This window comes from Cheilinus undulatus, linkage group 1 (genome assembly GCF_018320785.1).
Source record: "Cheilinus undulatus linkage group 1, ASM1832078v1, whole genome shotgun sequence".
Taxonomy (NCBI): domain Eukaryota; kingdom Metazoa; phylum Chordata; class Actinopteri; order Labriformes; family Labridae; genus Cheilinus; species Cheilinus undulatus.
Window position 1 is genome coordinate 802,042 of NC_054865.1, and position 111,682 is coordinate 913,723.

General features: G+C 40.6%; 3 protein-coding genes across 3 annotated transcripts; 2 read left to right on the forward strand and 1 right to left on the reverse strand.

Moving 5' to 3' along the window:
* Positions 1-25,619: 25,619 nt before the first annotated feature.
* Positions 25,620-34,440, reverse strand: LOC121512169 (zinc finger protein 319). The gene is made up of 2 exons (XM_041791290.1): positions 34,135-34,440; positions 25,620-30,472 (listed from the first exon to the last, which is right to left on the reverse strand). The coding sequence occupies exon 2, from the start codon at positions 30,315-30,317 to the stop codon at positions 28,554-28,556; it is 1,764 nt and encodes a 587-aa protein (XP_041647224.1). The 5' UTR covers positions 30,318-30,472; positions 34,135-34,440; the 3' UTR covers positions 25,620-28,553.
* Positions 34,441-52,361: 17,921 nt separating this feature from the next.
* Positions 52,362-79,855, forward strand: LOC121510206 (casein kinase II subunit alpha'-like). The gene is made up of 13 exons (XM_041788162.1): positions 52,362-52,657; positions 63,534-63,913; positions 64,132-64,243; positions 67,232-67,333; positions 67,447-67,497; positions 67,584-67,643; positions 70,667-70,750; positions 71,808-71,918; positions 71,996-72,097; positions 77,182-77,282; positions 77,679-77,827; positions 79,259-79,346; positions 79,425-79,855. The coding sequence occupies exons 2-12, from the start codon at positions 63,807-63,809 to the stop codon at positions 79,330-79,332; spliced, it is 1,053 nt and encodes a 350-aa protein (XP_041644096.1). The 5' UTR covers positions 52,362-52,657; positions 63,534-63,806; the 3' UTR covers positions 79,333-79,346; positions 79,425-79,855.
* A 24,178-nt stretch (positions 79,856-104,033) lies between these two features.
* LOC121511075 (uncharacterized protein KIAA0895-like) lies at positions 104,034-110,633 on the forward strand. Its single transcript, XM_041789601.1, has 5 exons — positions 104,034-104,210; positions 107,025-107,767; positions 108,205-108,348; positions 110,040-110,137; positions 110,606-110,633. The coding sequence occupies exons 2-5, from the start codon at positions 107,072-107,074 to the stop codon at positions 110,631-110,633; spliced, it is 966 nt and encodes a 321-aa protein (XP_041645535.1). The 5' UTR covers positions 104,034-104,210; positions 107,025-107,071.
* The last annotated feature ends 1,049 nt before the right edge of the window (positions 110,634-111,682 follow it).

Sequence of the window (111,682 nt, forward strand, 5' to 3'; positions counted from 1 at the left end):
TTTGAATCTAGAATTTCTGTGCATTTCTGTTTCCACAGTCTCACTATAATATTTTGTATAATAATAATTAAAATAATAGTCTTATTATTATTAAAACCGCCACTATGTTATTAGTCCTTTATAAACACTCTCAGAGCTAGTTTGGCTAGTTTCTGTGGTGTCGTCCAGCCTAATGCATTTCATCTTTCTCCACCACACTGCAGACTGATGATCAGGCTTTTAATCCCTCATTTAGTCATATATTTTATTAATGATAAAAACCTCACCTTCTTAAACACGCAGCAATCAAGAGACAAAATTCAATGCTGTATTATTGCAATCCTTGGCAATGAAATACAGAGGTTTTTATTCTCTATTTTGGAGCCACTTGATAGGATATGGAGCTCTTATTTTAATCTAAAACCATGCACAGTTGATGCCCTTCTACTGTCATTAAATATTTAGGCAAATCTGTCATCTCACTTAACTTTCATTCCCTACAACTCCACCCCAGCTCCTCCTCCAGACTTTACTAAGGATTTAAAAAGTAGAAACATTCAGCGGTTTATCCAGGGTTCACTTTTCTGCTCTCTGACAGATTTTTAATCATTCCTGTTAAAGTCTGATGATCATTTTTGGCTCTTAGTCTTTTAACATGAGTGTGTATGTGGTAGAATGTTGAGACTCTGTGAGATCAAAGGAGAACAGCACGGCAACAACAGCCAGAGCTAACCTGATTGGTCCAGTGAGCAGAGCTAACCTGATTGGTCCAGCCTCTACCTGTTTCCTATTGGTTGGTTCAGAGAAAAATACAAGAGCAGAAATACATTTTTAATGCAAAAATCAGTGTGTAGAATGTGCTCTTGAGTTTTGTAACAAAAATGACTCCATAGGTAAATACGTGCGACTGCTGCAGCTGTTTTTATGAGTCTCCTTGGCGTTTGAGCCACAGCAAATTTTTTTCAAGAGGGTCTGGCTGCAGACCTCGACAAAACCTCTACACTGGAGTGTGTAGCAGCAGACCTGGGGCGTGCAAAGTGTTAGCTGTTTTTAGCATGACTGTGGCTAAACCCCCCAGCGTAGAGGTCCGTGGCTGAACGCCCCAGCGTAGAGGTCCGTGGCTGAACGCCCCAGCGTAGAGGTCTGTGGCTGAACACCCCAGCATAGAGGTGGGTGGCTTAACGCCCCAGCGTAGAGGTCCGTGGCTGAACGCCCTAGCGTAGAGGTCCATGGCTAAACCCCCCAGCGTAGAGGTCTGTGGCTGAACGCCCTAGCGTAGAGGTCCATGGCTAAACCCCCCAGCGTAGAGGTCTGTGGCTGAACGCCCCAGCGTAGAGGTCCGTGGCTGAACGCCCCATTGTAGAGGTCCGCACCAGCGTAGAGGTCCGTGGCTGAACCCCCCAGCAAAGAGGTCCGCACCAGCGTAGAGGTCCATGGCTAAACCCCCCAGCGTAGAGGTCCGTGGCTGAACGCCCCATTGTAGAGGTCCGCACCAGCGTAGAGGTCCGTGGCTGAACCCCCCAGCAAAGAGGTCCGCACCAGCGTAGAGGTCCATGGCTAAACCCCCCAGCGTAGAGGTCCGTGGCTGAACGCCCCAGCGTAGAGGTCCATGGCTAAACCCCCCAGCGTAGAGGTCTGTGGCTGAACGCCCCAGCGTAGAGGTCCGTGGCTGAACGCCTCAGCGTAGAGGTCCGCACCAGCGTAGAGGTCTGTGGCTGAACGCCCCAGCGTAGAGGTCTGTGGCTGAACGCCCCAGCATAGAGGTGGGTGGCTTAACGCCCCAGCGTAGAGGTCCGCCCCAGCGTAGATGTCCATGGCTAAATGCCCCAACATAGAGGGCCACCCCAGTGTAGAGGTCCGTGGCTGAACGCCCCAGCGTAGAGGTGGGTGGCTTAACGCCCCAGCGTAGAGGTCCATGGCTAAACCCCCCGCGTAGAGGTCTGTGGCTGAACGCCCCAGTGTAGAGGTGGGTGGCTTAACGCCCCAGCGTAGAGGTCCATGGCTAAACCCCCCGCGTAGAGGTCTGTGGCTGAACGCCCCAGCGTAGAGGTCCGTGGCTGAACGCCCCAGCGTAGAGGTCCGTGGCTGAACCCCCAGCAAAGAGGTCCGCACCAGCGTAGAGGTCTGTGGCTGAACGCCCCAGCGTAGAGGTCCGTGGCTGAACCCCCCAGCGTAGAGGTCCGTGGCTGAACGCCCCAGCGTAGAGGTCCGTGGCTGAACGCCCCAGCGTAGAGGTCCGCACCAGCGTAGAGGTCCATGGCTAAACCCCCCAGCGTAGAGGTCCGTGGCTGAACGCCCCAGCGTAGAGGTCCACACCAGCGTAGAGGTCTGTGGCTGAACGCCCCAGCGTAGAGGTCCGTGGCTGAACGCCCTAGCGTAGAGGTCCATGGCTAAACCCCCCAGCGTAGAGGTCTGTGGCTGAACGCCCTAGCGTAGAGGTCCATGGCTAAACCCCCCAGCGTAGAGGTCCGTGGCTGAACGCCCCAGCGTAGAGGTCCGTGGCTGAACGCCCCAGCGTAGAGGTCCACACCAGCGTAGAGGTCTGTGGCTGAACACCCCAGCATAGAGGTGGGTGGCTTAACGCCCCAGCGTAGAGGTCCGTGGCTGAACGCCCTAGCGTAGAGGTCCATGGCTAAACCCCCCAGCGTAGAGGTCTGTGGCTGAACGCCCTAGCGTAGAGGTCCATGGCTAAACCCCCCAGCGTAGAGGTCTGTGGCTGAACGCCCCAGCGTAGAGGTCCGTGGCTGAACCCCCCAGCAAAGAGGTCCGCACCAGCGTAGAGGTCCATGGCTAAACCCTCCAGCGTAGAGGTCTGTGGCTGAACGCCCCAGCGTAGAGGTCCGTGGCTGAACGCCCTAGCGTAGAGGTCCATCGCAAAAACCACCAGCGTAGAGGGCTGTGGATGAACGCCCCAGCGAAGAGGTCCGGGGCGGAACGCCCCATTGTAGAGGTCCGCACCAGCGTAGAGGTCTGTGGCTGAACGCCCCAGCATAGAGGTCCGCACCAGCGTAGAGGTCTGTGGCTGAACGCCCCAGCATAGAGGTGGGTGGCTTAACGCCCCAGCGTAGAGGTCCGCCCCAGCGTAGATGTCCATGGCTAAATGCCCCAACATAGAGGGCCACCCCAGCGTAGAGGTCCGTGGCTGAACGCCCTAGTGTAGAGAACCGCCCCAGCGTAGAGGTCTGTGGCTGAACGCCCCAGCGTAGAGGTGGGTGGCTTAACGCCCCAGCGTAGAGGTCCGTGGCTGAACGCCCCAGCGTAGAGGTCCGTGGCTGAACGCCCCAGCGTAGAGGTCCATGGCTGAACCCCCAGCAAAGAGGTCCGCACCAGCGTAGAGGTCTGTGGCTGAATGCCCCAGCATAGAGGTCCGTGGCTGAACCCCCCGCGTAGAGGTCTGTGGCTGAACGCCCCAGCGTAGAGGTCCATGGCTAAACCCCCCGCGTAGAGGTCTGTGGCTGAACGCCCCAGCGTAGAGGTCCGTGGCTGAACGCCCCAGCGTAGAGGTCCGTGGCTGAACCCCCAGCAAAGAGGTCCGCACCAGCGTAGAGGTCTGTGGCTGAACGCCCCAGCGTAGAGGTCCGTGGCTGAACCCCCCAGCGTAGAGGTCCGTGGCTGAACGCCCTAGCGTAGAGGTCCATGGCTAAACCCCCCAGCGTAGAGGTCTGTGGCTGAACGCCCTAGCGTAGAGGTCCATGGCTAAACCCCCCAGCGTAGAGGTCTGTGGCTGAACGCCCCAGCGTAGAGGTCCGTGGCTGAACCCCCCAGCAAAGAGGTCCGCACCAGCGTAGAGGTCCATGGCTAAACCCCCCAGCGTAGAGGTCTGTGGCTGAACGCCCCAGCGTAGAGGTCCGTGGCTGAACGCCCTAGCGTAGAGGTCCATGGCTAAACCCCCCAGCGTAGAGGTCTGTGGCTGAACGCCCCAGCGTAGAGGTCCGTGGCTGAACGCCCCATTGTAGAGGTCCGCACCAGCGTAGAGGTCTGTGGCTGAACGCCCCAGCATAGAGGTCCGCACCAGCATAGAGGTCTGTGGCTGAACGCCCCAGCATAGAGGTGGGTGGCTTAACGCCCCAGCGTAGAGGTCCGCCCCAGCGTAGATGTCCATGGCTAAATGCCCCAACATAGAGGGCCACCCCAGCGTAGAGGTCCGTGGCTGAACGCCCTAGTGTAGAGAACCGCCCCAGCGTAGAGGTCCATGGCTAAACCCCCCAGCGTAGAGGTCCGTGGCTGAACGCCCCAGCGTAGAGGTCCGTGGCTGAACGCCCCAGCGTAGAGGTCCACACCAGCGTAGAGGTCTGTGGCTGAACACCCCAGCATAGAGGTGGGTGGCTTAACGCCCCAGCGTAGAGGTCCGTGGCTGAACGCCCTAGCGTAGAGGTCCATGGCTAAACCCCCCAGCGTAGAGGTCTGTGGCTGAACGCCCTAGCGTAGAGGTCCATGGCTAAACCCCCCAGCGTAGAGGTCTGTGGCTGAACGCCCCAGCGTAGAGGTCCGTGGCTGAACGCCCCATTGTAGAGGTCCGCACCAGCGTAGAGGTCCGTGGCTGAACCCCCCAGCAAAGAGGTCCGCACCAGCGTAGAGGTCCATGGCTAAACCCCCCAGCGTAGAGGTCCGTGGCTGAACGCCCCAGCGTAGAGGTCCGTGGCTAAACCCCTAGCGTAGAGGTCCATGGCTGAGGTCTGTGGCTGAACACCCCAGCGTAGAGGTCCGTGGCTGAACGCCCCAGCGTAGAGGTCCGCACCAGCGTAGAGGTCTGTGGCTGAACGCCCCAGCGTAGAGGTCCGTGGCTGAACCCCCCAGCGTAGAGGTCCGTGGCTGAACGCCCCAGCGTAGAGGTCCGTGGCTGAACGCCCCAGCGTAGAGGTCCGCACCAGCGTAGAGGTCCATGGCTAAACCCCCCAGCGTAGAGGTCCGTGGCTGAACGCCCCAGCGTAGAGGTCCGTGGCTGAACGCCCTAGCGTAGAGGTCCATGGCTAAACCCCCCAGCGTAGAGGTCCGTGGCTGAACGCCCCAGCGTAGAGGTCCGTGGCTGAACGCCCCAGCGTAGAGGTCCACACCAGCGTAGAGGTCTGTGGCTGAACACCCCAGCATAGAGGTGGGTGGCTTAACGCCCCAGCGTAGAGGTCCGTGGCTGAACGCCCTAGCGTAGAGGTCCATGGCTAAACCCCCCAGCGTAGAGGTCTGTGGCTGAACGCCCTAGCGTAGAGGTCCATGGCTAAACTCCCCAGCGTAGAGGTCCGTGGCTGAACGCCCCAGCGTAGAGGTCCGTGGCTGAACGCCCTAGCGTAGAGGTCCATGGCTAAACCCCCCAGCGTAGAGGTCCGTGGCTGAACGCCCCAGCGTAGAGGTCCGTGGATGAACGCCCCAGCGTAGAGGTCCACACCAGCGTAGAGGTCTGTGGCTGAACACCCCAGCATAGAGGTGGGTGGCTTAACGCCCCAGCGTAGAGGTCCGTGGCTGAACGCCCCAGCGTAGAGGTCTGTGGCTGAACGCCCTAGCGTAGAGGTCCATGGCTAAACCCCCCAGCGTAGAGGTCTGTGGCTGAACGCCCCAGCGTAGAGGTCCGTGGCTGAACCCCCCAGCGTAGAGGTCCGTGGCTGAACGCCCCAGCGTAGAGGTCCGTGGCTGAACCCCCAGCAAAGAGGTCCGCACCAGCGTAGAGGTCTGTGGCTGAACGCCCCAGCGTAGAGGTCCGTGGCTGAACCCCCCGCGTAGAGGTCTGTGGCTGAACGCCCCAGCGTAGAGGTCCATGGCTAAACCCCCCGCGTAGAGGTCTGTGGCTGAACGCCCCAGCGTAGAGGTCCGTGGCTGAACGCCCCAGCGTAGAGGTCCGTGGCTGAACCCCCAGCAAAGAGGTCCGCACCAGCGTAGAGGTCTGTGGCTGAACGCCCCAGCGTAGAGGTCCGTGGCTGAACCCCCCAGCGTAGAGGTCCGTGGCTGAACGCCCTAGCGTAGAGGTCCATGGCTAAACCCCCCAGCGTAGAGGTCTGTGGCTGAACGCCCTAGCGTAGAGGTCCATGGCTAAACCCCCCAGCGTAGAGGTCCGTGGCTGAACGCCCCAGCGTAGAGGTCCGTGGCTGAACGCCCCAGCGTAGAGGTCCGTGGCTGAACCCCCAGCAAAGAGGTCCGCACCAGCGTAGAGGTCTGTGGCTGAACGCCCCAGCTTAGCGGTCCGTGGCTGAACCCCCCGCGTAGAGGTCTGTGGCTGAACGCCCCAGCGTAGAGGTCCATGGCTAAACCCCCCAGCGTAGAGGTCTGTGGCTGAACGCCCCAGCGTAGAGGTCCGTGGCTGAACGCCCTAGCGTAGAGGTCCATGGCTAAACCCCCCAGCGTAGAGGTCTGTGGCTGAACGCCCCAGCGTAGAGGTCCGTGGCTGAACGCCCCATTGTAGAGGTCCGCACCAGCGTAGAGGTCTGTGGCTGAACGCCCCAGCATAGAGGTCCGCACCAGCGTAGAGGTCTGTGGCTGAACGCCCCAGCATAGAGGTGGGTGGCTTAACGCCCCAGCGTAGAGGTCCGCCCCAGCGTAGATGTCCATGGCTAAATGCCCCAACATAGAGGGCCACCCCAGCGTAGAGGTCCGTGGCTGAACGCCCTAGTGTAGAGAACCGCCCCAGCGTAGAGGTCTGTGGCTGAACGCCCCAGCGTAGAGGTGGGTGGCTTAACGCCCCAGCGTAGAGGTCCGTGGCTGAACGCCCCAGCGTAGAGGTCCGTGGCTGAACGCCCCAGCGTAGAGGTCCGTGGCTGAACCCCCAGCAAAGAGGTCCGCACCAGCGTAGAGGTCTGTGGCTGAACGCCCCAGCGTAGAGGTCCGTGGCTGAACCCCCCGCGTAGAGGTCTGTGGCTGAACGCCCCAGCGTAGAGGTCCATGGCTAAACCCCCCGCGTAGAGGTCTGTGGCTGAACGCCCCAGCGTAGAGGTCCGTGGCTGAACGCCCCAGCGTAGAGGTCCGTGGCTGAACCCCCAGCAAAGAGGTCCGCACCAGCGTAGAGGTCTGTGGCTGAACGCCCCAGCGTAGAGGTCCGTGGCTGAACCCCCCAGCGTAGAGGTCGGTGGCTGAACGCCCTAGCGTAGAGGTCCATGGCTAAACCCCCCAGCGTAGAGGCCTTTGGCTGAACGCCCTAGCGTAGAGGTCCATGGCTAAACCCCCCAGCGTAGAGGTCTGTGGCTGAACGCCCCAGCGTAGAGGTCCGTGGCTGAACCCCCCAGCAAAGAGGTCCGCACCAGCGTAGAGGTCCATGGCTAAACCCTCCAGCGTAGAGGTCTGTGGCTGAACGCCCCAGCGTAGAGGTCCGTGGCTGAACGCCCTAGCGTAGAGGTCCATGGCTAAACCCCCCAGCGTAGAGGTCTGTGGCTGAACGCCCCAGCGTAGAGGTCCGTGGCTGAACGCCCCATTGTAGAGGTCCGCACCAGCGTAGAGGTCTGTGGCTGAACGCCCCAGCATAGAGGTCCGCACCAGCGTAGAGGTCTGTGGCTGAACGCCCCAGCATAGAGGTGGGTGGCTTAACGCCCCAGCGTAGAGGTCCGCCCCAGCGTAGATGTCCATGGCTAAATGCCCCAACATAGAGGGCCACCCCAGCGTAGAGGTCCGTGGCTGAACGCCCTAGTGTAGAGAACCGCCCCAGCGTAGAGGTCTGTGGCTGAACGCCCCAGCGTAGAGGTGGGTGGCTTAACGCCCCAGCGTAGAGGTCCGTGGCTGAACGACCAGGAGGTCCGTGGCTGAACGCCCCAGCGTGAGGTCCGTGGCTCACCCCCCAGCAAAGAGGTCCGCACCAGCGTAGAGGTCTGTGGCTGAACGCCCCAGCGTAGAGGTCCGTGGCTGAACCCCCCGCGTAGAGGTCTGTGGCTGAACGCCCCAGCGTAGAGGTCCATGGCTAAACCCCCCGCGTAGAGGTCTGTGGCTGAACGCCCCAGCGTAGAGGTCCGTGGCTGAACGCCCCAGCGTAGAGGTCCGTGGCTGAACCCCCAGCAAAGAGGTCCGCACCAGCGTAGAGGTCTGTGGCTGAACGCCCCAGCGTAGAGGTCCGTGGCTGAACCCCCCAGCGTAGAGGTCCGTGGCTGAACGCCCCAGCGTAGAGGTCCGTGGCTGAACGCCCCAGCGTAGAGGTCCGCACCAGCGTAGAGGTCCATGGCTAAACCCCCCAGCGTAGAGGTCCGTGGCTGAACGCCCCAGCGTAGAGGTCCGTGGCTGAACGCCCTAGCGTAGAGGTCCATGGCTAAACCCCCCAGCGTAGAGGTCCGTGGCTGAACGCCCCAGCGTAGAGGTCCGTGGCTGAACGCCCCAGCGTAGAGGTCCACACCAGCGTAGAGGTCTGTGGCTGAACGCCCCAGCATAGAGGTGGGTGGCTTAACGCCCCAGCGTAGAGGTCCGCCCCAGCGTAGATGTCCATGGCTAGATGTCCCAACATAGAGGGCCACCCCAGCGTAGAGGTCTGTGGCTGAACGCCCCAGCATAGAGGTCCGTGGCTTAACGCCCCAGCATAGAGGGCCACCCCAGCGTAGAGGTCCGTGGCTGAACGCCCTAGTGTAGAGAACCGCCACAGCGTAGAGGTCTGTGGCTTAACACCCCAGTGTAGAGGTCCGTGGCTGAACGCCCCAGCATAGAGGTCCATGGCTGAACGCCCCAGCATAGAGGTCCGTGGCTGAACGCCCCAGCGTAGAGGTCTGCCCCAGTGTAGATATCCATGGCTGAACGCCCCAGTGTAGAGAACCGCCCCGGCGTAGAGGTCCGTGGCTAAATGCCCCAGCATAGAGGTCCATGGCTAAATGCCCCAACATAGAGGTCCGTGGCTGAACGCTCCAGCGTAGAGGTACGATGCTGAACGCCCCAACGTAGAGGTCCGTGGCTGAACGCCCAAGCATAGAGATCCGTGGCTGAACGCCCCAGCCTAGAGGTCCACCCCAGTGTAGATATCCATGGCTGAACGCCCCAGTGTAGAGAACCGCCCCGGCGTAGAGGTCCGTGGCTAAATGCCCCAGCGTAGAGGTCCATGGCTAAACGCCCCAGCGTAGAGGTCCGTGGCTGAACGCTCCAGCGTAGAGGTACGATGCTGAACGCCCCAACGTAGAGGTCCGTGGCTGAACGCCCCAACGTAGAGGTCTTTGGCAGAAAGCCCCAGCGTAGAGGTCCATGGCTGAACCCCCTGGTGTAGAGGTCCGCCCCAGCGTAGAGGTCTGTGGCTGAACGCCCCAGTGTAGAGGTCCGCCCCAGCGTAGAGGTCTGTGGCTGAACACCCCAGCGTAGAGGTCCATGGCTGAACCCCCTGGTGTAGAGGTCCGCCCCAGCGTAGAGGTCTGTGGCTGAACGCCCCAGTGTAGAGGTCCGCCCCAGCGTAGAGGTCTGTGGCTGAACGCCCCAGTGTAGAGGTCCGCCCCAGCGTAGAAGTCTGTTGCTGAACTCCCCAGTGTAGAGGTTTGCTTGAAGTCTGCAGCCAGACACGTCTAAATTTTTTAGATCAAAAATCAGGATCTAAAGTCTGGGTTATAGACTGGATTTAACAGTACTGATAACATCATGTAATCATTTTCGTAACATCCTGTCCATCATATGTGCTGTAGGCCAGATGCAGTCTGCTTATCTGCCAGGCCTTAAAACAAACGGCTGTAAAATATGATTGTTAGACTGTCGAGCATGAGCCCACGGTGGAGAAAATATCATTCCTATATTCTAATATCATAAAGACAAAAAGAGGCCAGCACAGATCCAGCTATTTGAGCCGGTTTGATGCAGAGACTGTAGAAAGAGTTGGACAAACCCCGTGTGACGTCGTCTTCTTACAATAGGCGGACTCAAACGGCTCTAGAAGGCAAACCCTGGAGGCTTCCATATTAAAATCATGGTCTCAGCCAAACTTTGGATCAACCTAACAGCCCGCCCACTAAGCGCTACTTCCTGTCAGCTAACTAGCTAGCATTCTGGTTGACAGAAACGTAGCCTCTGCCTGACGAGCTTTCTGTCAGTCAAATGAGACGCACCAATCAGCACATGAAGACACTAGCTAATGAGACACGTTTGGTTTTTGAACCAGGCTGTAAACCAGTTCATTTATAGTGTAAAAACCAGCTGTTTAGCAGGTGTTCAGATAGGACTTCAGGTGTTCCTGCAGCCAGACTCTAGTGGACACTCGTGGTATAGCAATTTTTTGCACTTCTGCATTGGCTTCATTTTTCAGGACTGGAGGTTGCCGTTTGGCTTTTCTCCATTAGATTGTAGTATTTTTTTTATTGGTCCGCGACGAGATTTGGATGGAGCGAACAAGGAGCAAACTGATGACGCCATCGCAACAGTATCTCCTGACTGGTTCGTGGTTCGTCCGTGCTGCCAGTCTTCTGCCATTTTTTCCTACCCATCAAAAATTGCTACTTTGTGGTTCTGCCCATGCGCCCTACACCATCAGCGTCACACCCAGAAGGGTTAGGGTTAGGGTAGTCCATAGGGGTAGTCCATAGGTAGCAAAATCTGACAAGGAAGCAAAATATGTCAGAACACAAGGGCTTTTAGCCATTTAGCCTTTTACTAACACAGTAATTAAACACTTACCAAACAGATACGGTCAGGAAACAGATCAGGATCAGACTCCAGGTCTAATACGTATGGACGTATATCAAAATTCACCATATTTTACTCAGTCAGACCGGTTCATTCAAAGTTTACAAGTACTAGCAAAAACTTTTTATTTTATTTAACCTTATTTAACCAGATTAAAACCCATTGAGATCAAGATCTCTTTCATAAGGGTGACCTGGCCAAGAGGTCAGCAGCACGCATCATGAAAAACATATTGAATGGTGGCAATATACAATAAGTTAGAATACACATATTTTTGTGAGAGCAAGGTGTTACACAATAAAGTGCAGTAAAAATCAGCCAATGGGCTCAATGCACAGCAGCGGATGGCATATTTCTGGTGGAAAATAAGACCGGATCATAACTTCCGCCCAACAATACGTGTTAAGCCAAAACAGAATCTAAACCTTCCTATACTACCTTAATTTTCGTAGTTTTTTTTTGTTTCGATTGTTGTTTGTGTTTACTCTACCATCGTCGCTTGGCATCCAAACATGCTAAAATAATGTTTCAAAAACAGGTTAAAAGCACTTCTGGACATCATTGCTGCAATGTACATCTTCAGCTAAATTGAACTCGTCATTGACAGTCAGCTCAGGTAACTCATGCAAACAGCGAGTAAACCGCAACGAGTTTGCCATCATACACCTTTCTCTTCTCCCAACTGGAAGTGTTGGAGCGGTCTAATGCCAAATGCAGAAGCAGTTCATGCATAGAGCCCATCGGAGGAAAGCAGGTCTGTGGAGCGGTGGCTGTTAAAGACACAGCAGCGAAAACGAAGCGTTTCAGACGGAGGTAAAATAAGGGTTTTTCGGGACTCCAGTGTGAGAAACATGAGGAGTTTTTTGAGCTGTAAACCATGTGAAGCTACTACGTGGGTATCAGAGAGATGTGTAAAGCCTTGAAAAAAAAGGCGTAATACCCCCACTTTAACAACAGTTTTAAACATGCTGTTCACTGTTTAAATGCATTTGGGATGTAATTCTTTCAATATTAATTTTTCATTAATTCAAAACTTGACATTTACCAAACTGAAGAGCTGACAACTTCAGTCATGGATCATTTTATTTGATATAATTCCCACATTTTAAGAGGGATTAGTTGGTGGAATAAGGCTTTCAGCAACCCCACAAACTAGAAATGTTATCTGAAAGTGGTGTCCAAACTCCAATGAAATATGATCGTTTATTACTATACTGATATGAAGCTAATAAAGTTAGCTAAATATGCTATTCTAGGTTATCCGAAGTAATGTCGTCACTTTGTACTCCCTAGTAGAGGGCAGAGAAATTATTATATCATCCCGTTTGAGGTGAAACAGACAAACTTCACATATTTTATGTCCAAATTGCTCTAATAATCATGTTTCACATCTTGTTTTTATGCAAAGTCCCATTTAGATATAGAAAGGACTGGAAGTTGCACCCATATTTCACCCGAAGAATCATGGGGGATAGGAATAGGATGGATGTTATTTTGCCACTAAAGTCACATTTTTTTATTTATTGGTATTTTAATTTCTTGGTAAAAATACACTTAGTGTAACCTTGCAAAGCAGATTGATACGCCCGTTTCCTTGTTTTTCACTGCTGTATCAATCTTGCAAAGCTCGCATCTGAACCGTTTGGGCCCGGTTAGACAATGACAGGACCAATCAGCAATGAGGGGCGGTACTTTCAGGCACGGCAGAGTCGTTACGTAAACAAACAGCAGCAGGAGCTGGTGCAGTTATGGAGGAAGAGATTAGCATGGATGCTGCTTAAGCGCCACTTTTATCAGAACTTGACATGTCTTCATGAAAAGGAGAACAAAGAACAGCAGTGAGTTGTTTTCTTTTCAGAAACGACAAAAGTCGAGTACTTACATGTCTATAGAGTCCACTATATAGTCCATGATATAGTCCTCTATAGAGTCCACTGTAAAGTCCACTATATAGCCTTCTATATAGTCCACTAAATAGTCAACTATATAGTCCTCTATAGAGTCCAGTGTAAAATCCACTATATAGTCCTCTATATAGTTCACTATATAGTCCACTATATTGTCAACTATATAGTCCTCTAAAGAGTCCACCATATAGTCCTCTATAGAGTCCACTACATAGTCCATGAAATAGTCCTCTATAGAGTCCACTGCAAAGTCCACTATATAGTCCTCTGTATAGTCCACTATATAGTCCACTATATAGTCAACTATATAGTCCTCTATACAGTCCACTATATATTCCTCTATATAGTCCACTATATATTTCTCCATAGAGTCCACTATATAGTCCACTATATATTCCTCTATATAGTCCACTATATATTCCTCTATAGAGTCCACTATAGACTCCACTATATATTCCTCTATACAGTCCACTAGTCCACTATATAGTCTACTATATAGTTCACTTTATAGTCCACTATAGAATCCAATGTACAGCCCTTTATAGAGTCCACTATATAGTCCACTATATAGTCCTCTATATAGTCCACTATACAGTCCTCTATAAAGTTCACTATGTAGTCCACTATATAGTCCTTTATAGAGTCCACTGTAAAGTCCACTATATAGTCCTCTATAGTGTCCGCTATAAAGTTAATGATATAGTCCATTATATAGTCCTCTATAGAGTCCACTATATATTCCTCTATATAGTCCTCTATATAGTTTACGATAAAGTCCACTATATAGTCCACTATAGAATCCACTGTATAGTCCATTAATTAGTCCTCTATAGAGTCCACTACATGATCCACTATATAGTCCACTATATACCCCTCCATAGAATCCGCTATATAGTCCATGATATAGTCCACTATATAGTCCTCTATAGAGTCCACTGTAAAGTCCACTATATAGTCCTCTATAGAGTGCACTGTAAAGTCCACAGTATATTCCTCTATATAGTCCACTATATAGTCCACTATATAGTCCTCTATATAGTCCACTATATAGTCCACTATATTGTCAACTATATAGTCCTCTATAGAGTCCACTACATAGTCCATGAAATAGTCCTCTATAGAGTCCACTGCAAAGTCCACTATATAGTCCTCTGTATAGTCCACTATATAGTCCACTATATAGTCAACTATATAGTCCTCTATAGAGTCCACTATATAGCCCACTATATAGTCCATTATAGAGTCCACTGTAAAGTCCACTATATAGTCCTCTATATAGTCCACTAAATAGTCAACTATATAGTCCTCTATAGTGTCCACTATATAGTCCACTATATAGTCCTCTATATAGTCCACTATATAGTGGACTATATAGTCCTCTATATAGTTCACGATAAAGTCCACTATATAGTCAACTATATAGTCCATGATAGAGTCCTCTATAAAGTCCTCTATACAGTCCACTATAAAGTCCACTCTATAGTCCTCAATATAGTTCACGATAAAGTCCACTATGTAGTCCTCTATATAGTCCACTATATAGTCCACTATATAGTCAACTATATAGTCCTCTATAGAGTCCACTATAAAGTCCACTATATAGTCCTTTATAGAGTCCACTGTAAAGTCCACTATATACTCCTCCATAGAATCCGCTATATAGTCCACTGTAAAGTCCATTATATAGTCCTCTATAGAGTGCACTGTAAAGTCCACAGTATATTCCTCTATATAGTCCACTATATAGTCCACTATATAGTCCTCTATAGAGTCCACTGTAAAGTCCACTATATAGTCCTCTATAGACTCCACTATATAGTCCACTATATAGTCAACTATAGAATCCACTATATAGTCCATTATATAGTCCTCTATAGAGTCCACTATATCATCCACGATATAGTCCACTATATAGTCCACTGTAGAGTCCACTGTAAAGTCCACTATATAGTCCTCTACAGAGTCCACTGTAAAGTCGACTATATATTCCTCTATATAGTCCACTATATAGTCCACTATATAGTCCTCTATAAAGTCCACTATGTAGTTCACTATATAGTCCTTTATAGAGTCCACTGTAAAGTCCACTATATAGTCCTCTATATAGTCCACTATATAGTCCATGATATAGTCCACTATATAGTCCTCTATAGAGTCCACTGTAAAGTCCACTATATAGTCCTCTATAGAGTCCACTGTAAAGTCCACTATATATTCCTCTATATAGTCCTCTATAAAGTCCACTATATAGTCCACTATATAGTCCTCTATAGAGTGCACTGTAAAGTCCACTATATAGTTCACTATATAGTCCACTATATAGTCAAATATGTAGTCCTCTATATAGTTCACGATAAAGTCCACTATATAGTCCACTATAGAATCCACTATATAGTCCACTATGTATTTCTCTTTATAGTCAACTATAGTGTCCAACATATATATCCTCGAGATAGTCCACTATAAAATCCACTATATATTCCTCTATTTAGTCCACTATGTATTCCTCTATATAGTGCATTATATAGTCCACTATATATTCCTTTATAGAGTCTACTATATAGTCCACTATATAATCCTCTATAGAGTCCACTATATGGTCCACTATATTTACCTCTCTAGAGTCCACTACATAGTCCACTATATATATTCCTCTATATAGTCCACTATAGAGTCCACTATATATTCCTCTATATAGTCCACTATATATTTCTCCATAGAGTCCACTATATAGTCCACTATATATTCCTCTATATAGTCCACTATATATTCCTCTATACAGTCCACTAGTCCACTATATAGTCTACTATATAGTTCACTTTATAGTCCACTATAGAATCCAATGTACAGCCCTTTATAGAGTCCACTATATAGTCCACTATATAGTCCTCTATAAAGTTCACTATGTAGTCCACTATATAGTCCTTTATAGAGTCCACTGTAAAGTCCACTATATAGTCCTCTATAGTGTCCGCTATAAAGTTAATGATATAGTCCATTATATAGTCCTCTAAATAGTCCACTATATAGTCCAACATATAGTCCTTTAGTAGTCCACTATATAGTCCACTATATATTCCTCTAAATAGTCAACTATAGTGTCCAACATATATATCCTCTATATAGTCTACTATAAAATCCACTATTTATTCCTCCATAGAGTCCACTATATATTCCTCTATATAGTCCACTATATATTACTCTATATAGTGCACTATATAGTCCACTATATAGTCCTTTATAGAGTCCACTGTAAAGTCCACTATATAGTCCTCTATAGTGTCCGCTATATAGTTCATGATATAGTCCACTATATAGTCCTCTATAGAGTCCACTATATATTCCTCTATATAGTCCTCTATATAGTTTACGATAAAGTCCCTTATATAGTCCACTATAGAATCCACTGTATAGTCCATTAATTAGTCCTCTATAGAGTCCACTACATGATCCACTATATAGTCCACTATATACTACATAATATATTCCGCTCTAGAGTCGACTACATATTCCACTGTATAGTCCACTATAGAATCCACTGTATAGTCCATTAATTAGTCCACTATATAGTCCACTATATAGTCCTCTATGGAGTCAGCTACATAGTCCACTATATAGTCCTCTACAGAATCCACTATACAGTCAGCTATAGAGTTCACTATAAAGTCCACTATATATTCCACTATATAGTCCAGTATGGAATTCTCTATGTAGTCCACTATATAGTCCACCATATATTCCTTTATAGAATCCTCTATAGAGTCCACTATAGAATCCCCTATATAGTCCACTATATAGTTCACTATATAGTCCACTATATCGTCCAATGTATAGTCAACTATATAGTCCTCTATAGAGTCCACTACATAGTCCACTATAGAATCCACTATATACTCCTCTTTAGAGTCCACTATATAATCCTCTATAGAAGTGGTTCTCAAATTGGGGTACGCATACCCCTAGGGGTACGTGAAGGCACTCCTAAGGGTGAGATTTTAAAATATTTTCCGGCTATTTCAGAAAATAGCGCCTTTTTGTGCATGTCAGGAGCGACACGATGTTGCCAGTATATTACTTACATTGTAAAATCACATTCATGCTGAGATCGTCTGCGGTGTTTTCTCTGTCCTCTGATAAACAGTGATATTTATTGGAGGGGAAAATAAAAGGTTTCTCCCTCCCCTCCTTCACTCCAAGCATAATGCGGCACTTTTATGCACAGCCAGGAGGTCAGTGCTGTTTAGTTTCACTGTTTCATTCACTGTGCCAGCCAAGTTTGTAAGAGGAGGGACTGACTTTTCATCCATTCTATGTCAAATATGATCAATAAGAGTAATAAGGCACAGCTGAGGGTCGCGGTGAGAGGAGTTAACTCACCTACAGCGCACAGATTAGCTCACTTGTTTGTGTTCCACATTGGTCAGAGGAGTAATTTCAGTGAGCTGGTTGATCCAGAGCATTTATAAGTCATATGTCTGAGGTCAGAGGAGACTGTGTTGGTAAATATTTCACTGGAATAAAGTCCCGGTAGTTCAGAAACAGCTCTAGCTGTGTGAGAGCCACATTTGCGCTCATGTGGACGTGTCAGGCTGCCTGCTGCCTGTCTCCCTCTCTACGAGGCTACATGAGGCAAAAACACAAGCACTGACTACAGACAGATATGAGGAGAGGACAAATATCAGGTGGTGTTAGAGAAGGGGACGTTTTTGTTCCTCTGTCTGCCTTAATAATCGGCACCACCACCATGTGCGCTCTTCGCAGCGAAACTTTGAAAAAATATCTGCAGCAATGTCGTGCTGTGGACTATACAGTGGACTCTACAGTGGACTATATGGTGGAATATACAGTGGACTCTACAGTGTACTATATAGTGGAATATATAGTGGACTATATAGTGGAATATACAGTGGGTTATATAGTGGACTTTATAGTGGACTATATAGTGGACTATATAGTGGACTATACAGGGGACTATACAGTGGACTATATAGTGGAATACACAGTGGACTATACAGCGGACTATATAGTAGAATATAAAGTGGACTCTACAGTGGACTCTATATAGTGGAATATACAGTGGACTCTACAGTGGACTATATAGTGGACTATACAGTGGACTATATAGTGGAATATACAGTGGACTCTACAGTGGACTATATAGCGGACTATACAAGGGACTATGCAGTTGCCTATATAGTGGACTACACAGGGGACTATGCAGTGGACTATATAGTGGAATATACAGTGGACTCTACAGGGGACTATATAGCGGAATATACAAGGGACTATGCAGTGGCCTATATAGTGGACTATATAGTGGACTATACAGGGGACTATGCAGTGGACTATATAGTGGAATATACAGTGGACTATATAGTGGAATATATAGTGGACTATACATGGGACTATGCAGTGGCCTATATAGTGGACTAGATAGTGGACTATACAGGGGACTATGCAGTGGACTATATAGTGGAATATACAGTGGACTATATAGTGGACTATATAGTGGACTATACATGGGACTATGCAGTGGACTATATAGCAGAATATACAAGGGACTGAGCAGTGGCCTATATAGTGGACTAGATAGTGGACTATACAGGGGACTATGCAGTGGACTATACAAGGGAATATACAGTGGACTATATAGTGGAATATACAGTGGACTATAAAGCGGACTATCCAAGGGACTATGCAGTGGCCTATATAGTGGACTAGATAGTGGACTATACAGGGGACTATGCAGTGGACTATATAGTGGAACATACAGTGGACTATATAGTGGAATATACAGTGGACTATATATTGGAATATATGGTGGACTCTACAGTGGACTATATAGCGGACTATACAAGGGACTATTCAGTTGCCTATATAGTGGACTATACAGGGGACTATGCAGTGGACTATATAGTGGAATATACAGTGGACTCTACAGTGGACTATATAGCGGACTATACATGGGACTATGCAGTTGCCTATATAGTGGACTATACAGGGGACTATGCAGTGGACTATATAGTGGAATATACAGTGGACTCTACAGGGGACTATATAGCGGAATATACAAGGGACTATGCAGTGGCCTATATAGTGGACTAGATAGTGGACTATACAGGGGACTATGCAGTGGACTATATAGTGGAATATACAGTGGACTATATAGTGGAATATACAGTGGACTCTACAGTGGACTATATAGCGGACTATACAGGGGACTATACAGTGGAATAGACAGTGGACTATATAGTGGACTATACAGGGGACTATATAGTGAAATATATAGTGGACTATACAGGGGACTATACAGTGGAATATATAGTGGAATATACAATGGACTATACAGTGGAATATATAGTGGAATACACAGTGGACTATATAGTGGACTATGCAGTGGACTATATAGTGGACTTTATAGTGGACTATATAGTGGAATACACAGTAGACTATACAGCGGACTATATAGTGAACTATACAGTTAACTATATACTGGACAATACAGTGGACTATATAGTAGAATATAAAGTGGACTCTACAGTGGACTCTATATAGTGGAATATACAGTGGATGCTACAGTGGACTATATAGTGGACTATACAGTGGACTCTACAGTGGACTATATAGTGGAATATACAGTGGACTCTACAGTGGACTATATGGTGGAATATACAGTGGACTCTACAGTGTACTATATAGTGGAATATACAGTGGACTATATAGTGGACTATATAGCGGACTATACAGGGGACTATGCAGTGGACTATATAGTGGACTATATAGTGGACTACACAAGGGACTATTCAGTGGCCTATATAGTGGACTAGATAGTGGACTATACAGGGGACTATACCGTGGACTATATAGTGGAATATACAGTGGACTCTACAGTGGACTATATAGCGGACTATACAGGGGACTATACAGTGGAATAGACAGTGGACTATATAGTGGACTATACAGGGGACTATATAGTGAAATATATAGTGGACTATACAGGGGACTATACAGTGGAATATATAGTGGAATATACAATGGACTATACAGTGGAATATATAGTGGAATACACAGTGGACTATATAGTGGACTATGCAGTGGACTATATAGTGGACTTTATAGTGGACTATATAGTGGACTATATAGTGGAATACACAGTAGACTATACAGCGGACTATATAGTGAACTATACAGTTAACTATATACTGGACAATACAGTGGACTATATAGTAGAATATAAAGTGGACTCTACAGTGGACTCTATATAGTGGAATATACAGTGGATGCTACAGTGGACTATATGGTGGAATATACAGTGGACTCTACAGTGTACTATATAGTGGAATATACAGTGGACTATATAGTGGACTATATAGCGGACTATACAGGGGACTATGCAGTGGACTATATAGTGGACTATATAGTGGACTACACAGGGGACTATACCGTGGACTATATAGTGGAATATACAGTCGACTATAGTTGACTAACTAGTGGACTATATAGTGGACTATACAGGGGATTATACAGTCAACTATATAGTGGATTGTACTGGGGACTATACAGTGGAATATATAGTGGAATACACAGTGAACTACATAGTGGACTAAAAGGGGACTATGCAGGGGACTATATAGTGGCCTATATAGTGGACTACACAGGGGACTATACAGTGGACTTTGTAGTGGAATATACAGTCGACTATATAGTGGACTAACTAGTGGACTATATAGTGGACTTTATAGTGGACTCTCCAGTGGACTATATAGCGGACTATACAGGGGACTGTGCAGTGGACTATATAGTGGACTATACAGTGGACTATATCGTGGACTATATAGTAGACTAAACATTGGAGTATACAGTGGACTATATAGTGGAGTATATAGTGGACTACAAAGTGGGATATACAGTGGACTATATAGTGAATTATACAGTGGACTATATAGTGAATTATACAGTGGATTATATAGTGGATTATACAGGGGACTATGCAGTGGACTATACAGTGGAATTTACAATGGACTCTACAGTGGACTATATAGTGGACTAACTAGTGGTCTATATAGTGGACTATACAGGGGACTATGCAGTGGACTATATAGTGGACTATACAGGGGACTATGCAGTGGACTATATAGTGGAATATACACTGGACTATATAGTGGATTATATATTGGACTATACATCGGACTTTAAAGTGGACTATACTGTGGAATATACAGTGGGCTATATAGTGGACTACATAGTGGACTATACAGTGGACAATATAGTGGACTATACAATGAACTATATAGTGGACTATACAGTGGGTTATATAGTGGACTATACAGTGGATTATATAGCGGACTATACAGGGGACTATATATTGGAATATATAGTGGAATATACATTGGACTATATAGTGGACTGTACAGTGGACTATATAGTGGATTATAAGTGGAATATATAGTGGACTATATAGGGGGACCATACAGTGGACTGTATAATGGACTATACAGTGGACTATAAAGTGGACTATTTACTGGACTATACAGTGGATTATACAGTGGACTATATACTGGAGTATATGCTGCAGACTATAGAGCGGATAGGGACGAGGGATTGAGTGTGTGGCTTCAGACACAGCCATAGACTGACACCAGAGATGTACCAGCTTAACAATTCTCTGATGTCAGGAAGAATCTTCAGCAGCTTACACTGGATTTGGCTGTTACATTTCTCCATGGTGGTTCTGATGGTTCTGGTTTAGGGTAGGGCATCTGTGCACAGAATTTGCACTTTAAACCAGTTCTTTGGACTCTGATGCAGTTATGGCAATCACAAAGACTACACCATCATGCTAACATACAGCCAGTCAGGCTGTGGTGGTTGGTGGTACAACAGCCAGGACCCTGAGCAGGTCTGGAACCAACACCGGAGCGCGTCTCAGAGTGAACTGGCACAGTCCGGTCTACAGTGGAGATGGAACGCAGCACAGATGGACTATGTGGACTGTGGGAGACTCCATGGTCAAGAGGAAGAAAGTTCTTTTGCCTGATGAGACCAGAATGGAGCTTTGAGGCCATCAGACAAGACGCCAAACACTGACATCACCACAAACACACCATCCCCACTGTGGAGCACGCTGTGGCAGCATCATGCTGTGGGGATGCTTCTCAGCAGACAAACCTGGAAGGCTTGTAAAGGTAGAGGGGAAAATGAATGCAGAAAAATGTGGGAAAATCAGCTTGGAAGAAGATTTATTTTCCAGTCTGACAATGAGCTGAAGCATCCAGAGAAAGCTTCACAGAAATGGTTTAGAGACAACAAGGGGAATGTTCTGGAGTGGCCGCATCAAAGCCCAGACCTCAGTTCAATAGAGGATTAGTGTCTGGACTTAAAAAGGACTCTTCACTCCTGATCCCTGATCAGCCTGGCAGAGCTTGAGTAAAGAAGAATGGAGTAAAATTCCAGAGTCCAGATGTTTGATCCTGACTGAGACCTATCCACACAGACTCAGAGCTGAGACTGCAGACAGAGGAGACTCTACTAAAGACTGACTAGAAGAAGGAATATTTATGCACTCACTGATTTTGTATTACAGATTTTTATTGAACTGACATGACTTTGTAGAAGTCTGTTTTTTCACTTTGACATTAAAGAGTGATTTTAAAAATATTTTTGTCCAAAAAGCTAAATTATATTGACCTTGGTTGTTTGTTTGTTTTTTTTTTGTTTTGTTTTTTTGTTTTGTTTTGTTCTGTTTTTTTTAAGGGTAAAACATCCAAGGGGTGAAAACTTTTCTAGGTACTCTACAGGATCATCTTCAGACACAAGATCTCACAGAAACTCAAACGAGACTACAAAGGAAAAACATGGAGGACGGTCGCCATGTCCAGCTGAGTGTTCTGGGTTTTAAAAAGTTAAACCAGGACAAAGAAAATGAGTGAAACCTTGGCTGAGAAATAATCAGCATCAAATATCTTTGGAAACAAAGCTTGTGGAAGAAAATGATGCCTGATGACTTTTGGAACTAAAACCAAAGTCCAGTTGTCTGATGTTCTTCTCTGAGGCCAGAGTTTTAACATTTTTACACATTAAAACCCACTGGTTCAGATTAGGAGCTTTATTTTACATTCTGAGACCAGAACAAAACATCATAACTCATCCTGTCATGTTGGTAAAGTCAGAGGTAGTGTTTAATCCAGGGATGGGCAGCTTTAACAACTGAGAGGGCCACATCATATTTGTTCTCAGTGCCAGAGGGACAAAGAAGAAGTGAGCAGTCCTCTCTATTTCACAATTCCTCCTCTGACTAAAGGAACACAATTTGCCGCTTTCATCATGCAAATACACACAGCAATGCTAAATTTAATCGTCTTAAAGGGATACTTCAACATTTTAGCAAATTCGCCCATTGCCATAATTCCTATAATCTTAATAATAGGTTCGTTACCTTTAGTTGTCGGTGCAAGCTGTTTTTAGATTGGCGCTGCTGGGTCAGGAGCTGCTCTGCCAATGTTATGGATTCTTACGATATTTCAGCTTTCCCTCATCAAACTCATCAAATACACAATCCAACAACTCCAAAACGCTCTTGTGGACAAGTAGTGACCTGCACATTCACCACGCTATGAAATAATAACGTATAATTATGTAACATTACGACACATAAAGCAAATACTCTGAACTATTTCTTGAGTAAACCACTGGGCGGAGTGACACAGTGCAGCAGCCATGTCTGGAGTGTAGTTCTGGCTTTGCATTTAACTTTAAAACATCTCCGTCTAGTAATGTTCCAGGATTATTTCATAGAGTGGTGAATGTGCAGGTCACAACTTGTCCACGAGAGCGTTTTGGAGTTGTTGGATTGTGTATTTGATGAGTTTGATGAGGGAAAGCCGGAATACCATCTGCTTACATTGAGTTGGCACAGCAGGTCCGAACTCGGCCAATCAAAAAATAGCTTGCACCGACAACTGAAGGTAACAGACCTATTACTAAGACTATAGGGATTATGGCAATGGACGAATTGGTCAAAATGTTTAAGTATCCCTTTAACACAGAGATAAAAGTATGAAGAGTTTTTAGTGCAATGAACATGAGTGTTAATGGCATTTTACTGACACAAGTCATGAGGTCAAAGGTGAAAGGAGACAGGATTGTTTACAGGCACAGATCTGGGGAAGACTACAGAAACATTTCTGCTGCTCTGAAGGTTCTCAAGAGAACGATGGCCTCCAGAATTCTCAGTTTTGACCAATCAGGACTCTTCTAGAGCTGGTCACCATCGGGGGAGAAGGACCTTAGTGAGAGAGGAGACCAAGAACCTGATGGTCCTTCTGACTGAGCTCCAGAGATCCTGGAGGAGATGGGACAGAGTTCTAGGAGGACAACCATCACTGCAGCCCTCCACTGATCTGGGCTTTATGGAGGAGGGGAGAGCTGAAGACTCCTCAGAGAGGAACAGGAAAGGCCTCTGAAAAAAACTCCACGACCACCAAGTGGAAGAGTCCTGGTTGGTCCAGACTTCCTCATGTGAGAATTCTGGAGCCCGCTGTTCTCTCTGGAACCTTCAGAGGTGCAGAAATGTTTCTGTAGTCTTCTCCAGATCTGTGCTTGTCTCTGAGCTCTGCACCTCCTCTGACCTTTGACCCTGGGTTTCTGCTCAGATATCACTGTCAGCTGTGAGGTCTTCTATAGAGAGGGGTGGGGCTTTAGAATCATGTTCAATCAGGTTGATTTAGCACAGGTGGACTCCAGTCAAGGTGTAGAAACATCTCAGCAGAGATCAGAGAAACCTGAGCCACGTTTACGAAAAGCTCTGAGTCCTGATGTCAGCGTGAGATTATAGGTTTTATTTTCAGTAAATCTGTAAAAAAAATTCTGTTTTCCCTTTGTCATGAAAGGCTGAATGTAGATTACTGTGAATAAAAATGAATGTAATGACTGTAGATTTCTTGCTAGCATTCACCAGAAATCAAATATAATTTTAGAAATGATCCTGTTTTCCATGTTTTCCTCTTTTCTGCTGTTTCTAGACATCTTAAATTAACATGAGGGCCGATGATGAGTGACGGGGGAGGGCTGTGGCCCCCAGGCCCCCACCCCTGGTTTATTCAATGACATACCTACAGAGCTGAGCCTTCTAGGCTGCTGTTGAATGAACCAAAGTGAGGGAGAATTAAACTCACTTCTGTTTGTTCTCAAATGCATCTAAAATGACACAATAACTCAATAATTTACTGCCAAACACTAAACATTTATGATTACATATATTTATTTAATAATGTACACCTGGATTTAAAGACTGATATGTGTTTCTCTACATCACAGGTGTCAAACTCAAGGCCCAGGGGCCAAATCTGGCCCATGGACGATTATATCTGGCCCGCGAGATCAGATCATATTAGTATTCTAACTGGCCCACCAGTCTGAGGTCTGCAGATTTCCTCCAGTATAAAAATGTAAACTTCAACTTGATTATTTAAAATATCCTTGTCAAGCCATAAAAATCTGAAAAAGTCAAGAGTACAAAAAATAAATAAAAAGTCAAGAATGTGTGTGCGTGTGTGTGTGTGTGGGGGGGGTGGGTGGTGGTTATTGTTTATTTCATATTTTCAATTTTGCATCTCAAGATTACGACTCAAACTTATGATTTTGACTTTTCATTTCATACTTTGACCTTTTCAACTCATAATTTGGACTTTATATGTAACATTTTTATCTTCTACATTCCCAATTTGAAATTTTTTTTAAGTCATATTTTGACCTTTTCACTTACTTACTTTGGCTTTTTAATCCCATATTTTGACTTTTAAACACATTATTTCAATTTTTTCTCATATATTGACATTTTAAATTCATGATTATGAATTCTAGCTCATATTTTGACATTTTCAACTCCTAATTTTGGCTTTTTAATCCCACTATTTGAACTGTCAGATGACCCTTAGGTTAGACCTAAATCCAGAATTCGGCCCCTGCTCTACATGAAGGGTTGGTCTTTGGTCCTTGGTGTTGGATTGGAAACTCAGTTGCACGTTTATGTCAGCTTTATTTTTGATTAGAGAGATTCGAGGGCCCTCCCTGACTTAGATAGTCGGCGTTAGTAACTGAGTGATTCTGACAAAGCTGCTGGCTCTAAGTGATGAAACCACTGACCACGTGTGTTGTCATAAGGGTGTTTTATTTTAATTGTCTGTATACAGTATGAACAGGAGTTTATATTGATATCCATATGTGTAAATCCAACGTTTCATCATTACACTCGTTCTCCTCCATCAGGACTGAAAACCATGGCACAAACACACCGGCCCCTCCCACCCCGTCCTGCTCCAACGTCCCAGTACCCACCATCGAAACTCCAGAAACCTTTAAATATACTGCAAAGATTGTACAGAATATAGAAACCCACACAGTAAACTAAAGTACACAAATATTTTCACCTTATGCTCGGCATAAACCAACACAGAACTTTGAGGCTACTTGGATCCATCTGCTGAGGGCCGGCTACGCACCAGACAACTGAGGCCTGATTCTGGGCCCTCTATAAAGGGCTGTTACAACCGATTATTATCCCAATCACCCTCCAGTGTCGGTTATTCCTCTGAAGTCACATTTGACCCGGAGTTTTAGTGAGATCTGGTGTCTGGGGAATTTAATGTGAACTCATAAGGGCTGGTTTTAGTCATGTGGGGCCCAGACAGAGACCAACGAAGGGTCCGTCTCCATTTAACTGAAATCAATCACAGAATCAACTATCCAGAAGGATCTTTCATCAGGTACCAAAGAACTGATCAGAACAACCATCTTTCCCTTGTGTTGACCATCCTAAGTAGGAAACTTCTGGAAAAGTGGGTGGAGCTGGTGAGGAGCCAGCTCCAACCAATTTTCCAGAAGTTGCCAACTATGGCCCCAACATCCCCAGCTTCACCAACACTCCATCCTCTGCCTTTGAAATGAAAAAGCTCATCAAACATTCCATCCTTTCCTTTAGCACACAGACCAGTCTAGAGGATCAGAACCAGACTCACATCCTAATGTCAGGACCTGTCTGTGGTCCAGGTGGTCTTAGAAAAATAAACACGGATGCTCTCTACTGGTGATCTGACTCCAATCACACGTTTAGATTTACTGGTCTATTTCACCACAGTAATCCACTTGTTTAGTCACTCAGGGGTCCTCCATTCACTTGGGACCCCCTTTTAGTCATTTAGAAGTGTACTTCCTTATTTGAACACCTGTAAAGACTTTATCTTAAAGCCCCGTTGTCCCGTGGTAAAACTGCCCATAGAGATCCTGACCAGGAACAGCAGGTCTGGGGATCTGGCAAAATTGGAAAGTGAATTGGTTAATAACCTGGGATCTGGGCCACCCGATAGAGAGGGGGCAGGTTTAGTCTGACCTGAGGTTCTCAAAAGTAGATTTACATCGACTGAAATCCCAAAAATAACCGACTTCATAGAAATATGAAGGCCTCCTGGTGTGTGGGCCTGTTCTGGGGGAATTTATCAATGTGTCATTTTTGACAGCGAGGCGTGCTTTCTGTCATGGGGGTCCTAGAAGGGTTAGGTTTTCTGAGATGTGTGGGTTCACTAAAAAAGGTTGGGAGCTGCTGGTGTAGTGCAGCAAAGGTGGTCTATGTGTGTAGATGGAAAAAGTGGCCTGAAGCCCCACACAGACATCCATACATTTTATTTTACCAGTTTCCCGTGGAGTACGCCTTAATTACTTTCATCGATATCTTGGAATATCAAATCTGCTTTTGCCCTCGTAATGTGTTTGAGCTTCTTTCACCGAAAACGGGGTAAAATCAAATGTCTGCATGCACGTCCTTCCTCGGCTCCTGCACTGATACTCTCTCACGGCTCTTTTTGTTTAGTCATGTTTTATTCCATGTGAGGATGAAATGCACAGATATTTCGGCTGTGACTTCTTATTTCAGAGGCGATGGAAAGTCCTGAGGGTTGGCACGTTGAGGACTGCTGCTCGATAAAAATCGGTTGTAACTGCATGCCTGCGCTCTCCCATGTGCTAAGGTTTAAAATCATCAGGTGCGTAGTCAGCTGAACGTCCTGTGTAGACCAGGAGGAAGTTACAAGGCCAATTCTTCAAAATAAAATACAAAATCAGATTACTTTATTAGACCTATAGCTCAGTAACTAATGCAGCTAGTTTGTGGCAATAAGCTTTGAATTGTCGTCGGGTTAAAGTTGTTGATAATGTGCGTGGAACTGAAACTAAACGCGCCTGCGTGGTCCTGCAGGCTCATTCATGGTGAATACAAAAGCGGGTAACATAAGCACTATACAGTTTTACAGAAGCGTATACACACAACCTCTAATATAACAGAGTAGACTATGCCATGAATCAGTAGTCATAAATATTACATTGTGCATGTTCTATTGCACATGTCAAGTGTCTGTATGACATGGTAGGTACGGGTTAGTTACCTAGACGTCATCCGTTTAATACAAAGATGCAACAACACAGATCTCAGAGGACACAGGCTATACATTTTTCACAAATCCACTTTTTCTTCTTCGTCTTCTTCTTAGGATGTTTTCCTAAATAAAGCAAAAGCTATAATACAACAGTGATATTAAAGTGAGATAAATATTCATGCACAAACAGATGAGGCTACTTCTACCATGTGAAAGATACTGCCGACCGCCGTGGAAGCGTCTAAACTGGACATGAAAATAAAGCAAAGAACACAACGTGAGCGATCAGTAAAAAAAGGCACATGGATTTAGAGGAGCGCACGCACACGGCTGACAACTTTCTGGAAGTTCTCGTCATCTTTCCTCAACAACAGAATCACAAAACAGACGATCACATGCAAGCACAGAGAAGGTCCCACACTCAGGACTAAACTAAATCAACATTTCCCACATTTTAACGTCTTTTCATCCTGTTCAAGTCTTTTCCCATGGGTTTGAAATAAAAGCAGGGCGTTTTTGCCTGACAAAGCCAGGAGCTCTGACTCGGAGGGGGTGAGGATGAACAGTTTCAGACTAAAAATCATTTAACGTAACTGGCGTGTGCATGTTATACTCTACATAAAGGGGGGCGGGCTGGCACACGCTGCTCTGTGGCTGAATGTTAGCTTTGCTGCTCAGGACTGAACAGCAGCTCGGTTCATGGGATGCAGGGAGCTTCAGGGAAACTCTCGCCCTCAGCGGTATGCTGCACCGTGTGCTCCTGCAGAGCCGCCAAGTCGACAAAGCGCTCCCCGCACCACACGCACTTGAACTGGGTCTCCCTAGAGTGCACGCTCTGGTGCTTGGCCAGGTGCTCGCGCTGCTTGAAGCTTTTGTCGCAGTTGGCGCACTTAAAAGGTTTCTCCCCGGTGTGGACCCTTCGATGGCGTTGCAGCTCCGACGAGTACCTGAAGCGCTTTTCACAGTCGGGACATTTCAGCGGCTTCTCTCGGGTCGGGTCGCAGCGGTGCTGGACGAACTCGGACGAGGACACAAAGCGCTTGTCGCACAGCGAGCACTTGAGAGGCTTCTCTGTGCAGTGAGAGTTCTGGTGGCGCTGCAGCGTCGAGTTCTTTTTGTAACCTTTGCCACACACGTCACACTTGTAGGGCTTCTCCACCTCGCCGCCACATTTGTGTCGCAGCAGCTCTCCTGATTGGCTGAAAGACTTCTGGCAGGACGCACACTTGAACAGACTCTCCATCCCGTGGACCTGCTGGTGGTAGAGCAGGTGGGACGGCTGGAGGAAGCCTTTATCGCACAGGTTACACTTAAATGGGCGATCGGCTGGGTTTTTATGGGTGCGGCGGTGGCGAACGAGAGCGTACTGCTGCTTGAAGCTCATCTGGCACTCCTCGCACTGGAATGGCCGCTCTTCTGAGTGCGTGCGCTCGTGCTGTCGCAGGTCAGACGGACGCTTGAAGCTCTTCCCACAGGAGCCACAGCGGAACGGTCTCTCTCCTTCAGGCTGGCACTGATGGTGCAGGAGCTCCGACGACTCCTTAAAGTGCATCTCACACAAATTGCACTTGAACAGGTGCTCGCCAGAATGGGCGTACATGTGACGCACCAGGTGAGAACGATGTTTGAAGCTCTTCTCACAAACGGCGCATTTGTACGGCCGCTCGGAGCTGTGCGTGCGCTGGTGGTGAGCCAGATGCGAGGACTGGCTGAAGCTTTTATCACACGTGTCACATTTGTACGGCTTCTCTCCAGTGTGCACCCTTTCGTGGCGAGTCAGCTCGGACAGATGGCGGAAGGACTTATGGCAGACTGAGCACTTGTATGGCCGGTCGGGTGCAGAGGCCTCGAACGAGGGCGGAGACGAGGCACTGATGGCTGCTCCACCACTGGACGTCTCTCCAGTGGAAGGCTGCTGGGGGTTGGCAGCTGACGAGGTGGGGGTGACGTTTCCAGAGCCCGGCCGGTACGTTTTCTCACAGATGGAGCACTTCATGGGGTTGTTTCCGTTGCCGTGGGAGTTGTGATGCTGGGCCAGCGAGGTGAGGAGGGAGAAGCCCATCTTACAGACGCCGCACACAAACGGCTTCTGCTCCACCTGCACGCACTGGTGCTCCAGCAGGTCGGTGGCCTGGCTGAAGATCTTCATACACTGGGTGCACTGGAAGGAGCGATCCTGGCTCACCATGCACTGGTGTTCATGAGGGTTGGCCAGGTGAGAGATGTCGTGGCCGCAGGCTCCACACTTGTGCCCTCTTTCGCCCCCTACCTGCAGGGAGGGCTGCTGGGCTTGGACAGCATGCTGCTGGCCGTGCTGGGGCTGCTGCAGGGAGGCGTCCTGCTGCAGGACCACACCATACACGGCGCAGCCCAGAGGGTTATCGGCTCCCTGAGGGAGCGTGTGCACAACAGAAGGCGGAGCCACCGCGTGTTGCTGCTGCTGCTGCCACGCCTCCGTCATCCTGCCGCTTCTTATATAACGATTCAAAGCTCAGCAGAGGGAGTGGACTTTCAGAACCAAGTGGGAGGGTGGATGTGGTAAGAGGAATATCCCGCTGACAGCAGCTGAGTGTTGTAGCTGTGTTTAGACACAGCCTTTCAGGGAGGTGAGATAGCCTGCCAGAAAAATAGAAACAAAAAATTACCATAAAAATCAAAAACAAAACGTACAGAGTTGTGAAATAGTTTCAGCCCCTTTTATTCTTCTTTTCTTCCATATTTGTCAAACTTAAATGTTTCAGATCATTACATTTATTTTAATATCCGAAAGAGATAACAAGAGTTAATATAAAACTTACTGTTTAAATGATGATTTATTAAGGTTAAATCAATACAATCCTACCTGGCCCTATGTGAAAAAGTCATTCCCTCTAAACCTAATACCTAGTGGTTCCATCTAGGGCTGGGCAATTAATTGCAAAATAGACTAAAACACAATATGGCCTGCTGCAATTTTCAAATCACAGACGGTGCAATATTTCTTTAAGCTGAAATTTGTGAAAAAATACCAATTTATAACTTTCTTTTGCAGCAGAGATATTATGCATTAGCCTACATATAATGGCATCATTCTCTTGGCATATTTTTAGAATAGTGTACAAAAAAACACATTTTTCTCATTTTTGTATATTTTATATGTATGTTTTATTATCCAGTTTGCAAAATGAGTGGAAATCATCACAATTAGATATTTTTTCTAAATTGCCCAGCCCTAGTTTAATCTAATATTGTGTTGTTTATAGTATAGAGTGAATTATTGCTTGTTTTTTTGGAAAATACATGAGATGAGGAACTTAAGAAATAATTGCATATTAAATTGCAATTGCGATATTGGTTAAAAAAAAATCACAATGAGATTATTTTCCCAAATCGTTCAGCTCTAGTTCCAGCCTCTGCAGCAACAACTGAAGCAAAGGTTTGTGATAACTTAGTTTTCATCACTGTGGAGGAATTCTCAGGATTTTCTGCTAGAGAGCAGAACTCATGGTTCCATCAATTAGAGCAAGTGATCCAGGTCCTGGTCTAGACCGTCACACTACCACCACCATGCCTGACTGCTGGTCTGAAGTTCTTCTGATGAAATTCTGTTAGTTTGACTCCAGATGGAACGGGACGCACACCGACCAGAAAGTCTTTGGGATCATCAGGATGTTTCTATTCAAATGTGAGACGAGCCTTTGTGTTCTTTTTACTCAGCAGTGGTTTTGGCCTTGGAACTCTCCCATGATGCCATTGTTGCCCAGTCTCTTTCTGATTGTTGAATCATGACCTCTGACCTTAACTGAAACATTTTTGGAGTTCAAAAGTGTTAAATTTACAAGTTAAAAAAATCAGACATCTATGAGGAAAAAAATCACATTTTTGGAATGTAAAAATAGTGAAAATCTTAAAAAGGTCAAAATCATGTGGATTAAGAAGCTGTTCATTTCAATTCAATTTTTCATCAATTTTGGAGTTGAAAAATGATACATGTAAAAGAAAAAAATCCAAGTTACCAAAAAAAGTAATTTAAAAATAGTAAGACTACTTCAAAAGACTTGATTATTACTTATGGTAAAAAAAATAATTCAATGTTTTGGAGTTTAAGAAGTTGTGAATTTACAAATAAAAATGTAATTTTGTACCTCTGAGTCATACATTAATGACAATGAATTTGGAATTTGAAAGTTTCACTTTTATGCATAAAAATATTAAAATTTGGAGTTTAATGATGGTTTGTTCACTAAAAAAGTCTAAATTTTGGGGATTTAGAAGTAGTGAATTTCAGAGAAAAAAAAATTCAGAGCTTAACAAGTTAAAAATTTTCTGAAAGAAACTGTAAAATTAAAAAAATTTAAATATTGTAAAATTACTATAATGTTTAAATTTTGCAGCTTGAGAAGCTGTGAATTTATGAAAGTTTTCAAATTCAGAAAATTACAAAAGAAAAATGTGAGCTCTAAAAGTCATGCATTTACGAGAATAAAAATTCAAAATTTGGGAGTTTGAAAGCAGTAAAAATTTATGAGAAGAAAGATCTTATTTTTGAGGCCTGCAGGGCTTTAGATGTTGCTCTGGGTTCTTCTGGGACCTCCTGGATGAGTCGTCCATGTTCTCTTGGAGTCATGTTGGTAGGCCGACCACTCCGGGGAAGGTTCACCACTGTTCACGGTTTTCTCCATGTGTGCATAATGGCTCTCACTGAGTCCCAAAGCCTCAGAAATGTCTCTGTAACCCTTTCAGACGGATAGGTGTCAGAGTCTTTGTTCCTCATCTGATCTCTTTAGATGGTTCCATGATGTGCTGGAGATCTTCTAGCCTACTTCACTGTCAGACAGGTTCTAGTTAAGGGATTCTGGATCCAACAGGTCTGACAGTAATCAGGTCTGAGTGTGAATAGTCAAACTGAACTTAGCGTAATAAAACATGTGGTTAATCAGAGTGAATTCAGGATTTAATAAGATCAGGTAGGTTTGGATGGCTCAACCTTTAATAAATGGACATTTAAAGTCTGACTTTTGTATTTCCTCAGGTTATCTTTGTCTCATATTACAGTTAGTTTTATGATCTGAAACATTAAAGTGTGACCGGTGCAAAATACAAAGGAATCAGGAAGGAGGACAAAACTATTTCACAGCATTGTTTAAACTTATGACAGAGAGCAAATGTCTTTGTATGATGTTAGAGTAGGGTTGGTGAGTCAGTCATAGACAGACTGACTTCAGGCAAAAATATCAATAACTTGAGTTCAACTTTGGCCAGAGGGGCTCCCACAGCATGTAAAAATGAACATGCTAAAATCTGAAGTACATTGACAGTCCAAACAGGCAGAAACAAACCCTCAGCTACCACAGTCTAATTCCTGGTGCAGTTATTTGTGAATGAAACAGTACTGGACATTTGCTATGCATAAGGTCAGACTGCTTCATCACACAAAGCCATGAAGCATTTAGCTTTGATTTAATTCTCAATAACAGTAAAAGCTTAGAAAAGGCTCCATCAAACACAGAATCAGCTCCGTCTAATCACTGAAACGTGAGGTTTATTTCATACAAGTTAAGTAAAATTGGTCAGAATGAAAGCACAGCTTTTCCTTTTGGCTCGGATGAGTTCATCTTAGAGTCGAAAATCATACGACAAATTATCTGACATTTGAATGAAGTTAATAACCACACAGGAAGCGATTTCACGGAACAGATCTGAGGGAAACCCGCAAAATAACTGTCAACGGAGGCTACAAAATGGCCCGGTCTATTTCCTGAAATGAAAACGGGAGCTTTTGGTTCCCATCACTGTAAATATCACATTTTTAAATGTTAACTGTTATGGGCGAATGCATGTATGTGTTCTCCGGCCCATTCTCTTAAATTTAATGATATTTTCAGCAGATTATTTGTTTAATGTTATTATGTTCCACGGTGTTTGAAATTTCACTGTTAGCTTGTTAGCGGTGAGCTAACCGCTAGTGCAGCTAACGATGCTAAACAACTGGACCTCATTTGAAGGCTGTTTTTGGATAAATATGTTAAAATATTTAAATGTCTGCCCGCTTTACTCTGAACCATTTACAGTACTTGTTAGTGTGTTGGACATAGAGCCTGGGAGCTGAAGCGGCTTTGGAAAAGGCCGCGGTAACGTCTCTCCGGTGTTACGTTCGATTTCGTCTCCGCTGCAAACAGCGTCCGAATCAAAGCAGGCCTCCGCGGAGCTGCAGGGAGAATCCGCCTCCTGCAGCCGAGCCCCGCACATCTGCAGCATAAATACTCACAATAATACAATAAAAACCCCGAACAACTTACTCAAATGGCTTATCGGTGATTTTCACTGCTGTCCACAGTCTGTACTCCACAACCTTCGGGATATCTGGGGCTCGGAGGACCGGCGGTTGAGGGGATGCGGATGAAGCCGGACGCCATCCTCCCGCAGACGGACGGACACCGGAAGCCGCCACGCAGCGAGCTGTCGGCGGGGAGCTGCTGCTGCTACAGCCGCTGCATGCTGGAGGGTCACCGAGGAGACAAGAAACACCGAAACAGGGGAAAAGCTGCGGACCGAGACCGAGCCAGAAACATTCAAACTAACACAAAGGCCGAAAAGAGCCTGGAAGATGTATTTTTAAATGTGCGTCAGTTTGACACTAGGGGGCAGAGTTTCACTCCTCCACTGTAAACACAACCTCACCTGCAACCGTTACTTCTACCTGTCCGAACCCAGCATCATCCATGAGGTATGGAAGCTACTCTGCCAGTAGACATGAAGAAATGAGTAGAAATGAAAACAGGAAAGCTGAGAATGTATTAAAAAACATTCTTATAGTTATTCAGGACTACAACCTCAGAAACAGAAACAGTTGGGTGGCTGGAAAATGTAAATAAAACCAGAAGTCAAGGATCATCAAATCGTATGAACTCACATTTGATTCACAGCCACTCATAAACAACATATCAGATTTTGAAACTGAAACATTTGACCTTTTCTTGAAAATTATTAGCTGATTCCAGCCTGTAAACGTCTGGAAAGTGAGGAGGCCAGTTGATGGAGTTTTGGGACATGAATGTTGTCCCATTCTTGTCTGATATGAGATTCTAGCCACTCAACAGTCCTGGGTCTTCTGTGCTGGATTTTTCTAAATGTTTTCTATTAGTGAAAGGTCTGGACTCATGCAGACCAGTTCAGGACCTGGACTCTTCTCCTGTGAAGCCATGCTGTTGTGATGGATGTGGTCTGTGGTTTAGCATGGTGTTGCTGACAGAGACGTTGTCTGGATGGGAGCAGATGTTGCTCTCAAACAGTGATACTCAACCTGTGGCTCTTTTATGTCTTCATTTTAAATATTATCCCCCAGAAAACCTCAAAACAGGAAAAAATTTGCCTATGTCTACCATTTTTTTGGTCAATTTTCACCATTTAAGCTACCTTTTATCAATAGATACCACTTTTTTCTACTTTTTGCCACTTCTTTCCAATATTTGCCCTTTTTCACTATTTTTTGCCACTTTTCACCCATTAAAGGTAACTTTTGTCATTAAATACCATTTTTTCTTACTTTTTGCCCATTTTTGCCACTTCTATGCTTATTTTTTGCTACTTCCAATTTTTTGCCATTTTTTACTATTTTTTTGCCACTTTTTGCCCCTTCAAGCATCCTTTTGCCATTAAATACCACTTGTTTCCTCTATTTTAAACCCATTTTAATCACGTTTAATTCTTTTTTTTTTTTTTTTTTTTTTTTGCCACTTTTGAACAATTTTTTGCCAGCTGTAACTCATTTTTTGGTGACTTCTCACCCATCTCTTACCACAAATTATCCCCATTTTTGCCAATTTTCACACATTTTTGCTGCTTTTGACCATTTTTGTCATTCTTAACGTACTGTTATTTCTACTTCGAGCCATTTTCGCCGCTTTTCACCACTTGTGGCTCTTGCAATGATATTTTTCAATTCAATTTTGGCTCTTTGGTTGAGAATCACTGCTCTCAAACCTCTCTCTACTGTTCAGCATTGATAGTTCCTCTCCAGATGTTAGAGCTGCCCACGCCATAGGCACTACTGCAACCCCATACCATCAGAGATGCAGGCTTTAGACCTGAGCCAGGAGAACCAGCTGATGCTCCAGATCCTCTTTAGTCCACAGGACACGGCGTCTGTGGTTTCCTCTGACCACAGAACAGTTTTCCATGTTTCCTCTGACCACAGAACAGTTTTCCATGTTTCCTCTGACCACAGAACAGTTTTCCATGTTTCCTCAGTCCATGTTAAATGAGCTTTGGTCCAGAGAAGACGGCGGAGTTTCTGGATCCTGGTCACATCTGGCTTCTTCTCTCCATGATCCCGCTTTAACTGTCATTGGTGGATGGCACGACCAACTGTGTTGACAGACGATGATTTCTGGAATGTTCCTGAGCCCATGCAGTGATTTCACTACAGAATCAGGCCTGTCTTTAATGCAGTGGCCCCTGAGGGCCCCTGAGGGCCCCTTCAGCCTTGTCCCTTGCTCTCAGAGATTTCTCTGTTGATGATATTATGACTGTAGATGGAGGAGATTCAGAGTCTGAGCTGTTTTAAACTGAGGAAAATTTATTGAAATTGTTCCACAGATTTTAGACTCAGTTTCTAACAGATCGGTGAATCTCTGCCCATCTTTACCTCTGAGAGACTCTGCCTCTCTAAAATGCTCCTTTTATACCCAATCATGTTTCTGACCTGCTGACAGTTACCTGTATTAGTTGTACAATGCTCCTCAGCTGTTTTTCATCAGTGCCAGTTACTTTTTCAACCTCTTTTGCCCTGTCCCTACTTTTTTAAGATGCCATCAGATTCTAAATGAGCTAATATTTTCCTGAAATGTTAAAATGTCTCAGTTTACCCTCTGATGTGATGTTTCTGTTCTGTTGTGAATCAAATCTGGGTTTATGAGATTTGACAACCATTGACTTCTGATTTTTTTTCTATTTTACACGGTGACCCAACTTTTTTGGAATTGTGGTTGTACCAGAGAATAAGTAGTAAATAAGTCTACGGCTGTCAAACAATCAAACCTTTTAGCCACTACTATTCTCAGAATGACTTCCTGTTTGGACACAGAGCTGCTTTTATGGGTCGATCAGAGATTTTTATATGAATTTAACCAGAGAAAAAGGAAGTTGCTCTGGATCTTAAAGGAATAATAGAACAGTGGAAAGGTAAATGTTTGATTTAAGTAAAGGAGACACTGAGGAGCAGAGGTGGACTGGTTTTACATCGCTGGTCTGGATTCACCAAAGAAAGGGACAATGGAGCAGGAGGTTAGTTTCAATATTTGTTAAATACACTCATTATGGACTTTTAGTGATTGCAATTAATGCAATAAATCCTAACATCCCAAATAACAAGTCATGATTATTAGATACAGATTATTATTAGAAGGTAAAGGCATTTTTCTGACATAAGTGATAATTCTGAAAAACCTAACTGCTTTCACTGTACAGCTCTGTGTTTCTAAATGTTCCAAAGAAAGAGAAACTTCCTTATTTATCAAATCAAGTCATGGTTATTTATATAGCACTTTACACACAACACAGTTGATCCAAAGTGCTTTACAGAAAACAGCATTAAAAAAATAAAAGAAACAGAAGAAAATGAGTCAAATTTAAAAACAATAAAAAGTAACAACTACTCATAGTAGTAATTATTATGAAAAAAAATGTTTATGATCAGAATATAAAACAGTTACCAAAAAAAAACACACTTTATACTTTATTTATTTACTGTGATTGTTTGAGATAATATCAGTAAGTCACAGGCTCGCCCAGGTCTTTCATACAGACATAAAGCTGCTTTTATGATCATTAGAACTGCACTGAACCTTCTCTGTAACCCTGATCATGAGGCTAAATGTCTGATGGTAGCAGATGTTCATCAGTTTTTACTAATGTGATGTATTAAGGTGTGAAAAGAAAGAGAAAGGGCACTGGAATATAAAGATAAAGCTGTATAGAAGAAAAACAGTTTAGCATAACCCTGCATAAAATATGACTGAAGACAAATACTGTGAAAGTCTGAGATTAATCATGAAGAACAGCAATAGTAATAAAATAATAATAAAAAATAATAACAATATAATAATAATAATAATAATAATGATAATAATAAGTGTATTATTAACAACAATAATGATAATAATATAATAATTATTATAATAACAAAAAACAACAAAAAAGAAAAATATTAACATAATAATAATAATATAATAATAATAATAATAATAATAATATTAACAGTAATAATAATTATTATTATATTAAATGTTATTGACAATAATATTAATGATAATACTACTAATAATAACAACAATAAACACATAATAATAATTATTATTATAATGAAAATAATTTGAACAAAAACAATAATATAACAATATAATAATAATAATAATAATAATAATAACAATAATATTAATGATAATATAATAATAACAACAATAATAATGATTATAATAATATTAACAATATAATATAATATTATTTTATTTCATTTAACCTTAATTAACCAGATTAAAACCCATTGAGATCAAGATCTCTTTCATAAGGGTGACCTGGCCAAGAGGTCAGCAGCACACATCATGAAAAACATATTGAATGGTGGCAATATACAATAAGTTAGAATACACAGATTTTTGTGAGAGCAAGGTGTTACACAATAAAGTGCAGTATCTAAATAATGATAACAATAATAATAATAATAATAATAACAATAATAAAAATTATACCAATAATATTAATGATACTATTAATAATAATAACAACAACAACAATACTACTACTAATAATAATATAATATAATAAGGATAATAGTTTTGTTATTATTATTATTATTATTATTATTATTATTTATCATTTATTATTATTATCATCATGTATTACATAAACTCCTTAAAGCCTGAAATCACAAATAAAAGCCAGAAAATTCTCTTTTTTTTGGAAATCAAATGTTTAATTAACCTTCTACTAAAATCCATAAAAGGAAGAAAAAAATTTGAACATGTCCAGCGCTTAACAAATGTATTAGCCCAGCTGTCATCTCTGTCTCAGAGACCATCCAGCATCATGAAGTGCTTTAATGCGGACTCTTTCATTTTCAGTCAGCGCTCCACGTTTTACCATTTTGAACAGGAATGAGGAATTTCAAACTGAATTCACCCAAATTTGAGCCGGCTCACTGGGCTTCTCTGAGAAGTCAGAAATGAATCAAGCATAACATTCAACCACTAAAACTCATTTTTCTGTTCAGGAATGACAGTAAATAACTATAATTTGACATATTAATCAGAAATATTAATGTGCTTTACTATTTTTTCCTTTTTTTTGTAAATCAGTACATTAAAAATTCATGGATAACAATAATAATTCTATTTTAGCATTAAAAATATCATTTGGGTTAAAGAGCTTCTACATATTGGTGTATTAACCATTGCAGAAACATAAAAATGATTTTGGTAATTACCAATGCTGTTAATTTAGGGCAGCTGTGGCAGAAACCTGACTGTGGTTAGGGTTAGGGTTAGGTTTTTTTAAAACTTATTTATTGAGGATATTGATTAGATAGAGGTCTCATAAAAGTGTGCATCAAGTATGATACAATAGGCTTTAGGGGTTAAACTAATGCTTAGAAATTGTACTTAGAGAAATTCCACTTTTTAACAACAAAAGTTAAATGACATGGACTTTAAAGAAAACTTGAGGTACACATTTTAAATGTTCAGTCTTACTCTGGTCATAAATTAACTGCCCTGAAATCAGAAAATACAGCTGAAATAAGGCTCTTATTAGAATTAAAATCCTGGGGGAGAAACCCCAGACCCCCTCCTGAGGTCTGGACTCCCAATTAGGCTCAATGATGTCCTCTTAGTAGTTCCTTCCAATCATATTTGAGGTTTCTACTGAATATCTGAGTTCCATTTCACAGTGCATCTTATGGAAATGTTTCTACAGAAAAAAACCCTCATATTAGTGGTAAATGTCTTTAACTTTTCTCTGTGGTGCTGATAATGGGGTTGGGGGTGAGCAGCACCAAACTCTGATATCACCTAGAGACGGCCCTGGATGAATTCAAGACCAGTGGGAATGCACCAGACCAGCTGTATAACTGTTGGTTTAATCCAAACCAGTACACCAGAGTTCACTTTGGCAGCTATTTCTAGTTTCAGTCTTTAAATGAAACACATTTCAGTTTTAGTCACATTTTAGTCATTTCTATCCTTTTTAGTTTTAGTCCATAAGAAGTCCTCACGTTTTAGTCTCTACATGAGTCCAAGTATTTATTCTCTTGCCTAAATCTGGTACTAAATCATGGTAGTGTTCTCTGCCAAACCTGGGGTCCCTGCTTTCTACAGCTGAGAGACAGAATAAATACAGATGTGTTGTTTTTGACAGATGTATCCACAGTGGAGAAATATCACAGATTTAGAATGTCTGACAAAAACTACATTAAATTTTAGTCTAGTTTTAGTCATCACAGATCTATTTTTGTTAGTCTCAGTCTAGTTTTAGTCATCACAGATCTATTTTTGTTAGTCTCAGTCTAGTTTTAGTCATCACAGATCTATTGTTGTTAGTCTCAGTCTAGTTTTAGTCATCACAGATCTATTTTTGTTAGTCTCAGTCTAGTTTTAGTCATCACAGATCTATTTTGTTAGTCTCAGTCTAGTTTTAGTCATCACAGATCTATTTTGTTAGTCTCAGTCTAGTTTTAGTCATCACAGATCTATTTTGTTAGTCTCAGTCTAGTTTTAGTCATCACAGATCTATTTTTGTTAGTCTCAGTCTAGTTTTAGTCATCACAGATCTAGTTTTGTTAGTCTCAGTCTAGTTTTAGTCATCACAGATCTATTTTTGTTAGTCTCAGTCTAGTTTTAGTCATCACAGATCTATTGTTGTTAGTCTCAGTCTAGTTTTAGTCATCACAGATCTATTGTTGTTAGTCTCAGTCTAGTTTTAGTCATCACAGATCTATTTTGTTAGTCTCAGTCTAGTTTTAGTCATCACAGATCTATTTTGTTAGTCTCAGTCTAGTTTTAGTCATCACAGATCTATTTTGTTAGTCTCAGTCTAGTTTTAGTCATCACAGATCTATTTTTGTTAGTCTCAGTCTAGTTTTAGTCATCACAGATCTATTGTTGTTAGTCTCAGTCTAGTTTTAGTCATCACAGATCTATTTTTGTTAGTCTCAGTCTAGTTTTAGTCATCACAGATCTATTTTTGTTAGTCTCAGTCTAGTTTTAGTCATCACAGATCTATTGTTGTTAGTCTCAGTCTAGTTTTAGTCATCACAGATCTAGTTTTGTTAGTCTCAGTCTAGTTTTAGTCATCACAGATCTATTTTTGTTAGTCTCAGTCTAGTTTTAGTCATCACAGATCTATTTTTGTTAGTCTCAGTCTAGTTTTAGTCATCACAGATCTATTGTTGTTAGTCTCAGTCTAGTTTTAGTCATCACAGATCTATTGTTGTTAGTCTCAGTCTAGTTTTAGTCATCACAGATCTATTTTTTGTTATTCTCAGTCTAGTTCCCGTCATGGAATCAAAGGATGTTGACGAACATTTTTAGTCATTGTTTAATCGACTTAATTAACACTGCAGTACACTTGGGGTCAACTATGACCCAACACCACACATTTGGTAACGTTTGGATTTTAGTCATATTTCTCTTTGTGATTTCAGGTAGGTATTTACGCTCCAAGGATTCATGCCACACACTACCAATCATTGTGCTGCCTTCATTTATTGTATTTCTACGACGGTTTTTCGTTGGGGATCCGTGTGGACCCCAGCCCAGACTTTATTCAAACCATTTAGTTACCAACATTACCAGGATTCATTTCACTATTTGGAATATGTGTGTCAGATACTGAGTGAACACTACGTCTAGTGTTTTTTTGAGATGTCTAAACATGGTCAGATATTCATCCATTTTTAATTCTAGTAAAATTTTAGCTCAGAGCTTAAATGTAATGATGCCTGAGCTGGCAGTATTTGAAGCCTATTTGCCATCAGTATTGACCTTTATGTACTGTCAATATCTGTCTTTATCAGCCGTAAATATCTGTCTTTATTGGCTGTAAATATCTGTCTTTATTGACTGTAAACATCTGTCTTTATTGGCTGTAAATATCTGTCTTTATTGGCTGTAAATATCTGTCTTTATTGGCTGTAAATATCTGTCTTTATCAGCTGTTAATATCTGTCTTTATTGACTGTAAATATCTGTCTTTATTGGCTGTAAATATCTGTCTTTATCAGCTGTTAATATCTGTCTTTATTGACTGTAAATATCTGTCTTTATTGACTGTCAATATCTGTCTTAATTGGCTGTAAATATCTGTCTTTATTGGCTGTAAATATCTGTCTTTATTGACTGTAAATATCTGTCTTTATTGGCTGTAAATATCTGTCTTTATTGACTGTAAATATCTGTCTTTATTGGCTGTAAATATCTGTCTTTATTGGCTGTAAATATCTGTCTTTATTGGCTGTAAATATCTGTCTTTATTGACTGTAAATATCTGTCTTTATTGGCTGTAAATATCTGTCTTTATTGGCTGTATATATCTGTCTTTATTGGCTGTAAATATCTGTCTTTATTGACTGTAAATATCTGTCTTTATCAGCTGTTAATATCTGTCTTTATTGACTGTAAATATCTGTCTTTATTGACTGTCAATATCTGTCTTTATTGGCTGTAAATATCTGTCTTAATTGGCTGTAAATATCTGTCTTTATTGACTGTAAATATCTGTCTTTATTGGCTGTAAATATCTGTCTTTATTGACTGTAAATATCTGTCTTTATTGGCTGTAAATATCTGTCTTTATTGGCTGTAAATATCTGTCTTTATTGGCTGTAAATATCTGTCTTTATTGACTGTAAATATCTGTCTTTATTGGCTGTAAATATCTGTCTTTATTGGCTGTAAATATCTGTCTTTATTGACTGTAAATATCTGTCTTTATTGACTGTAAATATCTGTCTTTATTGGCTGTAAATATCTGTCTTAATTGGCTGTAAATATCTGTCTTAATTGGCTGTAAATATCTGTCTTTATTGACTGTAAATATCTGTCTTTATTGACTGTAAATATCTGTCTTCATTGGCTGTAAATACTGGCCTTTATTGGCTGTTAGTTTTAGCCTTTATCAGTGGTGAATACTTGCTTTTTTAGGCTGAAAATATCTGTCTTTATAAGCTGTAAGTACCATCCTTTATCATTTATAACTGCCTTAATCAGCGATGAAAATTAGCCTTTTTTTCTGTATATAAAAAACCTATATCTACTGTAAATATCTGTCTTTATTGACTGTAAGTACTGGCCTTTATTGGCTGTTAAAATAGGCCTTTATTAGCTGTAACTGCCAGCCTTCATCAGTTATATATAAAAGCTTTTATTTTTATCAGTATCAACCTTTATCTACTGTCAATATCTGTCATGTGTTGACTGTAAATATCTGTCGTTATGGGCTGTAAATATCTGTCTTTATTGGCTGTAAATACTGGGATTTATTGGCTATTAATATCAGCCTTTATCAGCTGTAACTGCCAGCCTTTATCAGTTATACGTAAAAGCCTTTTTGCCATCAGTATTGACCTTTATGTACTGTCAATATCTCTCTTTAGTGACTGTAAACATCTGTCTTTATTGGCTGTAAATATCTGTCTTTATTGGCTGTAAATATCTGTCTTTATCAGCTGTTGATATCTGTCTTTATTGGCTGTAAAAATCTGTCTTTATTGGCTGTAAATATCTGTCTTTATTGGCTGTAAATATCTGTCTTTATTGGCTGTAAATATCTGTCTTTATTGGCTGTAAATATCTGTCTTTATCAGCTGTTAATATCTGTCTTTATTGGCTGTAAAAATCTGTCTTTATTGGCTGTAAATATCTGTCTTTATTGGCTGTAAATATCTGTCTTTATTGGCTGTAAATATCTGTCTTTATTGGCTGTAAATATCTGTCTTTATTGGCTGTAAATATCTGTCTTTATTGGCTGTAAATATCTGTCTTTATTGGCTGTAAATATCTGTCTTTATCAGCTGTTAATATCTGTCTTTATTGGCTGTAAATATCTGTCTTTATCAGCTGTTAATATCTGTTTTAATCAGCTGTAAATATCTGTCTTTATTGGCTGTAAATATCTGTCTTTATTGACTGTAAATATCTGTCTTTATTGGCTGTAAATATCTGTCTTTATTGGCTGTAAATATCTGTCTTTATTGGCTGTAAATATCTGTCTTTATTGACTGTAAATATCTGTCTTTATTGGCTGTAAATATCTGTCTTTATCAGCTGTTAATATCTGTCTTTATTGGCTGTAAATATCTGTCTTTATTGGCTGTAAATATCTGTCTTTATTGGCTGTAAATATCTGTCTTTATTGGCTGTAAATATCTGTCTTTATTGACTGTAAATATCTGTCTTTATTGGCTGTAAATATCTGTCTTTATTGGCTGTAAATATCTGTCTTTATTGGCTGTAAATATCTGTCTTTATTGGCTGTAAATATCTGTCTTTATTGGCTGTAAATATCTGTCTTTATTGACTGTAAATATCTGTCTTTATTGGCTGTAAATATCTGTCTTTATTGGCTGTAAATATCTGTCTTTATTGGCTGTAAATATCTGTCTTTATTGACTGTAAATATCTGTCTTTATCAGCTGTTAATATCTGTCTTTATTGACTGTAAATATCTGTCTTTATTGACTGTAAATATCTGTCTTTATTGGCTGTAAATATCTGTCTTAATTGGCTGTAAATATCTGTCTTTATTGACTGTAAATATCTGTCTTTATTGGCTGTAAATATCTGTCTTTATTGACTGTAAATATCTGTCTTTATTGGCTGTAAATATCTGTCTTTATTGGCTGTAAATATCTGTCTTTATTGGCTGTAAATATCTGTCTTTATTGACTGTAAATATCTGTCTTTATTGGCTGTAAATATCTGTCTTTATTGGCTGTAAATATCTGTCTTTATTGACTGTAAATATCTGTCTTTATTGACTGTAAATATCTGTCTTTATTGGCTGTAAATATCTGTCTTAATTGGCTGTAAATATCTGTCTTAATTGGCTGTAAATATCTGTCTTTATTGACTGTAAATATCTGTCTTTATTGACTGTAAATATCTGTCTTCATTGGCTGTAAATACTGGCCTTTATTGGCTGTTAGTTTTAGCCTTTATCAGTGGTGAATACTTGCTTTTTTAGGCTGAAAATATCTGTCTTTATAAGCTGTAAGTACCATCCTTTATCATTTATAACTGCCTTAATCAGCGATGAAATTAGCCTTTTTCTGTATATAAAAAACCTATATCTACTGTAAATATCTGTCTTTATTGACTGTAAGTACTGGCCTTTATTGGCTGTTAAAATAGGCCTTTATTAGCTGTAACTGCCAGCCTTCATCAGTTATATATAAAAGCTTTTATTTTTATCAGTATCGACCTTTATCTACTGTCAATATCTGTCATGTGTTGACTGTAAATATCTGTCGTTATGGGCTGTAAATATCTGTCTTTATTGGCTGTAAATACTGGGATTTATTGGCTATTAATATCAGCCTTTATCAGCTGTAACTGCCAGCCTTTATCTTATACGTAAAAGCCTTTTTGCCATCAGTATTGACCTTTATGTACTGTCAATATCTCTCTTTAGTGACTGTAAACATCTGTCTTTATTGGCTGTAAATATCTGTCTTTATTGGCTGTAAATATCTGTCTTTATCAGCTGTTGATATCTGTCTTTATTGGCTGTAAAAATCTGTCTTTATTGGCTGTAAATATCTGTCTTTATTGGCTGTAAATATCTGTCTTTATTGGCTGTAAATATCTGTCTTTATTGGCTGTAAATATCTGTCTTTATCAGCTGTTAATATCTGTCTTTATTGGCTGTAAAAATCTGTCTTTATTGGCTGTAAATATCTGTCTTTATTGGCTGTAAATATCTGTCTTTATTGGCTGTAAATATCTGTCTTTATTGGCTGTAAAAATCTGTCTTTATTGGCTGTAAATATCTGTCTTTATTGGCTGTAAATATCTGTCTTTATCAGCTGTTAATATCTGTCTTTATTGGCTGTAAATATCTGTCTTTATCAGCTGTTAATATCTGTTTTAATCAGCTGTAAATATCTTTCTTCATTGGCTGTAAATATCTGTCTTTATTGGCTGTAAATATCTGTCTTTATTGGCTGTAAATATCTGTCTTTATCAGCTGTTAATATCTGTCTTTATTGGCTGTAAATATCTGTCTTTATCAGCTGTAAATATCTGTTTTAATCAGCTGTAAATATCTTTCTTCATTGGCTGTAAATATCTGTCTTTATTGGCTGTAAATATCTGTCTTTATTGGCTGTAAATATCTGTCTTTATTGGCTGTAAATATCTGTCTTTATCAGCTGTTAATATCTGTTTTAATCAGCTGTAAATATCTTTCTTCATTGGCTGTAAATATCTGTCTTTATTGGCTGTAAATATCTGTCTTTATTGGCTGTAAACATCTGTCTTTATTGGCTGTAAATATCTGTCTTTAACAGCTGTTAATATCTGTTTTAATCGGCTGTAAATATCTGTCTTTATTGGCTGTAAATATCTGTCTTTATTGGCTGTAAATATCTGTCTTTATTGACTGTAAATATCTGTCTTTATCAGCTGTTAATATCTGTCTTTATTGACTGTAAATATCTGTCTTTATTGACTGTCAATATCTGTCTTTATTGGCTGTAAATATCTGTCTTTATTGGCTGTAAATATCTGTCTTAATTGGCTGTAAATATCTGTCTTTATTGACTGTAAATATCTGTCTTTATTGGCTGTAAATATCTGTCTTTATTGACTGTAAATATCTGTCTTTATTGGCTGTAAATATCTGTCTTTATTGGCTGTAAATATCTGTCTTTATTGGCTGTAAATATCTGTCTTTATTGACTGTAAATATCTGTCTTTATTGGCTGTAAATATCTGTCTTTATTGGCTGTAAATATCTGTCTTTATTGGCTGTAAATATCTGTCTTTATTGACTGTAAATATCTGTCTTTATTGACTGTAAATATCTGTCTTTATTGGCTGTAAATATCTGTCTTAATTGGCTGTAAATATCTGTCTTAATTGGCTGTAAATATCTGTCTTTATTGACTGTAAATATCTGTCTTTATTGACTGTAAATATCTGTCTTCATTGGCTGTAAATACTGGCCTTTATTGGCTGTTAGTTTTAGCCTTTATCAGTGGTGAATACTTGCTTTTTTAGGCTGAAAATATCTGTCTTTATAAGCTGTAAGTACCATCCTTTATCATTTATAACTGCCTTAATCAGCGATGAAAATTAGCCTTTTTTTCTGTATATAAAAAACCTATATCTACTGTAAATATCTGTCTTTATTGACTGTAAGTACTGGCCTTTATTGGCTGTTAAAATAGGCCTTTATTAGCTGTAACTGCCAGCCTTCATCAGTTATATATAAAAGCTTTTATTTTTATCAGTATCGACCTTTATCTACTGTCAATATCTGTCATGTGTTGACTGTAAATATCTGTCGTTATGGGCTGTAAATATCTGTCTTTATTGGCTGTAAATACTGGGATTTATTGGCTATTAATATCAGCCTTTATCAGCTGTAACTGCCAGCCTTTATCAGTTATACGTAAAAGCCTTTTTGCCATCAGTATTGACCTTTATGTACTGTCAATATCTCTCTTTAGTGACTGTAAACATCTGTCTTTATTGGCTGTAAATATCTGTCTTTATTGGCTGTAAATATCTGTCTTTATCAGCTGTTGATATCTGTCTTTATTGGCTGTAAAAATCTGTCTTTATTGGCTGTAAATATCTGTCTTTATTGGCTGTAAATATCTGTCTTTATTGGCTGTAAATATCTGTCTTTATTGGCTGTAAATATCTGTCTTTATCAGCTGTTAATATCTGTCTTTATTGGCTGTAAAAATCTGTCTTTATTGGCTGTAAATATCTGTCTTTATTGGCTGTAAATATCTGTCTTTATTGGCTGTAAATATCTGTCTTTATTGGCTGTAAAAATCTGTCTTTATTGGCTGTAAATATCTGTCTTTATTGGCTGTAAATATCTGTCTTTATCAGCTGTTAATATCTGTCTTTATTGGCTGTAAATATCTGTCTTTATCAGCTGTTAATATCTGTTTTAATCAGCTGTAAATATCTTTCTTCATTGGCTGTAAATATCTGTCTTTATTGGCTGTAAATATCTGTCTTTATTGGCTGTAAATATCTGTCTTTATCAGCTGTTAATATCTGTCTTTATTGGCTGTAAATATCTGTCTTTATCAGCTGTAAATATCTGTTTTAATCAGCTGTAAATATCTTTCTTCATTGGCTGTAAATATCTGTCTTTATTGGCTGTAAATATCTGTCTTTATTGGCTGTAAATATCTGTCTTTATTGGCTGTAAATATCTGTCTTTATCAGCTGTTAATATCTGTTTTAATCAGCTGTAAATATCTTTCTTCATTGGCTGTAAATATCTGTCTTTATTGGCTGTAAATATCTGTCTTTATTGGCTGTAAACATCTGTCTTTATTGGCTGTAAATATCTGTCTTTAACAGCTGTTAATATCTGTTTTAATCGGCTGTAAATATCTGTCTTTATTGGCTGTAAATATCTGTCTTCATTGGCTGTAAATATCTGTCTTTATTGGTTGTAAATATCTGTCTTTATTGGCTGTAAATATCTGTCTTTATTGGCTGTAAATATCTGTCTTTATTTGCTGTAAATATCTGTCTTCATTGGCTGTAAATATCTGTCTTTATTGGCTGTAAATATCTGTCTTTATTGGCTGTAAATATCTGTCTTTATTGGCTGTAAATATCTGTCTTCATTGGCTGTAAACATCTGTCTTTATTGGCTGTAAATATCTGTCTTTATTGGCTGTAAATATCTGTCTTTATTGGCTGTAAATATCTGTCTTTATTGGCTGTAAATATTTGTCTTTATTGGCTGTAAATATCTGTCTTTATTGGCTGTAAATATCTTTCTTTATCAGCTTTTAATATCTGTTTTAATCGGCTGTAAATATCTGTCTTTATTGGCTGTAAATATCTGTCTTTATTGGCTGTAAATATCTGTTTTAATCAGCTGTAAATATCTGTCTTTATTGACTGTAAATATCTGTCTTTATTGGCTGTAAATATCTGTTTTAATCAGCTGTAAATATCTGTCTTCATTGGCTGTAAATATCTGTCTTTATTGGCTGTAAATATCTGTCTTTATTGGCTGTAAATATCTGTCTTTATTGACTGTAAATATCTGTCTTTATTGGCTGTAAATATCTGTCTTTATTGGCTGTAAATATCTGTCTTTATTGGCTGTAAATATCTGTCTTTATTGACTGTAAATATCTGTCTTTATTGGCTGTAAATATCTGTCTTTATTGACTGTAAATATCTGTCTTTATTGGCTGTAAATATCTGTCTTTATTGGCTGTAAATATCTGTCTTTATTGACTGTAAATATCTGTCTTTATTGACTGTAAATATCTGTCTTTATTGGCTGTTAATATCTGTCTTTATTGACTGTAAATATCTGTCTTTATTGGCTGTAAATATCTGTCTTTATTGGCTGTAAATATCTGTCTTTATTGACTGTAAATATCTGTCTTTATTGACTGTAAATATCTGTCTTTATTGGCTGTTAATATCTGTCTTTATTGACTGTCAATATCTGTCTTAATTGGCTGTAAATATGTGTCTTTATTGGCTGTAAATATCTGTCTTTATTGGCTGAAAATATCTGTCTTTATAAGCTGTAAGTACCATCCTTTATCATTTATAACTGCCTTAATCAGCGATTAAAATTAGCCTTTTTTTCTGTATATAAAAAACCTATATCTACTGTAAATATCTGTCTTTCTTGACTGTAAATATCTGTCTTTATTGGCTGTAAATATCTGTCATTATTGGCTGTAAATATCTGTCATTATTGGCTGTAAATACTGGCCTTTATATATAGTAAATATCTGTCTTTATTGGCTGTAAATATCTGTCTTTATTGGCTGTAAATATCTGTCATTATTGGCTGTAAATACTGGCCTTTATATATAGTAAATATCTGTCTTTATTGGCTGTAAATATCTGTCTTTATTGGCTGTAAATATCTGTCTTTATTGGCTGTAAATACTGGCCTTTATATATAGTATATATCTTTCTTTATTGGCTGTAAATATCTATTTATTGGCTGTAAATATCTGTCTTTATTGGCTGTAAATATCTGTCTTCATTGGCTGTAAATATCTGTCTTTATTAGCTGTAAATATCTGTCTTTATTGGCTGTAAATATCTGTCTTTATTGGCTGTAAATATCTGTCTTTATTGGCTGTAAATATCTGTCTTCATTGGCTGTAAATATCTGTCTTTATTGGCTGTAAATATCTGTCTTCATTGGCTGTAAATATCTGTCTTTATTGGCTGTAAATATCTGTCTTTATTGGCTGTAAATATCTGTCTTCATTGGCTGTAAATATCTGTCTTTATTGGCTGTAAATATCTGTCTTTATTGGCTGTAAATATCTGTCTTTATTAGCTGTAAATATCTGTCTTTATTGGCTGTAAATATCTGTCTTTATTAGCTGTAAATATCTGTCTTTATTGGCTGTAAATATCTGTCTTTATTGGCTGTAAATATCTGTCTTTATTGGCTGTAAATATCTGTCTTTATTGGCTGTAAATATCTGTCTTTATTAGCTGTAAATATCTGTCTTTATTAGCTGTAAATATCTGTCTTTATTAGCTGTAAATATCTGTCTTTATTGGCTGTAAATATCTGTCTTTATTGGCTGTAAATATCTGTCTTTATTGGCTGTAAATATCTGTCTTTATTGGCTGTAAATATCTGTCTTTATTGGCTGTAAATATCTGTCTTTATTGGCTGTAAATATCTGTCTTTATTGGCTGTAAATATCTGTCTTTATCAGCTGTTAACATCCGTCTTCATTGGCTGTTAATATCTGTTTTAATCAGCTGTAAATATCTGTCTTTATTGGCTGTAAATATCTGTCTTTATTGGCTGTAAATATCTGTCTTTATTGGCTGTAAATATCTGTCTTTATTGGCTGTAAATATCTGTCTTTATTGGCTGTATATACTGGCCTTTATATATAGTAAATATCTGTCTTTATTGGCTGTAAATATCTGTCTTTATTGGCTGTAAATATCTGTCTTTATTGGCTGTAAATACTGGCCTTTATATATAGTAAATATCTGTCTTTATTGGCTGTAAATATCTGTATTTATTGGCTGTAAATATCTGTCTTTATTGGCTGTAAATATCTGTCTTTATTGGCTGTAAATATCTGTCTTTATTAGCTGTAAATATCTGTCTTTATTAGCTGTAAATATCTGTCTTTATTAGCTGTAAATATCTGTCTTTATTCGCTGTAAATATCTGTCTTTATTGGCTGTAAATATCTGTCTTTATTGGCTGTAAATATCTGTCTTTATTGGCTGTAAATATCTGTCTTTATTGGCTGTAAATATCTGTCTTTATTAGCTGTAAATATCTGTCTTTATTAGCTGTAAATATCTGTCTTTATTGGCTGTAAATATCTGTCTTTATTAGCTGTAAATATCTGTCTTTATTAGCTGTAAATATCTGTCTTTATTAGCTGTAAATATCTGTCTTTATTGGCTGTAAATATCTGTCTTTATTGGCTGTAAATATCTGTCTTTATTGGCTGTAAATATCTGTCTTTATTGGCTGTAAATATCTGTCTTTATTGGCTGTAAATATCTGTCTTTATTAGCTGTAAATATCTGTCTTTATTAGCTGTAAATATCTGTCTTTATTGGCTGTAAATATCTGTCTTTATTAGCTGTAAATATCTGTCTTTATTGGCTGTAAATATCTGTCTTTATTGGCTGTAAATATCTGTCTTTATTAGCTGTAAATATCTGTCTTTATTGGCTGTAAATATCTGTCTTTATTGGCTGTAAATATCTGTCTTTATTGGCTGTAAATATCTGTCTTTATTGGCTGTAAATATCTGTCTTTATTGGCTGTAAATATCTGTCTTTATTGGCTGTAAATATCTGTCTTTATTAGCTGTAAATATCTGTCTTTATTGGCTGTAAATATCTGTCTTTATTGGCTGTAAATACTGGCCTTTATATAGTAAACTTCTGTCTTCTTCTACTGTACGTAAACTACGTTTTTATCAGACCTACACCAGCTGAAGGCTTGTCTCTCCTCATGCTCATTCCTCAAACCTCCAGGTCTACTCTAAGGATGTGGGTTTAGGTCTGATCTATATTAATATATCGGTATTCTGCTGGTAACAGCCAGAATGAATTAGCAGTGCAGCCGTCGTCTGTAGATCTCCATGAAGGCTGTGTGGATGAATTATGCTCATCCTTTAACAGTTAACTCATCAGCCTCGAATATTTTGACCAAGTGAAAGTTCTGGAATCAGACTTTTATATTTTAATCGTTTTAAAGTCATCCGACCAGCCTTTTCTCGTTTGTTGCTGGTTTGTTTTCAGGTCACCGAGCCTCTCTTTCACTTCCGGGTGATGTTGACTGCAAAGCGGCAGAGACCGCCCTGCTCCGCTAACGATTCTCACCACCACCCAAAGATTGCATTATTCGGTCATTTTTACAGCTAATATCCCCGCCAGAGTCGGTCTGTTACACACTGGTGCTGTCTCATCGCTGTAAAGACAGAAACGTCCCACCAATGAGCTGCTGGCTTGGAGCTAACGGGCTAGCACGGAGCTAACAGGCTAACGGGTTCATGTCGGGCGGAGCTGCTGTGAGCTCGGAGATTTCTACGACGAGGTTAGTTAGCCGCTAACTTTAGCACATTTATTGATTTGATAGCCCGCAGATATGCGCACTGAGATGCAGTCTGCTGCTTGTAAATGATAATTAGAGAAATAAACGTCAAATATGTGAGCTAGGCTGTGTCGTTTAGCTGCGGCGGAGGCTCAGATTTGATGATTTATGTTTTGCTAAGTAAGCCTCTTCGCCGCAGCTAGCTACTGCAGTTTAATTACCGCAGATTCAGCTAGTTATCCCAATTCAGCTCAAATGTCTGAATTAATCTCGGGTTATATAAAGGATTAATATTAAACTGTGTGAGTAATGGCTGTGAGTCTGGGGGGAAGGCCCGGAGAGCCCGTGTCGTGACGATCTTCACAAACAGAGACGTTTCTGTCCAGGTTGTCAGGAATAATCGACTGTTCGGCTCTTTGTGGTTTGATGTGTTTTTATAACCTATTTAACTTGAATGATCGATAACACTGGGGGAGAATAAAGCTTACATAAGGCAGATGTTCCTTCGTTTTCCCAGCAGAGGCTGAGCAGAGACAGAAAGCTGTGTCCGAATTGCGCAAAGATGTTGGCAACGTTTCCGTCCATAAATAATCAGATTTTTCAGCTTCGGTGAGACTCTGGTAGAAATAAAACTGCACCGATGCCGTCAAGAAAAACAGAAGTCCTATTTAGACTGTACAGGGTAATTCTCCGCTGGTTTTGCAGGGTCTGCAGGTAAACTCCTGCATTCAGTCTGACTCTCTGTTAGACTGAGAAGGTTCAGTATTCAGTGGATTTCACTAAAACACCAGACTACTCCTGAATACTAAAGTATAAATGCTGGGAATACTTTGGTGCTGAAACTAGGGATGCACGATGTCGGATTACTGCGGATATCATATATGCTAATATTTCTCATTGTAACCGGTGTAGCTCCATTAATCTGTTTGTAATGTGATGGCAGGCTTTGCAATTATATAACTGCATAAGGGCTGCAATTATTTTAGCCTTCAACGGTACTGTACAGCAGGGGTTCTCAACCTTGGGGTAGGGACCCCATTGGGGGTCACAAGACACTATGACGGGGTCACCAGATACCCTACAAAACTAAGAATATTTTTTAAATTACATTGTTGCCACTTTAACAAAATTTTACCAAATTTTCACTCTTTTTATCACTTTTTAACTCCAAATTTGGCAACTTTAGTGCATTTTTGCCACTTAAAACCCATTTGTGACAATTTTATACCCTTTCCACTAGGGGTGCACCAATTGCAATTTTCTGGCCGATCACCAATCTTTAAAAAGCCTGACCTGCCGATTCCGATTTTTTTATAACTGACAGCATACACCTTCAATGTTCCAGTCTTATTTTATTGAAAACCATCGAACAATACCCGTGAAACAATACAAACTTGTTGTTTTAACTAGGGGTGGATAAAAATATCGATAAATCGATGCATTGCAGTATTTCCCCCTTCAATTCAATACTGATTCAGCAAATCCTCTGAATTGATTCACCTCCTGGCCAATGGGGGTCGCTGTGCGTGTGATTTGTGTTGTATAGACGGAGGCCGCACTCGACCAAACAACAACCAACCATAACCGTGTTACGTGAGGTTTATCACAATACCCAACAGGACAGAAATATTATTAAAGTTTACATGCCCTTTACTTTTTCAGTGTTTATACAGAACCGGCATGTTTTTTACTTTTTTACTCCTTATGCACAAATAAGTTATTATTGTGCACATTTTTTAATTTTTCAAAATTTTATTGCTAAAACGTGTGAGGTGACTTACCCCATATGTTCACATGGGCATGAAAATAATTATTAAAAATTTTCAACAGGTCATTTGTCTATTTCTGCTTCTTACTGAATCAACATCAAAGCATTTAAATCAATATCAAATTGACATCGAATTGAATCGCAACCTAAAGAATCAAAGTCAAATTGAACCGTGTGGTTCTTAGCAATGCCCAGCCCTAGTTTTAACTGCACATGAGGTAGTTCTCTCGAATATGAATGAAAAGATGAGAGCATTGCTGTCCAAACTACTAAATTATATCAGTTCCTTTAGTCCTTCATTTTTACATTTTAGTAGGTAGAGGTAGATAAGACCGGTTTCATATGTGAGTATCGGCCGATCGCCGATCCCCCAAAATTAAGGAAATTGTTGCTGATCTGTTGGTGCACCCCTACTTTCCACCACGTTTCTAAACCAGTTCTTGCTGCTTTCTGCCTATTGTTGACTCATTATTGCCACTATTAACCACTTTTTTCCCATTTTAACAACCATTATCCCATTTTTGCCAGTTTATATGAATTTTTCATCCAAGTCCACCTAATTTCCCCCCAGTATTTTTGACTTTAAAGCCACTTTTTACTCCCCTTTTACTACTTTTTGTACCCATTTTTGCCAGTTGAATCCATTTTTGGTTATTTTTTGCCACTTTTATCTAATTTTTGCCGCTTTTAACCCATTTATGTTCTTTAAAAATCCAATTTCAACACCTTTTCCATCATCTTTGGCCATTATTAGCCTAACTAATTCAAGCAATTGTTCACCCATTTTAAATATGTTTTTAATAGGGATGTATGATATTAGATTTTTGCAGATATATAGTATGCTGATATTTAAAAATTCATTTTAGCTGATACTGATATCGATACCAATGTTTAAATATGTTCTTCAGACAAGAAATTTCAGTCTTTTTGGACACTTTAAGGTTTAAGGATGACCAAGAAAACATTTTTTGTCCTTAAAAAACTCATTAAAGTCTAAAGAATGAGGCTAAATAAAGAAAAAGACCTCACCTGACATAGGTCTGTTGGTTCAGCCTAAAACTCCACTAATTTGTTAGGATATATGGACAAAATTTACAGTTGATATATGCTGAAATACACGGGCAAAATATTGGATGTAAATATTGGCAGAAATTTTGATATCTGCCGATACCAATATCAGACCAATAATATCATGCATCCCATGCATATCATGCAGTTTTTAACAAAAGTAATTTTCATTTTAAGAAGGCTATTTACTACACAATTGAATAAATAAAGACACTTGTTTCTTTCATAAGCGTGGTAATTATTCAGGTCAAATATAAAGTATGGATATGGACCATGGTTTTGCTGACCTCCATGGCCCCGGGTTTGGCCGGGTCCCAGAAACGTCCCCTTTTATCCCTCCTTATGAGCAGCCTTGTCTCCTCATGACTATTTTAGGATGTTCCTGACTGTTCATCCACCTCCAGGTCCAGTGGGGGTCCCCGGTCTCGGGCACCTTTATTTTGGGTGTCGCGGGCTGAAAAGGTTGAGAACCTCTGCTGTAAAGGTTTACTGAAATGTCTGCAGAAAGGCCTGGAAGTTTATAACAGAGCCACTATTGACCAGTATAGAAGTATGCTGATTTTCACAAAAGGAGAAACTTTAAATGTTTGTAAATATGAAGTTATTTTGAAAACAGTACTGCAGACACTTCAGGTTTTGTGTTTTTTATGCTGCTTTATATTTGTATGTGTTGAGAAATCCTCGTTTCTAAAATATCATTATTCTCTGTATTTTCATTGATACCCACGCAGGTAGACTCATGATACCATTTATAGTTTAAATAACAATATTGTCCAATATAATCCCGATCGCTCACTTTGACCCAATCATACAAAATAAGAGAGTTTCTCTTTCAGTCATAAATTTAGTTTCCCATCATCATAAAAACAAGGTAGTACTGATTAAAGTGTTTTACTGTGCCACATGTAGGTTTGTCCATAGGGTTTGTCATGAACATCTATTCTAATTTGACCATAAAGTATTATTTTTTCTATCCTATTGTTCTAAGATGTTTATTATTATGCATCATCATGTATATGTTTTTTTCAGATTTTTATTTTTATTGCAGTTTTTAGTGTTGAAGAAAGTTCAAGCTTAATAAGAGTGTCTAATGCAGATGTTGTAAATTCAAAGAGTAATCATGTTAAATAATCTTGTTCTTGGTGCCAGTCAAAATAACTGTGAATATGATTTTGCTATAATCAGGCAGTCCTACGGTGTAGGGACACCTTTTTGGACCAAACTGTTAAGATACTGGACTTTGAGTACGGGGCAGACTAGGGCTGGGCAATTAATCAAAAATTAGATTAAATCACAATATGGCCTGCTGCAATTTTCAAATGGAAAAGGTGCGTTTCACACATCCATCTGGGAAAGCTTCAATAGCAAACGTTTGAGAAAAGGCAGAGGCTTTGAAAAACCCTCGGAGTGTGATTGGATGAACGTTCTGTCTGTCACATCTGTACAGGCCAATCAGAGCAACAAAGCATGTGACGTAGCCGCTGGCAAACTGCACAGCTACTGAGGAATAACGCCAGCTTTGTAAGATGGATTCGCCAGTGAGAAACACGGAAACGGGCGTATTCATCTGCTCTAAGGGCTGGGTGATTGATTACAATCTCAATTTTACCACCATTCTTTTGCATTTGCAGATTTAAGCCCCCTTCCCCACATGTGGTTATCAAAAGCACAACTACTGAGTTGAAGAGCAACATCTATGTTGTTTATCTCTATCTTCAGCAACAACCTGTTGACAGCACATTAAATATTTAAATATTTGACATCTGGAGGTCTCCTCACAGATGTTTTAAGCACCAGATATTTTCTGTCTTTCTGTATTCACCATGATATAATTATGATTTTGTAGTGTTTTTTTTTTGTTTGTTTCTTTTAAATCTAGTTTAATGTTCATCTGACAGATTTTTAAAAAGTAAATTTATTTTAAAATACAGACTACAAGCAGAGTTCATACAGCTGTGGCTCTTTACTAGTCTGTTCAGATGAACTAATATATGAGGAGGACTTCAGCTTTGTTTGTAGTTGATGAGAATAATAAAATGGGTTTATTTAAACCTAACCCACACTGGGATTAAGTTCTGTGATGCATGGTTATGAAACGAAGAGCTGACCTTATTTACTGTAACAGAAATCTTGATTTTTATTCTTAAAGGGGTCAGGCACGGACACGGAGTGCTGAAGGTGTACGCCTGCCTGCTCCACACTGACCCAGGGATTCACCACGCTATGAAATAATCCTGGAACATTACCAGACAGAGACGTTTTAAAGCTAAATGCAAAGCTGGACCTACACTCCAGACATGGCTGCTGCGCTGTGTCACTCCGCCCAGTGGTTTGCTCAAGAAATAGTCCCCAGTATCTGCTTCATGTGTCGTTATGTTACATAACTGTACGTTATTATTTCATAGCGTGGTGAATGTGCAGGTCACAACTTGTCCACGAGAGCATTTAGGAGTTGTTGGATTGTGTATTTGATGAGTTTGATGAGGGAAAGTCGGAATACCGTCTGCTAACATTGAGTTGGAACAGCAGGTCCGAACTCGGCAGCGCCGATCTAAAAACAGCTTACACTGACAACTGAAGGTAACGAACCTCTTACTAAGACTATAGGAATTATGGCAATGAGCGAATTTGCCAAAATGTTGAAGTATCCCTTTAAGCCTTGTGTGGAGAGGTGGAGGGGCTTGTTAGTAAATGAAAGAGTAGAATAAAATCTTCTGCCTGCCTCTCTCAGTGATGCATGGTCATGAAATGAAGACTACGGTGGGTCTGGTCTCCCTCAGCTGTTTGAGTCTCTTCAGACCGTCAGTATATTTTGCAAACTTTGTGCAGATTGTCCAGATAAACAGGTCCTTATGCCCTGATGGTTTAGAAGAGCCTGAAGCAGTTCCATGAGCTCTTTTTTAAGGATGTAATCTTAAGTTTCAGTTTCATTTTCAGCCATGAATCTGCTCTATCAGGAAGAGAGAACGGAGGTCTGCTCAAATAGAAAGCCATTATTGTGATTTCTCTGCTTCACAATCTGAGGTTATCCTGTAATTCACCCCAAATAGCATGGAAGCTCACTAGCCTTAGCAGCTACAGGACAGCTGTCCTCGTCCTCTGCTCATGTCAGTGCTGAAAAAGTCTCAAACATTAACGCAAGTCCTTCAAACATGAGTCCGCATTCAAATCTGAACAGGAGTTATTGAGTTACCTTAAATAAAATCATCACGTGTTCATAATTAAGTCTGTTATACAATTAATATTTTAAATAGGGGTGCACTAATTGCAATACTTTGGCCGATACTGATTTTATTTTATCACTGATAGCATAAACCTTCAATGTTCCAGTCTTATTTTATTGAAAAACATTGAACAATCCCCGTGAAACAATACAAACTTGTTGTTTTAACTGCACATGAGGTAGTTCTCTCAAATATAAATGTAAAGTTTAGAGCATTGCTATCCGAACTACTAAATTATATCAGTTCCTTTAGTCTTACATTTTCACATTTTAGTAGGTAGAGGTAGATAAGATCGGTTTCATACGCAAGTATCAGCCGATCCCCCAAAATTAAGGAAATCATCGCCAATCGATCGGTGCACCCCTAATTTTAAATCATCTTTAATCTCAGAATGTCTGTACTTCAACATGATTAACTACATCTCTCCATTTTAAAATGACTATTTTTAAAATCTAAAACTATTTTTGTTCCATTTTTTTAATTTTATACTGTCTTCAAGTAAGGGTCATTGACTTTATGTTTGGATACAGGCCTGCTTTTATTTTGAAAGAACATAAGAAATGTTGGAGTAAGGAGTTTAACAGATAAATTATTCTGGATCTTAAAGGGGATCAGGGAACTGTAGTAAATGTTTGGTTTCTAGCTTAGCCACTGAGTTTTCACCAGAATCTTAAGTTTTGGTATCAGTATCTATGAAGAGTCCAAGTGAATGTTCTGGAGCCCGTTGTGGTTCTGAGTTCTTCTGATGAATTTTCAGTTCTGTCTCTTTTACAGCTAACATGAACGATTCATGAATCTAAAAGTGGGTGTCTAGTGTGAAAATGTGGACCAGGTTTGTTCTTTTTGTGTGGTCTGGTTGGGCATTTCTATTTCTGAAAGAGGATTTTTAACAGTCCGTGGGCAGAGTCTTTCTTCCTCATCCTCGTCTGAAAGCAGAGATTTTAGTTTTGGATGAAATGAAGAGAGCTGGCTTTCACAGAGATATAAAATAAGAACCAGTGCAGACCGTTAAATGTCTGCAGGCCCAGTTAACAGTCTCTGTGTTGATCTAGTTTAAGTTCAGTGGTTTTTCAGGTTGACCTGGTCTCACACATCCTGTGGAGCAAAGGAGTGAAACCAACGTTTTCCAAAACCAAAATGGCCCCGTGAATCTGAAACTGGCTCTGAAACACCCCGTGGATCCTCCATGTTTGACCTGAACACAGAAAAGAGATTTAAACGTGTCGTCATCTCTGAAGAGGCCTTGAGCTCATGCTCTAGTTTTTTTGCCCAAGGCCAACCTGGCATTAAGTCAAAATCTCAGAGCACACCCTAATCTAATACACGATAAACAGGCTCTTTTAAACTTGTTATAGCATCTGCAGTTATTCTGTATTTTATAATGATGTGATAATATTAATACCAAGACACACAAGCTCAAAGCTCAGCAGCGTGCCTTACCACTCAGTTTGAGAACCACCAGCGTAACACCAGCACCTTTTAACCCTCTGGTGTCCTACAGATTACTGCCTCATTTTCCTCCTAGTGTGCAGAAATGCACAGGGGAGTTATTACTGTAAATAAAACAGTTATATTAGTTTATTTTTAATCGTTTAATTTTGTACTTGTTTTATCACCTTGTGCCATTAACAAAAATACCAAATACTCAATAACTGTCATATCTTTTAACCCTTTAATTGCCATGTTTGTAATGTAAACAAACACAATTTTTGATGAAAAAACACACAAATTGATTATTCTGCAGATACTACACTGAAAGTGAATAACGTATTCATGGCTGACTGCAGCCTGGCATATGTCATTGATTAGTAGCATCATTGGTTAAAATGCATTATTAGTTTTTCTGTGAGGTCAGTTTTTCTAAAATACTCACGTTTTTCACCCTTCTGCACAAAAAATGCACACCTTTAAATCATGCTATAAATATCATACATTTAAAATTGTTTTACCGTTATTGAATTATATTTTTCTGATTTAAGGTCAGCCCTAACCATAAATGTCAAATACTCATTCATTTTAATTTTTTAACCCTTTAAATGCCATGTTTCATTGATGATGTCACTGCATTTTTAGATGTAAAATACACAAAACATGATTTTTTTTTTTTGCAGGTTACTACATGAAAATGAGAGAACTTATTTTCTGATGATTGCACAGACACACTCACAGACTCACACACTGATCTGCACTGAAACAAAACCTCAGAGAGTGAGAGAGAAGGGGAGCAGAGGGCAGTATAACACTGAAATCTGGTGGAGAAAACATGGATTTTGGTCCAGGTGCAAATGTAAAGCCCCAACTCTCAAATGAAGCCCAGAAACCAGAAGATGCATGATTCATGCTTTAATGGTGCATGGATCTAAAGACAGCAGGGATATTAACGCTATAAAAAAGGTTTACTTTATTTCTGTTGGCCTGATTGTTGTGGCTGGGACAGAATTTGGTAATTGTGCAAAAATGAACAAAAAATACAAAACATGATAACTGTGAAAGAGGACAAAGTTTTTTTTTTTTTGTTTTGGTTTTTTTTAGATTTATTTTAGGGCTTTTTCCAAGAGGGTCTGGCTGCAGCCCTGGAGCAAACCTCTACGCTGGGGCGTTCGGCTGGAGGCCTCTACGGTGGGGCAAAATCTCTTCGCTGGGGCGTGATGTACATTGCCCAAGCCTACGCTGGGGCGTGCAACGTGTTGTCTATTGTTAGCATGACTACACTGCTGTGCTTATGACACAATAGCAAAGCTGCACACAATAGCATGTGCAGCAGCACACCCCGAGCCCTAGGCTGGGCCCTGCAGTAGCAGACTCCGACCCATACGCTGGGACTGCGCTATTAAAACCCGACTGCTTTGGTTTAGGCACTTAAATCCGACTGGTTAGGTTTAGGCATTAAAACCTGACTGGTTAGATTAGGGTCAGCCTGTTGGCAAGCGGATAGAGCTGAAATTTCGTCACGGGTAATATACATCACGCCCCAGCATAGAGGTCCATGGCTTGGGCAATGTGCGTCACGCCCCAGCGCAGAGGTTTTGCCCCACCGTAGAGGTCTCCAGCCGAACGCCCCAGTGTAGAGGTTTGCTCGAGGGCTGCAGCCAGATGCCTCTCGCATTTTCATGCCTCTATTTGATAGAGGAAGGACAGTGGATAGATTTGGAAACAGGGAAGTGGGGGAGAGACATGCGGTAAAGGGCCACAGGCCGGATTTGAACCCAGGCCGCCCGCATACATGGGTAGCGCCTTAAACCACTTGACCATCTGTGCTCCCCAGGACAGAGTTTTAAAAAAAATATCAACTAAGTGTGCATTTTTGGCACAAGGATACCAGAGGGTTAAAGTGGGAAACAGACTGTTGAGAAGCCTTTATGATTTATTTTAACCAGCTTTGCAAAATCAAAAACAGTTTAAATGAAGTTTATTCTGGAGCAGTGATACTCAACGTGTGGCTCTGGAGCCACATGTGGCTTTTTTATGTCTCAATTAGAAATATTACTCCCCCAGAAAACCTTAAAGAAGGGAAACTTTGACCTCAGGAATTATCCATTGCAAGTCAAATTAAAACGTTTGTTTCCCACATTTACACAGTTGTCTCTAATTGTCAGCCTTCATTTTTGTCTATATATATTTCCATTGACTGGATTTACAATTTTTTTAACCACATTTTGTCCTTTTTTGCCACTTTTAATCCATTTTCACTGCTTTAAACTTGCTTTTGCCACTTCTACACCATCCTTTAGCCCCCATACCCTACTTTTTGCTATTTTGACATTTTCTGCCCGTTGAAGCTGCCTTTGCCATTAAGTGCCACTCTTTTCCCCATTTTTGCCACTCTTTGCTGCGTTTTTCTACCGTTTTGCTTGTCAAGTCACTTTTACACTGATTGTATGCCATGTTTTTGCTTTTTTTTTTTTTTTTTTTTACCATTTTTGCCACCTGTAACTCGTTTTTAGTAACTTCTTGCCCATTTTTGCCACTTGCTGCCCTTTTTGCCAGTTTTTCTCTCCATATTTACACTTCATACCCAGTTTTTGCTATTCTATACATACTTTGCCCCTTTTTAACCGTTTTTTGCCACCTTTAACTGATTTTTAATGCCACTTTAACCCTTTCTTGCCCCTTCTCATCACGTAGATTGTGGCTCTTGTAGAGGCGTTTTTCAACAGTTTGGCTCTTTGGTTGAGCAGGGTTGTATAACGCTGTTCTAGAGTCATGTTAACCCACAGTTATACTTTTTTTTATTTTATTGTTTACCATTAATTGCTCCTGAAGTATCTGCTGGATAGATAGATGTACTGTATTTGGTTTGTTGGTTGTTTTCAGTAGATTTGTGGGTTCCATTAAAGGTGGATAAACTTCTGGAATGATATATTTCTGCCTCTCAATTCGTGCCTCACATGCAGCCTGAACTGTCGTGGGTTGGACTGGTCATACAAACAGATCCACTCCGCTTCTCCATGCCAAACAAAAGGTTTGAAAATGTCAGGCTCAAATTTATCAGTCATTTCCAGTTCAGTGTTGGACTGTCATGGCCGCTGCTGCTCTGCGTCTCTGTAGCCTGTAGATCTGGAGAGACAGGTTTCACCCTCGATGAGGAATCTCATGGCGTTTCAATCAACAAGATCTTGTCACACCCCTCGCTGATGTTAAACTGATGCATCCCCCTTTATGAATACCAGTTACATCTGCACAAAGACAACAAAAACCAGGAATCAAACACTATTACTGAAATATTTCCCATTCATACTGATACTGTATGAAACCGTTAATGAGGAGAGCAGCCGGCAGATTCATCTGTAAATTAATGTTCTCTCCTGTCGCCCTACAGCTGGCGGCTCTTCACCCTATCCTGTCCGTCAACTTCCTGCTCAGGGGCTTCACACACTCGGTCATCGTTGCTCTGTCCGTCTGCTCTGCAGCTGCGTCGGACCGGCCTGACGCCTGCCAACACAGGGCACAGCCAGTCAAAACTCATGCTAACAACAGCTCCTGGATCTTAAAGACACACCTTCAGGAGAGTCGCTGTGCTGCCTTCACATATCGAGCCCACAAGTGTTCAGACGGAGGAGGCGGTCCTCGAAACGGAGCCGCAAAGCTAGCGATGCCCGGATCCACGCCGGCCAGCAGCAAGGCTCGGGTGTACACCGACGTCAACACACAGAAGAACAGAGAGTACTGGGATTATGACGCACACGTGCCAAACTGGAGGTATGCACGGTCCTTCCTCTCTGCAGGGTTGATTCTCAGAAAAGAACGCCAGTCTTCGAAGCACCAAAAGCTAAAGAACTTTCTTTTTCCCCACATGAATGTTTTCAGTTATTGATTCATATTTAAACTCCATCCGACCATAGGCACTGATGGTTTGTTCATGTTTTCAATATCGCTGTCTTGTGTTTAATTTCTGCTCCCTGTTTTCTTCTTCTTAGCAATCAGGACAACTATCAGCTGGTCCGTAAGCTGGGCAGGGGGAAATACAGCGAGGTGTTTGAGGCCATAAATGTGACCAACAATGAGAAAGTGGTGGTGAAAATCCTGAAGGTGAGCCTCTGTCTGATTATGTAATTGTTCCTGACTAGGGATGCACAGACACCAAAATCAGGGGCTAATACCAGGCCTTAGTACTGGTACTCATGAAACATTAGATACTGAAGTCTGTATCACTTTAAAGCATGTTAGCATGATGTTAGCATGATGTTAGGGGCCCATATACAGAGGCTGGAGTCCTCTATGTACTGGTGGTTTAATTCCCGGTCCCAGCTCTGTCTCATGTCTCAGTCATCAAGTTTACTTTATAGGCACGAACAAATCACTTATTACCAAAACAGTGTACAACATGTTGAAATGGCTTTACATTAGATAACTCCCCCTTCCCATGTTTCCTGTCTCTTCACCTGTCCCATCGAAAAAAAGGCAAAGTACATATTAACATATATATTAGCTTAACCCTTTAAAGCCTTAAACCTCAAATAAGAGCCAGAAAAGTCTCTTTTTTTGGAACTGGAATTTAACGGTCTACCAAGTTCCAAAGACGAAAAATTTTGGCCTTATTGTCATCAGTATATATTGGCCTATATCATTAGTAAATATTGGCCTGTATCATCAGTAATATTAGCCTATATCATCAGTAATATTGGCCTGTATCATCAGTAAATATTGGCCTGAATCATCAGTAAATAATGGCCTTTATCATCAGTAATATTGGCCTGTATCATCAGTAAATATTGGCCTGTATCATCAGTAAATAATGGCCTTTATCATCAGTAATATTGGCCTGTATCATCAGTAAATATTGGCCTGTATCATCAGTAAATAATGGCCTTTATCATCAGTAATATTGGCCTGTATCATCAGTAAATATTGGCCTTTAATCATCAGTAAATAATGGCCTTTATCATCAGTAATATTGGCCTGCATCATCGGTAAATATTGGCCTGTATCATCAGTAAATATTGGCCTGTATCATCAGTAAATATTGGCCTTTAACATCAGTAATATTGGCCTGTATCATCAGTAAATATTGGCCTGTATCATCAGTAAATATTGGCCTTTAACATCAGTAATATTGGCCTGTATCATCAGTAAATATTGGCCTGTATCATCAGTAAATATTGGCCTGTATCATCAGTAATATTGGCCTGTATCATCAGTAAATATTGGCCTTTAACATCAGTAATATTGGCCTGTATCATCAGTAAATATTGGCCTATATCATCAGTAAATATTGGCCTATATCATCAGTAAATATTGGCCTATATCATCAGTAAATATTGGCCTTAATCATCAGTAAATATTGGCCTTTAATCATCAGTAAATATTGGCCTTTATCATCAGTAATATTGGCCTGTATCATCAGTAAATATTGGCCAATATCATCAGTAAATATTGGCCTTAATCATCAGTAAATATTGGCCTTAATCATCAGTAAATATTGGCCTTTAACATCAGTAAATATTGGCCTTTAATCATCAGTAAATATTGGCCTTTATCATCAGTAATATTGGCCAATATCATCAGTAAATATTGGCCTGTATCATCAGTAATATTGGCCTGTATCATCAGTAAATATTGGCCTGAATCATCATTAAATAATGGCCTTTATCATCAGTAATATTGGCCTGTATCATCAGTAAATATTGGCCTGTATCATCAGTAAATATTGGCCTGTATCATCAGTAAATATTGGCCTGTATCATCAGTAAATATTGGCCTGTATCATCAGTAAATATTGGCCTGTATCATCAGTAAATATTGGCCTGTATCATCAGTAAATATTGGCCTGTATCATCAGTAAATATTGGCCTGTATCATCAGTAATATTGGCCTGTATCATCAGTAAATATTGGCCTTTATCATCAGTAAATATTGGCCTGTATCATCAGTAAATATTGGCCTTTATCATCAGTAAATATTGGCCTTAATCATCAGTAAATATTGGCCTTTATCATCAGTAAATATTGGCCTTTATCATCAGTAATATTGGCCTATATCATCAGAAAATATTGGCCTATATCATCAGTAAATATTGGCCTTTAACATCAGTAATATTGGCCTGTATCATCAGTAAATATTGGCCTTTAACATCAGTAATATTGGCCTGTATCATCAGTAAATATTGGCCTTTAACATCAGTAATATTGGCCTTAATCATCAGTAAATATTGGCCTATATCATCAGTAAATATTGGCCTTTATCATCAGTAAATATTGGCCTTAATCATCAGTAAATATTGGCCTTTAATCATCAGTAAATATTGGCCTTTATCATCAGTAATATTGGCCTGTATCATCAGTAAATATTGGCCTTTATCATCAGTAAATATTGGCCTTTAATCATCAGTAAATATTGGCCTTTAATCATCAGTAAATATTGGCCTTTATCATCAGTAATATTGGCCTTTATCATCAGTAAATATTGGCCTGTATCATCAGTAAATATTGGCCTTTATCATCAGTAATATTGGCCTTTATCATCAGTAAATATTGGCCTTTATCATCAGTAAATATTGGCCTATATCATCAGTAAATATTGGCCTTAATCATCAGTAAATATTGGCCTTTAACATCAGTAAATATTGGCCTTTAATCATCAGTAAATATTGGCCTTTAATCATCAGTAAATATTGGCCTTTATCATCAGTAATATTGGCCTTTATCATCAGTAAATATTGGCCTGTATCATTAGTAAATTTTGGCCTTTATCTGCTGTTTTTGAGTTATATTCAGGACTAACAGACCTACATCAGCTCAAGTCATAGTCGTTGTTCATCCCTGAATTTTAGAGTGTTTAAAGAAATTGAAGTTTAGGTCTTAACTACAGTAGTATATCAGACATCGTTAGAGATAATGATATTGAAATGCATCTCTAAACGATGCGATCAATCCCATCAAGTCCATGAATAACAGGGACTCATCTTCCTCAAACGGAGCGATCAGTTCTCAACAACGCTCCTGTTTATCAAGGTTTTGGGGTTTTGCCTCAGATTCTGCTTCCAGCTCTCCTGATGTCTCTTTATTTTTAAATTCCCAGCCAGTGAAGAAGAAGAAGATCAAACGTGAAATCAAAATTCTTGAGAACCTGCGTGGAGGAACCAACATCATCCGCCTGGTGGACACTGTCAAAGACCCTGTGGTGAGTCCGCCGTCTGCTGTTTCTGGTCATAGAGAACGTACGACGCTCTGTGAGCGTGCTCATGTTTATGATATTCTCCTCAGTAAAGCCTCGTTTGTCTTCTTCTCTTCCAGTCCAGAACTCCAGCGCTCGTCTTTGAGTGCATCAATAACACAGATTTTAAGGTACTCAGACATGCTGTTAATATCCATGACCAGTAATCGGCATGTAGAGGACTTCTGTGCTTGAATGTCTCTGTGTGCTTTTACAGGAGCTTTACCAGAAGCTGACAGACTATGATATCCGTTACTACATGTATGAGCTTCTCAAGGTAAAAACATCTCATGGCCAGTTATTTTCTTATTTAATCTCATGCTCAGGTACTGGTGGGTTGTTGTTTACTAGAAGGAAACATAGATGAGAAGTGTAAATGTAGTTGAGCTGGGGATACACTGATCCACTCCTGACTTGAATTTCACTCTGGATCTGCAGGGATGGCATGTTTCTGTAGGCCCACCTGGTAGTTAGCATCTCCTTGACTCCATCAATAAAAAGCCTCCCTCTCCTGTGGGTTTTTGGATTATTGATTAAAATAAACTGTTAAAAACAAAGAAAAAAGGTTTTGACACTTGGTTTGTTCATCAAGATAATATTCACAACTGAACATTCTTTCAAAAACCCCTAGACTTTGAGACAAGGGATTCAGGTGTGCTAAAGGGTATGGGTCATTAACAGCAGATACCCCGCGCCCAGGTATCTGATTGGTCTATTTTATTCCACCTATCAGAGTCTGGGTCTCAGTGACAGACTAAGAAAGTAAACTCAGACATCTCTCCATCCACAAACGTTTTCCTCCTGGAGGATTCTGAGGCGTTCCTGGGCCAGAGTGATAAGGCCTAAAATGTACAATTATTATGTAATATATCTTAGTATCACAACAGTAAAGGAGATAACAGATTTCTACGTGCACTCATGTTTCTCTCCCTATACCTTCACAATAAAAGCACGCCAGAGTATAATAACTACAGACTTTGATTGTGAAGAACTTGACAGAAATAGAGTGTTGAACTTCAGCAATGGTACGCAGCTACAGAGTTTACAGCTGCTTATCTGACCTCTTTAACCTCAGCCTGCTTCTCTGAACCATCGTGGACCTAGGGAGACGAGAGCTAAAACACCTTTAAACAGCTGTTGAAGCTGTTAGCGTGCAGATTACTGCAGACAGGGCTAAAGACAAACCGAGGTGGTTCAATACAGCTCACAGCTTGAGTTTATGCCCCAGACAGGCCAACAGAGACGCTCTGCAGTGCAGGAGCACTCGCTGTATGTTGCTGTTATTACAGACATTGAACCTGGAGAGCAGAGAGCACAGGTTAGACCTGTTCATTGACAGAGAACGGTCAATGTTTGGTTTATCTGCCTACTCTTAAATGTCAGAGTGAAACATGCTGATGACTGGACTCAGCTGTCGTCTGTCACATGTCACCCTGCTACGCTAACAGCAGCATTGGTTTCACCTCATGTCTGAACTACAACATAGCATGCATTCAAACCAGTGAAGTTTCGAAAAACCATTCAGTGGCAGGAATTTTACCAGTGACAGTATGAACACCAGTTTACCACCAACCACTAGGTGGAGTACATAGTTCCTCTGGTGAGCCTGGAATACGTCCACAGGAAGGAGACCAGGGGGCATCCTGGTCCGACATCTGAACCGCTTCAGCTGGCTCCTTTAACACCAAGGAGCAGCAGCTCTACTCCAAAGTCCACCCGGATGTCTGAGCTTTCCCCTCTAAATGTCGTTACACACTGAGTCCATAGAGTTTTTATTTGCCTTCGTGGCAAATACTCGTAGAATATGGCGACTTGTTTCTGTGGCTCTGTCGCTCCTTTAAAACCCCGCTGGATCCATCCTGACAGAGAGCTTCATACAGCACCTGGTCATGCATCATAGTGCTGAGCCAAGATGGAGAGCAGCAGTCTCTGTTATGACCTGTGAGTAGGCTACAAACGTCTGCCTTTATCTGTTATAGTTCCATGGCTGATATCCATATAATACACGTGCCAATCACGGTGTGTAAAGGGAGGTTTTGGTGCGAGAGATGGGGAGGGGTCGGGGAGCTGATCTGAGTCATCAGTTTCCATTTTAACAACTTAGACTGATGCAAAATTTTGCATAGAATCGAACCTGTTCAGAAAATAATTGTGACGGGAAAATTTCATGATTAGAACAATATGAGATCAATTTTCTTTTTTAACACGCGAAAAATTCTGACAATAGAAATCGACACAGTGTGCAAAGGCCTTAAGGCTGAGCCCAGGCACCCTCTGGAGGACTCTCAGTGTGACTGCTTGTAGCTCAGGACTATAGGTGAGGACCGGAACATTGATCCACCTTTAAATCTAAAGCTTTGCCTCTCAGCTCAGCTCCCTCTTCTCCACAACAGTCTGTTACGTCTGCAGTACTGCCAATGCTGCACCAATCCACCTGTCTGTCTTACGTCTATTCTACTTTGAGCAACACCCTGACTTACTTGAAGTCCCTTATTTGGGGCAGAGGCTCACACAGAACTAGGGATGCACAATATTAGATTTTTGCTGATATCCATTATGCCGACATTTAAAGATTCATTTTAGCCGATACCGATATGACACGAATATTTAAATAATTTCTTCAGACAAGAAATTTCAGTCTTTTTGGACACTTTAAGGTTTAAGGATGACAGAGAAAACATTTTTTGTCCATAGAAAACACATTAAAGTTTAAAGAATGAGGATAAATAAAGAAAAAGACCTCACCTGACATAGGTCTGTTGGTTCAGCTTAAAACTCCACTAATTTATTAGTATATATGGACAAAATTTACAGTTGTTATATGCTGAAATACACGGGCAAAATAACGGATGTAAATATCGGCAGAAATTTTAATATCTGCCGATACCGATATTTGCCTTTTTAAGCTAATATCTGCCAATACCGATATCAGACCGATAATATCGTGCATCCCTACACAGAACCACCTGAGAACCGTGGTGTCGGAGGCGCTGACCCTCACGTATCAGCAGATGAAGCCCAGTTGTCTGATCAGTGTTGGAGCTTAAAGTCTTAGGTAGCTTGAATTGAATCGATGATAAAACTTCCATCAAAAACGTTTATAAAAACAAGTCAGACAATTTATGGATCATCCTAAAATGTTCAAGGTCAGAGATGTGAGATGATATGGTTTTCCTCTGCTCTGTGTGAATCAGAAGTTTTGTTACTGGATCTGGTTAAAGATTTAAAAACAGCACAGCTGGTGACCAGGAGATGGAGGGAGCAGAGGCTGATATCTGAAGTGTTGGTTTGTGTTTCCAGGCTCTGGACTACTGTCACAGCATGGGCATCATGCACCGGGATGTGAAGCCGCACAACGTGATGATCGACCACCAGCTCAGAAAGGTGATGGATAGATAAGATTTAGGGCTGGGCAATTAATCGCAAATTAGATTAAATCGCAATATGGCCTGCTGCAAGTTACAAATCACAGAAGGTGCAATATTTTTTTAACCTAACATTTGGGTCAAAATACCAGTTTGAAATGTTTTTCTTTGGAGCAGAAACATTATGCATTACATATCATGCAATCATTTAAGTGGCATATTTTTTTGGAATAGTGTACCGAAAAAAAATTATTTTCTTCATTTTTATATGTTTTCTTATAAGAATTATATAAAATTATAATTCCCTTTAATACAACAGTTCATATCCAGTTTGCAAAATAAGTCAAAATCATCACAATTAGAGATTTTTCAAAATTGTAACACCCTAGTTTAATCTAATATTGTGTCGGCTATAGTTTAGAATGAGATATTGTTTACTTTTGTTGGAAAATATATGAGATAAGGGACTTAAGAAATAATCACGTATTAAATCACAATCGCAATATTTGTAATAACAAAAATCGCAATTAGATTATTTTCCCAAATCGTTCAGCCCTAAAAGAATCAGCAGGAGCTACCCTCCTAAAGATGGAGATCTGCATCCTCAAGGGTTTATATTAAGACTCAAGGAAGAAAGATTCCAAAATGTTAAAATCCCCTTTTCTTCTATCCTGAGTAAATGTTCATGAGAGGTCCTTCTGAGCACAGCGGACCAGCTGCTGGCATTTTTATCTCCACCTCTGGTACACTGATCTGCAGGAAGTGTGTCAGCCATGCTGCTACCATTCTCTAGCTTTTAATGTCCCACCTTTACTGTTCATGGAGCCGTGAGACAATCGGCCAGCGCTGTTTTTATTCAAGCAAAATGTCAGGATGCACCTTAGATTTAGGGTCAGAGAAAGCCTGATTGAACACGCAACGTTTGTAAGGTCAGCTGAATGACAGTCTTTTGGTAGAAGTCTGAGAAAATGAGCTATCCTCCTGCTCCTCTCTCTGTCTGAATGTCGGTAGCTTCCATGCAGTCGTGTTTTATCCCTTTCAGCAGCTTAAAGAGTATTTGTCCTCCTCTGTCTCAGCTGCGTCTCATCGATTGGGGTTTGGCCGAGTTCTACCATCCCGCTCAGGAATACAACGTCAGGGTGGCCTCTCGTTATTTCAAAGGCCCCGAGCTGCTAGTGGACTATCAGGTAAGGACCAGAGAGCGGTTCCCTTTGTTCTAAATCATTTCATGCTGACTGGGACTGACTCTTTGCTCCCTCCTCAGATGTACGACTACAGTCTGGACATGTGGAGTTTAGGCTGCATGTTGGCCAGCATGATCTTTCTGAAGGAACCGTTTTTCCATGGCCAGGACAACTACGACCAGGTACGTGTCTCAGCAGGGTCCCGTTTACATCTGGTGTTAATGTCCTTCACCGATCACAAGCGTGACACTTCATTAAGAGAGATCACAGTCTGCAGAGACAATGACCCCGTTTATATTAGACAGTAACAGACAGTTATCTCCTAGGTGTAAACTAGGGATGTGCACATCTAGACAGTTAAATTTGTTTCTCAGATTGGCCGTCAGTCAGGCTAATTACCTGTATTTTTATAAACACGGGTTTAAATTCCTGTCTAAGACTCTTTTAAACTGTAATGAACCTCCCGCCACTAGAGGCCACTGTAGCTTCAGTCAGCAGCTGCCTTCCCGTCTGAGAGGGCCTCTCTGCAGATCCGGTCCCGGATCCAAGTGCACTTGAGCCCAAAGTCCGGTTCGTTTTGGTAGTGTGAATGCAAACAAACTGCGCCCGGGCCCACATGGGGAGGAGGTCTTGGGCTCGATTCAAGTGGACTCTGGCACAGTTTGGATGAGATGTGAATGCAACCGCGCCCAGATATGGGACCGAGCACCTTATCAGCTTTATGACGTCATCGTAAATCTAAACTTCTTTCCACAGCGCAGCAGTTTGTTCACATTTTTCTTTTTAAAAGGGAGAAAATCATCAGAATCCATTCAATTAACGGTCTGTTGTGACTCACCTTACAGATGAGCACAAGGTGGAGTCAGTGAGAGGAGGTGCAAAGGCATTAAAAGTCTCACCGCTGTATCTGTGCAGCACCGGCCCATTTAATCCTCTGAGCTGTAGTAGCTGTGCAGATATGAAGAGAGAAGTTGCTGGCATCTTAAAAAGTGATTTTAATCCTCCATGGCTGCAGGATGGACTTTTTTGCCAGGTCAAAACAAAAACAATCCTTGCACAGGTCATGACCCCTGTGGTTGCCATGGTAGCTTCTTCTTCTCTCTCCTCCTTGTTGGGGTTGTACACCAGCTACGTGCATACCGCCACCTGCTGTTTCAGACCGAGTAAAAACGCAAGTGGGCCCGGGCACAGTTTGATGTTGCTAGTGTGAAAGCAAGCTGGGGAGGGGGGGAATCACGCTGCGGCGCAGTTCGAAACAACTGAGCTTAATGTGAAAGCGTCCTTAGTAAATCTCTACAGAACTACAGACCGCTACAATAACTTCAGCCTTTCCTGTGATTATGTAGTTGCACAGCCAGACACCCTGATGGCGATGAATGTAATTGTGCAGTGCCCATGTTCAGCTAGCATGTCTGCGTAGCTTCTTGTGGTCATCTGAGTCTTGGTCCAAAGGGGCAGCTGGACCTGACCGAGGGTTCCTGAAGGCATTTTAGCTCTGACAAAGCCTTTTGGAGGAGGGGTGAAACACCTTCACCTAAGTCACGTCTGTTTGTCCCCTTCAGACCAGGGTTTGGATTTCTTCATCTTCAGCTCTCTAGTAGATTCCTGGAGGTTTGGAGCTGTCCATAATTCCCTCCATCTTCACTAGAAGTCTAGCTCTAGCTGGGGACAAAAGCCCCCACTTAAATTTAGCAGAAATGTACACTAGGGCTGAATAATTCTGGACAGATATCAGAGGCTATTTTGATTCCTTATTAATGTGATATGATTTATTGTATAGGAGTGAGTGATCATTTTTATGTCATTATATAAATTCTGAAGAAAAACACTCAAAATACTGAAAGTAGGATTTTTCTAAACTGTTGTAGAAAATTGAGAAGTGTCTGCATGACGTGTGGAGCAGAAGAGCTGTGCTGCACAGACGTGTATTGACCTGCTGTTTGACAGAACTGTAGCTCCCAGTTTGATCTGAATTTTTGATGAACGGTTCAGCTTTGATGTGCTCTAAAGGCGTTTGAAACCCTGAACCTCAAACCTGGATGTAGCGTGGTGGAGGCAGCATCATGCTGCAGTTCATCTGCTCTGTTTCCCACATTTAGGAAATGTTCCTTTAAATGAACAGATCTCAGAGGGATCACAGCATCAGCAGCTTTTTAGTTTTCTTCATTAGAAATAAAGATGGACGTTTTCTTTTCACACAGAAACAGATGTTTAGTTCTGTCCGTCATTAGATCGTCCCTTTATCCTGTTAGACCAGTGGTTTTCAAAGTGTAAGGCGGGCCTCCCCTGGGGGGCGCCAGAGAGCTTCAGGGGAGGCGCGAAACCATAAACCAGAAGAAAGATGATTTTTCTTTGCTAACCTCTGCTGTGCATGGAGCAAAATGGATAAACTTATAGTTACTATAGGGACTATGCTATAGAGCAGTGTTACTCAACCAAAGAGCCACATTGTGGAAAAATACCTTTGCAAGAGCCACAATCTAAGACATGAAAAGAGGCAAAAACAGCTTCAAGTAGCAATAAAAGTAGGTTAAAGGTGGCAAAATGGTCAAAAAGCAGCAAAAAATGGGTGAAAAGAGGCAAAAGTGGAAACATGGTCAGAAAGTAGCAGACATGGGTGACAAAAAAATGAGTGGAAAATGACTTAAATGGGCAAAAATCAGTCAAGAGTGGCAAAAAAATGGTCAAAAATAAAGAGGAAAGAAGTGGTATTTAATGGCAATGGGTAGCTTAAATGGACAAAAAACGGTTAAAAAAAAAGGGCAAAAAATGGAATTAAAGTGGCAAAAATTGGGAGAAAATGTCAAAAAGACGTCGCAAAAATGAGCAAAAAATTGAAAAAAAAAAGTATTTTTAATGATGAAAGGTAGCTTTAATGGGCAAAAAGGTGAAAAAGGGCAATAATGGGATAAAAGTTGAAAAAATGGGGAAAAAGAGGCAAAAAGAAGTTGTAAAATGGCCAAAAAAAATATGAAAAAGCGTTTTTTAATGGCATTATAACTGAATAAGAGGGAAAGGCAGATGTTTCAGGACATTCGTAAACCAAAATATCAAAAATATGCTAATGTTAAGAATGTTTAAAGATTAGGCATAAATGTTTGAAATGTTGTTGTTTGTTTATTTATTTATTTATTATTTATTTCAGTTTGAATCCTTTTTGTGGGTGGGAGTCCGCTGAATGAATAGTGTGTTCTTAGGGGAGGCTCACTGTCACACACTTTGAAAACCCCTGTGTTAGACTTTCCCATCTCCTCCTTTATTATCTCATTTATTTAATTTATGTCTCTGTTGTCTAACATCAGAACGTCACACTGGCAGGAAATGCCCGGGACAGCTCTCTGACTCTTCTTAAAGGTGCTACTGCCCCCTAGTGGTAAATGCTTGTTACTACAGAGTCTGACTAACACGCACAGACTCTCAGATTTGTTGTCTGGTTCCAGTTCCCTGTTTCTCCACAGTCAAAGCCCAGCTCTGGTCCATAAACTGGTTCTAGTGTGAAAGCAGCTCCTTGCTGGAGCAGAGGATAGAGCCCGCTGCATGTTTACGTCTGTGGCCGGGCGGTGTTGGTCTCAGTAACGAGGACGAGCGCTGTTTCTGAAGAGTCGAGCCCAGCGTCTGAGGAGACCGCTAATCTACGGTGAAAATGGACCTAAGCAGAGCAGCAGTAGAACCGGATCTGTCATTTGTGTTGTTATCCCGGCGTTTAGCAGTCGTGTTCCCGAGAAATCAGAGCCACTGTGATGTCAGCGCCAAGTCCAGCCTGGGGAAAAGCAAACGACCTAAGATCAAACCAACTCTTACCCAGATCTAGCTCTGAGGAGTCGGCTCAGTGGAGACAGGAACACTGAGACGTTTACTTTAGTGGTTTGTATTTCCAGCTATCAGAGATGGATGCACAGGTCTTAGCTCAGGCCTTTGAAAGCTGCTGCAGGTCCACATCGAGCCTTTGGGGGTCTAATAAAAATGTCTAATGCTGGTTTCATGGTATGGACCCAGACCCTCGTCTGGGTGAAGTCCTCTCTAATCCTCTCCTGCATTTTCACATAAACCAGTATTACTCAACCAAAGAGCCGAAGTGTTGAAAAATACCTTTGGAAGAGCTAAATCTACGTGAAAAGTGGATATGAAAAATGGGATAACGTGGCAATAAAGATAAGATAAAGGTGTCAAAGATGGTCAAGAAGTGGCAAAAATGGGTGAAAAGGGGAAAAATAGGCATAAAAAGACAATAACTGGTTGAAAAGTGGCAAAAAATCAGGAGAAGAGGTGACTATAATGGGCAGAGAGTTGTAAAAATGGATGATAATTGCCAAAAACAGTGAGTTACAGGTGGCAAAAATGGTCAACATGCAGCAAAATCATTGCACAAAAAAAAGTGAAAAGTGACTAAAATGGGCTAAAAGCTGCAAAATCGTGGCAAAATGGGAAAAAGTGTCATTTAATGGCATAAGGCAGCTTGAATGGGTGATTATTAACAAACAAAATGAGTTACAAGAGGTAAAAATGGTCAAATACAGCAAAAATGTGGCAAAAGATGGAGTGATAAGTGACTGAATTGGGCAAGAAAAGACAAAAGAAGTGGCAAAATCAGCTTAAACAGTAAAAATGTATTAAAAGTTGGCAAAAGAAAGAAAAAAGGATAAAAAATTGCAAATAAGGGCAATGGAAATATACAAATCAAAAATAAAGGTTGACAATAAGTTCGATAATTAAAGCCTGCTGTTACAGTGTGGGAAACAAACTGATTAAAGTGACTTGCAAAAGATAATTTCTCAAATTTTCCCTTTTTAAGGTTTTCTGGGGGAATAATGTTTCAAATTAAGACAGAAAAGAGCCACAAATCCTCACAGAAGACGACACACGCTGAGTATCACTGCCATAACGTGTCCTGTTCCCACACCACAGGCCCATTTTATCCAGGACTCAGACCGGATCCTTTCACACTGTGCCAGGCTGCAGTGAGACCGGACTTTGGGGATCTGTACCCAGGCCCCTAATGTGAAACCACGTTTGAAGAGAAACTGTATGAATCTGGACCTTGAGTCCCGCTCTCTGCCAGAATACACCAGTGGACTTTATTTCAGAGTGTGGTGCTGAGCTCCTCAGCCCGCAGAGGTTCATGAAGACCGTCTAAAACACTGAAGAGACGCCGACGAGGGCAGACCCCTGATCCTGCTGCTGCAGTCTCAAACAGGAAACACACACTGTGGGTTTGGTTCTGGGTTTTAAAGCTCTGGTTGTTGATGGTCACATGTTTGTTTTACAGCTGGTCCGCATCGCTAAGGTCCTGGGCACCGACGAGCTCTTCGGTTACCTGCACAAGTATCACATAGAGCTGGACACTCGCTTTAAAGACCTGCTGGGACAGTGAGTATCCACGTCTGACACGGTGTAGTAGAACAGCTGATCACATGTCAGACTCTTCTGTTGTAGTAGAAACAATACAAGACTGTCAAATCACAGTTAGACAGCAGGGATGCTGATGAGACTGAGCAGTCCAGGACTGAGTACTGAGTCCTGAGACCTGCTCCGATAACAGTGAGTGTACTGACGGATCCTGTTTTAGTACCAGTATGGTATCAGCTGCATGAAAAGCTTTGGTTCAGCCATCAAACATGGCGGCTCCAGCAGATGTGGCGCTGTTTAAAGCTGACAGCAGACAGAGTTCTGTGTTTGTTGGACTAAACGCAGAGTTTCTGGAGCTTGGCTGTGATGGCCACCGTCTCCTGAATGGAGGAGTCAGAGCGTGTGTTGTGTTTGCAGACAAACCCGTAAGCGCTGGGAGCAGTTCATCCAGTCAGAGAACCAACACCTGGTCAGCCCCGAGGCCCTGGACCTGCTGGACAAACTGCTGCGCTACGACCACCAGCAGAGGCTGACGGCGGCCGAGGCCATGCAGCACCCTTACTTCTGTTAGTACCACACTCACGCACACACACTAGGTCTTTAGGTCATGGGTGTCAAACTCAAGGCCCAAGGGCCAAATGCGGCCCACGGTGCAGTTTTACCCGGCCCACGAAATAATTTCATATCTTAATTAGAACTGGCTCACCGAAATGAGGTCTGCAGATTTCCTCCCGTGTAAAAATGTAAATTTAACCTTGAGGATTAAAAAACCCCTGTTAAGTTCTAAAAATCTGAAAAAGTAGAGAGTATAATAATTAGATAAAACGTCAGGAATGAGGGAATGAAATTAATTTGTGTTTTCATTTCATATTTTCATTTTTCATCCCAAGAATTTGACTGAAACTTAGGATTTTGACTTTTTATTTCATATTTGACCTTTTAAATTCATAATTTTGATATTTTCTCTCATACTGTGACCCTAAAACTCCTAACTTTGACTTTCAATCCCATATTTTAACTTTTTAAACTCCTGATCAAGAATTTATCTCATATTTCGACCTTTTAGAGTCACAGTTTTGAGTTTTATCCTCATTTTAAACTTTTGATTTTGTATTTTATCTCATACCTTGACCTTTAAACTCGTGATTTTAAGTGTATATCTCATTTATTTGCCTTTTAAAAACTGTATTTTGACTTTTAATTTTGTATTTTGACCTTTAGGACTTAAAAAGTTGACTTTTCATCTCAGGCTTTAACTCATTTTTGTAGTTACTTAATTTATTCAGCATTTATTTGACAAGGACACACAGTAACATTGATGCTGTGGTATTTAATCATTTTGACTTTTTTTAATTTTAAAATCATTTATCATCACTGTTTAATTTCCCCTATAATTTATCACCTGTGAAAACACGGTTGACAGTTTTTGGTTAATCTTGACCCTGTTAGGCCCTCAGGTTAGACCTAGATTCAGGTTTGACCCCTGCTGTGACTGAGTCTGACACCCCTGCTTTAGATAGTCCCGTTATTAGGGCTGGGAAACACGCCGAGTTTTCAGATTTATCAGTAAACTTTCAGACCATCTACAGGTTAAAGTTATTCATGTCTGAATTATCTACAAATAAAAACCTGTTAAAACCATTTCTGCACATCATACAGGAGCTAGTCTTTGTTATTTTGGTGAAGTCTGCTCTCAAGAATCTGTTTTTCTCTACGGTGTTCTCTACAGGAAGTCTTCTCTTTAAAGCAGGAAACAGAATTCTCCCCAGTGTTTTAAATGAAACTTCAACACATTTAAACTAGAGTTTAAGCTCTGTAAATATAGTTATGTTGTTATCATTTATCATAATTTTGTATTTCTGAATGAATTTCTGCCAGACATGGTTTCATAGATATTCTAATGGTTCCCGTGTCTAGGACCTGGCTATAATCCGACTTTTCTGGCGTCCTGTCGGCGTCTTTAATCCTGACTGCTCTTGTGTTTGTGTGCTGCTCAGATCCTGTGGTGAAGGAACATGCAAACGCCAACACAGACGGCACAAAGGCCATCAGCAGCTCGAACGCTACATGATGAGCAGAGAGCAGGTAACAGAGGGGTAAAGAGGGTCAGCTCTGGACCAGGTCTGCAGGAATACCCATGAATCTGTGTGTTTCCCTCCTCAGGACGATTCTTTGTTACCTCAACGTGTGACCTTTTCGTGGCAGAACTCTCTGCCTCCACATGGACAGCCATACAGGAGCAAGATGTCAGTTTAACACAAACACAGATTATACTCCGTCTCCCTGCAGCCCGGGGATCTGTGCTGCTGGGTCCACGTCACAGATAAACACGATCTGGACTCAGGTCTGACCCCCTCTCCTCCCCTCTCCTCCCCTCCTCCCCCCTCCCTCCTGTTTCTAAAGAGTGAGCAGAGTGACTGTGGTTGGATCGTGTCACGCCGGTGTTGTGCTGTAAAGACGTTTGTCCGTCACTACGACGCTGAGCTGAGCTGAGATCCAGCTCCAGGTTTTAGCTCGGAGCGGCTCGGAGGCTCCGCTCTGCTCTGATAGAACAAAAGCTATATTAAGAGAATAAACCGTTTTTATTTAAAGGACTCAGCCGTGTGCCTCGTCATTGACTCCCAGACCAGGGAGGGAAGCTCTGCATGCTCTCTTTACACCCAGACCCCAGACCACAGACCCTGGTCATATTCTAGTCCAAGCCTCCACTATCAGCAGAAATGTACAACCCTAATCTCCACTCAGGACAAAAACACCACAATTAAAATAAATATTTTCATCATCTTCAGCCCTGAGCAAAAGAACAAAGATTTTAACCCTTTAGATGTCTGTTAAACAAGAAGTCTCTTTTTATGGAAAAATAACAAAATGAGTTCTTAAAGTCAGACAGTGTCAGGCTTTTGGTAGATATTTGACCATATTTAAGATATGTCATAGAAAATAACTCAATTTGAAGGGATTTTCATCTAAAACGGTGAAACTGTGCTTTTATTCTGGGCTTTAAAGGCTTAAAATCCTGAGAATCCCTGAATATCAGGTGGTTTTGGTCAGGACTGAGCTTGACTGAAATATTAAAATAAGAAAGGTGGAAAATATTATTCTAATACTTTAATAGCAGTTTTTTTTGAAGTGGACATTTTTGTCCATGAATGGAATAGTACGGTGTTAAATTTTGAGTCTGACGCTGCATAGAAACACAGTAAAATTGTATTTGCTGCTGTTTTTATTTTGATTTTAATCTTTGACATATCCAGGACTGAGCTTGAAAAGAATCCTCCAGACACCTGACGTTTATTTTTTAGAAAATCACTCAGGTTTGGCTTTTGTTGTCATTACAAACAACAGGAACTTCTTGTATTCAAGCTGGCATTTAAGCAGGGTTGTCAAACTCAAGGCCCGGGGGCCAAATTCGGCCCATGGAACAGTTCAATCCGGCCCTAAGATGATCTCATATTTCTGCTCTAACTGTCTTTTTAGATAAGAAGTCAGGAATGTGGAAAAAGAAATTAATTTGTGTTTTAAATTCTCATTTTCAATTTAGCATCTCACAATTAGGACTCAAACTTAGGATTTTGACTTTTAATTTCATACTTTGATCATTTCAACTCATAATTTTGACTTCTCATCTAATATTTTGAGCTTTCACATTCATAATTTTAAGTTTTAAGTGATATTTTGACCTTTTTAACAAATTATTTTGTATCTCATATTTTCATCTCCAAACTTTGACTTCATAATCCCATAGTTTGACCTTTTAGACTCACAATTTAAAAACTGTAACCATATTTTGACTTTTAATTTCATGATTACAGATTTTATTTTTTATTTTGACCTTTTACACTCATGATTTTGACTTTTGTTCTGATATATTTGCCTTTAAAAACATTATTTTTCAATTTTATGTTTTGACATTTTGAACTAATAAATGTACTTTTCTCAGATTGTGAGCCTTTAAACTTATATTTTTACCTTTATTAATTTCAAAATCATTTATCATCAGTGTAACGTTTTCTTTTTTTCATATCTTCTTACTGGTTAAATGAGGCTGACAGTTTCTGGTTTAAAAGGTGACCCTGTTAGGCCTTCAGGTTAGACCTGAATCCAGAATCCGGTCCCTGCTGTGACTGAGTTTGACACCCCTGCTTTAAAGGGTTAAATTCCCCCAAATATTTCAGTATTTGGTAGTTTTGCTCATGGCTGAAGTTGACTAAAAGAATTTTAAAAGAATATTTAATGTAATGTTGTATCCATAATGTCATACACCTGACAGGTAGACGGGGTTCAGGGGTGAAGGACCTGGTCCGAGGGTCCAGAGGGGGGTTTAAATCACAGAGGTGCTTTACCAGAGTCAGCGCTGAAACCCACAGAGCCATCAGCCTCTCTTTTTCATTTTTGAACTTCTTTTTATTTGTCTTCAGCAGGTAACATCTAACAGTCAGATCCTTAACAACAACACAGTCTCAGAGTCCATACAGCGTCCGTTTACAGTGGATAAGTACGGACAGGGTGGTGTCCTCTTTGGATGACCATGCGATCTGGGCAAAGACACGAGAACCACAGAGAAAAAAATCATGATAATAATAATAAACATTACATTCCCTTTTTTATATCACATAGCAACTGAAAAAATCTAAATATTTAGGACCATTTGGTTAAAAATCTTCCTGTTTTTAGTTTTAGTTTTGCCGTTATTCCATGTTACAGACATCCTTAACTCTTTGCTTGTATTGTGTCACTGTGGAGGGCTGTGGTTTTAGTGGTTTTAGCCAGGAGACCATTATCTTTGTGGCTATAAGAACTAGAACTCTTAACAACAGAATCTTATCCTTATCTGCTATTTTTTTGGTTGGATTCCTAATATAAAATAAGGTGGTTCTAGATGTACATCTGTATCTAAAGAATTTTTATTTTCTTTTTTACATTTTGTCAGAAATCTTGTAATTTAGGACAATCCCAAAAGATGTGTGTGGTCTCCAATCAGGTCCTCCAGCAGTGACTGGAGGAGTTACCAAATGTAGAAGTGACTAAGAGGAGCGATAAGCCTCTTTTATGAGTATCACAGCAGACGTTATGGTCCTTTAAAGCAGGGGTTCTCAACCTTTTCAGCCCGCAACCCCCAAAATAAAGGTGCCAGAGACCGGGGGCCCCGCTGGACCTGAAGGTGGCTGAACAGCCATGAACATTCAAGAATAGTCATGTGGAGACAAGGCCACCCATGAGGGGGAAATAGGAGAGCTTTCTGGGGCCAAACTGGGGGCCAGCAAAATCATGGTCCATTGTAAAGTTAAGCTGTGGTATTTTACATTTAACCTGTTTATTAATCACACTTATCAAAGAAATACATTTTTATTCATTTGTGTAGTAAGAAGCCCTCTTAAAATGTAAATCCTTTTGTTAAAAACAGAATTAAAAATATGTTAAAAATAGCTTAAATGGTTTGATAATGGCAAATAATGGTGGGAAAGATGGTGAAATTAGATTTTAAAAGTAGCAGAAACGGGTTAGAAATGCCAAAAATTAGATCATATTGGCAAAAAATAACCAAAAAATGGGTTAAAGTGGCAAAAATGGGCATGTTGAGTGGGAAAAAGGGATTCAAAAGTGGCTGAAATGGCGTTAGAGTGGCATAAACAGGTGGAAATTTAGTGAAATGGGATAAAAATTCATATAAATGGGCAAAAAGGGTTAGCTGAGGCAGAAATAGTAAGAATCTTGCAAAAATGGGCTTTTCAAATTGTGAAATGTGGCTTAAAAAGTGATAAAAGGGATTAATAGTGGCAACAGAGCCAACAGTTGGCAGAGCGTTGCAAGATTCAGTTAGAAAACAGGCAGAAAAAAGTGGTGGAAAGGGTTTAAAATGATTTTTCTAAAGTATGCTAAAATTGGTGGGAAAAGTGATAAAAATGGGTTACAATTTGGCAAAACCAGTGTAAAGTGGCAACAGTGTAACTCAAAAATGTTCGTTTTTTAAGGCATCTGGAGACCCCCTCCCAGTGTCTCACGACCCCAACGTTGAGAAGGGTTAAAGGCTGCAGCATCTGCTCCAAGGTTTTTACAGTTAACTAAAACTAAAATGTAAAAATTATTTTAGTGAACTGAAACGAAATCAAAACTAAGCTTTACAAAAAAGCAAAAACTAACAAACTTAACTCTGTGCTGACAAAACTAACTCAAAGTAAAATTAGAGATGAAATCTCCTTAGTTTTATTCTCTGACAGCAGCAGACTGACTGACATGGACACCCACGCCTGGAGAGAGTTATACCACCTCATTTTGACTGGAAATACTTCCACAGTGGGCATTTTGGGACCAGTGAAGAGCCTTTTCGGGTCTTGCCCTGACAAATTCCACATATTCCCAATAAAACTAAAACAAATAAAAACTAAACTAAAACAAAGCATTTTTACAAAATAGAAACTAAACTAACAAACCATCAGAGGAAACTAATAAAAACTGGAATTCAAAAGAAAAAGTTAAAATGAAATAAAAATGGAAACTAATGAAAAATCCCAAACTATGACCTTGATGTGTTCACAGTACGCCACAGATGAAGACTGGAGTTTCAGAATTTACCCAGATACACAACGAGAGAGTGAAACTTCCCCGTATGGACAGAAGTGTCCAGAGGGGTTAATGATCAGTTTGTGTTCAGATACCAGCGGATGTTTTAGTGTGTGTTCATACTCTGAAACAGTCATGACCTGATACCAGAGCTCTGATCATAACGAAACCACAGCTGACACGTCTAAACTCAAACTGAACCTCTGTCAGACCCTGGCTTCATGGTTTTAAAGGTTTGAGGAAAATTTGGAGATGGGATCAAAAATACGGGAAATCTCTCTGCTGCCAGAAGAAACACACAGAACAGTACGCTGGCTAAACAGCCCCATCTAGTGGCCAGAAGTATTCCACAGAAACGTGAGGCTCCAGTAGACAAGGACATAATAATAATGAGATAACTTTTATATAGCACCATTCACTAATGCTTTAACAGCAGACTCAGGAAATAATAAATATGATCATGAACTGCTATCAGAGGAGGTCTGTACATTCAAACAAGATGGCAGAAACAGAACATGAACGCAAAGTTTAACAAAAAACAACAAATGACAGAGCAGCATTTGTAAAAAAGTCTAAAACTGTGATGATGGGCTCTGAGTGTAGATGACTGAGAAGAGAGGTGAATTTAACCGACTGTAGCATCAGACTGAGAGGTCAAACAGTGAGGGGTCTGAATACTTTCTGAATGAGCTGTAAATAATGATAAAGGTCAGAAGGACAGACACAGATGAACAGCAGCAGGAGGAAGAAAGACAACAATAATAAAGGTGAGTCTGTAAAGGTGAGTGGTAGGATGCTGCTGAATCTGTGAGTCTTAAATCTTCAGTCCAAAGCGAGGCTCCTCACCAAACGCCTGATCTTTATGTCATCTTTATTTTTATTTGTTTACACAGGGTCATCTCTCACAGAGGAAAGAGTAAAATGAAGAACTGTGCTGGTGTTAGGAGAGCTGAAGGGTTAATGATGAGCCTCATTAATTATTAATTACACACGTGGACAAAATAGTTGGTACCCCTCTGTTAATGAAAGAAAAACCCAGAATGGTCACAGAAATAACTGGAATCTGACAAAAGTGATAATAAATAAAAATTCTATGAAAATTAACCAATGAAAATCAGACATTGCTTTTGAACTGTGGTTCAACAGAATTATTTAAAAAAAACAAACTCATGAAACAGGTCTGGACAAAAATGATGGTACCCTTAATATTTTGTTGCTCAACCTTTTGAGGCAATCACTGCAATCAAACCATTTCTGTAACTCTCAGTGAGACTTCTGCTCCTCTCAGCAGGTATTTTGGCCCACTCCTCATCAGCAAACTGCTCCAGTTGTCTCAGGTTTGAAGGGTGCCTTCTCCAGACACCATGTTTCAGCTCCTTCCACAGATGTTCAGTAGGATTTAGATCAGGGCTCATAGAAGGCCACTTCAGAATAGTCCAGTGTTTTGCTCTTAGCCATTCTTGGCTGTTTTTAGCTGTGTGTTTTGGGTCATTATCCTGTAAGACCCATGACCTGCGACTGAGACCAAGCTTTCTGACACTGGGCTGCACATTTCTCTCTAGAATACCTTGATAGTCTTGAGATTTCATTGTACCCTGCACAGATTCAAGACACCCTGTGCCAGATGCAGCAAAGCAGCCCCAGAACATAACAGAGCCTCCTCCATGTTTCACAGTAGGGACAGTCTTCTTGGTATGCTTCATTTTTGCATCTGTGAACATAGAGCTGATGTTTCCCTGTCCATAAAGTTCCAGTTTTGTCTGGTCTGTCCATAGGACATTCTCCCAGAAGCTTTGTGGCTTGTCAACATGCAGTTTGGCAAATTCCAGTCTGGCTTTTTTATGATTTGTTTTCAACAGTGGTGTCCTCCTTGGTCGTCTCCATGAAGTCCACTTTGGCTCAAACAAGGACGGATGGTGCGATCTGACACTGATGTACCTTGACCTTGGAGTTGACCTTTAATGTCTTTGGAGGTTGTTCTGGGCTCTTTTGTTACCATTCGTATTATCCGTCTCTTCGATGTGTCATCAGTTTTCCCCCTGCGGCCACGTCCAGGGAGGTTGGCTACAGTCCCGTGGATCTTAAATTTCTGAATAATATGGTCAACTGTAGTCACAGGAACATCAAGCTGCTTGGAGATGGTCTTATAGCCTTTACCTTTAACATGCTTGTCTATCATTTTCTTTCTAATCTCCTGAGACAACTCTCTCCTTGGCTTCCTCTGGTCCATGTTTAGTGTGGTACACACCATGTCACCAAACAGCACAGTGACTACTTGTCACCCTTTAAATAGGCCGACTGACTGATTACAGGTTTGTAGACACCTGTGATGCTAATTAGAGCACACACCTTGGTTGAACATGTCCCTATGGTCACATTATTTTACATCTTTTCCAGGGGTACCATCATTTTTGTCCAGGCCTGTTTCATGAGTTTGTTTTTTTCAAATAATTCTGTTGAACCACAATTCAAAAGCAATGTCTGATTTTCATTGGTTAATTTATATTGAATTTTTATTTATTATCACTTTTGTCAGATTCAAGTTATTTCTGTGAACATTGTGGGTTTTTCTTTCATTAACAGAGGGGTACCAACTATTTTGTCCATGTGTGTAAGATTTAGATTTTATTAGTAAAGACAGAAACACTGAGAGAGAAAAGCAGAACATTCTAAAAAGGAAGTTTCAGGACAACTCACTGCACCTGTATGGTAAATATGAATATCATAGATACCTGCACATATATACATACATACATACATGTGCATTTACATCCACATATATCCTGGACAAAAACATGAACTAATCCAGATTTTATAGCTGCTGTAGCAGACTCCCAGTAGATCTGAGAAGACCCCTCCCACCATCTAAGGCTGGGGTGGTTCAGATCTAAAAATTATGAAAATATGACCCATGAGAGCTTAAATATAATCAGTAAAACCTGAAAATCTATCCTTAAGGGGACCAGGAGCCAGAGAAAGGAAGGACAAGGACAAGGTCCAAGGATGTATGAATGTAGGACCTTATCCATGTATGTAAGACCTTATTCATGTATGTAAGACCTTATTCATGTATGGACCTTATCCATGTATGTAAGACCTTATCCATGTATGTAAGACCTTATCCATGTATGTAAGACCTTATTCATGTATGTAAGACCTTATTCATGTATGTAGGACCTTATTCATGTATGTAAGACCTTATTCATGTATGTAAGACCTTATCCATGTATGTAAGACCTTATTCATGTATGTAAGACCTTATTCATGTATGTAAGACCTTATTCATGTATGTAGGACCTTATTCATGTATGTAAGACCTTATTCATGTATGTAGGACCTTATTCATGTATGTAGGACCTTATTCATGTATGTAAGACCTTATCCATGTATGTAAGACCTTATTCATGTATGGACCTTATCCATGTATGTAAGACCTTATTCATGTATGTAAGACCTTATTCATGTATGTAAGACCTTATTCATGTATGTAAGACCTTATCCATGTATGTAAGACCTTATTCATGTATGTAGGACCTTATTCATGTATGTAGGACCTTATTCATGTATGTAAGACCTTATCCATGTATGTAAGACCTTATTCATGTATGTAAGACCTTATTCATGTATGTAAGACCTTATTCATGTATGTAGGACCTTATCCATGTATGTAAGACCTTATTCATGTATGTAGGACCTTATCCATGTATGTAAGACCTTATTCATGTATGTAGGACCTTATCCATGTATGTAAGACCTTATCCATGTATGTAGGACCTTATCCATGTATGTAGGACCTTATCCATGTATGTAGGACCTTATCCATGTATGTAAGACCTTATCCATGTATGTAAGACCTTATTCATGTATGTAGGACCTTATCCATGTATGTAAGACCTTATTCATGTATGTAGGACCTTATTCATGTATGTAAGACCTTATTCATGTATGTAGGACCTTATCCATGTATGTAAGACCTTATTCATGTATGTAAGACCTTATTCATGTATGTAAGACCTCATCCATGTATGTAAGACCTTATCCATGTATGTAGGACCTTATTCATGTATGTAAGACCTTATCCATGTATGTAAGACCTTATCCATGTATGTAGGACCTTATCCATGTATGTAAGACCTTATCCATGTATGTAGGACCTTATCCATGTATGTAAGACCTTATCCATGTATGTAAGACCTTATCCATGTATGTAGGACCTTATTCATGTATGTAAGACCTTATTCATGTATGTAAGACCTTTTCCATGTATGTAGGACCTTATCCATGTATGTAAGACCTTATTCATGTATGTAAGACCTTATTCATGTATGTAGGACCTTATTCATGTATATAAGACCTTATTCATGTATCTAGGACCTTATCCATGTATGTAAGACCTTATTCATGTATGTAAGACCTTATTCATGTATGTAGGACCTTATTCATGTATGTAGGACCTTATCCATGTATGTAGGACCTTATTCATGTATGTAGGACCTTATTCATGTATGTAGGACCTTATCCATGTATGTAGGACCTTATTCATGTATGTAAGACCTTATTCATGTATGTAGGACCTTATCCATGTATGTAGGACCTTATTCATGTATGTAGGACCTTATCCATGTATGTAGGACCTTATTCATGTATGTAGGACCTTATTCATGTATGTAGGACCTTATCCATGTATGTAGGACCTTATTCATGTATGTAGGACCTTATTCATGTATGTAGGACCTTATCCATGTATGTAGGACCTTATTCATGTATGTAGGACCTTATTCATGTATGTAAGACCTTATTCATGTATGTAGGACCTTATCCATGTATGTAGGACCTTATTCATGTATGTAGGACCTTATCCATGTATGTAGGACCTTATTCATGTATGTAGGACCTTATTCATGTAGGACCTTATCCATGTATGTAGGACCTTATTCATGTATGTAGGACCTTATCCATGTATGTAGGACCTTATTCATGTATGTAGGACCTTATTCATGTATGTAGGACCTTATTCATGTATGTAGGACCTTATTCATGTATGTAGGACCTTATTCATGTATGTAAGACCTTATCCATGTATGTAGGACCTTATCCATGTATGTAAGACCTTATTCATGTATGTAGGACCTTATTCATGTATGTAGGACCTTATTCATGTATGTAGGACCTTATCCATGTATGTAGGACCTTATTCATGTATGTAGGACCTTATTCATGTATGTAGGACCTTATTCATGTATGTAAGACCTTATCCATGTATGTAGGACCTTATCCATGTATGTAGGACCTTATTCATGTATGTAGGACCTTATCCATGTATGTAGGACCTTATTCATGTATGTAGGACCTTATCCATGTATGTAGGACCTTATTCATGTATGTAGGACCTTATTCATGTATGTAGGACCTTATCCATGTATGTAGGACCTTATTCATGTATGTAGGACCTTATCCATGTATGTAGGACCTTATTCATGTATGTAGGACCTTATTCATGTATGTAGGACCTTATCCATGTATGTAGGACCTTATTCATGTATGTAGGACCTTATTCATGTATGTAGGACCTTATTCATGTATGTAAGACCTTATCCATGTATGTAGGACCTTATCCATGTATGTAAGACCTTATTCATGTATGTAGGACCTTATTCATGTATGTAAGACCTTATTCATGTATGTAGGACCTTATCCATGTATGTAAGACCTTATTCATGTATGTAGGACCTTATCCATGTATGTAAGACCTTATCCATGTATGTAAGACCTTATTCATGTATGTAAGACCTTATTCATGTATGTAGGACCTTATTCATGTATGTAAGACCTTATTCATGTATCTAGGACCTTATCCATGTATGTAAGACCTTATTCATGTATGTAGGACCTTATTCATGTATGTAGGACCTTATTCATGTATGTAGGACCTTATCCATGTATGTAGGACCTTATTCATGTATGTAGGACCTTATCCATGTATGTAAGACCTTATTCATGTATGTAAGACCTTATCCATGTATGTAGGACCTTATTCATGTATGTAGGACCTTATTCATGTATGTAGGACCTTATCCATGTATGTAGGACCTTATCCATGTATGTAGGACCTTATTCATGTATGTAGGACCTTATTCATGTATGTAGGACCTTATTCATGTATGTAGGACCTTATTCATGTATGTAAGACCTTATTCATGTATGTAGGACCTTATTCATGTATGTAGGACCTTATTCATGTATGTAGGACCTTATCCATGTATGTAAGACCTTATTCATGTATGTAGGACCTTATCCATGTATGTCGGACCTTATTCATGTATGTAGGACCTTATTCATGTATGTAGGACCTTATTCATGTATGTAGGACCTTATCCATGTATGTAGGACCTTATTCATGTATGTAGGACCTTATTCATGTATGTAGGACCTTATCCATGTATGTAGGACCTTATTCATGTATGTAGGACCTTATCCATGTATGTAAGACCTTATTCATGTATGTAAGACCTTATCCATGTATGTAAGACCTTATCCATGTATGTAGGACCTTATTCATGTATGTAAGACCTTATTCATGTATGTAGGACCTTATCCATGTATGTAGGACCTTATTCATGTATGTAAGACCTTATCCATGTATGTAGGACCTTATTCATGTATGTAAGACCTTATCCATGTATGTAAGACCTTATCCATGTATGTAAGACCTTATCCATGTATGTAAGACCTTATTCATGTATGTAGGACCTTATTCATGTATGTAGGACCTTATTCATGTATGTAAGACCTTATTCATGTATGTAAGACCTTATCCATGTATGTAGGACCTTATTCATGTATGTAAGACCTTATCCATGTATGTAGGACCTTATCCATGTATGTAAGACCTTATTCATGTATGTAAGACCTTATCCATGTATGTAAGACCTTATTCATGTATGTAAGACCTTATCCATGTATGTAAGACCTTATTCATGTATGTAAGACCTTATCCATGTATGTAGGACCTTATCCATGTATGTAAGACCTTATTCATGTATGTAAGACCTTATCCATGTATGTAAGACCTTATTCATGTATGTAAGACCTTATTCATGTATGTAAGACCTTATTCATGTATGTAAGACCTTATCCATGTATGTAAGACCTTATTCATGTATGTAAGACCTTATTCATGTATGTAAGACCTTATTCATGTATGTAAGACCTTATCCATGTATGTAAGACCTTATTCATGTATGTAAGACCTTATTCATGTATGTAAGACCTTATCCATGTATGTAAGACCTTATCCATGTATGTAAGACCTTATTCATGTATGTAAGACCTTATTCATGTATGTAAGACCTTATCCATGTATGTAAGACCTTATTCATGTATGTAAGACCTTATTCATGTATGTAAGACCTTATCCATGTATGTAAGACCTTATTCATGTATGTAAGACCTTATCCATGTATGTAAGACCTTATCCATGTATGTAGGACCTTATCCATGTATGTAAGACCTTATCCATGTATGTAAGACCTTATCCATGTATGTAAGACCTTATCCATGTATGTAAGACCTTATCCATGTATGTAGGACCTTATTCATGTATGTAAGACCTTATCCATGTATGTAAGACCTTATCCATGTATGTAGGACCTTATTCATGTATGTAGGACCTTATCCATGTATGTAAGACCTTATTCATGTATGTAGGACCTTATTCATGTATGTAAGACCTTATCCATGTATGTAGGACCTTATCCATGTATGTAAGACCTTATTCATGTATGTAAGACCTTATCCATGTATGTAGGACCTTATCCATGTATGTAAGACCTTATTCATGTATGTAAGACCTTATCCATGTATGTAGGACCTTATCCATGTATGTAAGACCTTATTCATGTATGTAAGACCTTATCCATGTATGTAGGACCTTATTCATGTATGTAAGACCTTATCCATGTATGTAAGACCTTATCCATGTATGTAAGACCTTATCCATGTATGTAGGACCTTATTCATGTATGTAAGACCTTATCCATGTATGTAAGACCTTATCCATGTATGTAGGACCTTATCCATGTATGTAAGACCTTATTCATGTATGTAGGACCTTATCCATGTATGTAAGACCTTATTCATGTATGTAAGACCTTATCCATGTATGTAGGACCTTATTCATGTATGTAAGACCTTATCCATGTATGTAAGACCTTATTCATGTATGTAAGACCTTATCCATGTATGTAAGACCTTATCCATGTATGTAAGACCTTATCCATGTATGTAGGACCTTATTCATGTATGTAGGACCTTATTCATGTATGTAGGACCTTATTCATGTATGTAAGACCTTATCCATGTATGTAGGACCTTATTCATGTATGTAGGACCTTATTCATGTATGTAGGACCTTATTCATGTATGTAGGACCTTATTCATGTATGTAAGACCTTATCCATGTATGTAGGACCTTATTCATGTATGTAGGACCTTATTCATGTATGTAGGACCTTATTCATGTATGTAGGACCTTATTCATGTATGTAAGACCTTATCCATGTATGTAGGACCTTATTCATGTATGTAGGACCTTATTCATGTATGTAGGACCTTATTCATGTATGTAGGACCTTATTCATGTATGTAAGACCTTATCCATGTATGTAGGACCTAATTCATGTATGTAGGACCTTATTCATGTATGTAGGACCTTATTCATGTATGTAAGACCTTATCCATGTATGTAAGACCTTATCCATGTATGTAGGACCTTATCCATGTATGTAAGACCTTATCCATGTATGTAGGACCTTATCCATGTATGTAAGACCTTATCCATGTATGTAGGACCTTATTCATGTATGTAAGACCTTATCCATGTATGTAAGACCTTATCCATGTATGTAGGACCTTATTCATGTATGTAAGACCTTATTCATGTATGTAGGACCTTATTCATGTATGTAAGACCTTATCCATGTATGTAAGACCTTATCCATGTATGTAAGACCTTATTCATGTATGTAGGACCTTATCCATGTATGTAAGACCTTATCCATGTATGTAGGACCTTATCCATGTATGTAAGACCTTATCCATGTATGTAGGACCTTATCCATGTATGTAAGACCTTATCCATGTATGTAGGACCTTATTCATGTATGTAAGACCTTATCCATGTATGTAAGACCTTATCCATGTATGTAGGACCTTATTCATGTATGTAAGACCTTATCCATGTATGTAAGACCTTATCCATGTATGTAGGACCTTATCCATGTATGTAAGACCTTATCCATGTATGTAGGACCTTATCCATGTATGTAAGACCTTATCCATGTATGTAGGACCTTATTCATGTATGTAAGACCTTATCCATGTATGTAAGACCTTATCCATGTATGTAAGACCTTATCCATGTATGTAAGACCTTATCCATGTATGTAAGACCTTATCCATGTATGTAAGACCTTATTCATGTATGTAGGACCTTATCCATGTATGTAAGACCTTATTCATGTATGTAAGACCTTATCCATGTATGTAAGACCTTATTCATGTATGTAAGACCTTATCCATGTATGTAAGACCTTATCCATGTATGTAGGACCTTATCCATGTATGTAAGACCTTATCCATGTATGTAGGACCTTATTCATGTATGTAAGACCTTATCCATGTATGTAAGACCTTATTCATGTATGTAAGACCTTATCCATGTATGTAAGACCTTATTCATGTATGTAAGACCTTATCCATGTATGTAAGACCTTATTCATGTATGTAAGACCTTATCCATGTATGTAAGACCTTATCCATGTATGTAGGACCTTATCCATGTATGTAAGACCTTATCCATGTATGTAGGACCTTATCCATGTATGTAAGACCTTATCCATGTATGTAGGACCTTATCCATGTATGTAAGACCTTATCCATGTATGTAAGACCTTATTCATGTATGTAAGACCTTATCCATGTATGTAGGACCTTATCCATGTATGTAGGACCTTATCCATGTATGTAGGACCTTATTCATGTATGTAAGACCTTATTCATGTATGTAAGACCTTATCCATGTATGTAAGACCTTATCCATGTATGTAGGACCTTATCCATGTATGTAGGACCTTATTCATGTATGTAAGACCTTATTCATGTATGTAAGACCTTATCCATGTATGTAGGACCTTATCCATGTATGTAGGACCTTATCCATGTATGTAGGACCTTATTCATGTATGTAAGACCTTATCCATGTATGTAGGACCTTATCCATGTATGTAGGACCTTATCCATGTATGTAGGACCTTATTCATGTATGTAAGACCTTATCCATGTATGTAGGACCTTATTCATATATGTAGGACCTTATCCATGTATGTAGGACCTTATTCATGTATGTAGGACCTTATCCATGTATGTAAGACCTTATCCATGTATGTAGGACCTTATCCATGTATGTAGGACCTTATCCATGTATGTAGGACCTTATTCATGTATGTAGGACCTTATCCATGTATGTAGGACCTTATCCATGTATGTAGGACCTTATTCATGTATGTAAGACCTTATCCATGTATGTAGGACCTTATCCATGTATGTAGGACCTTATCCATGTATGTAGGACCTTATTCATGTATGTAAGACCTTATCCATGTATGTAGGACCTTATTCATATATGTAGGACCTTATCCATGTATGTAGGACCTTATTCATGTATGTAAGACCTTATCCATGTATGTAGGACCTTATTCATATATGTAGGACCTTATCCATGTATGTAGGACCTTATTCATGTATGTAGGACCTTATCCATGTATGTAGGACCTTATTCATATATGTAGGACCTTATCCATGTATGTAGGACCTTATTCATATATGTAGGACCTTATCCATGTATGTAGGACCTTATCCATGTATGTAGGACCTTATTCATGTATGTAGGACCTTATCCATGTATGTAGGACCTTATCCATGTATGTAGGACCTTATTCATGTATGTAAGACCTTATCCATGTATGTAGGACCTTATTCATATATGTAGGACCTTATCCATGTATGTAGGACCTTATTCATATATGTAGGACCTTATCCATGTATGTAGGACCTTATCCATGTATGTAGGACCTTATTCATGTATGTAAGACCTTATCCATGTATGTAGGACCTTATTCATGTATGTAAGACCTTATCCATGTATGTAGGACCTTATCCATGTATGTAGGACCTTATCCATGTATGTAGGACCTTATCCATGTATGTAGGACCTTATCCGTGTATGTAGGACCTTATTCATGTATGTAGGACATTATTCATGTATGTAAGACCTTATCCATGTATGTAGGACCTTATCCATGTATGTAGGACCTTATCCATGTATGTAGGACCTTATTCATGTATGTAAGACCTTATTCATGTATGTAGGACCTTATCCGTGTATGTAGGACCTTATTCATGTATGTAGGACATTATTCATGTATGTAAGACCTTATTCATGTATGTAGGACATTATTCATGTATGTAGGACCTTATCCATGTATGTAGGACCTTATCCATGTATGTAGGACCTTATCCATGTATGTAGGACCTTATTCATGTATGTAAGACCTTATCCATGTATGTAGGACCTTATTCATATATGTAGGACCTTATCCGTGTATGTAGGACCTTATCCATGTATGTAGGACCTTATTCATGTATGTAAGACCTTATCCATGTATGTAGGACCTTATTCATATATGTAGGACCTTATCCATGTATGTAGGACCTTATCCATGTATGTAGGACCTTATTCATGTATGTAAGACCTTATCCATGTATGTAGGACCTTATTCATATATGTAGGACCTTATCCATGTATGTAGGACCTTATCCATGTATGTAAGACCTTATCCATGTATGTAGGACCTTATTCATGTATGTAAGACCTTATCCGTGTATGTAGGACCTTATTCATGTATGTAGGACCTTATTCATGTATGTAAGACCTTATCCATGTATGTAAGACCTTATCCATGTATGTAGGACCTTATCCATGTATGTAAGACCTTATCCATGTATGTAGGACCTTATCCATGTATGTAGGACCTTATTCATGTATGTAGGACCTTATCCATGTATGTAAGACCTTATCCATGTATGTAGGACCTTATCCATGTATGTAAGACCTTATTCATGTATGTAGGACCTTATCCATGTATGTAAGACCTTATCCATGTATGTAGGACCTTATCCATGTATGTAAGACCTTATCCATGTATGTAGGACCTTATCCATGTATGTAAGACCTTATTCATGTATGTAGGACCTTATCCATGTATGTAAGACCTTATCCATGTATGTAGGACCTTATCCATGTATGTAGGACCTTATCCATGTATGTAGGACCTTATCCGTGTATGTAGGACCTTATTCATGTATGTAGGACCTTATTCATGTATGTAAGACCTTATCCATGTATGTAGGACCTTATCCATGTATGTAGGACCTTATCCGTGTATGTAGGACCTTATTCATGTATGTAGGACCTTATTCATGTATGTAAGACCTTATCCATGTATGTAGGACCTTATCCATGTATGTAGGACCTTATCCATGTATGTAGGACCTTATCCATGTATGTAGGACCTAATTCATGTATGTAAGACCTTATTCATGTATGTAAGACCTTATCCATGTATGTAGGACCTTATCCATGTATGTAGGACCTTATCCATGTATGTAGGACCTTATCCATGTATGTAGGACCTAATTCATGTATGTAAGACCTTATCCATGTATGTAAGACCTCATCCATGTATGTAGGACCTTATCCATGTATGTAGGACCTAATTCATATATGTAAGACCTTATTCATGTATGTAGGACCTTATCCATGTATGTAGGACCTTATCCATGTATGTAGGACCTAATTCATGTATGTAAGACCTTATTCATGTATGTAAGACCTTATTCATGTATGTAAGACCTTATCCATGTATGTAAGACCTTATCCATGTATGTAGGACCTAATTCATGTATGTAAGACCTTATTCATGTATGTAAGACCTTATCCATGTATGTAAGACCTTATCCATGTATGTAGGACCTAATTCATATATGTAAGACCTTATTCATGTATGTAGGACCTTATCCATGTATGTAGGACCTTATCCATGTATGTAAGACCTCATCCATGTATGTAGGACCTTATCCATGTATGTAGGACCTAATTCATATATGTAAGACCTTATCCATGTATGTAAGACCTCATCCATGTATGTAGGACCTTATCCATGTATGTAGGACCTAATTCATATATGTAAGACCTTATTCATGTATGTAGGACCTTATCCATGTATGTAGGACCTTATCCATGTATGTAAGACCTTATCCATGTATGTAGGACCTCATCCATGTATGTAGGACCTTATCCATGTATGTAGGACCTTATCCATGTATGTAAGACCTTACCCATGTATGTAGGACCTTATCCATGTATGTAAGACCTTATCCATGTATGTAGGACCTTATCCATGTATGTAAGACCTTACCCATGTATGTAGGACCTTATCCATGTATGTAAGACCTTACCCATGTATGTAGGACCTTATCCATGTATGTAAGACCTTATCCATGTATGTAAGACCTTATCCATGTATGTAGGACCTTATCCATGTATGTAAGACCTTATCCATGTATGTAGGACCTTATCCATGTATGTAAGACCTTACCCATGTATGTAGGACCTTATCCATGTATGTAAGACCTTACCCATGTATGTAAGACCTTATCCATGTATGTAAGACCTTACCCATGTATGTAGGACCTTATCCATGTATGTAGGACCTTATCCATGTATGTAAGACCTCATCCATGTATGTAGGACCTAATTCATATATGTAGGACCTTATCCATGTATGTAGGACCTCATCCATGTATGTAGGACCTAATTCATATATGTAAGACCTTATTCATGTATGTAGGACCTTATCCATGTATGTAGGACCTTATCCATGTATGTAAGACCTTATCCATGTATGTAGGACCTCATCCATGTATGTAGGACCTTATCCATGTATGTAGGACCTTATCCATGTATGTAAGACCTTATCCATGTATGTAGGACCTTATCCATGTATGTAAGACCTTATCCATGTATGTAGGACCTTATCCATGTATGTAAGACCTTATCCATGTATGTAGGACCTTATCCATGTATGTAAGACCTTATCCATGTATGTAGGACCTTATCCATGTATGTAAGACCTTATCCATGTATGTAGGACCTTATCCATGTATGTAAGACCTTATCCATGTATGTAGGACCTTATTCATGTATGTAAGACCTTATCCATGTATGTAGGACCTTATCCATGTATGTAAGACCTTACCCATGTATGTAGGACCTTATCCATGTATGTAAGACCTTACCCATGTATGTAGGACCTTATCCATGTATGTAAGACCTTATCCATGTATGTAAGACCTTATCCATGTATGTAGGACCTTATCCATGTATGTAAGACCTTATCCATGTATGTAAGACCTTACCCATGTATGTAGGACCTTATCCATGTATGTAAGACCTTATCCATGTATGTAAGACCTTATCCATGTATGTAAGACCTTATCCATGTATGTAAGACCTTACCCATGTATGTAGGACCTTATCCATGTATGTAAGACCTTACCCATGTATGTAAGACCTTATCCATGTATGTAAGACCTTATCCATGTATGTAAGACCTTATCCATTATATTTATTATTATTGTCATTATTATTATTATATTATTGTTATTATTACTGTCATTATTTATATTATTATGGTCATTACTATTTTCATTTCTATTATTATTATTATTTTAAATTATTATTAGAATATATTATTTTTCTCGTTATATTATTATAATTATTATTATCATAATTTTTATTCTCACCTTTTCAATTATCATTATGATTTTAATTATCATTTTTGTTATTATTATTATTATTATTATTATTACTTATATTATTTTTATCATTATTGCCATTATTCTTATAAAAATAATTATCATTATTATGTTTTGACATTAATTTGATTATTATTTTTATTATTGTTATTATTAGTCCATGGTTGAACAGGGTGTAGTTTCTGACTTGCTGGTGTATTTGGGATCATGGTCCTGCTCCAGAACCCAAGTGGTCTTGATCTTGAGGTCATGAACTGATGGTCGGACATTCTCCTTCAGGATTTTCTGCTAGAGAGCAGAATTCATGGTTCTAGTGGTCCAGGTCCTGGTCCAGACCATCCCACTACCACCACCATGTCTGACTGTTGGTCTGATGTTCTTCTTTTAGTTTGACTCCTGATGGAACGGGACACACACCTTCCAGAAAGTTCCTCTTCTGTCTGGTCAGTCCTCAGAATATTTTCCCAGAAGTCTTTGGGATCATCAGGATGTTTTCAGTGAAATGTGAGATGAGCCTTTGTGTTCTTGTTTGTCAGCAGTGGTTTTGGTCTTGGAACTCTCCCATGATGCCGTTGTTGCCCAGTCTCTTTCTGACAGTTGAGTCATGACCTCTGACCTTCAATGAGTCAGTGAGGCCTGCAGGTCTTAAGATGTTGTTCTGGGTTGTTCTGGGACCTCCTGGATGAGTCGTCCATGTTCTCTTGGAGTCATGTTGGTAGGCCGACCACTCCTGGGAAGGTTCACCACTGTTCACAGTTTTCTCCATTTGTGGATAATGGCTCTCAGCGTGGCTGGCTGGAGTGCCCCACCAACACACACTCACACAAAAATACAAAATAGAAAACAAAATTGTAAAAATAAAACTCTGTGTCCCAGAAATGTCTGTTCCAGTAGCTCTGGCTCTCCTCAGGTTTCTTCTCCATAATTCCTGATCTGATCCTGAAAACCAGAATTTTTATGACCCTGTTAGTGAAGTGGTTCAACGACAGCTGATGTCTGAGAGACTTTATGGACAGATGATTTATAGTGAGATAATACTGCTGCTCTTTGGTGGAAATTTGATTTTATTTTTTATCAGAACAAGCTCTGATCTTTGAGATAGGAAGGGAGAAGCTACTTGGTAAGAGGAATCTGCTTTTGGTTGTTTCAGTTGGAAGCAGGTTGTTGGCAGTTTTGCTCAGGCTGAACGTGTTAGTTTCACTCTCTCTGCAACAATAGGTGAGGCAGTTGACGCGTGTGGCTCCCTCTATTGATTGCTAAAGTGTAAACTGCCGGGGCGGAGTTTCACTGGAGTCCAAGCTTTAAGAGAGTTTGAATCTAAATTTGCCAGCTGGGGCGGTTAGCGGCTGTGCACAATCAACTCAATTGTGCACATCTGTGGCATATCTCTCTATATAAGTACACAGACTGCGCTGAAGCGTCAGCGTAAGCGTCAGCCCTTGTGGAAGCCCAATTGTGTGAATACCACATTGGGTAAAGACCAGCGAGTCTACCTGTGCGAGTCCACCGAGCAAGGCCACCGACAGGCAGCACTGCCTCATAACAGTCTAACGCACCCCAGCAGACTAACGCAACATGTGCAACCAAAAAATACAAGTTATATATGGGAACAGAAAGAAGCACAATAGTTACAGAAAACGAAACCTGCATCATCTATCCACTTTGCAGAATGCCTCTTTTCCACAACCTTTTATCACAGTTGGCCTCTGGAACTGCCAGTCTGCAGTTAACAAAGCAGAATTCATCCCTCACTAAACTGTCTAACATTCAGGTCCTAGCCCTGACAGAAACTTGGTCCCTGAGAACACTGTAACACCAACTGCTCTATCAGTTGATGCAGTGTTCTCTCATACACCTCGCTCTTCTGGCCGAGGAGGTGGCACAGGCATTATTCTTTCTCATAGCTGGAACTTCAGCCAGTTCAAACCCTTGGACAATAACACCTCATTTGAATATCATGCAGTACAGGTCACTGCCCCAATAAAGGCTTACATGGTTGTGGTATACCGCCCACCTGGGGGTCACCTGGACAACTTTATTGTGGAACTGGACATGTTACTCTCAGACATCCCTGATGATGGCACACCATTGGTTGTCATGGGTGACATGAACATCCACTTGGATAGAGCCCAGGCTACTGATTTTATTTCACTACTGTCCTCCTTTGACTTGAAACTGGTTCAAACGCCTCCTACACACAAGGCTGGTAATACACTGGATTTGATTCTAACTCGCAATTGCTCCACGGCTAATTTGAGTGTAACACCACTTCACCTCTCTGACCACTATTTCATTCAGTTCTCACTTGGCTTACCTGAACTTCAACAATCTACTACTCAATTAAGATCATACCGCAGAAACCTTCAGTCACTTGACCCAACACAGCTGTCTGACGAGGTCTCAGCTGCACTAGCCTCATGTAACGAGTCCTTCACACTCACTGTTAACGAGGCCACAGACACATTCTGCTCCTCACTGACCTCCTCTCTGGACAAACTCTGCCCTCTGGTGTCTAAGCCTATTCGAAATACTCCACCTTGTCCCTGGCTCACTGAGGTCATCAGAACCCAAAGGGCAGGGCTCAGAGCGGCAGAGAGAAAATGGCGTAAATCCAAACAAACCACTGACTTGAGTGCCTATCAGCAAAAACTGTCCTGTTTTACCTCTGCTCTAAAATCTGCTAAGAAGGCGTTCTATCAATCAAAGATCTGTGCTGCCACTGATGCACGCAAACTCTTCTCTGCTTTTAACTCGCTCCTCTCTCCTTCAAACCCACAACCCTCCAGTATGTTGACTCCAGACATGTTCGCCTCCTACTTCACTGACAAGGTTTCTACCATCAGCAACCAATTCTCTGAGCCTGTCCAACTCAGTTTTCTGCCACCAGCTAGTGATGCATCACTTAGCTCATTCTCTCCACTAAGTGAGAGCGAGGTCACCAGGCTTCTGCTTGACTCTAAGCCCACAACCTGTCCTCGATCCGATACCATCACATCTCTTGCAGGCGATTGAGCCCACAATCAGCCCTGCTGTGAGTTGTATCATTAACTCCTCTCTGTCCACAGGTGTTTTCCCAGCTGCTTTCAAGCAAGCGCGGGTTACACCACTGCTCAAAAAACCCACTCTCAACCCAGCCCTGGTTGAAAATTACAGGCCGGTCTCACTTCTCCCATTCCTATCAAAAATACTGGAGCGCACAGTCTTCAACCAGCTCTCAGAACACTTGCAGAACAATGATCTACTTGATCAGAATCAGTCTGGCTTTAGGCGGGCCACTCTACTGAAACTGCACTTTTGTCGGTAACGGAATCACTTCGCTTGGCCAGAGCAGCTGGTCAGTCCTCAGTTCTCTTACTGCTGGATCTGTCTGCTGCCTTTGACACAGTAAACCACCAAATCCTCCTCTCCACACTCTCTTCACTTGGTATCTCAGGATCTGCCCTACAGTGGTTTAAGTCCTACCTCACAGGGAGATCTTTTAGAGTATCATGGAAGGGAGGAGTGTCTAAACTGCATGGCTTATCAACAGGGGTGCCTCAAGGGTCTGTGCTTGGTCCCCTACTTTTCTCAATATACACCACCTCACTTGGTGCAATCATCCGCTCCCATGGCTTTTCTTATCACTGCTATGCAGACGACACACAGCTATTCCTGTCCTTTCCACCAGATGACACAACTGTCTCAGCTCGGATCTCATCCTGCCTTGCTGATATTTCTAAATGGATGAGGGAACGTCACCTTCAGCTCAACCTGCCCAAAACGGAGCTCATTATCATCCCAGCCAGTCCCACTATGGAACCGCAGATCAATATCCAGCTTGGATCAAATAATCTCTTGCCCACTAAGTCAGCCCGGAATCTGGGTGTCATGATTGATGACCAGCTAACCTTCAAGCTCCATGTGGCCTCGATTGCTCGGTCCTGCCGTTTCGCCCTCTACAACATCAAGAGGATCAGACCCTACTTGACAGAGCATGCTACACAACTCCTGGTACAGGCTCTTATAATATCACGTATTGACTACTGTAACTCATTACTGGCAGGCCTACCTGCATGCACAGTTATACCTCTGCAGTTGATCCAGAACGCAGCAGCACGTCTGGTCTTCAACCAACCCAAGAGAGTTCATGTCACGCCTCTTTTAATCTCTCTACACTGGCTTCCAGTTGCAGCTCGCATTAAATTCAAAACTCTAATCATTGCTTACAAAGCAGTAACTAAAACTGCTCCTGTTTACCTGGAGTCCCTCATCCAGGTCTACACCCCTTCTCGCCCACTACGCTCAGCCAGCGAAAGGCGCCTGGTACTTCCAGCACATCATGCTCCTAAGTCACTAGCTCGACTCTTCTCCTCTGTTGTCCCTAAATGGTGGAATGAATTACCCAACTACATTCGATCTACAGACTCCCTGTCTACTTTCAAGAGAAGGCTAAAGACCCAGCTCTTCAGAGAACACTTTGCACTTAGCTAGGCAATTCTCTACTGTTGTCCCCAGTAGTAGATTGAGTCTCAGCCAGACTATTCTCCACTGCTGTCCCCAGTGGTTGAATGAGTTTCCCAACTATAGTTAGCTCGCACTGTCCTGCTCTACTTCTGGGATTTCTTTGCCCAGCTCTTTGGGAATGATCCAGCACTTGGTACTTGGTAAATAGTTGTTGTGAAGTCTAATGAATGGCGATTAGTGATCCCACATTTTCCTTGATTCATTGTTGCTGTCTAAAAACAAAAAAAAAAAAACATAAAAACAAAAAAAAAACAAAAAAAACAAAAAAAACAAAAAAACAAAAACAAAAACAAAACAAAACAAAACAAAACAAAAAAAACACATAAACAACGTATATTTTAGGTACTCTGCCTTAAACTCTACACGGCAGCACTTGCGTCCAATTGGACCTGAAGCACTTGATGGCACTTACTGATGTTGTTTCTTCTTGTCTAGATCATTGCTTGTGTTGTTCTTGCTCTCAAATGTACGTCGCTTTGGAGAAAAGCGTCTGCTAAATGACATTGTAACATTAAATTATTTATTTATTTTGATTTTATTTATTTATTTAAACTGAGCCGTTAAGACATGATGAATTTCCTGTTTGAATCCTGCTGTGGTGAATATTTCAAACCTTCTTGTGTTGTATTGTAATGAAATGTGAAGTCAATAAAGCTTTGTTGGGGAGAAAAAAATAAGAAAGTTCAGTTCAACGTCTGTGTACGTGATGACGAAATAAGACGTCATAGACGGCGTACCCAACGTCCCGCGTCATATCTTCCAACACATCCGCCGCTTCCTGGCCGGCCCAGGCAGCCTCAGGCCCCGCAGCACACTGAACCGTTACCCGCCGATCATCACCTCCAGCCGGGACACTCGGAGCTCCTCCGCCCGGTCCGAGAGGAGCTGAGGCCGGATGAAGAGGCTCAAATCCCCGCTGTCCTCCGCAGAAGTCCCGGGAGCCGCTGCTGGGTGGGTTTGAGATCCGGATCGAGAGTTTTAACAGATTTAGTGTTTTCTGTTGACAATGAATCAGAGCTGAGAAGCAGAACTCTGATTTATTCCAAATTCACTTTAAACTGTTTCATTCTTCAGTAGATTTAAGCCCAGGGAGGTTAACTGTGTCTGTCTGTTTAAATAAAGATTTATTCTGATTTTACTGAACTATCTGAGCTGCTGTAGGGATGGGCAAAATGTCCACTTTTACTTCCACATTTAACCGTTTATTTAGACGGAGATATCCGGTCAGACTAGAGAATAGTTCAGTTTATGATGATTTAAAAACAGCGGACAGGTCTAAAGCTCAGTGAAGATGCCTGCTGACCACAAGATCATCTCTTAAAGATGTTTAAAGTAGAGTTTTTCTTTTTTATAGTGTTTTAATCATCATGGTTAATGATACTGATGCCTGTTTGATACCACAGCAACTAAAACAGAACTCCTAAACACCCAGTGTTGGACAGTTTATAGTTTTCTATTGTGAAAAATTGCAGGCAAACTTCTGCACGCGTTCTAAATTGCACAACAATGTTGGCAACATCTGGAAATGTGGGTGGAGCTGTGGAGGGTTTCTCCACTGAACTTTGAGTTCAAAATGTGACCCTAGGTCAGGAAAGTTAAGATCATTATGAAGCCTGAGGCATTTTAGGCCGTAGAACGTTATGACGACCTCGATGATGGACGTCAGTCTGATAAACAGCGTGCTGGAGTTTGTCTGAAATTTTGGATGATCAAAATGAAAACTGGCCCAATAACATGAGTCTAACTCCAAGGTCAGATATATCTTCTCAAACGTGCCCTCAACTTGGAATTCCAGCCTAAAGCAACTTCAGAAATCTGAGTAGGGCTGAAACATTTAGGAAAAAATCCAGGTGCATTTTTTTCACATCTTGCAAATTTAATATGTGATTTTTTTTTTTTTACTTATCCTTTAAGTTTTTCAACAAACACAAGTAATAGATAAATACTTCTATATACGGCACTGAGTAGATTTACCAGCACTGAAAGATTCTGAAAAAAGTCTTGTTACAATTATTCTGACTCATATCAGATATTTGATATAAATCAGGGGTGTCAAACTCAAGGCCCGGGGCCAAATCCGGCCCGTGGAACAGTTAAATTCGGCCCACAAGATGATCTCATATTTCTGTTCTCAGTCTGAGCTCTGCAGATTTCCTCAAGTATAAAAATGTGAACTTTTCCTGATGATTTGAGATATTCTTGTTAGTCACAAAATCTGAAAAAGTAAGGAGTGAAAATATTTAGATAAGACATCAGGAATGTAGGAAAAGAAATTAATTTGTGTTTTAATTTCATATTTTCAATGTAGCATCTCACAATCAGGACTCAGACTTAGGATTTTGACTTTTAATTTCATACTTTGAGCATTTACACTCATAATTTTGACTTCTTATATAATATTTGGAGCTTTTACCTTCATATTTTTAAATTTAAGTGATATTTTAAACTTTTTAGCAAATTATTTTGTATTTTATCTCATATTTTCAAGCCCAAACTCTGACATCACAATCCCATAGTTTGACCTTTTAGACCATAGGTTCTCAAAGTGCGGCCCGCGAGCCAATGGCGGCCTGCGGAAACATTTCTGGCGGCCCACAATTGTTAAGACAGGAAGCAAGGCACACTGAGACTGACTGTTCTGAGTATGTTTTTACATTATGCTGAAACGGACTGTTATATCCCAAATCTGACTGCAGAGGGCAGAAAACTCCAGGGATTTTGTGTGAATTACAATGTTTCTCAAGCTTTGCCAGGTTTAGCCTCATTTATTAATTAAAATGTGTTTATTGCACATTACTGGATGCAGACCAATAAATGCAAACTGTAGAGATGCAGCCTGGTCATTAAAATGATTACAAATGGGATTGTTTTTCTGTTCTTTTCCATTTTTTTTCCTTCGGCGGCCCTCAGTCCAGTGTTGGTTTCCTAAATTGGCCCTCAGCTGTAAAAACTTCGAGAACCCCTGTTTTGGACAATTAAGAATTTTGAATCATATTTTGGCTTTTAATTCATGATTACAAATTTTATTTCATATTTTAACCTTTTAAATTCATGATTTTGACTTTCTTTCTGATACGTTTGCCTTTAAAAACATTATTTTTTGACCTTATTGAAAAATAAATGTACTTTTCTCGGATTGTGAGCCTTTAAACTTATCTTTTTAAATGTCAAAATCATTTATCATCAGTGCTAGGTGTTTTTCATCTTTTATTTCTGGTGAAACAAGGTTGACAGTTTATGGTTGTAAAGGTGACCCTTTACATCTGGCCCCTGCTGTGAGTGAGTTTGGCTCCCCTCATATAAATGGTCGTATTGAAGGGTGTTACTGTAAAAAAGAGAAACAATTTTATAATACTAGAAAGAAATGACACTTTAATGTTTGCGTGATGTGTAAAGCATAATCTCTCAGCTGCAGAAAACTGATGTTTTTGCACACGTTTCAGTCCAAATAAATGTATAAATCACAGAAGCCCAAACTGTGATGTAATCTTAACTTTGAATTAGTTGCCTTCATTCCGAGTTAGTATGTCGAAGGAAACACTGTATGAATTTCCTCACAGAGTAAACTATCCACGTTTTCTTTGTTTTTGCATTCAGCTTAAAGACGCCCAGCTCTGACGCTTGGTCTGTAGCCCCGCCTCCAGCTGCAGCCATCTTTGTTCCCTGTTATTTCCTGATTCTGATCTTTTTCATGTTTTCAGCTCGGCGTGTTTTCTGTCGCTGCTCTCTCACAGGTAAACGCTCACCTGTCGTTTCTGTCTGCAGCGTCGGGGCCGGAGGAGGGTGGATCCTGAGGCGTGGTTGCCGTGGTGATGGTGTTGGACTCAGGCGTGGTCTTCATGGATCAGGTAGACGGCGTCCGGAGCAGCAGGGAGCTGAATGAAAGCACCGCCACGCCGAGACCGCCAACCAAGAGGAGCGATGTCAACAAGAGGGAAAGGTCGTCCCATAATGGACTTCCTGTCCAGAGCGATAGCAGCCAGGCGGTGCCAAGGAGGTCATCATTATCCACATCATCAAGGGGCGGGGCCACACCCAGACCGTCGCTCCGCCGCCCCCTCAGCCTGGAGGTGACCCCTCACCTGCGGGGGTGTCGAGAGCAGACGGCGGACAGACGGGTGGTGCAGCCTCCCTGGCGCAGTGGCTCAGCCGCCCCCTCGCCCCCCACCCGTAGCCTGACCAGCCCCAGTCTGGGCGCTGGCGGATGGATGCGCCGCAGCGAGAGCACGTGCTCGGTGAATTACCCCCTGGGGATGAGAGTGGGGAGAGGGCAGATGAGACCCGCCACATCCCTGCCACACATAGCCAAGGGGACGGGGAGAACCGCTCTACCCACATCCACCCGGCCCTGTCTGCTGGTGGCGCTGCGACCTCTGAACCTGGAACAGGAGAAGCAGACTTTCTTCATGTCTGACTACAAGTACGAACCGCAGTTTGAGTACACTCAGCCTGAGCCACGGAGCGTGCTCGATAAATACAAGGAAGGATCCGGACTCTTCCTAGAACAGGTACAGAACTCAGAGAGGATGATGATGGTGATGATGATGATGGTAATAGTGATGATGGTGGTGATGATGATGATGATGATAATGGTGATGATGATGATAATGGTGATGATGATGATGGTAATAGTGATGATGGTGGTGATGATGATGATGATGATGATAATGGTGATAATGTTGTTGATGATGATGATTATAGTGATGATTATGGTGATGATGATGATAATGGTGATGATGATGATGGTAATAGTGATGATGGTGGTGATAATGATGATAATGGTTATAATGATGGTGATATTGGTGATGATAATAGTGATAATGTTGTTGATGATGATGATTATAGTGATGATTATGGTGATGATGATGATAATGGTGATGATGGTGATGATTATAGTGATGATGGTGATGATGATGATTATAGTAATGAAGATTTCCTCTTCCAGGCTGTGGGCATCATGGAGTGCGTCCTGAGGAAGTATGGCTCCTATGAGAACTTTGAGGATGTGACGGGTGGCAGCGTCCTTCCGAAAAGTCAGATTTGGGCGGCTGTCCGTAAATATCTGCAGAAAGAAGGCTGTGTGGGAGAGGTGAGAGCACAGATCATACACATGTACACAAAAACACAGGATACAGCAGTTTAGGGCTGCAACAACGAATCCAAAAAAAAACCAATCAAATCGATAAAAACTGATCATTAAAAGTGTTGGCAACAAATTAATTTGTTGGTTCACTGTGTCGTTACTTGGTGTGTTGTGGAGCTGTTTACGTCACACACAGATGGCTGATAGACTTTACTTTTGGTTAGTTTAGTACTTCTCTGATTAAAATCTGGTCAGAGCAGAAACATTTAGTAGATATATTTATCATCACCCGTGTCTCATGATGGAGATGCTAGTGATCTAAAAATAGCTTGTTGCTGTACAGACTCCAGTGGAACTTCAGTTTCTGTTACGATACGAGTCTGGATACAAACAATGGTGATGGACTGTCAGGCGTTCAGGTCATCCCTATATTTGCCTCACTTTGTGTTCTAAATGTCCGCTAAAAGAGGAGAGAGGAAGAACAGCGTGAGCTGCAGTCACAGGGCAAGAAGAGCAGTCGGGTGTGTGTGAGTGCGTGTGTGTGTGTGACAGAGAGGAGAGAGAGTGTGTGTGTGTCCATCTGTGAGTGCAGATCAGTCTAACAGCAAGCATGAACGAACTAACGTTAGCTTGTTGAATAAATGAGTGATGAATGTTTACGAGTTATCATAATATCAATAACTCAAAGAGGCTGAGGCTGATCTGTGGCTCCTCTGGGATAAAATAAATAATAGAGGACGTAATAAAAGCAGAATCACAGTGTAAGAGTCTGTCATTAGTATGATCTTAGAGTGTTTACGTGTTTGTAAGCAGAGAGGCAAGATAAAAACATAAAAATGATCATTTTCCTTTTTTAAAAATCATGCATTATTTTTGTGTTTTTCCTGTGGCATGTTCAAGTTATTTAATTTAACAGAACTCATAAAAATGTGGTTTTCTTTTAGTTTTAAGAATATAGACATTTAAACTCGTAACATTATTTTGAAAGCGTTGGAATATCCATGTTCTATTAGTAATTAAAAGCATTCGATTCATTGATGAATCGATAAAATTATCATCTGATCAATCGATAATTGAAATCATGGTTTCTGCAGTCCTACAAAAGTCCATCCGTACATTACTGTTCATCACTAACTAAAGCAGTCAGTGTCTCAGCATCACTTTAAATATGTGTGAATGTTACTTAGAAACTCACAGTGCTATTTTACTGCTGTCTTAAGGAGAAACAACAAAGAAACCCAGTAAAAACTAGAACAGAGCCATAATCAGGACAGCTGGCTCAGCAGGTAGACTCGGTTGTCCCACAAGTGGAAGGTTGTGGGTTTGATCCCCAGCTCCTGAAGTCACATGTCGATGCTCGACTCTTAACCCCAGTCTGCTCAAGGGGTATGAATACATGGGAATGTGACCTGGGGTATAAAGCACTTTATACGTGCCATACAAGCTCAAGTCCATTCATCATAACTCCTAAAACAACAAGTGAGCAAAGACAGAAGAACCCCGCCCTGCTGACAGCAGCATCACTCAAGTATTGTAGGTACGCGGTGTCAGAGAGTCAGCATGTTATTGTTTGAGCTATAAATGTGACGTTTTAAGACATGTTCGATAATGAAACCAGTTCATGCTGCATTCTTTGGCACACCATCACCTGTGGAAAGACGAGCCCCTCATCACTCACCCCGAATTTCCATGTACAGCGTGAGCGCTACGGAACGCCGGCGAATCGAACCGTGGAGCGCTTCGCTCCCTCTCTGGTCTATCAGAGCATTTCCACAGCCGGCAGCGGCGCGTGCAGGTCTACTTCAGCGCCGGCCGCTGCCAAACCTCGTAAATTAACCGTCGTTCAGAAAGCACCAACCATGAAGTCACAAGAGTAGAACATCCGGTTCTTTCAAAATAAAACACAATGCACGGACTCCTGACCGCAAATCATCAATTTATCAACATTACGTCTCATCCTGCAGCGAGAGCGAAGGGTCACCGAGAGGTCAGTGGGTCATAGAGCTACAATGGTGCCTTTGACGAGGAAAAGTTAACTTTTGGGGATATTTAGCCAAAGAATTGGACATAAAACCACAGATCCTTTAAGCAAACATGAACCTTTTAACTTCCTACTGTACTCACTCAATGGAGGAAGCAGTAATATCATGGACCTAAACTGGAAAGGATGATAAATTAACCCCATAAGGTGAAATGGTCCGCTGTTGACATGCTATTCCTGCGTGAACTCGCAGTTCTCCCGTGATCTCTTCCTGATGATCAGGGCTGCGCGCCGCGGCGTGGCGCTCTAGACTCGCTTCGCCTTTCGGTCGAGCAAACCTGCAGCGTTCGGCGCGCGGCGCGCACGCTGTATGTGGAAATTCGGGGTCACTCCTTCAGATCTTGTAGAATGGCACAGGTGACAGGTGTGAGGATGATGATGTTTCAGCTACAGTACATCATGAGCCACATTCACTGGAACTGACTTCCCCTTCATAGTTCATAGCTACTTTCACACTGCCTCTCTTTTCTGTTTCGGTTACGCCTTCATTCCGCAACGCCGTTCTGCATGAAAGCAACCATACTGCATTGCGGGGTCGATCTTGTCCCACCTCTGATCCGGATCGAGAGGTAGTATCAGAGCCGTAACAGACTACAACGAGTGTGGAAGGACGTCACGGCATCCCGCAACGGCGAGTGTGCGCTGTGTCTCCATAAACGGGAGATTTAAAAACCAGCGCGGTTTAATCGAGCGGTATTTAATCGGAGAAAACAACAGCGGGATAAAAACAAAGAATAATGTGGATTAACTGGAGAGACTGAGGTTAGAGAGCTGATCACACTGTCCAGGAGAGGAGAGAGCAGACACACCTCTGCTCACAGCAGCGTCTGAAAACCTCCATGATGTGTTCAAGTCAGCTCGGTACTCTGCAGTTTCCAACCTCCGGCATAAATACGTGCGCTGTGTTGTTATTTTCCCGGTATTTCATCTAGAAAATACAAAGTTTTGAACCGAGAAATCCAGCAGCAGCTCGGGCAGTGGCTGCCATCTCATTCACCTTTGTGTGAAGTGCTCGTTGTGACAGAGACGGGGATTCCTTTTCGCCTTTATTGCAGAATCTCTGTGTGAAAACAGCTAATGTCTCACAGTTACTTATTGAGAACTCAGTAAGCGCTCTGATTGGCTGGTTGCTCCAACAGTCTGATAGAGAACAAAAAAGCAGTAAAAATGTAGGCTGTTCATGGTATGACCGGCAGGTATTCTCACCTGGAGCAGCTTAAACACAGACACGGCTCTGTCATTAATGATGATGTGGTTATGAGGATTAACGATGACTGTGATAACTTTCCCCCATGATTA

Coding starts and splice junctions, on each gene's coding strand:
- LOC121512169 (XM_041791290.1), bottom strand. CDS start 30,317: ATGACGGAGGCGTGGCAGCAGCAGCAGCAACACGCGGTGGCTCCGCCT.
- LOC121510206 (XM_041788162.1), top strand. CDS start 63,807: ATGCCCGGATCCACGCCGGCCAGCAGCAAGGCTCGGGTGTACACCGAC. Junction 64,244..67,231: donor TGGTGGTGAAAATCCTGAAG/GTGAGCCTCTGT, acceptor TTAAATTCCCAG/CCAGTGAAGAAGAAGAAGAT. Junction 77,828..79,258: donor CATGCAGCACCCTTACTTCT/GTTAGTACCACA, acceptor TGTGCTGCTCAG/ATCCTGTGGTGAAGGAACAT.
- LOC121511075 (XM_041789601.1), top strand. CDS start 107,072: ATGGTGTTGGACTCAGGCGTGGTCTTCATGGATCAGGTAGACGGCGTC. Junction 107,768..108,204: donor CCGGACTCTTCCTAGAACAG/GTACAGAACTCA, acceptor TTCCTCTTCCAG/GCTGTGGGCATCATGGAGTG. Junction 110,138..110,605: donor GCCGGCAGCGGCGCGTGCAG/GTCTACTTCAGC, acceptor CCTGATGATCAG/GGCTGCGCGCCGCGGCGTGG.